This window comes from Cryptomeria japonica, chromosome 8, assembly GCF_030272615.1.
Source record: "Cryptomeria japonica chromosome 8, Sugi_1.0, whole genome shotgun sequence".
Lineage (NCBI taxonomy): Eukaryota > Viridiplantae > Streptophyta > Pinopsida > Cupressales > Cupressaceae > Cryptomeria > Cryptomeria japonica.
Window position 1 is genome coordinate 222,391,061 of NC_081412.1, and position 144,179 is coordinate 222,535,239.

Sequence of the window (144,179 nt, forward strand, 5' to 3'; positions counted from 1 at the left end):
GACACAAAGGCAAAGCCAAGAATACATCAAGGAAATGGTACAAAAGAGTTGGAAGACCGGGAAGAGAAAGAAGACCTGCACTCAAGTGGACTTGAGTTCATTTTTTTCGGAAGTATGGTGTAGAAGCACCTAGTTGATTCCATGCCTCCATGAGGCAATTTCATCATTTTGGTTTTAGTTTTGTGTCTTTGGTGTAATAGCATTATTTAATACCATGTCATGTGTGTTTGAGTCAATATTAGGTCATTAGGTGATTGGAAGTGTTTAGTTGTTATTAAAAATGTCAATGTTGTAAATGTTGTAAAATTGCACAATGTGGAATATGAAGGGTCAATGTTAATCAATAAGGAGTTACAAAATAGTTGGAATTGATTTAAAATGTATAAATATGGCCTCCAACTCTAATTCCATGGTTGGAGGAGGTTGGGGAATGATTGAATAAGAATAAACTTCATTTTGTGGCAAGTTCTATGTTGCATTTTCTGTGTTTTTCCTCTATTATAATCTGATTGTTTCCTTTGGTAAAGTCAAGTACAATACAATACATGCTTGAAACCAATGGAAAAAGAAGGAAAAATTAATCTAGTTTCATTTTCTTTTGGTTTGGTCCAATTTCATAAATATTTGTAGAAGTTATCATCATTTTTGTAAGTGCGGGTTTGAAACCCTGGTAGGCCTAATTTGAGGGAGAATGGTCCAAATTTGAGTCCTGTATTCCAAAACACCTCCTATCCATTTCAATCAATTTTATAAAACAGCAAAATGGGTATCTAGAACAATGTTTATAATTTTGGTATCAAGTTTGGTTTGAATTTTATGGTCAAAAAACCCAATTTTCTGTTATAATGCCTTAGGGTCAAGAAATAGGACAATCAAAATTAGGGCCTATCTATACAAAAAAAACCTACCCTAAATTTGGGATATATTAAATAAGGCCAAAATGGGTATCTAAAATTGGTCTTAAATTTTTATTATCATTATTTCCTCAAAAGTTATGGGGGAATAGACCCTTCAAGAGGCCTACAAGGACTAATGGTGGTTTGTGAAGGAAGTATGTTATGTAATGGCCAAAATACCCTTCCAATTTTTTGATTGAGATTTTTACATCATTCATACCCCATGCTCTGCATCATGTATCCAAATATCTCCAAGTCAAGATCAAAATTCTACTTCTCACTCCAACCTCCACTTATAATTGGAAGGTGCCTCCCTTTCCTCAAGAGAGACAAAGGATGGGAATTCATTCTCAAAATTATTATGCTGATTTATTTCTCTTGTTTTTGTGCCCTTCTCTTTTAAATTTCTCTTTTTCTAGGCTCATGTCCATCTCCTTCTAGCAATCCTTTAAATTGTGCCCTGTCGAATAAAAATTATTGCATTTTATGGGCACTCTTCCAATTTCTTTTTTTTTCCATGACCTTGTTCTTGTCCTAATTTTGATCCTTTAAGGAGGAGGATTCTCAAGGTTTATTATTACACAAATTTTTACATACATGCTTTTTTATCCTTTCTTAATACATTCATTGAATTTCACAAAAGTTCTCAACAAATTTTTCATCTTTTTGAGAATACCTAAATCCAAATATTTCAATGGTAAGTTGTAAAGTTTGATCCGCATTGAAGTTTATGTGAGGCTGTGAGTAACTTCTAAGTAAAATTTGGTTCCCTATTCCTTCACATAAAAACATATCCCATCCATAAGATAAGGGACTCCACTTTTTATCTCATCCTTTTTTTGTTGAAAAACACTCCACCAAGAAAATCATCTTGCAAAAAGATTTTATTTATGTTTCCTTCCCTCTTGCAATTTATAAAAGTAATACACTTTTTCTCCAAAAGGCAAGAAGCTTGCTTATTTAATTGAAAAGTTACAAGATCTAAGGTAGCATAGAGAGCACACCAAGTCTACAACTTGTAAGGAAACATATTTCCTTTATTTCGAGATTATTGGAATTTTGTTTGCTTGAATGGAAGAATTTAGTTCTTTTGGAACCCAATCTTTCTTATTGTTAGGAAAATGGTGTTTCAACCTCGCATTCACATAGACTACTATTTATAGTAAGTTTACATATAAGCAATGATTGGTCTGAAATATTCCCCAAAGCTACGGATTGGCCTAATAAGCATGTCAATAAATTTTCATTGCAAGATCATGATTTTAGAGTTTTTATTTTTGGAAGTTTCATTTGAAAGCTTCAAAGTCAATTTTAAAGGCTTTAGGGGCATCTTTTGAGCCTAAAAGTGGTTGTAACTTACATAGCCAATTATAGTTTGATAGAGCACTTCACAAGATTTTTGGTTGTTCAAAGGGTTCATCAATCAAGTTCTTCAAAAGTTATAGCCTCCGAAAGTTGGGTCTTCTACAATGGGAAATATAAAAAATGTTTTGGACACATAAATGAGTTGTAAAAGGGAGTTACACATGTTGGTGTATATTTTGACACATCATTGGGCATCTTGGATTAGAGATAAGTTGGGTGCCCCTTTTATGGATGGTTTTAGCTCTTGGTTTTGTAATATTATTTGATGAATTCATGTATTGTATTTCCTATATATTAGGTGTGAGAGTATTGTAGTTGTTGAGTTACCTTTGGATCTCTAGTTGGTGATACACCCATAAGAAGCTTGATCTACAAGTACAATGTCTTTTGTTGTTGTATCTAAATAATATATTTCACTACTTTTGGAGTTTGGATTTTTTCTCCTAAAAGGGTTTTCCCTGGACTTTAATCACCATGTTGTGGAATGCAAGTTATTTATATTTATTTTTGCTAAATTTCTATAACCATTGTAAAGATTTAAATTGTTATTCATAACCATCCTTTCAAGGTAAGTGCAGGAAGTTGTTCTACTACCTCAACTTCCTTACAAGTGGTATTAGAGCATGATCACCTTTGGTTTTAGTTGTGGGTTGTTGGGTTTTTTGAAATAGTCTAGATTTGAGTGAGAGTTTGTGTAGAAGATACTTTGCAATCTTCTTGCAAGAATTTTAAAATGGTAAGTTCATTAGGGAAAATAGAGGTGGAGATATTTTTCAAAAATAATTTTTGGATGTGAAAGTTGAAGATGGAGGATTTGTTAATAGATTGACATCTATGGGATGTTATTGATGAGAATGTCTTCAAACCTACAAATCCTAATTTGGCTGCTTAGTATGATATTATGGACCATAAAGCAAATATTCTAATTAGATTGTGCTTGGAAGACTATATTTTAATCAATATCTATGAAGAGTTTTCTACAAATAATCTATGGAAGAAACTTGGTGAGATGTATCAAGGCAAATATTTAGTGAAAAAGATTTTGTTGAGGAAAAAATTATATTCCTTGAAAATGGAACGTGATGGACAAATTATAGACCACTTGGAAGCATTCAATATGTTGGTGACTCAATTTGCATCTCTTGGTGTCATGATGGAGGAGGAGAAATGTCAAATCTTGCTTTATTCTTTGTTAAATTCATGGAATTCTCTTCTTATGACTATCGATAGTACTTCTATTATTTTGAAGACTAAAGATGTGGTGGGTTCTTTGCTTTTTTAAGATATGAGGAGGAAGGTATCCATCAATACCAAGGAGGCCCTAAATGTTCATGGAATACCAAAGGAAATGGAAAAGAAGAATGAGAAGCATAATAGATTCAAGTTTACGAGGAGATCCAAATATTTTGGAAAGTCCAAAGTTATTTGTTGGAACTGCGGTAAGCCTAGAGACTTCCATAAGGAGTGCAAAGAAGAAAAGAAGAAGAAAAATAAGAAAAAGAAAAAAAATTGATTCTAATTTTGAGTTCAAGAATAAAGATGGTTATGTATTCATACAAATTTGGCCACTCATGTAGGTAATAATGCATGTTTAATTGACTTGGGTGCATCTTTTCATATACCCAATAATAGAGACTAGATTTTTGAATATGAAGAATTTGAAGGAGGTAATGTGTATTGAGTGATGATTCTCATTTAAATATTGTTGGTTGCAGTAAATTTAAAATCAGTTTTCATGATGGTAGAATAAAAGGATTAATAGTGTGTTACATATCCTTGGACTAACACAAATTTTATTATATAGGAGAAAACTAATAGATGCAGTTATGCAGGTAGTCTTTTCTAATGCAAGATGCAAAATGATGAGAGGTGTTATGGTTATTGCTAGAGGCATCAGATTTGACACATTGTATGAGCTTGATGTATACACTCCTACGTGTAATAGTACTTTTGTGAAAAGAAAATTTGTAGATATTTCATTGGAAGAGCTCTTTCGCTTTTACTAGATGGTCATGGATTTTGCATACTTAAGGGTGCTCTTTCTTCTAAATCAAAGTTACCTATAGATAAGACTATGTTATGACACAAGAGACTTGGCTACAATGGAGAAAAGAGTCTAAGGACCTTGAAAAATTAAAAACCTTATTGAAGGTTTGAATGGTTGTAATCTTGATTTTGATTTCTATTAGCATTGCACTTATGAAAAATAAAACCACTTTCAATTTTACTCAAGTTCTCATAAATCTCATGACATGTTGAATATTATTCATTCTGATGTGTTTGATCATGTTAATGTTCCTTGAATTGGAAAATCCAAATATTATGTTTCATTTTTTAAAGATTATAGCAGAAGGACATGGGTATTTTTTCTAGAGTAAATTTGAAATTTTCAGTCAATTTAAATAATTTAAAGCAATGGTTGAGTTGTGTCTGGAAAGAGAATAAAATGTTTGAAGACAAATAATGGTGATGAATTTTTCTTTAATGATTTTGATAGATTTTATAAAGATTATGGCATTCATAGAAAAAAAATCGTATTCTCCATAACAGAATGTGATGGACACACCACAAGACTGAGAGGGGGGTGAGTTAGTCTGGACCTTAAAATACTTTACTTCTAATATCTTAAAATTCAAACCACAATTAACTTATTACTGAAATTATGAAAAAAGAAAGCACAAAGCACAACAATCACATGAACACCAGATTTATGTGGAAAAACCCTAAATAGGAAAAAACATGTGAGGCCCTACCCTGAGCCGTCATAGCATTTTAGTTATTTTCATGTTGGACCTATTTTGGATACTATATTGTGATGCATTATGGACATAGATTTTATATGATCTCGTGTTATGGATAACATTGATATGATTATGTCAGTTACTTTGATTTGCAGTACTTCATTTTTTATACTAGAAATTATGGATGCATGCTCTAAAAATGATTTAATTCCATGTTTAATGAGGATAATGCCATTTAGTAGATGATTGTATGTGGATGTTATCAGATAATTGGATACTTGATTTTTATAATTGAAATTTTATGCGATGTCTAAATTGTATTCTTTTGATAATATTATATGTGATTTTTGGAATTACTAATGTGCAAGTGAGATGTGTAGAAAAATTATTCCATGGGACCATGGAAATTATTCAGAGAATCAAGCCTAGGCCTATGTGCGATTGTGAAGCCAGGGGTTGTCTATTTGGAGAGACAACCCCTCGTTTGTAAATATGTATTAATTTGTAAATGTTATGCTTGGATGTGTGTTTAATTTGGAAATTGTTTAATTTATAAATTTCAAAAAAAAGGAACATTTGCCATGTGTGATTTAGTGATGTGTAATTATTTTTGTAGTGTCACTTGACACATGTGTTGTAGGATGAGTTGGCATTGTCATGTCTCTTTTTGAGGAAATTTATTTTACCAATGCATATATTTTCAATTATCCTAAAATGGTCCCAAGAATGTCTTGGTTAGGGTGCCATAAGTAAGGTCAACTCAGGGTTGACCCGTAGGTAAACTTTGGGTGGGCTTTCAAGGGGTTAAACCAACTCCTAGAGTCAGTTTAGGAGCATTTTTAGTGGGCCATATGATGTACCTATGGATGGCCAAATTTAGCCATGTGTCCACTCCCTAGGGCCTGTTTAATTTCATATTTAGAAGAGCCTTCCTTGGTTAGATAACCCTCCTCATGAGTAGCATTGCTCTTCCCCATTCTTTTTACCCTTTTTGAGGTGCCTTGTTTAGGGAGTGTGTAAGGTATTGGGAAGACCAACCAATGAACATCCTTCACCCTTCCCAAATGGGTTGGAAAGAGTGAGGAGTGTCTTCATAAGGAATAGTTTGGGAGGGGGAAATTTAATCACCCACTCTCCATTTTGGAGAGTTAGATTTTTTAGCAAATTTTGTAAGTTTTGGAGGATTTTTGGCTAAGTCTTGAGAGGAAGAGGTTGTGGATTTGGGCAGCTCTCCTACAACTTCTCTTACCCTTTTTGGTAGATTTAAGGTTGGTTGAACTCCTATCTCTTGTATGATGTTGTTTTCTTTTGAAAAGATTGTGGTTGTAATTGTTTTCCATTGTTGTTTTTTTAATGTGTAGGAAGATGTAGAGTTCTTCCTTATGTGTTTTGGTTGTGTTTTTATGTTTTTTTTTTGTTTTGGGAGTTTTCAATGCCAAACTCACCCTTGGGAGGGTAGAGTGGCCTTGGTGTCAAGGGTTGTTTGACAGCCTTTGAGTGAGAGGCTCTCTTTGGAAGAGAGTGTTTCTCAAGGGATTTTGTGACCCTTGCTGCATTGTGATTTGTTTATGCAATGGGGGTCATAAGGAGAGTTTTGTTGGCTTGTATGCCTTGGGGAACATAAGGGATTATAGGGACAAGTTTGGAACTTGTGGATGTGTTATTTGCAGCCTTGTTATGGCATTATGTTCTCTATATGCATAATTCTCTTCAAGGTACATAGTCCACCTTCACCCCACTTGAAAAGTCACATATGTGATGTTGTGTAATCCTTGGGTTGGGAGTGTCTTTTGTTGTTGTGATTTTTTTGCTTATATGTGTTTGATTGTGTGTTTCCCATCTAGCCTTGATTCTCTTAGCTCGGGGGTGGCTTCTAGTAAGCCTAGGTTGGGAGGTGAGCCTCCATGGTCACAACCTTCAAGTTTTATTATAGGTTTTGCTTGGGAAAATATTGGAGAAAAAGCTTTGGAATGATCTTATTGTTGTATTTAGTTGCAGGAAAAAGAAAAAAAAAAGAGATCTTATTGTATTTAAGTTGCAAAAAAAGGAAATGTAATTATTTGACTAAATGTTTAGTTGCCATGAAATATAAAGAAAAGGCATTGTATTTAACTTGAAGTATTGATCCTTTAAATGAGATGAATGCATTTTTGGATTATTTTTGTATTGTTATAGTTGTTGGAAAATGATGTTTTATTCTGTTTTAATTATTTAAATGTAGACAGGAATGAAAGTATTTTTTGTTTCTATGTGATATAAAAAAAAAGAATACAGAATTAAATGTTAATTAAGTAGTCACTTTAATATAGAAATGAAATATTTGCTTAAGTCAATAGTTCAGATATAAAAAAAAAAATAGATATCTTAGAGTTAATACTGCATTTTATCTTACTATATTAGTGGATTCTGAAATAATTAGTTGCAGTTGTAAATAAAATAAATTTCTATTCTGTAAAATGCTTGTTAAGTAGGAAATAAATGAATAGGCATTTTCAAAATAAATAAATAGACATTATATATATATATAGTAAATATGAGAAACCTGAAAAATTAGAGGAAATTCTAATTTATTTCACTATTCTGAGTTTTCTATATCAAAATCCTAATAACAGTTTGCAAAAAAAAAAAAATATGCTCATGTATGTATATATATATATATATAGATTTTATTTGTTGCATATAAGCTAGAAATGAAATATTATTGTAAACTGTCTTTTTTAACTTCCTGATTTTATATATATATAATTTTAAACTTCATATCTATAGAAAAAAATTTAATAACAAAAAAAAAATTGATAAAAAAAGGGAGCTCAACCCCCCCCCCCCCCCCGGAGCCGAAGCCTTAGCGAGCTTGCAGTTGGGTGGCTTGAGCCACCTCTATGGACCGAGACCCACAAGGGCGCCTGTGTCACCACTGCGGGTCGCGACCCACAGGGGCAGCCTCAGCCGCCACTGTGGGCCGAGACCCACAGGGGCGCCCATGGCGCCATTGTGGGTCGCGGCCTCGGTCGCCACTGCGGGTCGTGTCCCACAGAGACGCCGCAGCATCGCTATGAGTGGTGACCCCCAGTGGTGGCCTCAACTACCACTGCGGGTGGCCACCACAGTAGCTGCCACCACAGTGGACCTGTGTTAGCCATCGCCTCCCTTCTCCCTCCTCGTCGCCATTAAACCTGCACACACACACACCATGGGCAAAACCAAAAAAAAATAATAATATGAAATGTTGGAATAAGAAACCCTAACCCATTTTCGGGTTAAGGTTAGCATTTTAAAAAAATAAAGAGAGAAAAGTTTAATAAGCAACCCTAACCCTATTTCAGGTTAGGGTTTGCTTAAAAATAAGGAAATGAAATATTAGGTTAGTTTATAAAAAAAAGGGGTAAATCAACCTTAATGAGGGCTTGAAATTAAATATTAATAAAATGAGAGGAGGGGGGATTCTTTTTAAAATTTGAAAAAGAATTCCCCCCCCCATTTGCCTATAGCCATATGTGGGATTAATTTAACTCCTAATATTGACTAGGGTGAAAATTGATTTCTTTAATATAGTCTTTATTATCTAGGTCTATTATAAATTGGGGATTAATTTTTATATAGTTATATTATTTGTATAACTGATTAAATTTTATTAACAAGGGTTATGAATCAGAATATTATATAGTTGTTTTTCATATTTAATGAAATATTGATGTTAGGTTAAAATTTCTTTGGGGGATTTTATTAATAGAAATTATTAAAGGCATAATGTAAAATTTTAATCCCATGAGGTCATTAATTGCCAAAAATTTAATAGTCTAGATTTAAATATCCAAGGGGATTTAAATTTGAATTTAATATAAAATGAATTAATTAGTCTAATATTATATTGAAATTTGGTTAACTTTATTAGTTTAATTAAAGGCGTTTTCGCATTCTTTCAATTAATTATTTTTAATATGAGATAACATTATCATTATTTTATTTAGCCTTGAGTATTTAAAATACTATTGAGATAATTAATATTTCTTGATTCTTGTTGGAGAATTTTAATTACAGGAAATTAATTAGTTTAATTAGATTAATTAATTTAGTTGAGTTGACCCCTTTTAGGGAATAATTAGTCTTCTCTAATTATTGTCACCATATTGATTTAGTTACTCAAACCAACTTTAGTAAACCATTCTTTAATGCTAACTTAACCCTTAGTTAAGACAAAACTTATTTATTCCATTTTAAATGTAGTTTATTTAATGTATTTATGTTGTTTTAAAAAAAATTGTTGTTCCGTTTTTGCCCAAAATTTTGGGCATGACAAAACCACAATGAGAGTCACACTCAGAATATGAATGCTTGATTACAATGTTTAGCCTCAAGGCCAAGGAGCTTATTTCTCCTGAAGGGATTGCAAAATTAAGTGCACAACTTTAGGGAAATATACGAAGGGATACACAAAACACCAAAAGGAACAAACCTTCTTTTGGCACGTAAAAAGGATCAATAAACTAAAATGAACAACATATCCTAATAATGAAATTGTCCTTGAACCATTATGCCAAGCGACCAATGTCGTGACAAACACATACACCCTCAAACATTGTCTCAAATCTCTTCACAAACTATCTTTTACACTTATGTTATACCAAATCGGCTTGCACATAATTCATATCCACTTCACATTGTTGCAAATGTGAAGTTGTTGATATATCAGTATGGTTGTCATTGAGGTCAATGTATTGATTCTTGGTTTCAATGTTTGGTTTTTGCTCTACATGTTCGAATATATTGCAGATTTGTTCTGGATGTGTTGGTATGTCATTGGATATTTCCTTGAGATGCTATTCTTGTGTTTTGGTGGTCTGGAAGTTGTGCTCCAGAAGTATATGCATTGATGATGATGTTTCTCTGGCAAAGTTTGCAGAGCTCCAAGTTTCTCTGCATTTCTGAATTTGATGATAAGATTTTGGATTTGTGTTATTCATGTATTTATCTTTGCTATTTTGATTCAACATGTGTTGGTGTGCTTTGGAGTTGTGGTTTTGGATGAGATCATTTTAGGTCCGGTTGACCCTAGATGCTCTACCTTTTGTTTTGATAATCATGATATTTAGATAATGTGTTGTCTTGATCGATAATGTGTGGTAATGTGGTCCACTTTTCATTCCTCTCTACCACGGGAATTCTTAGTGAAGATCTATTTTAATTTGTGTTTTATTTTCTTCTTGGGTGACTTGGGAAATTCTATTTCAGAGATCAATATAAATAAAGGATGATTGTAATGAGAAAAATACACAAAAAGATATATAAGGAAGTTGATTGAAAAGGAAGATCTATCTTTAATGCGAAGTGGTCGATCAATATGGTTATGAGCTGATGTTGTTTGGTATCAGTGGTAGTGAGCCTAAGGTTTCTTTCGGCATTACAACAGTGTGGGAGTTGTGCCTAAATGGTGGATTCTTTCTTTCTTCTTTTGGGCAGTGAGCCCTCCTTTTTCAGGCAATTTTAGTCGGGTAGTGATCCCACCTGCAGTGAGCCATCTTGTAAAAATAATCTCAACCGATGTCACCCTAATAGGTGTTTTCATATTGAGAACTAACATTCTCCGTGGTGTTTTCCCTTCTTGGGTTTTCCACGTCTTATCTAGTGTTTTACATGTGCGTATTCTTTCATGTGTGTATCTTCTTATGGTTAAGTAATCTGAGATTAGTTTACCAGATTTGTTTTTGCGGGAAAAGTAAAATAAATATTATTTTACAACTGATTCACCCCCCCCCCCACCTCTTAGTTATTTGAGATATTCAACAATTGGTATCAGAGCTTTGGTTCCTAGAAAGTGAGAGTAATTGCTCGAGGAGAACCGATGGCACATAAGTTGACTGTTCCTACTTTTGAAGGATCTGACTATAGCTTCTGGAGAGTGAAGATACAAGGTTATTTGATTTCTTTGAGTTAAAAGACATGGAAAGTTGTGGATACCAAGTATGTGCAACTGACGAATGGACCTACTACACCGTATGAGATTGAAGCCTATGCAAAGAATGAACGAACAAGGTATGTTATCTTTAGTGCTTTATCTTGAATTGAATTAGCAAAATTTGTTGCATTAGATGCAAATTATGAAGTCTGGGAAAGATTGAAGAATATCTATGAAGGAAACAATAGAGTTAAGCTAGCTAAGATGCAGACTGTTAAAGGTAGATATGATAAATTGAGGATGGAAGAAGGTGAAGACATAACAAGTTATTTTCAGATTGTTGACCATGCAATAAATGAGATCAAAGATCTTGGTGGTACCTTGGATGATAAGGATGTGATAGAGAAGATCATGAGGACTTTACTAGAATGTTACAGTGACAAGATTTCAGCTATTGAAGAAACATATGTTTCGTTCAATTTCACTAGAGAATAGTTGTATGACACCTTAACAATATTCAAGATGAGGAAGTTTGGTAAAGACAAAGCAAAAATAGAAACAACATTTAAAGTATCAAAGGTTGCGGATGAAGATTCAGATGATGAGAGCCTGGATGAAATGGAAATGAACTTTGTGAGAAAGTTGAAGAGAGGAACCGACAAGTATAAAGGTATGTTACTTCTTAAATTTTTAAAGTGTAGAAAGACTGGTCATTATGCATCTAGATGTCCGAAGAGAGGATCAAAATAAAAATTTGAGGAAAATAAAGAAAATTTCAATAAGAAAGCCTACTATGTTAAAGATGATGTTGGTATTTTAGATGATGAGTTAGATTATGAAGATGGTGATTGTTTTTTCTTGTTTGAAAAAGATGAATCTAAACCTAGAAATTATAAGATATCTAAGGTAGTTGAAATTGTTGCATCAACATTTCATGTTAGAAGATATAAAAAATGAATGGTTGATTGATAGTGGATGTTCAAATCATATGGCTGGTGACAAGATTAAATTTGTAAAACTTGAAAAGTATGATGGTGAAACTATTAGATTTTGAGATGATCAGATTGCTCAGATTGTTGGAATTGGTTATATTATTTTTTATGGAAAGAATAACACTGACAATGTTTACTATGTGAAAGGATCACATCATAATCTCTTGAGTGTTCGGAAGATGTACGGAAATAGTTACAATGTTGTCTTTCAAGATGGTGGCTATGAAATCTGAAAGAGATTCAGAACCATTATTGCTACAAGGAAAAAGACAGGTGGAAACATGTATCAATTGGAAGCTACTACTAGACATTGCTAATTATCTGAGATCAATGAAAGTTGGCCATGCAACCGGAGGATGTGTCACATCAACTTTGATAATTTGGTGAAGGTTAATATGACAAGAGCTGTAATAAATTTACCAAGACTGGCTAAAGTGGATAACAGTGTTTATAAAGAATGTCAAGTGGAAAAGAAAACAAAAGAAACATTCAGAGGAAAGGAATAATCTTCTATCAAATTGTTGGATTTGGTACACACAGACTTATCCGGTCCGACTAGAACAAGGAGTTTACAAGGTGAGAGGTATTTCATGCTCTTAATTTATTATCATTCTATAATGACTTGGGTTGCATTTCTACAAGAAAAATCAGAGGCATTAGAAAAGTTTAAGACATTCAAAGCTAGAGTTGAAAATGAAGTTGATAGAAAAATCAAATGCTTAAGATCAAAAAGAGGAGGAAAATTTGCCTCTGATGAATTTGATACATTTTTGTGAGAAATATGAAATTAGAAGACATTTATTTAATCCTAGGACACTTCAACAAAATGGCATGGTTAAAAGAATGAACGAGATGTTAAAAGTGTGGTTGTTGTTGCACCAAAAGATTGACCTGTTAATGCCCAATACAACCACTAGATTTATAGAATCCATGGGAGGTGGTTAAGCCATGTCACAAACCTGAGTGTTGTGTTGCACAACATAAGGAGACCAAGGGTGCACACCTTGCAACAATCCCCCCATTGCAAGTGAGGGGTTTGAACCTGTGACCAAGATTTGATACCACTTGTTACAAGTGTGGTTGTCGTTGTACCAAAAAATTGACTTGTTAATGTCTAATACAACCACAAGACTTGTAGACTCCACAGGAGGTAGTTAAGCCATGTCACAAACCCAAGCATTGTGTTGCATAGCACAAGTAGACCAAGGGTGCACACCTTGCAACACAAGACTATTCAAGAAGTGACAAGAACTATGATCAAAGAATCAAACCTACTGGAAGTGTACTAGAGAGAAGAAATACATATCTCTATATCCGGAGAGATGAAGGAAATCTTGGAAAGTTTGATAGAAAAGTTGATGAAAGTATATTTATGGGTTATTCTACAAAGAGCAAGGGTAACATATTGTCTGCATATGTGCAGAGTCGGATGACATGATGATATTGTATGTTGTCATTGATGTCAATATGCTGAAGTATGAACCGGTATATTGAAGTAAGCAAACTAGCAAGAGAACCGGTATGATGGTATGAAGTGAACTGGTATGATGATGTGAAAAGGTGAACCAGTATATGTGAAAAGGTGAACTGGTATGTTGGAATGTGAACCGGTATATGCAAAGTTTGTATCGGGGTTTCATTTGATATGACTACCGGTTGGTAGTCTCAGTTTCAGGGTTTTCAGTTGATGCATTCCAAGTTTGTATGATTCGAGCGATGACATCCTGTGATGAGTTAGCATTGAAATGAAGATCAGGTCATGTTGCCACATCAGCCTTGTGCACATGAAGGATTTCCTTGAGGATATTGCATGAAGAAGATTGATTCTATCTACCTCAGGAATGTGAGAAGTCTTAGTAAACGGTGGAGAGCGCGTGATGGGTTATCAACTTCCAGAAGTGGTGAAGAACAAATGATGGAGAATGTCTTGAGATTTGTTCAAGATTGTTCTACCCTATACAATGTGATTGAATGGTCAGGATTGGACCGACTGTATTGTTAACCTAGATGTTTAGGGTTTTAAGTTTTTGCTACCGACCTAATTTTTGTCTATAAGGTCAATGATGATTTGCACTGTGAAGTTGTTGGCAAATGTTATGTGTGTGTCCAAGTGAAGAGATACTTGATTCTTGTCAGACTGGTGCAATGAGTAGAGATCTGCAGAGTGTGATTGCAGAAGTATAGGAACTAAAGTGGATTTGCCTTGGCATTAAGTGTTGTTATCAGATCAGTGTATGACATGTTGACTTCTAACCATTTCAGCAGTTGGAAAATCCCTTTACCAGGTAGCTTTAACAGGCTTTTTGTAAATGCTTTAATAGGGTGACTCAAAATCATTGAGTTCTTTAAATCCTCTGACAAGGTTTTTAACCTTTAACCGGGTATTTAGCCATCCCTTAACCGGGTGATCCCTAGCAGGATCGGTTCCTAGCAAAACCTATTGTAAATTCCTTAACCGGACTAGGCTCCTAACAGAGAAGACTTCACAAGAGTTCAAGAACAACTTGTGGATATTCATCCCCACCGTGGTTTTTCCCAGTTGGGTTTCCACGTGAAAAATAAGTGTGTCATGTGTGATGCTTTTTCATGTGATGATTATTGTTCACTATTAAGTGGTAAAGCATGATGATCCAGTGGTCATTATATTTCTGATGTATTACTTGTTTATGCATATAGGTGAAGTGGAAATGAGATGTTAGGATTTGTGAAGATCTAAATGTTACCAGTTTATGTCTTTCATAGTCTCATTGTGTTTTACCGGTAGTGCCCTGATTTAGATCGGTGATACTATTTACCAGTTAGTGCAGTCTTTGTAGTTTAAGTTTTTAGAGAAAGTTTTTGTCTATACTGATTCACACCCCCCCCCCCCTCTCAATATCTGTTGAGAATTTATTGTTCATCATTATTCATCAATTGGTATCAGAGTATCCTCTAGGTCCTCTGTGTTATAAGCTTAACCGCTTGAGGAAAAGATCCTATTCTAATGATGAAGAGGGAAGGTCCTAAGTTTAACAGAGATAAGTTTAAGATATGGAAGGACAAAATGAAGATATACATTAAAATAATGGGTGCTCAACACTGGAACTATGTTGAGAATACTTATGTTGTCCCTTCCGGTACTCTCACCGATGATCAAAGAAGAGAAATTCAGGAGAATGGGCAATTCATGGAGGCTCTTATCACCAGTCTATCTGATGTTGAGTTTATAGATGTTCAGGAAAAAGACAATCCCAAAGATGTATGGGATACTCTGGAGTCTATCTATGGCAGTGATGACCGGTATGCAGACCAAAGGTAACTTATTTCAGTTAAATACAAATATTAGTCAATATCTAATGGCTAAGTTTGATGATAGTTGGATATGGCATAGGAGACTTTGTCATGTAAATTTTGATAACATTGTGAAGGCTAGTAAGATCAAGGCAATACAAACTAGAGAATCCTTTGTGCAGAGAATATCAACTGGGGAAAATTTCTTCCTCAACCTTCAAAGGTAAATCTTTCACAGCAGATAATTTACTTGATCTTGTGCATCCTGATTTGTGTGGTCCTATGAAAACTAGGAGTGTTCAGGGAGATAGGTACTTTATGATTCTTACTGATGATTGCTCAAGAATGATGTGGGTCACATTCTTGAAAGATAGGTCTGAAGCTTTTGTAAAGTTCAAAGCCTTTAGAGACTAGTTGAAAAGGAAAGCAGTAAGAGGATTAAATGCCTCAGAACAAACCAAGGAGGTGAGTTCACTTCTGGAGAATTCAATTACTGTGAAGAGAATGGCATCAAGAGGCAACTATCTACCCCCTGGACTCCATAGCAAAATGGCCTAGAAGAAAGGAACAACCGGACTGTAGTTGAACCAGCCAGAACGATGTTGATTCAAGTGAAGGTTGCTCACACTTTTTGGAGAGAAGCAGTGAGCACTGCAATCTACACTATGAACCAGGTACTCATCAAGAAAGGTAAGGATAAAACTCCTTATGAGTATTAGACTGGTAAGACTCCTATAGTAAGAAACTTTAGAGTGTTTGGTAGCAAGTGTTATATTAAGAGAAGTGAACACCAAAGCAAGTTTGATGCAAAATGTGATAAAGGAATATTCCTAGGATATTCCACCAAGGGCAAATCTCTCAAGTGTTTTAACAATAGGACTCAGACAATTGTTGAAAGTATCAATGTTAGAGTTGATGAAACCTCTGAGAAACCTAAGGAAATCGGCAGTGAGCAAGCAGTAGATGAACCGATTCTAACCTTCTGGGAACCGGTTGCAAAACAACCAAGTACCAGTAACAGTGCTCCTACACCGGTAGATGCTGATGTAAATGAAGATGAGTATGAAGAAGAAAAACAAGAGGAATCAGTTAAGATCATTCCTAGGTATGTAAAGCTACATCATGATCCAAAGCAGATCATAGGAGATAAGGATGTAGGAATTCTTACAAGAAGAAAGGTCAGAGAAAAGTCTTGTATGATTTCTGAATTTGAGCCTAAAACATTTAAAGATACACACAAAGATGAAGATTGGATTAAGGCTATGGAAGAGGAACTTGACCAAATAGAAAAGAATGGTACATGGTCTTTGGTACCCAGACCTGAGCATAAAAATGTTATTCGCACCGAATGGGTTTTCAGAAACAAGTTGAATGAAGATGCCACAGTGGTAACAAACAAAGCAAGATTGGTATGTAAGGGATATGCTCAAGAAGAAGGAGAAGACTATGGAGAAACCTTTTCTCCAATAGCTAGATTGGAAGGAGTTCGAATGCTTCTTGCATTTGCAGCCTTCAAAGGATTCAAAGTGTATCAGATGGATGTGAAATTTGCATTCCTGAATGGAATACTTAAAGGGAAGTGTATATAGAGCAACCAGATGGGTTTGCCCTATCAGAAGACAGTGATATGGTGTGTAGGCTACATAAAGCCTTGTATGGATTGAAGCAAGCACCTAGAGCATGATATGAATGTTTACACTCACATCTTGTGAAGATTGGATTTGAAAGAACAAGTGAAGATAGCAATATCTATCTGAAGTCAGAAGGAGAACAGGTTCTGATCTATGAAGTGTTTATTGATGACATAATTTTTGGTGGAGATGACAAGATGAGCCATGCATTTGCAGCTGAGATGAAGAAGGAATTTGAGATGTCACTAATCGGAGAGATTAATTTCTTAATTGGACTACAAATTCAACAAATGAAAGATGGTATCTTTATCACTCAATCCAAGTATGTCAAAGAGGTGTTGAAGACCTTTGGCATGGAAGAGAGCAAACTGGTTGGTACACCGATGATGACCAGTTGTCAATTGTCAAAAGAAGATGACTCAGCGTTGGTGAATGAGAAGGATTACTAGTCAATGATTGGTAAGTTGCACTATGTAGTACACAACAGACCGGACATTGCACATGCAGTGGGCCTTGTTGCACGTTTTTAGAAAAGTCCAAGAGAATCCCACTTGGTAGCAGTCAAGTGAATTCTTAGATATCTGAAGGGAACTATAGATTATGGGTTGTGGTATCCATACAGTAATGATTTCAATCTCAAAGTGTTTACAGATGTCGATTGGGCTGGTAATGTCGATGACCAAAAGAGCACAATCGATGGTGCATTCTTTCTCGATGGTAGACTAGTCTCATGGATGAGTAATAAGCAGAGTTGTATCTCTCAGTCTACAGCAGAAGCAGAATATGTAGCAGCATTTATGAACTGCACTCAGACAATTAGGATGAAGCATATATTAAGTGGTTTCAAAGTCCCTGTATCTGAACCGGTGAGCATATTTTGTGATAACACAAGTGCAATTAATATTTCCAAGAATCTGGTATTGCATGCTAGAACCAAGCACTTCGAGCTCAAGTATCATTTCTTGAGGGAGAAAGTTCAGAACAAAGAGGTTGCATTGGAACATGTTTTCAATAAGGAGCAGTTAGCAGATATATTCACCAAGCCTCTACCAAGGCTACATTTACCTATTTAAGAGGTGAATTAGGAGTGTTGCCCCTTCAAGAGGTAAACTAAAAGTATGTGCTCCACATCATTCAAGTATTGCATTGTCAAATCTTTATAGGATTGATGTGTTGAAGGATGCTACTCCTCAGGGGGAGCAGCATAATGGAACATGGATGTTTGTGCCTCCACTTTGGCATTGTTGTCAAAGGGGGAGAAGATATGAAGCAGAGAAGATATCTGCAGTATTGGCTACAAATAATATGGAAGAGATTGGGGAGAAGATGTGAAGCAGGGAGATATCTTTGTATATTGTCATCAATGCCAAAGGGGGAGATTGTTGGCATATGTGCAGAGTTGGATGACATGATGATATTGTATGTTGTCATTGATGTCAATATGCTGAAGTATGAACTGGTATATTGAAGTAAGCAAACTAGCAAGAGAACCGGTATGATGGTATGAAGTGAACCGGTATGATGATGTGAAAAGGTGAACTGGTATATGTGAAAAGGTGAACCGGTATGTTGGAATGTGAACCCGTATATGCAAAGTTTGTATCGAGGTTTCATTTGATATGACTACCAGTTGGTAGTCTCAGTTTCAGAGTTTCTGGTTGATGCATTCCAAGTCTGTGTGATTCGACCGACGACATCCTATGATGAGTTAGTATTGAAATGAAGATCATATCGTGTTTCCATGTCAGCCTTGTGTGTGTGAAGGATTTCCTTGAGGATCTTGCATGAAGAAGATTGATTCTATCTACCTAGAGAATGTGCGAAGTCTCAGTAAACAGTGGAGAGCGCATGATGGGTTATCATCTTCTAGAAGCGGTGAAGAATGGATGATGGAGAACATCTTGAGATTTGTTCAAGATTGTTCTACCCTATGCAATGTGATTGAACTGTCAAGATTGGACCGACTGTATTGTTAACCTAGATGCTTAGGGTTTTAGGTTTTGGCTACCGACCTAATTGTTGTCTATAAGGTCGATGATGATTTGCATTGTGAAGTTGTTGGCAAATATTATGTGTGTATCCAAGTGAAGAGATACTTGATTCTTGCCAGACCGGTGCAGTGAGTAGAGATCTGTAGAGTGTGATTGCAGAAGTATAGGAACTAAAGTGGATCTGCCTTGGCATTAAGTGTTGTTATCAGATCAGTGTATTACCTGTTGACTTCTAACCATTTCAGCAGTTGGAAAATTCCTTTACCGGGTAGCTTCAACGGGCTTTTTGTAAATCCTTTAACAGGATGACTCAAAATCATTGAGTTCTATAAATCCTCTGACAAGGTAACCTTTAACAGGGTTTTAACCTTTAACCGGGTATTTAGCCATCCCTTAACCGGGTGATCCCTAGCAGGATCGGTTCCTAGCAGAACCTGTTGTAAAGTCCTTAACCGGACTAGGCTCCTAACAGAGCAGACTTCACAAGAGTTCAAGAACAACTTGTGGGTATTCATCCCCACTGTGGTTTTTCCCAGTTGGGTTTCCACGTGAAAAATAAGTATGTCATGTGTGATGATTTTTCATGTGATGATTAGTGTTTTCTGTTAAGCGGTAAATCATGATGATCCAGTGGTCATTATATTTCTGATGTATTACTTGTTTATGCATATGGGTGAAGTGGAAATGAGATGTTAGGATTTATGAAGATCTAAATGTTACCAGTTTTTGTCTTTCACAGTCTCACTGTGTTTTACCGGTAGTGCCCTGATTTAGATTGGTGATACTGTTTACCAGTTAGTGTAGTCTTTGTAGTTTAAGTTGTTAGAGAAAGTTTTTGTCTATACTGATTCACACCCCCCCCCTCTCAGTATCTGTTGAGCATTTACTGTTCATCATTATTCATCACATATGTTATAACAAGAGGTTGAATAAAATCATTGAAAGTACAAATGTGAAGGTTGATGAAAACATTTCTAAAGGAACTAGTATACAAGCAGGATATAAATCTGATTAGTATGCACGCAAAGAAGAATAAAAGAATAGAGATCAATTCAAGTATAAAGAAACTCAATTTTCTATGACAACTGCATCAAAAACCCTGAGCTATGTGTAGAAAAATTATTTTGAGAATCAAATCATAGGAGATAAGAACAGGGGAGTTATAACAAGAAGCAAAGTTGTTGAAGAACAAGTTATACTATGTTTACTTTTTGAAGTTGAACCTAAGACACTTGAAGAAGCTTGTAAATATTAGAATTGGATGAAGGCTATGAAGGAAGAGTTGGATTAAGTTGAGAAAAAATAGATTTGGGAATTAGTCCCTAGACTAGCAGATAAGAATGTTATTGGAACAAAGTGGGTGTTCCGGAATAAGCTAGATGAAGATGGTCATGTACTAAGAAATAAAGGAAGATTGGTATGCAAAGGTTAAACAGAAGTTGAAGACATTGATTTTGAAGAAATGTATGCACCTATTACCCGAATGGAAGCTATTAGGATGTTTTTGGCTTTTGTATTGTTTAAGGATTTTAAAGTCTATCAAATGGATGTGAAGTCAACGTTTCTGAATGGAGAATTAAAAGAAGTATAAATTGAACAACCAAAAGGATTTAAGTTGTCAGATGATCTAGATGTTGTTTCCAGATTGAAGAAGGTGTTGTATGGGTTGAAGCAAGCTCCTAGAGCTTGGTGTGGAGGTTAAACGAGTATCTGTTGAATCAAGGATTTCAAAAGGGGTCTTCCAACAACAATCTTTATTTTAAAATTGATGTAGAAAAGATCCCAATTGTTGTTGTATATGTGGATGATATAATTTTTGGAGGGAATGATGATATGTGCAAGAAGTTTGTTGGTGGGATGCAAAAGGAATTTGAAATGTCTATGGTTGGTGAGTTAAATTTCTTTCTTGGATTGCAAGTTTATCAAAACAGTAATTGTATTTTTATTTCTCAGTCAAAATATACATTAGAGAGCTATTGAAAAAGTTTGGATTGGAAAATTCCAAACTAGTATGTAATCTTATGACTACCAAATACAATTTGACTAATGATGACAAATTTCCTAAGACCAATGCAAGCAAGTACACATTAGTGATTGGATGATTGTTATACTTGATTGTTACATGATTGGATATCATGTATATTGTTTGTCTTGCAACCATATTTCAACAAGAACCAAAATTATCTCATGTTGTTACTGTAAATAGGATTTTCAAATATTTGAAAGAAACAAAAGATTTTGGAGTATGGTATCCTAGAGGATCAGACTTCACTCTGAAAGCTTATATTGATGCAGATTGGGTGGGAAGTGTCGATGACAGAAAGAGTACCAGTGGAGAAGCATTTTTCCTTAACTCCCAATTAGTTGCATGGTTAAGAAAGAAGCAGGATTTTGTAACTTTATCAATTGCAAAAGTTGAGTACATTGCAGCTGCCTCATGCTGCACTCAAGTACTTTGGATGAAACAGACATTGAAGGACATTGGTGTGATTTTTGATAAACCAATCTAAATCATGTGCGATAATACAACTACAATCAATATCTCTAAGAACCCAGTACAACATTCCATAACAAAGAATATCTCTATTCAGTATCATTTGTTAAGGGAAATGGTGTTGGGCAGCAAAGTGAAACTCAAATATGTACCTACAAAAGAGAAAGTTATAGATATATTTACAAAGGATTTGTGCAAAGATACTTTTGAGTATCTCAAGCAAAAGTTGGGGTTATTACCCCTCTTAGTTTTAACTACTACATTAGTCCAGGGAACTTCAAGAATATTTTAGTCTAGGCTAATGTTTTAGGGCCTCCTAGGGGGAGCTATGTGGATTCTGAGTGGAGTTGTGTTTACCTTTGTCTTTGATGTCAAAGGGAGAGAGATATAGTCATTTTTCTAATGGGAATAGATTTGAAAGATGAGATTCGTGTTTGTTGTTGATGAATGTTTCCATCAATGAAAAAGGGGGAGATTGTTGCAAATGTGAAGTTGTTGATATATTAGTATGTTTGTCATTGATGTCAATGTACTGATTATGTGTTTTAGTGTTTCATTTTTGCTCCGCATTTTCTGATATATTGCATATTTGTTTAGGATGTATTAGTATGTTGTTGGATACTGCCTTGAGATCCTATTCATGTGTTTTGGTGGTCTGAAAGTTGTGCTCCAAAAATATATGCAATAATGATGATGTTTCTTTGGAAAAGTTTGCAGAGCTCCGCGTTCCTTTGCATTTCTTATTCTAATGATAAGATTTTGAATTTATGTTATTCAAGTTTTTATCTTTGCTATTTAGATTTGACACATGTCAGTTTTCTCAAGAGTTCAGGTTTTGGATGTGATCATTTTGGGTTTGGTTGACCCTAGATGCTCTACCTTTTGTTTTGATGATTGCGGCATTTGGATAATGTGTTGTCTTGATCAATAATGTGTTGTGATGTGGTCCACTTCTCATTCCTCTCCACCATGAGAATGCTTAGCAAATACCTATTTCAATTTGTGTTTTAATTTCTTCTTGGCTGACTTGGGAAATTATATTTCAAAGATCCACATAAATAAAGTATGATTGTAATGAGAAAAATACATAGGAAGATATAGAAGGAATTTGATTGAAAATGAAGATCTATTTTTGTTGTGAAGTGGTTGATTAGTATGGTTGTGAGATGATGTTGTTTCATACCAGTGGCTTTCTTCCAACATTATAACAGTGTGGCACTTGTGCCTCAATGGTGGATTCTTTCTTTCTTCTTCTAAGTAGTGAACCCTCCTTTCTCTAGTGGTTTTAGTTGGGCAGTGAGCCCACCTACAATGAGCATTCTGGTAGTGAGTCATCTTGTAAAAATTACCTTAATCGGTGTCACCCTAACAAGTGTTTTCATATTGAGAATGAACATTCTCTATGGTTTTTCCCTTCTTGGGTTTTCCACGTCATATGTGGTGTTTCATATGTGTATCTACTTATGGTTAAGTAATATGGGATTAGTTTACTAGATCTATTTATGTGGGAAAAGTAAAATAAATTTTAATTTATAATTGATTCACCCCCCTCTCAGTTATCTGGGATATTCAACACACATCAATTCACATGCATCCCATACTCAACTCATACATCCAATATATATATATATGAGGGTCGACCACAAACAAAATAAATAATATTACATAAATTTGGCTACCCAGACCTATAACATCCATAGTGGTCCACTCCAGGAGATAAAAGGGGACCCAAACACATCACAACACATTCTTTCAAAATGATTCCAAAAAACCACACAAACTAACAAACCCTCCAAAGTTGGCATCAAATGAAATGTGTAGATAAACAATAAAGAACACCAACCAATCGACCCAAAAACATTCTCCAATGCGTAAAACTCAATGTAGATCTACATGTCATGGTGAGACCCATATCAACATCCAAACTCAACTACTAAAGCATATCTGAACCAAAAAGGCATGATCTAGATAGAATACACCATCTTAGCCAACCAAAAACCAACCCAACTGACAACATTAAAATCATAACAATATAACTCCACTTTTCGAACAAACTATCACTAGAAAACTGAACTAGAACATTTCACAAATCAGATGAACATGTTCTCCAAACCACAACATTGAAAAATCACATATCAAAGAACCACAAAGCATTCTCTAGACCAAATCTAACAAACACCCCACTGTTAGAAACAACAATAATTAATTCTACCATTTGAGCAATAGAGGACCTATAAACTTGATAGTACAATGTACATAGATAATAAACATTATATCCAAAACTACACTTCATAATCTTTGAATACTGAAGGAATGCAAAGCATTCCTCCACTATGACACTAAAAACTCTTTCTTGCATAAGTATTGTTTCCTGTGTATTGAAATTTCCACTACACCAACTTTTTGAAAATACCTCAAACTTGCTGAAATATCACTACCAAACCACACAACATCAGAACCATCACTTCCAAATTGTCTACAACATCCATACAACACATAGTGGCATCAATGACAACACCAAACAAGTTGACATCAATGATAACACAACACAACAACTCAAGTTTCCAACATAATAGAGTTGTAGAAATAATGAACAAGACATTGATGGAGAAGGCGAGGACTATGTTGAGTGGTGTTGGTCTAAAACAAAATTTTTTGACTAAAGTTGTTTCCACTGCTTGGTACTTGATGAATAGGTCTCTTACATGAACTCTTGTTATAAAATGCCTATGGAGACATGGGTGAAGTCTTCATTAAGACATCTTAGAGTTTTTGGTTGTGACACATATGCACATGTGCCATATGAGAAGTGAAAAAAGTTGGAGAACAAGGCTATGGAACGTATCTTCATTGGGTATAGTTATCATGTAAAATTATATGAGCTTTGGGATCTTGTTTCACAAAAGGTAATATATAATAGAAGTTTTATTTTAGAGAAATAAAGTCTCTGTAGTGCCCTTCCATATCGCACTCTTTCATGGTACTCTTGATAGTTGCTTATGACTTTATTTATATTTATGATTCTTTTAGTTTGATGATTAGAAATTGTATATTTCCAGTTGATACATTATGGTTCTATGTGGATGATGATATATACAAGAATATTATGATGATGGGAAATATGTTTGGTTATTGATGCATACTCATTATATGCATGTTGTGGCTTACATCTGCTTGTGATGATATTGTGATATGTGCTAGCCCTACTTCATCCTTCTATTGGATATGATGAGGTTATTGATGATGTTGTGAAAGGGACAACGTTATAACACTCATTTATGACTAGGGTGTCATGTCACAATTCTCTTTCACCTGTTTGATTATATTATGTTATATGTAAATGTATATGTTGTTGTATAGTTGTTTGGTGTTATGAAGGATCCGGGTACTAGACATCAACTCCACCTGGTTTCACAGGTTTAAGCGTGTCTCTAATCCCAATGGCAAGTTCATCGGAAATTACATGAGGTCTTATCACACTCTAGGCTTAATTGATGTCTTGTCAGTTTTGGTGTTTTGGTTAGAGTTGCCTTGTTAGGTGTTATGTGGTATTTTATTCAACTCTTATGTTCAGATGATTTTATGAGTTGTGGTAATTAATTAATTAATTACCACAACTATTATACATCGTTCATTTGTGGTAAAATAATAATGATGATTGGTATGGATATAAACAGTTATTTATTGGAGTTTATAATAAATTAATATTTATTTGGTGGAATTATATTAGTTGAGCTTTATGTTTATTTATGCATTTTAATTAATTTAATTATTTGTTATTGTTTGCTCATTTATTTATTATTTATTTAATTATTTATGTGTTTATTTATTTAATTGTTTATTATTTGTTTAATTACCCCCTTTTATGATTGGTCTCTTAGGATTTGCAATTGGAGGTTATTATTTAAATTATTTATTTTGTCTCAATTTTTGTGAGGGGTTGTTAATATTAATATTTTTATTATTTGGATTTTTTGGGCTATGACGAGGTATGAATACTATGATTATTGTGATTATTATGATTTTAAAAAATATATTGGGAAAAAAAAATTGTCGTGAAGTTTTTCTTGGGAGATTTCTTGGAATTTTATTTTGGTTATGGAGATGCTTTCTCTGTATGCTTGAGGATTGGAGTTATTTTCCAATTTGAATTCTTGTTGTGTATGCATGGGAGGAACTGATGGATTGTGGATTTATTTGGTGTTCTCAGATTAGATGTACATTTGCTTCTTCTAGTTTCATTGTTCATTCTTTAGATTTCCAAATCGGTGGTTCTAATCTTATTTTATGCATTTTGTTTTAAAGGAAAGATTGTATGCTTCGTGTTTGAAAAGATGCATTTGTGCATTCTTGAGATTTTTATATTTCATTTTACCCTTCTCTGTATCTATGAATGTATGAAAGGCTTTTCATTTTCTTTTCCTTTGATGGATATGGTTGTGTTTGATATTTTGTGTTTTATCCTCCTTTGTATCTATTCTATGGAAGGATTTTGTTGTTATTGTTCTTGGATGCTATGTTTGTGGTTGCATTATTGTGTCTTCATGTTTTGATACTTGGGTTTACCGGAAATGAAGTTCTAGGTTTTTCTTGTTGCCGGAACATATCTATGTATTTGGAATTGGTAGATTTGTTTTCCATTTTATGGTTGTTAAGTGCCTCTCTTTTTTGTTGGGTTCGAGGTCAGAATTCGTAACCAAGTCTTTTTTTTCTATGTTAGCCGATGATTTTTAATCATTTTCGAGTCATATTTTAGCCTTATGTGTCATATGAATTATAGCGGGTGTTGTATGCGCTAATATTTTTGTCGTAAGCACTAAACTGTTTGACATTTGTATTGTCTTGATTAACAAAGGCGGCATTATGTATCATGTATGTGTCATTCTAGGTTACAAAGGCACCATTCTGAGTCATGAAAGCGCTAATTTATGTTTTGTATGTGCTATTTTATATGGTATATGTGCTATACTAGTTAGAAAAAGCACCAAAAGATTTTGCAAAGGTGCTAGAAGATTAAGTTTATGTTCCAAATAATTCTATAGGTGTTGTTCTGTAGTTTGACTTTTCTAGTTGTTTTTTGAGGTTTGTGTCGAGTCGAGTTTGACTAGGGGCTTGTTTTTGAGATTTTGTGACTCCTTGTGATGTCTTTTCCAATTTTGGATTATTAGATTTGAGGATTTGTATAATAGCTTTTGAGAAAGATCGATATACCTTGCATCATGTGTTGTTGAATTCATATTTGGATTACTACATGTGAACATTGGACTATGACATTGTGGATCAGAAATTATTATGGTTTAGATTTGATATGGAATCTTTGTTGAAATGTATTATGTGATTCTCTTGAGTTATTTATATTTATGTTTATACCCCTAGGTATTAGGAACATGATAGGGGAAGTGGCTTCCAAGTGGGTATTGGGGCCCTCAAGTGGCTACCAAGAGATCTCATTGGAGGTTTTTGCAATCAAGTGATAATCTTAATAAATTAATTTAGGGACCTTTGGGGAGTTCTCACATTAAACAAGATAATTGTGGTGCCCCACTCATGGTCTAGAGTGCTAGTACAGGCTTAGGATGAGATTGGGAAGGCCTTAATAGCATGACTATACTCCTTTATCTTCATGAAAGGTTGAGTTGGTTCTACATGGGTATCACTTGGGTGTCAAGGTCTAGAGAGAGATATCGGGATAACCCTTGTTGATCGGTGTCAAGGTCTAGAGATTGACAGGATAACCCTTGTTGATAGCATGTTATGACACTCTTCCCTATATGTGTTCTACTACCTTAGCCTTTGTGTTTTGCTGTTGGTCTTTGGTGAGTTTGTGCTTTGTGGTTAAGCCTTGCTTTGTGATTTGTTTATGTCTTATGGTGTTAGTCTTCAGATGTTGTTGTTGTCTATGTTTTATGTTCCATGGATGTTAGGTGTCAACCTAGGTTTAGAGTGTGTGTGGGACCTAATGTCATTCTCTGGAGCACGAGAGGTGGACCTTTTTGGTTCCACATGGTCAAGTGGTTTGATTCCTTCTTCCATTGGGGTTTTTCTTCGTTGAATGTTTGTGTGTGTGATTAAAGATTCTATATCTCTTCAATTCTTGTGCTATGGATTCTTGGAGTAGTTTGATCTATTCTCTATGATTGAGAGATATCTTTGTAATATGTAACTTGGATAATCATTCTTGTAATTAGAAATTACAACTTCCTATTGAAGCAGATAATGTATAATTGTATTGATAATCTTTGTGTGAGTTGTAATATGTAATATACAATGATGTTATATATGATTCCTTCTATTTAGATTCCGATTGTATTATTGGGTTGTATGGTTATCTATATTATGGGAAATGTTAGATAGGAATATTTGGCTTTGGTGCATTAAAATGAACCTATTGTATTAGAAGTGTTAAATATGATATGCCTCGTGATTAAGTAATAGTTTGTTTAATTGTTAATTTCCTATGTGTTATGAGATGAATGAACATTCGAGTAAGGAAGGGAAAATCATGTACTAATGTCATTTCATGTTATATTGTTAGTTAGCATTGTTCATATCTTTATTTTATGTTTAAAGTAATGGCATTGAGTTACCCTAGGGAATGTAATCTAAATGATATAAGATAATTCCACTTGTGCATTATGTTTAAATGAGATCATGTTTAGTTATTGTATGTGTTTACTTTATTCTCTATGTATTTTGGTAATCTTTTAAAAAAATTATCTTTATTTTCTAGTTAAGTTGGTTAGTTTCTCTAGGATATTCTTGGCAGACATTACAACCTCCTTTTGTTTCATTGCAACCAAAAAAAAATAAACATGAAGATGCGATTCAAATTCCTTCTACGCTCGAGAAAGTTGAATCTAGACCCCTAGATAGACAAGAAGTCGAGAGAGATCAGTTAGTTTTGAATCTTCAAAAGAGGAACTATACTTGATCAAAGGTCTACAAGGCATAGACACCACCTAAAAAGTATTCACCTAATGATTGGAGAGAACTTTTCCTTTAAATACTAACATGGATGAACTTAGATCTATAGAAGAGGCATTAGGTATGAATGATGCAAAATCTTGGAAGATTTCTATGGATGAAGAAATGATAGCTTTGGAAAATAATGATACATGAGATCTTGTACCATTTCTTGAAGGAAGAAAACCTATTGGTTGCAAGTGGGTATTCAAGAAAAAGATTCGTTCATATGGAGGTATTGATAAGTACAAAGCATTGTAAGTTGCAAAATTCTACTTTCAAGTTGAGGGTGTTGATTATGGTGAGATGTTTTCTTCTGTTATAATGACATTCATTAGATTTTTATTTTCTATTGATGTTGCTTATGATTCAGGGGTTTGTGAAAATTATTTTCCTTCATGGTGATTTGGAGGAGGAGATTTATATAACATAACCAAAACAATACATGATTAAAAAAGTACTTTGGTTTGTAATTTGAAAAAATAATTGTATGGTTGCAAACAGAGTCCTAGTATGTGATACCATGCATTTGATACTTTATGTGTTCAGTTTGAGATTTAAGCATTCTAAATTAGATCATTGTGTTTATTAAAAATATAATGGTGATAATTTATTATACATTGTGTTATATATTGATGATATGTTAATTGTTGATAAAGGGAAATGAATGATTTTAGAATCAGTTTCAACTTGTAGCTAAATTTGAAATGAAAGATCTTGGCAAAGCTAAACACATTCTTGGGATGGAAATTAGAAGAAATGGATTGAAAAAAAATTGTTGCTAGGCCAGAGTAAGTATGTGAATTCAATTTTATAGAGGTTTAATATGCATGATTGTAGATGATTGTGTGTCATGTTTACAATTGAAAAGAAGTTATTAGTTTTAGATTGTCCTACACCCCCATGGAGATGGGATAAAAGAGGAGAATGCCTTACCAAAATGCAGTTGAAATTTTGATGCATGTTATGGTCTACGCAAGACTAGACATTGCCCAAGCAATGGGAGTTCTTTCTAGATATATTTCTAATCTTGGTAGAGTTCATTGGGAGGCAATTAAAAGAGTATTCAAATATTTGAATTAGATTAATCATTGTGTTATCATGGTAATTTGATAGGAAACGAGATTTCCCATCATATTCATATTTATGCGGATTCAAACTGGGCAGGTGATGTTTACATAAGGTTATTGTTTATAGTAATATTGCATTTAAGCACATATTGGCCTGAAATTTTCCCCAAAGCTATGGATTGGCTAAATAAGCATGCCAATATTTTTTTGTTGCAATACCATGTCTAGATTTGAAGATATTATAGTTTACATTTTTTTAATTTTTATTTGAAATTTTCAAACTCGATTTTGAAGGTCATCGAGGCATTTTTTTGCTCGAAAGTGGTCAAAATTGGTATAGCTAGTTATAGCTTGATATAGCACTTCATGATCTTTCCATCTCTTCAAACAATTTTTCAATTGGACTCCTAAATCAAAATTTATGGCCTCTAAAGTTGGGTCTCCTAAAATGAGAAATATAAAAATGTGTTGGACACATAACTGAGCTGTAAAAGGGAGATACACGTGTTGGGGTGTGTTATGACATATCATAGGGAATCTTGGATTGGAGATAAGTTGGACACCACTTTTTGGGGTAGTTTTATCTCATGGTTTGTAATACTATTTGATGATTTCATGTATTGTATCTACTATATATCAAGTGTGTAAGATAGGGATTGTGTGTAAGTGTCTCATAGTTGTTGAGTTACATTTAGATCTTTGGTCGATGATACTCTTGTGAGAAGCTTGATCTGTAAGTATACAATATTTTATTGTTGTTTTCTAAATAATATATTGGGTGGCTTTTGGAGTGTGGGGTATTTATCCCAAAAGAGTTTTCCCCAAGTAAATCACTACGTTGTAGTATGTATAATATTTATGTTTATTTATGTTGAGTTTTTCTAACTATTATAAAGATTTGAAGATTTTGCATAACCATCTCAAGGTTAGTGTAGGAAGTTACTTCACCACCTTAACTTCCCTACACTTATGACACTCCTTGTACTCATTCCTAGAGATTGCATTGGACTTCCCCTCCTACAACATTCTCTCAACATTGTATCTCCATCTCTTATCTCTTTGTTTGCCCAAACAAGCTAGTTTTTTAATCCTCTCTCCATCTTTTTATATTTATCCAAGTCAAGATCACCTTCATCTACTATTTGTTTTTCTATTTTTTCATTAACTACCTTCTAGGTCTCACCGCCACCATCAGATATAGATAAACTATATTTTATTAAGGTACATTAATGTAGAGTACAAAAAGTCAACCACTACAAAAAGTGGTCAAACCTCTTGGGGACTCACTAACCTCCTCTCCACTCAAAGCAACCTTTGAAGTCCTTGAATCGTTAAGTTAACAAACTAAAATAAAATAAAGGTACAAAATCGATTAATGTTGATTGATAAAAAAACTTTAACAACAAAACCCAAATGCACAAGTCACAAAGATTGTCTGGTAGACTCACTGAGTTCTTTGCCCAAGATACATGTGTGAGTTGTGGATGACAACACGATGTGTTGGCCTCTTGTACGGACAAAGAACATAATTTGAACCAAAACATATAAAGATGAATAGAAATAGGTTTTGTTTACTTAATATGTTGAAACAATGATAGAAAGGTAATAACTAGTAGAAATAAAATAACATAAATGCAAAGAAGAATATGAGAAGCATACAAAAATTCAACAAATGAATCCTCCAACAATTCCTTTCTTCCAATGAACTTGCAAACTACAAAAACAAGGACGCAAATGTTGGGGCTATGTTTAAGAGGCCTACCATGGTTAGACCCTTATTTTAGTGTTTCCACCTCCATGAACAACCAAGTAAGATTGATGGATAAAATGATAATTCAACAGTAGTAAAAGAGAATAACACACAAATTATATGCTAATGGAGATATGATAATGAAAGGTGCAAAAAACAAGAGGGAAGAGGCTCCCCTTCAACACCAAAATGTTGGAGTGAAAATGAGCACAAAACCCTCAAACACACGAAGCTGCAATAGTGGTGATGGTGTTGACAAACGGCCATGGAGATGTAGGAAAAGTAATGATATGTCTAAGAAAGCATGAGAGATTGTGTAGAGACCTTTAAGAATTTCCAAAGATTGATTAGAGACCCAAAATGAAACGAAAAAGGCAAGATAAATAGCCCAAGAAGTAATCTTGATGTCAATGGACGTAGTCGAAGGAGGCGTTATACTGCTGAAAATAGCATGTGTAACACTCAAATGACCACCTTTAGACTATGTTTTTTGTAGGATGATAACATAATGTGCATATGTTTGCATAGGTGTCCCCAAGTCAGACAATCAACACAATTAGGGAAGATGACGAAAAGGGATGACAAGGAAAGCCAAGTTGGTGGGCAAGGTGGAAGCCAAGGGAATATCTCCAATTTAGCTTAAAGAAGAGACACTTATGTGATGTGGAATTGGACACGGTGCAATTTACGATGTTACATTTTTTCCCCACTTTAGTAAGCATATCATGAGTGAGATGCGAGCCAAAATAAAGAGAAAAACTTAATAAAAATAAACTTATATATGAAGGGGGAACAAAATGCTCTATTTGTGTTGAGTTGCCCCAAGGAAAGAGACCTGTAGCTTCATGAGATATTGTTGAGTTGTCTCTGTAGCATAGAAATTAGGAATCATCAAAATAAGTATAAATCAAAACAAAAGATATGAATAACTCAATCACGAGAGTACTTATTACAAATGAACCTAATCCCAAGCACACTCAATAGAGGTATGAAAACAAAGCATTCAAGAGTAAAATTATGCAAACCAGATGTAGAGTTGAATACTTCTTCCATGCGGCTCCATTGTTGTTCTTTCCTCTTCAAATGGTTGGATTGTGGATCTCACCTACAAGTGCACACACACAATTGAAAGCAAGATGGATATTGATTATTGATCAAGAGTACTAGAAATTTGATAGTCTGATTACCAATTATTAATTAAGAATCCAGGCGTTTGATTGAAGAAATTCATCCAATTTATAGATAAATTGGAGAAAAAGATCAAATTAGCATGAAATGGATATTAAAGGCAATTGATTTCAAAATGGGAAAATTGAATGGAAAAAGGAAGGTTATGACACCTTCTATGTCATAAATTATGACATATTGCCAATGCAAAGCTTAGAGGACTAGAACCTTATGACATCTTGCATCGGAATTAGGAATCATCAAAGCAATATATAAAAGGACATATTATTCATTATTAGCTCAATCACACATTGCAATGATCTAATCCTAAGCACACTCAATAGAGATATGAAAACAAAGCATTCAAAACACAAATATCATGCAAACTAGATGACAATTTGGATGCTTCTTCCATGCGGCTCCATTGTTGTTCTTTCCTCTTCAATGGGTTTGTGGATCTCACCTACAAGTGCTCACACAATTGAAAGCAAGATTGATGAAAAGCTCAAGAGTACTAGAAGCATAAGTTCAATAGTTTGATATGAATTCGGATTATTAATTAAGGATCAAGGGATTTGAGTGAAGAAATTCATCCAATTTATAGATAAATTGAAGAAAAAGATCAAATTAGCATGAAATGGATATTAGAGGCAATTGATTTCAAAATGGGAAAATTGAATGGAAAAAGGAAGGTTATGACACCTTCTATGTCATAAATTATGACATATTGCCAATGCAAAGCTTAGAGGACTAGAACCTTATGACATCTTGCTATGTCAAGAGTATGACGCACGAAGCACAAAAATAGGAAGCACTAAAGACAATTTAATTAGGTGGAAATTAAATTTGACAAATTAGAAAATAGGTGGAAATTAGGAATTAGGAAATAATGAAAATAGGAATTAGGAAATAATGAAATTAGGTAAATTAATTAATAATTTGTCATTTATTAATTAATTTACAAAGAGGAATAATTAGCCAATTAAATGAACATTTAATTGTAATGAGAAGACTTAGGATAAATAAACAATTTATTAATCCTAAAGGAAGAAATGACACACACAAGGTTAAATGATTAAATCACGAAACCCTAGAAGATGAATTAGGTCTTGATGAAAGATAATTGACTCAATTCAATTTGATTTTGGATTTAACAAAGGACCAATGTGACAAATGATTTAATTGATAAAATGCACCGAGGAACAATGACAAATTGATCCAAATTGACACGATTGAGAAGGATGACGATCGATGACAAATTGATCGCAAGATGACAAGATTGACAAGGACAAAGATCGACCAAAATCATGACTGAATGTTGTCGACAAGACCAAATTCAAAAGCGAGACAACTGAAGAATGTAGAAGAAAGACTCGATGCTCGCAAATGATAAAGATCAAGTGTGTGACATAGGAAAAATGTTAATGCGACGCAAAAACCTAAAATGAGGCAATGCGCAAATGTTAAAGTATGACTCCGCAAGCGTTGACCATTTTTGGGTGTCTACATTTTGCCCCTCTTTGAGACAATGCGATTTTAAGCGTTGTTTCAAAGAATAGTAATGAAAATGCCCCAGACAATGACAATGACATATGAAAATGCCCCAGACAATAACAATGACATATGCATACCCCCTCGAGGAATTGGCCGGAATCATGCAGAAAAGAGGCCAATTGATCGATAATAATGACAGAAGATGATAGGATCGAACGGACTACCAAGACTGACGGAAGAAATGTTAGTAAGAAATGAGATAGAGGACAGTGAAAGATGACAAAAAAATTTGCTTTCAGTAATGCACTTTGTAGGTGAGAACCTTTATTTTTATTTAGCAAAATGGATGCGTAGCATCGTGGCATTGAAGGCCAGAGCTGAAATGCAACCCTATTTGCGAAAGACAGACATAGCATAGACAAGCAACAATCACAATCAAAGAAAGAGACCATGAGCCATCCCGGTCACTCTAAATCACTCAGTGACATCATCGAGCAACATAGGGACATGATCGAAGCCAAAGATAAATTAATAAAAAGATAAGACTCACAAATTCAAGCAAATCAAACAAACATCTTGATCTTCATTGTCAAAAGTTGAAAGTGCTGATAGGACGATCATGTTGTCTGGTTTCAGGAAATGCGGTACCCCGTCTAAGACAGGACACAGTCTGGTTTCGAGTATACCACACCCTGTATAAGACCCATGATAATAGGAACAAGGACAAATGATTTCGATGCTGATGTTCGATTGATATGACAATTTTTGATCAGTTTGAATGTTTGGTTTGATTGAAAAAGTTCATCTATTAACGCATGATTTCATTAAAGCACAATGTTTGATTGCGAGTGTCGTTGGATGAATGCTCAGTGATCTGTCTTTTGCACAAAAGGAATAATTACTGCAAAAATGCATGTTTTTGGTTTTTGGAGTTTTACAATTTTTTTTGTGTTCATTTTTTTCAGGACTTTTTATGATTTTTTATGAATTTTTTTCAGGATATTTTTTGATTTTTTTATGATTTTTTAAGGACATTTTTCAGTTTTTATGTTTTTTTCAGGACATTTTTTCAATTTTTATGAGATTTTTTCAAGACATTTTTCAATTTTTACGATTTTGCCCCCAGTGTCTAGCAAGGCAAGGAATATGACAAGTGAATAAATAGGCTTGCTGAAATGTTGGTGGATAGAGGGAAGACAAAGGCCTTTTAGCATGGAGACAATGCATATGCAATTTTCAAGGGCTATGGCATGATGGGACAAGAGACTGGATATGACAATGTATAGCAGTGACATGGCATGAGGGACATGTCAAGAGGTTTTTGAAACCATGTTTAAATTTTGCGTCCTTATGTTAGACCAAGATCAAGGAATGAAAAAGAGTGTATGGATAGTGATAAGATATGGATAGGATAAGCAAGACCAAGAATGAATAAGGGACATGGACTGAAGGTCGGGATTGGCTATGGGATAATGGTAGAAAGTTGCAATAAGATAGGGAATATGGATGAAAGGTTGTAATAAGCAAATGGATAAATGACCAAAAGCTATGATAGACTAAAAGCTGCAAACAAGATACATGATGCTCATGAAGATCGTCAGCCTTGTCAAGATCAAAGGTGGAAAGAGGAAATTGGACATGAGGGACAATAGGATAAGGAAGGGTATTGACATGGTATGATAGGATAATGAAGGGCAATAGGATATGAAGGAGGAAACCTGCCCCCAAGTGTGGTGTGCAAGAAGTTCATGGATTACACATGACGCCTGTTTGCCAGGTTTTCATCACGGTACTTGCCCAAGGCGCCTGTTTGCCAGGTTTTCACCAGTGGACGAATTATTTTTCTTTACTTTTTTTCTTTTTTTTTTTCTTTTGTATTTGTATTTTGACTTTTTCAATAGAAGACGGACACATGATAGGGAATGGAAGAAGGACTCAAGCGTCTTTTTTTTTGGATAGTAGCCTTGAAAAAAATGGACCATGACCTTTAACAGTATGCTCAAAGACGTTGGTAGGATGAGGACATGGAAAATAAGATGAAACTAAGGCGAAGATTTATAAAAAGGATTGGACCGAAGGGATCGAAGGATGGAAAATATGAATTGGATAATGGGTAGGGTATTGGAAGAATTGGGCTTCAGTGGACGGAAATGTTGACAAGATCAACATTGGCACACACCTTGAGGGGTGATGGACTGATGGAGGAAAAATGTATTTTGGATATTGAGATTTTGATGGAGAAAAGGCTATGGATTTTGGGACATAAGGGCCCAAAATGGATGAAGAAGGTGATGGAGGAATAGACTTGGAAGATTTGGATGGAGGAATAGCAATTTTGGATGCCAATTTTGATGTTTCTTTAGGCTTTTGTGCTTCAAGGAGCTTCTTAGGGATCCACATGGTTTTTGATTTTTCATGCTTTTGTGGTTCCTTGGAGTGCATTGCTTGCACAAGGGATTTAGGAACCCATATATATGTTGACTTTTTTTTTTGATTTTGCTCAGTGGGCCTTTGTGGCCTTTTGGATATTTCTTTTTCTTTATAGATCATATTGTTCTTTGTTTTGACATGTCGATTAGATTGGACATGTTGATCCTTGAATACATGTGGATTGCTAGACTTACGACTTTTATGCTTGGCATCCAAATTGCTTGGAAGAGGGAATGAATGTTGGTGTGGATGGGAATGATATGGAGGCATGTGGGATGGATGGAAGGTTCTCCAATATGTGTGCCTTTGCTGATGTTGCATAGGAGATGGAGGGATATAGGGACCTAGAATGGATGGAAGCGATGATGGGGAAGGTGGACATTTGGATTTTGACTTTGAAGGGATACCAATGCCTTGAGTGTGAGCTCTGTAGCCATGACCATTAGTATATTCTTTGATATGGAGGGGTTCTTGCTCATGAAGATCTACTCCTTTGCCTTTATGAATATCTTGACTTGTAGGATACTCTTTTCTTTGGGAAGAAGATGCGAGTCCATTATGAGGTGGATATGATATGAGAGAAATAATGAGATCTTGAAGTGGATCGGATTGCATCAAAGTGGAAGAACCCATTGTTAATGTCGAGGGTTCATGAACATCTTGCACTGACACGTTAGAATCATGAGGGGGATTAGGATCATGAGGGGGATTAGGATCATGTAGTGGGCATGGTTCAATGATAGGCTCTTCAAGAGATGGAATGGGAGAAATAATGGGATCATCAAAAGAAATGAGATTAGGACAAGGAGATGGAGGAACAAGTGGATCTTGTGGAGGATCTGAAGGAATGATTTGATCTTGACAAGGAGGAAGATCATTGGAAAGGATGTAAGGGATATCTTGATCTTTCTTAGAAAGTGGAATGTCAATGGGATTTGAAAGGACATTGTGTTTGTGAAATGGAAGGGGATCATTTGGGATTGGATGGACTAAGATGTCTTGATCTTGCTCGGAGAATGGAGTGTCAATAGGACTTGAAAAGGTGTTGTTCTCTTGGATAGAATGGATAGTGATAGGAGGATCATTATGAATGTGTGGGAAGATGGGGTCCTGGTCAACAATTGGATGGGATGATAAGGTTTTGGGATCTTGATCTTGATCTGTTTCAAGACACATTTCTTCATGCTCTAAACTATCCTCTTGACATGGAGTTGGACTTTGAATATGCATGGGGGATTTTGGCAAGGGATTAATGCTTTGGCATGAAGGAAAGGCAATTTGAACATTTGTAAGATCAGACATTCCAATCGTAAAGCTTTCTTGCATCTTAGATTTGGGTCCACTTTTTGGTATTCGAGGAATCACTTCTTGTTGAGGGACACCTGTCATCAACATTTGTGTGGCCTTCATTTGATCTGGTGTTAAAGGTGTTGCATTAAACAATGGATTGTTTATTATTTTGAATGTGGACTTTTGAGGAATAGTCACTGTCAATGCCTTTGAAGCACGTTTACTCATCAAGGTGGGTTGGGTTTCTTGTTGCACATGTTCTTCATTTGGATGCGGAGAGAAACTTAACAACTCACCGCCTTGTTGTTTTTGCACATTAATTTGCTTACTTGAGGAGGTCACATTACTCATCATGTCAAGATATTTTTGTGGGAACCTCTTAAAGACCTTATTCAAGAATTTATCCATCTTTTTTGTCAACTTTGGATCCTTAAGGAACATAACAACATCATCAGAGACATCGAAATCTGATGAAGAATCTAGTAAAATATTTGGATTTGTTTCTTGCTGAATGCCTTGATCTGAACCAAATCCATGTGAGAGAGTTTGTTCTTCATACAATGTTTGTATTTCATGTTGCAAATTTGGTTGATCCCAATTAAAAGGTGCACTTCCTCTTGGAGTTGGTGGAACACTCCCATGTCCTGGTTTCATGGGTACAAATACTGGCTCATATAATGGAGGTGGTCCAAGTTGAACCGTTCCATATGGTGGTAGAGATGTGTTTAATGAACCTTCAACTTGCACTGTTTGACTAGTTTGAAACTGCGAATTTACTATGTTATCCATGGATTGATACATTGGTTCACTCATCTTCTTAGATCTTGATCTTGTCTCAACAGGCATGTCACTTATGCAAATGCAATTTTTTGGAATTTTTCAAAGACAATATATGATATGTAACTAAATGCAAACTAAATATATGAAAATGCAATCTATGTTTTTGGTTGTTTTTGAAGATTTTGACAAACTTTTGAATGCAAATCTAAAAGAGACCCTTAGGAAATTGAAATGATATCTAGACCTCAAAGGACAAAAGGACTTAATTGACAAAGGACAAGATGACAACGTCTCCCCTATGCGCTTGGATACTAAGCTAGGTTTGACGAAATGATATTGATGACAAAAGGACAAAAGACTTTGATGAGGTCTAGACTTCCTAACAATGACTTAGGGTTTATTAAAGATTTGGATTACTCAAGGATGACAAGACCTAGGTTTGACACTATATGCAAAAGGACAATTAATATGCAAATGATCTTAATATGATATGACAATGACTTAGGCTTAATGAAGAGACGTAGGGTATGCAAATATGAATGTATGACAATGATATTACTCTAATGCAAGAGGACATATGCAAAATGGATAACTCTTATTGATATGCAAAGGAGTATGACTTAGATGAAACTTAACCTTGACAATGATCTTGCAAAATGCAAACCTAGGATGCACCTAAATCTAAGTGACATGAATGTTGAGACAAGATTTTGACAAATGTTTGACAACCATGTTTTAGGAAGATGATCTTTGAATCTTGTTGATTTTTTGTTGGATGAATGTCTCTTGTGTTTAATCTTGTTTTGATCAATGTGTTTTGCTTTTGAAATGGGATAACATTCAACTTTTGACAATCAAAGAATACAAGATGTTACAACTTAGACTCAAGGCAATCATGCTCATTTCCACATTCCTTATGGTAGGCAAAGACATTAGGTACTTGAGAGGTAGACTCATTATGAGATTCAAGGAGAATACATAGATGCTTGACCCCACGGGCTCCCCTCCACGGCACTCACTTCTCAGGGCAGCCAAGCATCAGTCCCCATGGAATCTCCCCATGGCGAACTTAGTATCTCTTCCAAGTATCCGAACTTGTCCTTCTCAAGCAACTAGAAGGGTTTTTGGCCTCTAAAAACAAGGTGTGTAGTAAGGATTTCTGTTAAGCATTACTCCTTGATGTCATGCAAGCATGATTGAGACATTAAGCCCATCAAGATACCAAACAAATGTAGTCGCGCAAGCACGATTTAGACCAAGAGGCCCTACTTAGATGTTGATATGAGAAAGAGTTCAAGGGTCATCACTTCCCAAGTAACTGCAATTCCCACGTAACACTTCCTTCAAAGCTTTCGCTCATCAGGTATTTTTTTATAGTGAGTTAGAATGCCAAGGAATTCTAGTCGTACTCACTTTGGGTCATCCCCTTCTCACGATTATCACTTGCTTGCTAAAGCAAAGTGGTCGGGAAGGCAGGCCCTCTAATGGAGACAAACAATCAACAACACAAGCATGGTATCGAAGATCTGGATTTCTAATCACCCTATGAAGGATGAGAGCATACTCTCCTACTCCAATGTCATACTTAACAAACAAAGAAAACAAAGGTTCATTTCCACCTATTTATAAATCACTAAGTGCCTAATTAAAAATCTCAAACACACAATTTGGTTGTTTCTCCAAGGCAACCTGCAAAACACATGTCAGAAGTTTGATTTGTTGTCTTTGACCATCGAATCTGCATAACACATGTTAGTAGTTTGATTTTTAGTCTTTGTCATGCGTATGCCAAGATCCTGCACAAATAATTAGTACCAAAATCCAAAGCACAGATGATCTGATTTATGAAAACTATCAAAATTTCAGTCCACTTTGAGAAGGCATAACTTTCTCATCCTAGCTCCGAATTACAAACCATTTGATGCGTTGGAAAGGTATTCAAATAATCTAGAACCAAATTTTGGAAACATCAATGATATCTCATCATGTTTCCGGGCACCATATTTGTCCACAAATGCACCGAAGACCCTCAAAATTGCAATTTACTAAAACATATAAAAATTTTCAAGTAAAAACTACATTTTTCACCTCTGATCTGGACTTTACACAGGCGCAGAAGTCAGGACACAAGCGCAGGATGTCTAAAACAGGCACAGAATGTTTCAACACAGGCGCAAGATGTTTCAACACAGGCGCAGAATGCTTCACACAGGCACAGGAGTGTCCAGAATGCACTGCACGGCCCTGTCTTTGAGTTTTTGACCTGCAAATCAACTTAGAAGCACTCCAAAACACAGTAAGATGGTTAGAAGGTTAGTATTCACGTCGGGTTCACCAGTTAATGTAGCATCGGAATTAGGAATCATCAAAGCAATATATAAAAGGACATATTATTCATTATTAGCTCAATCACACATTGCAATGATCTAATCCTAAGCACACTCAATAGAGATATGAAAACAAAGCATTCAAAACACAAATATCATGCAAACTAGATGACAATTTGGATGCTTCTTCCATGCGGCTCCATTGTTGTTCTTTCCTCTTCAATGGGTTTGTGGATCTCACCTACAAGTGCTCACACAATTGAAAGCAAGATTGATGAAAAGCTCAAGAGTACTAGAAGCGTAAGTTCAATAGTTTGATATGAATTCGGATTATTAATTAAGGATCAAGGGATTTGAGTGAAGAAATTCATCCAATTTATAGATAAATTGAAGAAAAAGATCAAATTAGCATGAAATGGATATTAGAGGCAATTGATTTCAAAATGGGAAAATTGAATGGAAAAAGGAAGGTTATGACACCTTCTATGTCATAAATTATGACATATTGCCAATGCAAAGCTTAGAGGACTAGAACCTTATGACATCTTGCTATGTCAAGAGTATGACGCACGAAACACAAAAATAGGAAGCACTAAAGACAATTTAATTAGGTGGAAATTAAATTTGACAAATTAGAAAATAGGTGGAAATTAGGAATTAGGAAATAATGAAAATAGGAATTAGGAAATAATGAAATTAGGTAAATTAATTAATAATTTGTCATTTATTAATTAATTTACAAAGAGGAATAATTAGCCAATTAAATGAACATTTAATTGTAATGAGAAGACTTAGGATAAATAAACAATTTATTAATCCTAAAGGAAGAAATGACACACACAAGGTTAAATGATTAAATCACGAAACCCTAGAAGATGAATTAGGTCTTGATGAAAGATAATTGACTCAATTCGATTTGATTTTGGATTTAACAAAGGACCAATGTGACAAATGATTTAATTGATAAAATGCACCGAGGAACAATGACAAATTGATCCAAATTGACACGATTGAGAAGGACGACGATCGATGACAAATTGATCGCAAGATGACAAGATTGACAAGGACAAAGATCGACCAAAATCATGACTGAATGTTGTCGACAAGACCAAATTCAAAAGCGAGACAACTGAAGAATGTAGAAGAAAGACTCGATGCTCGCAAATGATAAAGATCAAGTGCGTGACATAGGAGAAATGTTAATGCGACGCAAAAACCTAAAATGAGGCAATGCGCAAATGTTAAAGTATGACTCTGCAAGCGTTGACCATTTTTGGGTGTCTATAGTCTCATCACAAACAGGTTAGTTGCAGACAATCATGTTATATATATAAAAAAAAAATTGATACAAAAATAATTTAACAATTAGACATAGGTTGCAAGATAGTGATCATTCATATTAAAGATTGTTAGATCACATCGATATGGGTAGTAAGTTGTGTTATGCTAGATAGCCATATGATAAGGCAGCATGTGACTGCTACAAACAATGTTGTAGGAAAACCATATAAAAGATTAATGATTAATAAGATAGTGGTTTGGCCCCCACAAAAGCAATAGGTAAAAGATACAATAAAAGATTATGATAAATATGGTATTGAGACAAAATATGATATGTGCAAATATGCAAATATGGTAGCCCCCCCTTAGAATGATATGCATTGCAAAAAGGGAACATGAGTCATTCTAAGGAGAATAGATTTTGTGTCATGTCAATATAGATAGATGTTTCCATGAAACGCCACCTTGCATGTTCATATGACACATGATACACAACATCAACAAAAAACACATAGAGACATGGGGATCCAATTATTTAGTGTTAGAAGAACTCACAATAGTGAAAGTAGATAATGCATATATCTACATATGAGTTACTCGTCATGGTCTTCAATTTTTTAGAAAGACACATGAAGACAAAGATAAAATAAAAATTTGGGTCAACATGAAAGAAGGTTTGAATGCCTCCAATGCTTTGCATCATCCCTAAATGTCGAAAGTCAAGATATGACAAATAGAAGAAAGATGATTAACAAATAGAGGAAGGGCATGACAAATAATCCCTTGTTTCCAAGCACTTGCAGAGTAACTTGAGTCCTTCAGGAGACCCCCTCTTTCCAAGTACCTACAAAGTAACTTGGGTCCTTCAAGAGAGCACAAAAATGTAAAGACAAGCATGAGGCAACACAAATATGAAAGCTCTAATCTACAATATAAGAAGAGTATCATCCTAGTAATTCACCCCCCATCAGATCATCATCCTCCCAATCTTGATCATATGGGGAGGGAGGACAAGCCCAAAGAGGGACAATTGCTAGGGCGATACTAGGTGCCTCACCAAAAACAAGAGCCAAGAAAGATGCAACCTCAAAATTCTCATCCAAGATCTCCTGAGAGGAAAGAGTTAATGACTATGTGACGATTGTAGACAACTTCGAGATGTCCTCTAAAGAGACAAACAAATGTCCTCCATAGAAGAGGTAGGTGACTCAAATCAATGCAACAAAATAGGAGCCATATTGTCGGCCTCTAAAAGAGGGGCAGTGAAAAACTTCAAAGAAGGTAGAGCCTCCTCAATGACACACACAAAAGAAGGAAAATAAGAAAACAAAGAAGTTATCAAAACTGATTTATGACGATAAAACTTAAGAACAAGGCATTGTTAAAATTTCTCTTTGGCTTTTGCAATTGCGAAGCAAGAGGATTAGACAATGTTGCATGAGACAACTTGTGTATACAGCATGTCAATGGGCTGGGAGAACGGAGGTATATTAGGAAAGGAGGTGATGAGGAGAGGCTCCAAGGAGGGAGAAATGAAAACCTATACCCATTTAGGGTGAGGCTCATTCACGGTCCTTGGAGTGGCAAGCAACAACATGAGAGATGGAGCGAATGCAAGTGTAGAATTAATAGTACAAGCAACAAGAGCGGAAGCAAGCACAAATATTGTAGGAGAAAGGGTGGACACTGATGATTCAAACTTAGCCTTCAAGGCAACCTCATGTTCTTGGGCCATCGTATGTCGATGACGCTTACACTAACATGCAAGTTGGTTCCAGCGTAGATGGGGACTAGGAAGAGAAGTCTAAGAAATTCTATCATCCTACTCTATAGCGGAGGCCATTGGTGTAATTTTTTGCAAAGAAGAAGGACCAATTCATGAGGTAGGAGGTGCCACTATAGTAGGTTTTGTAGGCTCAATCATAGATACCCTTCCCCATTTTTGTCTAGGACCATCCAAAGGAACAAGGGGAACCCTCAGAGACTAAGAAACAGGAGCCAAAGGTGAAGGAAGAGAATAAGAGAAATGCCTACCCTTACCATAGCAAGCAAGACAAGTGATAACAACAAGGATTAGGAGCAAGGATTAGGAGCACAAATAGAGGGCAATCTTAAGATGTCAACAACATGCATACCTTTCCCTTGTCTATGCTAGGTACAAACATACGAACAAAAGGCATCACTAGAGATTGCTTGGTCTTTTGTTGATGGGGAGGTCTACCCTAAGAAATAGGTATTTCCTTAGCCCTTGATGAAGAAGGGGTAGAAGACACAACCCATTGTTGTACAAGAGTAGACAACGAAGGAGGAGCAAAAATTGATGCAGAAGAAGCTTAAGAAAACATAGGTTGAACTGACTTAGGTGCCAACTCCCCAATCTTATACTTATAATAATCTTTGTATAATAATTCACCACGGGGAAGCATAGGCATAATCAGAGCAGGCCAAAAATTATCCAATGAAAAGCCCCCATGAGCCAAAGTGGCTAGTATCTAGTGTCCTAGACAATGTCCACTATACCCTCATGAAGAAAACTCAAACACTTATGCACAAATGAGGGGACCACATCCATGGAAATCAACCAAGAGATACCTAACTTGACACAAAATAAATCTAACTCAAGAATAACAACGAATGTGCTCAACACCGCCTTGGGTCCCACAAGTATTGTCAAGGTGGTGCAACTAGAAGGAGGAATAGATAGCCCATCATGTATCTAAATAGTATCATGACACTCATCATATCTCATCCTATGTAGACCAATAATAAACAAAGCCTCCTCCATGATAATATTGACTCTACACGAAGGGTTAATCATTACACATATAATAGTGTGACCATTTAACTTTGTAGGGATATACAAAGGAGCGGGATCCTCACAATAAGGAGCATCCAAAGGTGTGAAAGATATATCATAAGATTTCCTCCTTTGGCTAGGGGGTGACATCGGATAATAGTAACCATATTCACATAAGGGCCACTACTCGATGCAAGATCTGATGATGCAAAGATGAAGTTAGACAAATACGGTGAAAAAGAATCGGTATAGATCTAGAGCTCACTATTCATCCTATCAATAGACTTGTTAGATTTTTGTTTCCGATCACCAACCCAAATAGAACAATTATTTATATGGTCGTGGACTATATGTCACAGACGTATATAGCTCTCGGTGTCATGACCAGGCACATGATGATACTAACAGAATTTGGATCCATCATACCAATGTGGTATTTTCGAGTAGCATTCTAATCTCAAGAAGGGTCAAAATATTATCCTTTAATAATTTATGTAATATGCTTAGATAGTAATTAGATAATTTGGTAAAGACCCAATTATATTGTAGTTCTCTCAATTGCATGAGGTACAGTGATAACATTCACCACAACTTCATTCTTCTAGACCCACTTGAATAAGACACACCCCTAAAGACATCAACACAAGACTTCAAACAAGAATCTCCAAATTGAGTCAATGTATGTTGATAATTAATGAGTGCAGACCAAAGATTGGTGAAATTTGAATATCGATTAAAAGAGAGCTTTCCCCTCAATGTTGGTTGCATATTTCTAATGAACATCATTGAAGATCACTATCTAGTAGGAAAATGGGATCTTGGTAGATATAGACCAGTAACGAGAGATAAAATCTACAACCTTCTCATTTGTCTTTTGTTTAGAATGAAGAAGGTCAACTATAGTGACCTTGCTACCAATGTTTACTTGAAACCTCTTGATAAATACATGCATAAGTTGATCGAAGTTATGAATACAATGATCTGGTATCAAATTGTAGCATTCTAATGCAATTCCCTTAACAAATCGGGAGAATAGTTCCAGTAGAGCAAAGTCCAAGTTATGATAATTGCTACACACAATCATGAAAGAATTAATATGCCCATGTGGATCTCCTTCTCCATTATACTGGTCAAATTTCAATGCCTCAACCCCTTGGGGAACAATGGTGTTTAGGATATTCAGTTCAAGTAAACTATGATAGTAATATATAGGAAGTGAATATTGGTTAGAAGTAGATGCAAGGTTGGTGAGGTGTTGTTGCAATTATCCCATGTTTTGCAAGATAGTATTCAGGATAGGATTGTTAAGTGGAGAAGGCAGAGGTAGGTTATGGATAGTGTAGACACCTAAAATTGTCATGTCTAATTAAATAAATATTTTATTTATTTAATTACTTTAGCCTAATTCTTCTATTAATTAAATAAATCTTTATTTATTTAATTAATTCATTTATCCTCTTCTAGTCTTAATTCTCATTTAAATAAATACATTTATTTATTTAAATTACCCTTTTCGTAAATTAAATAAATACTTTTATTTATTTAATTGATCCTACTTCTTCTATTAATTAAATAAATCTTTATTTATTTAATTAATTCATTAACCTTTTCTACCCATGACACATGTCATTCATCTCTTAATTCATACACTACCTACTCTCTCATTATTTTATTATTTCTTTTACCTACCCTCTAATCATAGCCAACCATTTATCTTTTACACCTCTCAATCTTATCCCTCCATTTCTTACAGTGTCTTCTATATAAGGAGATGCTCCCTTCATTATCAACCCCTGGACATATACATTCTAATCAAGCATCCTAGCATTCGAACTTTCATATGCAATCAAGCCTACTTGCAACCACATTTCCGTTCTTTGTTGAGCTCTTGTGCACATATAAAATCTGAGAGCAAATATATCAAACAAGATCAATGGAGATCCAAACCCTATTGGACAGTGATGGTATAATCTTTGTGATTTCATTTGATTTGCATTGTCTTAGGTAATCTTCATATGTTATAGTGGATCTTTGTTATTGTTAGGCTAGGGTTTTGTGGTTGAATTCATTTAGTCTTTCAATATTGTTGTTTCCACTTTCACCATAAAAATTTTGGCATGCCCGGTGGGACATGGATTTTTGTTAGATCTGTGTTTTTTGCAGGTTTTTCTAAGCCTATATTGTTGTTTTGTAAAACAATTTGGAGAATAACCTTGTGCAACTAGGGTTTTGGACACAAAATCAAGATCTTGGAGAGATTTGATCTAATCTCACAAACTAATAGGATTTTTTGTACCAAATTTTGTTTGCAAGTTGAAGACTGTATTAAGAGCTCTCAATCCAAAATTCAGAATTTTTGGAGCACATTTACATTTTCCATGATTTTTTTATGATTTTTCATAAAAAAATAATTTTGAGAGCAAATTAGCAAATTTTTCAGATTTTCTTATATTTTTGGAAAGCTCTTTGACTTATACACATGATCTATTCTTTGTGATTTTAATTTTGATGCAAAATATTTTCCTAAAAATCGGATCTTTAAAAATTAGGGTTTTTCATTATTTTGATTAGATCTCACAAACGGCTTTGAATTTTTGCATCAACTTTGTTTTGCGGCTTAGGAAAAATATCAGAAGTGTTTAGTAAAAAGTTCAGATTTTTTGGATCAATTTTGCATTTTATATGAATTTTTTATGAGTTTTCATAAAAAATTAATTTTGAGAGAAAATTAGTGAATGTTTCATATTTTCTTACATTTTTGGAAATATCTCAGAATTATACACAGTATCTATTCTTTGTGATTTTAAATTTGATGCAAAATCATTGCTGAAAAATTGGATCTTTGAAAATTAGGGTTTTTCATTATTTTGCTCATATCTCACAAACTACTTGGAAATTTTGCAAGAGTGTTTTTATGTAGGTTTGGAAGGTCATCAAGAGTGTCCAATAAAAATTTCAGATTTTGTGGATCCATTTTGCATTTTATATGAATTTTTTATGATTTTTCATAAAAAATTAATTTTTGGAGCAAATTAGCAAATTTTTTGGATTTTCTTACATTTCTGGAAATTAATTGAAATTTTACAGGTGGTCTTTTTTTGTGATGAATCAGATCTTTGAATTGGTCAAAAAATCGCATTGTTGAAGGCCCCTATTTCATAAAGTCTTTTGGATCTAAAATTTACCTAACTTGTGTGCTTGCAGGAAGGGGGGATCATTTGAAACAATCCAAACTACTAATAGATCTTTGTTGCAGGACCTTGGCAAGGGTTTTTGATCTTTCATTGTGTGCCTTGTTTTCATATATTAGCAAACACTTCAATTGGTGCACTAAAATTGAACCAGTGTCCTTTGTGTCTTGGGCAATAGGCTCTTTTTGTTTCATCTTTAGAGGGCCTATCTCCCCGTGTGGTCATTAGGACTACTAGTGAGGAGAGAACGACCCAAGTGGTAGCGAGGAAAACCCACCTCTTTCGAACCACTATAAACAACTGTATTCATGGTGAAAACTATGGATAATGTGTGCTGATTAGTTCATACTGACACTATGTCTCCCCATAAACCCATTTGATCAAATTTATTTGATCAGTTGTAGGGCGTAACCCCTACCAACTGGGAGCCTTCTATATTTACAGAGCTGAAAGTGCCGCATGTATGGCCACACGAGCGGATGCCCTTACTAGCACCTTTTTGTTTTAGAAGCCAAAATCCTTCTAGTTGTTGGGGCAAGAGGTTGGACCTTTGAAGCGGACCACACACATACGGTTCTTAGTAGAGATACAAAGTTTGTCACGGGGAGTTTTCGTGGGGACTGATGCTTGGCTGCCTCGAGAAGTAAGTGTCGAGGGTGGAGCCAGTGGGGTCAAGCATCTAAGTATCCGCTCTGAATAGCATAGCCTCATGTGGGATCAACAACTATTGTCCTAGCCAACCATAAGAATTGTGCTTGTCTTATTTTGAACAATCAAACATTCAAGATCAAACATCAAAACATTGTGTCTTTTGTGTCTTCAAGTGTATGCAAAACATTTTTACATCAAACAACACACTTTTCTTTGAGTCATTTTGAGTCTAAACACTTGCAAACATTGAGTTCTCATCAACCTTGTGTCATCTTGTCATGAAAAAATAGTCAAAAATTCAGATTTGGTCACAACAAACAACTTCACAAATTGGAAAAATTTATAGTCCAACAAACAAGAGCAGTCAGTTTTAGAATTCTTGAGCTTCCTAGGTTATCTCTCTGGGTTTTCATCTAGCATTCAGCCTATTTTTGGGTCTCACAAAGTCTATCATTGCTTTACACCTTACATAACATTCACATTTGTCTAAACTTGAGTCAAAAGGTCACTTGCTTGTCCTCATCTTGCTTTGTCAACACACTACATACAACAACATTTTGCTAAGTGGTCCCTCTTCAAGGTCTATCACCTTTGGGTCTCATTTGGTCTTACTTAGAGTCAAGGTCAACTTACCTCATCAAGAGAAACTATCATCTCTTTGGAAGCCACGCCTACTATACTACATACATACTTGGTCTTACACTTTGGACATTGCAAGTACACTTCAGATTCATTTACATTCCATCCAACTCTTGGTCTTCCATACTCTTTCCATTTTCGTCTAGTCTCAAACATCTTGGTCAATACCTAGTTCATGGTTGAAACTCGTTCCCAAAAATCTAGGAGAGAAACTAAAGAGGCTCAAGAGTCTGCAAACATGAATGCCTATGAGTATGATAATGATGTATTTTTCAATTCTGATCATACCACATTACCTGACATGGATGCCTATAGAAACATTCCAAATGTTGAGAACATGGACACTACAAACAACAATGATACACACAATGACAATATGGACAACATTTCAGTACATTCAGTAGAAGTGGAAGACTCTATTATGGATCCCTGTTTCAATCGATTGGTTGAGGAAATAATGAGGAGAGATAGACAATACTTCTTACAAGTGATGGCACAAAGTGGATCCAAGATCCCCCATGATTTTGACATTTCTCAAATAATGGAAAATTGACCTTTGCAACAACCTCACCTCAACATGGATCAAAGGAGGCCTAATAGTGGAGGCAATAGAGGACCACATCTTGTGCCTGAATCACCATCATCTTTGTTTCAAAAACCAGAGGTCCCATACACACATGGTCAAGCATATGATACTCACCTTTGCAGACCATTATGGAAGTCTTATGCAAAAAAAAATACTCAATCACATACCAATGCTAAGGACCAACCACAAAAGCAATTGGATATCCAAAGGCATGATCAAAATTTGGACACAAGGAAACCCCGCGTCAAATTTGGGGGCAACACACTAGAACAAACTCATGACATTCCTATAGAGTATGGTATACATGGACAAAGCAGATATTTCGTTCCTCATCATGACTCTATACCAAGTGGTCCATATACGCAGCATCATTATAGGCCTCCTCCATATGAACATGTGTATGATCAATATCATCCATATATGCAACATGCTCCTCCACCCTGTGGCTCAAGCATGGGGTATGGTCCAAGAAGTCGGTCACCACCTAAGAACAATTTGGAACAGCAAATCAAGGACTTACAAAAGAAAATGAAGGACATAAATACACTGAAGCCAACTTACACAATGAGAGACATGTGTCCCTATCCATTTGACAAAAGCATTCCAATGCCTCCATTTCCTACACACTTTGTGACACCTAAGTTTGATAAGTATAGAGGCAAAGGAGATCCTAAGGCACATGTAAAGACAATTTTTCACAGCTTACATTGAGGTAGCAGCAGAAGAGACATATTTGATGAGATTATTCCCACAAAGCTTACATGATCAAGCTATGGAATGGTTCTCCCAACTCCCACCTAGAATTAAGTCATGGGGTGACTTAGCAGAGGCTTTTATCCAACATTTCTCATACAACATAGAGACAGACATATCAGTCACTGCTTTGTGCAACACCAAGCAAAAAGATGGAGAATCTTTTTCATCATTTTTACAAAGATGGAGAAATCTAGCCAGCAGATGGTCTTGTGAAATTCCACATAAACAAATGGTAGAAATGTTCACTCAGAATGTTAACAAAGACATCGGTTATGACCTAAGAAAAGCTTGTGTGTCCACCTTCAAAGATGTCATTGAAAAAAGCTTAGCAATAGAGATGGTCCTAATTGAACAAGGAGTCATTAAGATATTCAAGGAAAACAAAGATGACTTTAAAGAAAAAGATAAGCCAAGATTTTGGAATAAAAATAAGAACACAGTCAATGATGGTGTTGTCGATGCCAATATAGTGTGACCCAAAATCATTTTTTCGGGATCAAGCTCAACAAACAATCAAGTAAATACTCAAACAACTTCAAAATCACGAAGGAAGTACACCCCATTGGGAGAACCACTTGAATCAGTTTTCAAGAAGCTAGTGGCAAACAAAAAAATAACAATTCCAGATTTGCCTCCATATGAGCCAAAGGTTAAACCAAATTGGTGGAATGATGATGAGTATTGTGAATTTCATAAGAGAAAATGTCATAAGACAGGAAATTGTCATCGACTGAAGAACATCATACAAGATCTCATTGATAGAGGTGGCATTGAGATTGAAGGACACTCATCCAATCAAGAACATGAGATGTTTAAGGAACCATTCCCAAAACATGACAAGGGAAAAGCTAAAGCCACAGATGACCAAACCAACTATACCAGAGCATCCTATAACTATGATTCAACTATCAATCACATTTCAATGGACAATTATGTCTCTACCATTATCATCAAGGATAAAACGCCTGAGAATTCTACCCAAAGACCGAAGATCGTCTTGAAAGGAATTAGATCTTCTTCTGAACCAACCTTTGAATGTAATGTTACAACTCATTGAGGTGAATTCACTTTGCAATGTGCTCTAGCTAAAACCATCGCTTCCTCATCAGCCAAACCTAAGTATGACCTTGTAGAACAATTAGGGAAGACACTTGCGCTTATCTCAATCCTTGAGCTCTTACGCATGTCCCCCGCACATAAATCCATTCTTGACAAAACTTTGAGAGACACTTCTATCCCCACTGACCTGAACATCGACCAATTTCAAGCCATGGTGGGATACCTTTCCATTCCACACTCCCTTACATTCTCAGAAGCTGACGACGCCTCTGTAAGACAACCACATAATGCACCTTTATACATTGAAGCCTTTCTACACAAGCATTGAATAAAACGAGTCCTGATAGATGGAGGAGTGGGTCAGAACATTTGTACGTTGAACACTATTAAACAATTGGGATATTCTAAAAAAGCTATGAATTCTACACATGCAATCACCATTAAAGCATATGATGATGAAGAGCGCTCATCCAAGGGCACGGTCACTTTACCTCTCAAAGTTGGGCCAGTTCTAAAAGATGTGGTTTATCAATTCCTAGACCTAGATCTCACATACAACATATTGCTAGGACGTCCATGGATTCATGAGATGAGCGCAGTACCCTCAACATATCATTGATGTATCAAGTTTCCACACAATGGAGTTGAAGTGACCGTCAAAGCTGATCCAAATCCATTTATATATTGCAACAATCTACGGCCTAGATCAGAAATAACAATCCCAGTCAATCGAGAAGCTATTCCTTCATCAGCATATGTGGATCCAGAATCATTGAAAGCGTCTACATCAAAACAAATAGAGCTCAAACAAAAATTCAAGGTTAAAGACCTAGGATGTGGTGAGTATATCTTTCATGTTGATCAACTCCCACTATCTGCTAAGGTATTCAGTCAGCAGGAACAATCTATAAACAATTTGCAATATCAAGGAATTGGGTATGAACCACCTAGTGTTGTGGCTACTAAGTCTGAATGCAAATCTCCTCTAGTGGTTCAAACACCTCTTGATATCAATAGTCCTAAGAGTGGTTCCAGCAAAGAATCTATTGAGTGTATCACTAGCCCTCTTGAGAACTCACATAGATTTACCATTTCATCCACTCATTCCATTTCCACTCTGCTCCTAGACTCAGATCAACAAGAATCAGAAAAACCCTTACTAATTGGGGATCAAAAATCAAGATATGAAAAGAAAAATCTAAACGTCAAAAATAAAGAAAAGTCCTTCAGTCTAAATCAAAATAAAAAGCTATTGGACTCTGCAAAAATCAAAGTCAAGGATAAAGATTCTATCAAAGAAAAAGAGCAAGAGATGATCTCCCCTAATATCAAAATAACTGGGGGCAAAAGTTCTAAAATTTCAAGTCAAAAGATCTTGTTGATCCTAAGTCTCCATCATGCTCTCCTACTTTCACTTCTTTTCACAATCATAAACCTTCATCACTCATCCACTTGTTTCGCACATCCTTTCCCTTCTGGCAATACATCATGGACCTTTAATGGAGCTTCCTCAAGGGACTTTGTTATCAAGGATGCCCAAACTTCTTTAGGTGCCACGCCTACAGGCCTTTGTAGTCCATGCGCTAGTAATTCTATCTCAGTTCCTTCATCAAGGAAGACAGTCACTCGAGCTACACATCATTCAATCAAGGAACAATGCAGCTACAATCATAAAGTGAAGCCTCATACATTTGAGGTGGGTGACTTAGTTCTCAAAGAAAATCCTAAAAGTCAGCAAGACAGAGAGAAGAAGGGCAAGTTCGAACCAAATTGGCTTGGTCCTTACATCATTATAGCAGCCTATGGATCCGATGCATATCAGCTCTCAACCACGGAGGGTGAACCTTTGGAGGATCCTATCAATAGCATGCACCTTCGCAGGTTTTACACATAGCTCTTCAGAATATCCTAATTCAAAAATACCAAAAAAAAAAAAAAAATCATAAACATAAAAAATTGTTACTTGGTGAGAACCTGGTAAACAGGCACCTTGTGACACAAAAAAAAATTGAAAAATAAAAAAAAGTAAATAGAAAAACATTTTGTCCAATGGTGAAAACCACTTCGATGGCGCCCTGGGCAAGTACCATGGTGAAAACCAGGTCACCAGCGCCATGCGTAGAGACATTGCTCCTCCCTCCTTTAGGATTCCATTTCATCCTTCACTTTGCACACACTCATAACCTATCCATCCACAATAAACCTCACCCATTCCCATCATGGCTTGTTATTGATCTACCCAAGATTGGTTAGCCATTCATAATAAACCTCCCTTTTCATCCCTTTCCATTCATAATAAATCATCTCCTATCTGTGGCTAAGGCAAATCCTATGTCTAGTAATGAGTGTGGAACTAAGAGCATCGCTTGTTCTGAGGAGTATAGTTTCTTCCAGTTTTCTTCAGTCTATCCACGCACAATCCACAATAAAGTAACATTGGCATCACCAGTCCGTAATAACGTTTCGTCTTCTCTGCAATAAAGTATTAGTTCCATGGATTCAGTCAGTTTCAGATGAGACACAACAGCACCAATGGGCTTCAACAAATCAAATCTTTCAACAAACTCAGACAACATTATGGTTCAGTGCTATCTATCCTTTTGTGAAAGTAAACATTGTGACCACAATCAAATAGACTTATGCAAGTGACAAGAGACACTAAACTTGAGGACTACAGTGGATGTTGGTGTCGAGTCTTAATTTTCTTTTGATTTTATCTTTTGGTGACATGTCTTTTAGCTTTTCTGGGATGTCTCTGACTAGAGATTATATCTCCAGGATGTCTTTGACTAGAAAGGCGAGGATGGGGTATCGTCACCTATTTTTCTTTAATGTATGTGGATTGTCTCTTAGTAATGCTATGACTCGTCCAAGGATATGAGGACACTGTGAGTCTAGTATGAACTAGGGTATTCCTTGTTTACAATTGTCTGATCTCCATGCAAATGGGTACAATGACTTTCTAGGTCGAACATATGCTTGGATTGTCATAACCTACTTGCCATAATAAAGCTCAATGATGATAACGCACAAGAAGCTCTTTCACTTTCATATCTTCTATCTTCCATCCCCCTTTCTTGATTGACTTCCATCATCCTTCTTGAGTCTGTATAGCCTGTTATCACGTGACTGAGTATAATGACACACCAAAAACATCTGCATTTCATGTAGTTTGCACCTGCATTACCACATATTATCATTTCATACATACATATAGATATCACAATTACATCACATCCTGCACACAACGCATGTTAGCACATTCTACATTCTCATCATATTCATCTGCATTTCATACATTTACATTCACATTCACATTGGCATAACATATAAAACATAAAAGAACAAAAATATTGCATTTCATTACGTACATATTTGCATCCATATCATAACCATCACATAGAAACATACATCATGAAACATCTCATCACATAGGTACACATGCATATAGCTGCCGCAAAGATGAATCATCTCATATATATCTCAAAATCATAAGTGTCATGATACAATGATGTCAAAATCATATGGCTAAAATCACCCAAAGGTGTCTACATCATCATACAAAATGGTACAAAACTAATACATAGGGAGCCCTCTAAGGCTATGATGAACTCCCTCCCTAGGAACTAACTCCCCATTGATCGGTATCCTCACAATCCTATAAACATCCTCCAAGGTGACTGTCATCTCACCCATCGGCAAATGGAAACATACAAGTCTTTGAGTGCCATCTCTCAACTAAAGCAGTCAACAGCCCCATGTTTTCCCAAAACTCAGGCACATACAAAATAAGTCGCAGCCCCATAGCCTGAACCGCTGCTCTCTCCTCAACTGTCAGCTCTGCTAGCAAGCTCTGCGTCGACAGGAATCTCTCCCATGACTCCAGCATAGGTAGGTACTCCTGCAATCAAGCAAATCAACTATGTCAGTTAAAGTGGCATTCATTGTTCATCACAAAATGTTGCTTATTACCCTAGTGCTTATATCTATCATATGGTGCTCTATCCTAGTGACACTCAGTGTTCATCACAAAGTGTTGTTGTTTATCCTAGTGGTACTCCCTGTTCATCACAAAGTACTACGTGTTTTTGCACTCCCTGTTCACCACAAAGTGTTGCTCATATTAGTACTCCCTGTTCATCACAAAGTACTATGTCTTGGTACTCCATGTTCATCACAAAGTGCCTCAATTTATCTTATCCTAGGGCCTCTGCTTGAGTGTATCCTCTTGAGTAGTTTCCTAATTGGAAACATGTGTTCTATCACAGAATTGTCAATCCTAGCCCTATCTGCTATTCTGGTCTTCCCTAAAGGACCTGCTTGAGTGTATCCTCTCAGCAGCTTATCCAATTGATAGTGTATGTTCATCACAGAATTGCCAATTTGGCCTAGAAGACATAAATGCTTCTTCATGATATAAACGCGCTTACATATTTCACAAACGTGCCTGCTCTGCACAGATGCGCCTGAAATACACAGACATGCCTATGCTCTGCACAGACGCGCCTGCACAACACAGACGCGCTCGCATTTGACATAGATGCCTTTTCCTTCATAGACGCGCCTGGCACAAACACAGATGGGCCTAGCCTACCCAGACACACCTAGCACCAACACAGATGCACCTTAACATTTTTTGACCTTGTTTGACGTATTCTAAAATGCATTAAATGTGCCACCTAACATGCATTAATGACAGCATTTATTGCGACAAAATACAAGGAGGTTTTGCGGTACTTACCAGGTCTCCTGCATCTGCTGGCCTTTGAAATCGGCAAACGCGATCGAATCTATGTACCAAAGCCATCACTGCTGACTGTTGCTGCTCTATTCTCTCTTTGCACTCTGATCTCTTGGATGTGTGGATGAAAATGAGGATGTATTCCCCTCGTGGCTATCTTATAGACTGCCCTAGCCCTAGCCATAGCCCTTGTTTCCCGAGTTAGTCTTCATTATCCCGTGATTGTCACTCTATCCTATCTAGCCAGTCCATTCTACCCTTTCTTTCTTATCGAGAGATTGTCTGTGATATTTTCAGACAATTTCATCCAATCTCTCGAGGGGGCATATAATTCCCATCTTGGGGCAACTTTGTATCAGTTCATATTATCTTCTTTGAAACAACGCAACAAGCTGCATTGTCTCGAAGAGGGGCAAAATGTAGACACCTAAAATTGTCATGTCTAATTAAATAAATATTTTATTTATTTAATTACTTTAGCCTAATTCTTCTATTAATTAAATAAATCTTTATTTATTTAATTAATTCATTTATCCTCTTCTAGCCTTATTTCTCATTTAAATAAATACATTTATTTATTTAAATTACCCTTTTCCTAAATTAAATAAATACTTTTATTTATTTAATAGATCCTACTTCTTCTATTAATTAAATAAATCTTTATTTATTTAATTAATTCATTAACCTTTCTACCCATGACACGTCATTTATCTCTTAATTCATACACTACCTACCCTCTCATTATTTTATTATTTCTTTTACCTACCCTCTAATCATAGCCGACCATTTATCTTTTACACCTCTCAATCTTATCCCTCCATTTCTTATATTGTCTTCTATATAAGGAGATGATCCCTTCATTATCAACCCATGGACATATGCATTCTAATCAAGCATCCTAGCATTCAAACTTTCATATGTGATCAAGCCTACTTGCAACCACATTTTTGCTCTTTGTTGAGCTCTTGTGCACATATAAAATCTAAGAGCAAATATATCAAGAAAGATCAATGGAGATAGGAAGAATGGAGATCCAAACCCTATTGGACATGTGATGGTATAATCTTTGTGATTTCATTTGATTTGCATTGTCTTAGGTAATCTTCATATGTTATGGTGGATCTTTGTTATTGTTAGGCTAGGGTTTTGTGGTTGAATTCATTTAGTCTTTCAATATTGTTGTTTCCACTTTCACCATAAACAGATAGCAGTGGAGGCACAGGCACCAAAACCACCCCTAAGACAAGGGCCAATACTGACACCCACACCAATGCTAGAAAAAGTAGCTTGAACAGTACGAGTGACAATTGTGGAGCTAGTGGCAATGTCAATGCACCCCAAGGGAACCTAAGAAACATTGATACGCAAAATAGTGTCACCCGATAGAGGATCAGCAATAGGTCTAGCATCCACCATGTGGACTAACACTTTAGGAATAGCGATGCTGACTTGAGGGCCAACGACAATGATAGTCTTGGGTGTTTACCTCAGCAAGAGGAACGTGAGATTTGACAATCATGGATAATGTACTCAACACATCCAGACCCTTACTATCTGAGATAAGCATGTCTCTCAGATTGTGAATAACAGAACTGGCTTGAGAAAGTGCACCTTCTCAATCAAGGAACCCCTTGAAGTCCCTCAAGTTCTCCTCTAAATATTGAATCTAATCAAATGGAATTGTTAGTGTAAACTTATGATCAATAGTAAGAGGAGACCCTAGAGGACTATTCGTTAGAGAGTTGTTTTGTGAGCCAAATCTAGAAGAGCCACCTTTCATAATATTCTTAGGTAAGGGATGTGAAGCAAAAGGCTCATTAGGATCTGCAGTTCTCGGGAAAATCGAGCTAGGTCTTCTAGGACTGTAACGATCTAGGGGGGTACTTGATCTACACATTCTTCTCACAACAACCCTAGAGGGATTCCTAGTCGTAAAGCTCATAGACAAGCCTCACAACACTTCGTCAACTCCAAAAGTGTGCAAAAACGAACCCTACACAAGCAATTTATGTTTGAGAAAAATTGTATCAATATTTTGAAATAAACAACCACAAATAGGACGAGTTCAAGTTAGGTTCACCAAAATATAGAGTAAGAAAAGTGAATCACTACAAAAGGTGGTCAAACCTCTTGAGGACTCAGTAACCTCCTCTCCACTTAGAGAAAACTTCAAATTCCTCAAACCTCTAAGTTAACTCACTATATAATAAAATAAGGGCACAAAACTAGTTAATGCAAACTGATAAAAATGCTTAAACAACAAAAATTGAATGTAAAGGTCATAAAGATTGTCTGGTACACTTCGTGAGCTCTCTACCCAAGATGCATATGCAGGTCATGGACGACAGTAGGGCGCACTTGCATCCTATATGGACAAAGTGAAAAATCCAAATAAGAAATACAAAGATTACCAGACAAGGGTTTTGTGTAATTAATATGATGAAAATGACAACAAAAAGGTAATAACTAGTTGAAATAATATAATAGAAAAGCAACGAAGAATAAGAGAATCGTACAAACATCCAATGAAGAAATCTCTTTCTTCCAACGAACTTGCACACAACAAAAATGAGGATGAAAATGTTGGGGTTGTGTTTAAGAGGTTTGTCACACTCAAACCCTTGTTTTAGAGTTTCCACCTCCATAGACAACCAAGATAGATTGATGGATAAAACAATAATGCAAGAGTAGTAAAAGAGAATAACACACAGACAATATGCTTATGGAGTTATGATAATGAAAGATGCAACAAACAAGAGGGAAAAGAATCCCCTTCAAGACTACTATGCTAAAGCGAAGATGAGCACAAAACCGTCAAACACATGAAGATACAATAATGGTGATAGAATGATGAACAAGCATGGAGATGATGCATTAAAAACATTGATATGTCTACAAAAGTATGAGAGATTGTGTGGAGAGCTTCAAGATTTCCAAAGATCAATTAGAGACCCAAATGAATCGAAAAAGGTAAGATAAATAGCCTAGGACGGAATCTCAACGTCAATGGATGCAGAAGGAGGCATTACATTATCGGAAATAGCGGGTGTAACAATCTAATCGCTACTTTTAGACTACATTTTAGTGGGAAGATAGCGTGACACACAGTGTCTCCACGACGCGCAGGTGTCTCCAAGTCAGACAGTCAACACAACCATGAAAGAGGACAAAAATCATGACAAGGCAGGCCACGGAGGTTGGTGAGGTGGAAGCCAAGGGAATATTTCTTATTCAACTTTTTAAAAAGGCACTTATGTGACATGGAATTGCACGAGGTGCAATTTACGATGTTACAATTAATAAAATTAATATTAATAGTTAATATATACTTTATTATATTTACTAAGACATGTTTTTATATTAAATTTTGATAGATGGATAAAAATTATGCAATAATTTTTTCCTATTATGTTTGCAAACACACACAATATTTTAAACATTTAGAAAGATACTAGATAAAAAAAATTATCTCAATTTTCATTAGACCTTTGTTTTTTGAGTGGTACTATAATTCACAAAGCTATCAATTACACTTGTTTGTAATTGTTTGACAATTTTGAGTTAGTGTGTGAAAGAAATGTGCATATTTTTAAAACCTTGGAAATATCATCAAAGATACTATAATTTAAATTTATGAAAAAGAAGTAGCTTCCACTCATGATACATTTATGTGTTTTTTAATGCTTTTATATCTAAATGTGAATGTGAGGAAAAACATTGGTTTTATTCATTCTGGGATTACACCATAATATTCTTTTCATGGTATTAAATTACAATATGATTTCCTTTATTTTCAATTAGTATTCTTGTGTCTTCTCTCTTTTTGGAGCATCAAATTTTACTAATTCACGGGATTGCACCTAATCATTTTTTACCATTATCTCTAAAATAATAAGTTTTCCTTTATTTTCAATCAATATTCTTGCATATTTTCTTCTTTTGGAGCAAATTGCATCTCCTTGTGTTAGAGGCATAATTTTTTGTCATATTTAAAATTGTGGTGCCCTTCCCTGATTCATTCTTTATGATAGGATGTGATAGATACTTATGGAATTGTATGTGTCCCTGATGCTCCCTGCTTCTTGCTTCATTCTTTATATTGATGTTCTTTTTGATATGGGTGGATTCAATATGATTACTATGATGGCATTGATTCTTTACTCTGGATTAATGATTGAAGTTAAGGTTAGCATCAGCTTCATGATTATTCTCTATTTCGAAAATGTGGTTCATGTTCATTTCCTATGATGGTTTATCTTTATGAGACTTTGTTATGGTGTTAGAGTTAGATATATGCCATGTTAATGTTCATGTTATAATGGATTATGATTATGTTTCTTTATGAATAAGTTATGTTAGGTGATGCATATTATTATATGGTTACTAACCTATGTACTAACGGATCTAGTTAGATTATGAGATGTGACTTATTTTGATAGTTGAAATGTGTTGATATTTGATTCATGTGTTATGTGCATGTTCCTGATTATGGTGTGAGGAGATGATGTCTTATCACTCTCTTAGGAGAGACATATGATGTCACGATTTCCCTTCACCGATGTGCGTGTACATACTATATATATTATATTTGTATGTGTTCATTTGTGATGCAAGGTTGCAGGTAGAGGGCATAGACTCCACTTGGTTTCATGCATCAGAGTGTGCCTAAATAATCCTGACGGTGGTTGTGGGAGATAGCATATTGGCCCAACTGACCTAACCTATAACATTTTCTCTACATAAGGGAAATAATCCTAGTCATGTGTTTACCTAATCAAAATGCCATTAAGACAATATCCAATAACCCAAGTTGTGTATGTATGTGTATAAGCAAGTGATTATTTATCCTTGTCCTTTGTATTAATTGTTATTTATAAATATTAATCATATGGTTTGTATTTTTATTAATGAGTATATATATACATATTAGGTGCTTATTTTTATATGTATAATGTATCAATTCTCTTTTTATTAATATTTTTGGATGCATTTCTTGTGGTGGCTATTTTTTTAGGGAATTGTATTTATGTTGTAATTGTATTCTTATGTAATTGTGAGAAAGAGGATTTGAGGATTGGATTGTTGGCTTGGATTGGATTGTTGAAGGCCTTTGGATTACTAGATTTGATTGGAGATTGGTTTGCTTTGGTTGGAGTTGTTTGCAACATTTGTCTTGTTCAATTTCATTCTTGTTTACTCATGTTTGAGGTAGGTTTTCTCTGCTTTTCTCTTGTTTATTTGTAATGGAAATTAAAGTAATGATTTTAAATGTGTTTGATGTGTATGTTACTTCTATATTGAATTCTGGAAATGAGTTTGTATGGTTGTTTGTTTGATTGAGTAAAACAGTGATTTTCCCTTCACCATTGCATAGTTTTAAACGGGTAGTTTTGGAAATTGAAATCTTGTACTATCTTTATATTTCTATTTTCTTTGTTTCAATTATTTTTTATACATTAGACTCATCCTTCCCAAATGGGTCTTAATTAGATTTTGGAAATTGAGTCATTTTATAAGCCTATTGGATGGTCAAATTTTGGGTTTTCTCAAAACCCTATTTTTGCACAAGGGCGTAGTTTAGGCCTGCAAGGGCTCAATCAGACCATAAAAGGGCACAAATGAGGCCCACAAGGGCACAAATCAGACCTAAATGTGTGTAAATCAGATCATACAATTGTGCAAGTGTTGGGGATTGTGTTTTTTAGTTGATTTTGGGTCTTGGGTGTCTTTTGGGGGCTTAAGAGGCTAGGTATCAAGTTTTGGTCATGTTTGTCAATAAAATTATGATCAGATTGGTTGTATTGTCTTGATTATGGATGTATGTGGTTGCCTTACAGTCTTCTGCTATTGTCTCATTGTGTTCCTCTATTGGATTGAGGCCTATGGGCTCTAATGTTGAGATATTGATGCTCTATGGATACAATGTTGTTTCAAATCTCTATTATGAGATTGAAATGAATCATATTATGATGTTCATTTGATGATGATCCATATTTCATCTTTTTCTTATTCTTGAATTTTGGTAGGCATAGTGTCATAAGGGAGAGTGGATCTCCATGGGAGTCGGGATCCTAAGTGATTGTCGGGACAACCCATTGGGGAGTTGTTCTAACAAGTGGTAACCTTAATTAATGTACATAGGGGTTTCAGTAGTATTTCACATTAATCAAGATAAAGGTAATGCCCCACTCATGGCCTTGAGTGCTTGTTTAGGCTCAGTATGATATTGGGAAGGCCTAGAATGGCAAGATCAACTACCTTGTCCTCACGAAAGATATGTCAGTTCCACATGAGTCTTGTATGAGGCGTCGGGGTCGAGAAAGACTACCAGGATAACCCAAGATGGGTTCGGGGTCTATGGAGACTACCAGGATAACCCATACCAAGATTGTGATGACACTCTTCCCTTGTGAGCACTAGTGTCCTACTCTTGTGTTATATTTTTTGTAAGTCCTTTAGAGAAGCTTTTGTTGAGTTGTCATTGTTATGTTGTACATCTTTGTGTTCCTTTCTTGTAGTTGTTATCCTGTGGATGTAGGTAGTGACCTTGTATTTCTTTAGCCTTTCTTGTGTGAATGTGGGCCATATGTCTATCTCCAAGCATGGGGGGTGGTCCTTCAGGTTCCACATGATCGGGTGGTAGTTGCCTAATTTCATCAGGAATTTTGAACTTGTTCGTTGTGTGGATCGGCTTTCCTTCTCACTCAAGATGCTTCTCTTGGATATTGTTTAATTTCTAGATCAGAGGTAGATTTATGCATTCTTTATATTGTTGCTATGTTATATGGATATCAAATGTAATTGTAATTTTGAACAAACCTACAAGGCAGATGATGTAAACAATAATGTAATTATGATGTAATCTAAGTAAAATGATCTTGTAGGATTTATGATAGCTAGTTGTAATGTTGTTATTGTACAATATGGATAGAATATGTGTTAATCATTTATTACTCAAAGGAATTATAGGAACATTTGGATTTGGGTCCTAAAATGAACCTAGACTTAAATATTTAATTAATGCAATTAGTTTCTTATCATAGTGAAATTGAATGGAAATGAATCTTCTAGAATATGTTAACTTTCTCATTAATACTTATTTCATAATGAATGGTTAAATTGGTAATTATGTTAGATAGTTTCCATTCATGCTTTTATGAGTTGTTAAGTAACAATGTTAAGGAACCTAGGATGGTTTGGTTTTCTTTCTTTCCACTTGTGCATTTGAGTTCATAATGTTTTCTTTAGTAGAGTATTGCATTAGAATACACTTAAGACGTGTTTTTTTATTATATGTATATAACTTAGTTGAGTTAGTTAGGTTAGTTCCTCTGGGATTCTTTGGTGTGGCGTTACAGTAATCTTGTTGGAGAATACGAAACACTTCTATTACATCTAGAGTTATTGAAAATATAGTTTGACCTATTGTTTCACTCAAGTCAACTACACGATGGACTTCAAATTTACTCTTTAACTTTGTATAGATATGTTTCATTTTGCAAATTTTGATTGTTCAATTCAATAAATCCTAGAAAAAGTTGGAGAGAAAAAAGGGAAAAGTAAAACAATTGTCGTGCTTTTCTCTAGACTAATATATATTTATATTTTTAGACAAAGAAACTCTCCCTAATATATTTTTTTATTCATTTTTGTAGTACCAATATGTGGTCACGTGAGTACTTAAGCCACTAAGGATAAAATGCATACCTTCAGTGGTACACTTTTCGATTTTGTACCTTAAACTGTATAGACCCCATTCTCCCTCATACTAAGGTGTATCAAAGAGATTTGTTCACATTAAGTATTTTCTTATGGCTAGAATGTGATGTGGTCCTATTCCCAAGTTTTTGTATCTAACAATTTATCATAAATTCTTTGTAGTTCCCATTTGGGAAACTCAAATGACCAAAATTTTCACATATTGGAGTATTTCCTAGTAATTTTTGAAGTGCATATGTTTTGAATTCTATATTTTACTAGTATTAATGATCATTACTTCTATTAATTTCCAATAAAATGATTGTTCTAAGAATTCAAAAGCAACGTTGAACCCTACATGGGCGTTAGTTACTTAGCAAAGGTAAAACTTTGTGAATAAAAATAAAGTAGAGCTCAATGATATTGGAAAGAAATTCAAATATGAGAATAGATGTTATGAGATGCGAATTGACTAGTCTCTTTTATCTTGACTTAAATTTTCATTTGCATTGGCTATTTGAACCTTGGAAGATAGTGAAAGCACTAGAAAAAAAAAGTGGTAAATAGATTAAGCTCAAGCATCTTAAACTCAAATAAGTTAATCGTACTCGAGCCACAATATATCTCTCAAATTGAGAACTTCTCACTCAAGTCAAAAAAATTGTTCTATAGCTCATTTAGTGTGTTGCTAGTAAGGTTAATGATTAGTTGAACATTTATATAATTTCCAAGCTCGGAAATCTATGATTTATTTGTCTCTACACAAAAGACAATAGGAATTTCTAGGTGAAGCTTGCATACTCCCTACAGTTGATGTCATTTTTTATCTAGTACAAAGGGAAGATGATAAGTATATTTATATTGAAATCCTTGTTTCGGGTACTTCATTGGGTCATAAGCCCACTAGTGACTATTTTTATGCCAAAGGTACAAGAATCGATATAGGTACATGGCCTAAGCACCCAAGGGTAGAAATACCTAACCCTTGAGACCTACTTCTACCTCTTTAGTGAGACAAGAAAAGGAAAGCAAAAGGAGGTTAACAACATATTTTTGTAACTTCTATTCCATGGTTGAATGCAAAACCAAACATGTTAAATTAGGTTAGCAAAGCTTAAAGCCAAGTTCACAATATTTGAACTCGCTATTCCAAAACTTTCTTCAACTCTAAGTCATCATGTAAATTATTTTCTACAACATTGATCTTATAGAGATCATGCTAGATTTTAGATTCCAAGGTTATATGCCAAACAAAAAATATGGATTCTTTAATAGCAAGACTAGCAATATAGATGATATATTTGTGGAAAAATATTGCCCTACTTTTTTTTGGTGAAAGGGTCCATTTAGATTAAGAATAGCATACTTATAAATCTACATTTTCTATATTTAAATATGACTTATTCTCCATTCATTAAATTGTCTATTTTGTTAAGGCAAGACAATTATGTCTACATCTAATAATATTGTGATCCATAGTTGTGCAGATGATGTTGTTTTTTTCTACTAACATAATTTTAATATTGATAAAAGATGCATTGAAAGGCCCCACACCCTTGTATGATAGAATAGCCAATTGACAAATTAAACAACCCATCAAGATGAAACAAAGTGAGACACAATTGTGGTCAAGCTACTACACATAACAACCACCAAAAAAGTAGTATGGAACATTAGGCTCTATAGAGACAATGCTAGACCCAACCTTGTTCGATCTCAGACCATACACTCTAGCATGAGATTAGGAAATAGTTTTACGAAGACATTCCTTTCACCTTTGTACAATAGTTCCTTAAATATTATCATTTGAATCCTCAGAACAAGAAGCGAAGAGGATACCTCCAGAGAGGGGTCATCTATGTGCACAAAAAATGTGCAATGGAATGATATGGTGGTGTAGCCAAATGTCGAAGAGGTGATCAAGACTCTCCACTGGGAGTTGATGAAGTAGTAGCGATAGGACATGTTAGAGATGCATCAGTGCATGAGAACCAATACTAACCTAGTTTACCATGAAACTATGTTATTAAATAATAACTTCATGTTGTTGATCATGTATCCTATTTGGATGAAGAAAACACTTTGGATGACAAAGATTCTAGACCTTCAAGATAATTCAAATGAGAAGACATAGGGGAATTTCAATTCCTCTACCAATAGCTACACGACAACTTGGATAGTTGGCACAATAGGTGTTTTCAAGATCTTGTGAATTTAAAATGGGCTAATACTTTTCCTCAAAAAGTGTAGTATAGCACCATTCTCATAAATCCAACCCTGGTGATAGTGTAGATGTCAATTTTGTAGAGCACCCATTGTATTAGTATTTCAATGGGGGTTATGATCAACACAAATATAGATCATTTTAGTCTATCAAAGTTGATTATAAGCATGAAACCTTGGCGATAGTATATGTTAGTGTAAATGCCACTTGTGTTAGAAGTTTCACATATGTTTGCATCATCTAGTTTTGGGTGGCATGCTAAAGTTATTTATTCCAAGTTACTTTCCCAGGTGGGTTATATAGGTGAAGGCATTTGAAAGAATAAATAAGGGGATTTAATTCTCCTTTGTGATTGAGTTTTAACCTTCTAGGGTAGGTATCGACCACTCTACTTGCCTCGTTTCACATGATTCTTTGGACCGCCCTTATAACATCTATATAATTAGTCTCTTCATCATTAAACACAAAGAATTCCAACCCATTAATATGTAAGCACTCTTCTTTGTGGGATATATGTCCATGCCATATTTCTTTGTCTATCCAAAGTGTGAATGCGAACATACAAATTTCTTATAAGTGGATATAAGAACAATAAATAGAAATTCATGAATAATAACTAGAAACTCTACTTTTGCACCTTTCATGATGGATCATCCATTTTTTCCCAAACATATGGAGTTATCTCATGTTAGTTTATACTAAGTTTAGTTTTTTCTTCTTTTGAGGATCCTTTGCTTATACTAAGTTTAGTTTTTTCTTCTTTTGAGGGTCCTTTGCTCTAGTTTACATAGCATTCATCTTATGTTTGACACTTCTTAATAATATCTTGATTCTAAATGGTTGACACACTTTAGGACTAGTATTCATAAGTTCTTTTTGATGCTTTCTATTTGTACATGGATATTATCTTCATGGGTATCTTCTGAAGATCCTAATTTAGAATTAAGCATTTGTGTGGTTAAACAATTCATTTATTTTTAATGTTGGACCTTATGTTGATTATGCACAAGTAGCTAACATAACCTCCTTCTTAGGACCCTACACTCTTTCTCAACATAATCTCACGTTGATTATAGAATTATCGTTGAAAGGATGCAAATAGAAATTTAATAATGCGCTTTATTTTATTTCAAATTTTAACTGCTGAAAATCTTTGTACAATAACATATTTTTTAAACCAAGAGTTTCACAACCTCTTCGATGAATATCGCTTGTCTCAAACTGCCAATTAAGACAATGAATTGGATTAAAATTGGTTACCATATGGTTCTACTAAAAGACCTACTCTCTCACTTTCCATTCTAGGACTAACCAATTATTAATCATACCTTTTTAAGTCTTTTACTAATTGTTTTCTTATTTTTGGTCCTAACTTTAATAGTATCTCTAATAATGCATTTTTTTTGGGTTTGCGTTGGCCTTTTCTGTTTTAAGTTATTAAAACTTCTAATTTAGGTACCATGCGTCTGTTATTTTCTCACCATTTAATTTTTCATTGTATTTTAATTTTCTTGTACCTTAAACTGATTCCCACTTAAACATCTCGGAGTGCTTATCATTGAGCAATAACAACCTCTTGCGATAAGTCAGTCTAAATTCAACTTGGAAGAATTATGACAAACCAATTTCATAGCAATAGGAGGGACAATAAACCTCAAAACTCCCACTTCCTATCATATCATTATCACCAACAATAGTAGGTAACAATATGATACTTGGACGCATTATTCTCGAGTTCTGTAATTCCTCGTGAAATAAATCTGTTACATTTCAAACCGTTCGGACATAGGCATACCAGTATTTGATGGCAACAGTTCCGATGTTACCTAAAATCAATTAATAAATGAATCTCCCTTCTAGCCTTTGATGCACCCATCTGTTACCTCTATTTAAAAATTCTGAATAAGCTAGGTTTGTCAAAGAAATGAACGGTGAGGATTTAAGTGAATTTCATTGGGAAGTACCAACAGATAAAAATATCAGCCTGAAAATTTCTGCAAAACGTTGTCAAAGCCTATGTTTTGTATTTGAGACTATTTTATGAAAAACTGTGCAACCCAGATGCGTAGTTGGGCATTTCATGTATAGTTACTACAAGTGATGACAAACAAATTTCATATCTTCAGGGATTAAAGTTTGAATATTGGCTTAACATGAATTTTTTGAAAGCAATGTGATGAAAATCAGTATCACTAATATAGTAGTTACATTGTATGGGAGGACATGATCGAGTGTGACTGCTTCTATTGCCTTTTAGACTTGCAATGTTAGTTGCTTTGTGATTCTACTAGCTGAATATTATGCATGTCACAAAGTAGACTTGTCCTTAGCTTGTGCTTTCCCTAGCTGAATATCATGAATTTCACATAGTAGATTTTTCTCATAGTACTTCTTGACCCTGAATGTAAAATTTAAATCATTGCATCAATCATATTTAAATCCTTTGCACCCCTGAATTTCACTCACCATTAATGGGTCTGTATTCACTATCGAATAATCTTTGTCAAGCATTTCCTTGAGTTCAAAAGCAGTTAAACTATTCAAAAACCAGCCATGCTGCTAATTAATGGATTCCAGACAATACAACACACAGAAGCATGTTGGGCTATCAACAAGGCTCATATTTGGAGACATGAATCTAAGTGATAGGTGCAAGTTTGCATGCATGAAGATTTAAATTCACTAGTGTTCAGAAATTGCTGTATGATGAAAGATGTGATTTCTACATATGAATGAAATCATGACACATTCCTGAGCATCCAGTATAGTAGTATGATGGCTTGAAAAATCAGGCATCAGCACCTACCTGTAACACAACTGGGAAACCTTCTCAGAAACAAAAAATAGAAAGAGAAGGCAATCTGATTGAATTTGTTTCTCGCTGCTACCTTCATACAATTAGCTTACAAAGTTATACAAAAACACAAAAAGGCAGTAATCAGAAGTGTAGTGAAGTCATTAGTCTATTAGTGAAGGAGCAACTAGAAAGCAAAATGCCCGTGCTTGCAATAGATCACATTGTCTTTAAGTATTGCCTTCTTGTGAAAATAGACTCAAATCATGCTGCTTCCCTGTAAACAAATTTGATTGTAAATTGCCAGCCGAAGGAGGCACCTTGCAATTATCCAAATCCTCAGATGATCCAAGAGTGGAAGGTGGAGTGTATTCATTTTTGCTCTTCCATAAATCAAATAAATATCTTGAATACTAGACCCATGCAAAAATCACTGGAACTCCCACATGTTTAATTTAGTACCTTACATTGCATGATGCCTGCAGCTGTTGAGAAGAGAAATGATGATGAAATTGCTGGCATGGGCATATGATACAAATGCAGGAAACTGTAATAGCATGGTTAGTCCACAGAAGGGTTGCATTTCATGCAGAACCTGAAGTGACATGACATGATAATGGATGATGTTTGCAATGTTTCAGGATCAGGTCTTGAAGCATTTGTTTTTTTTAGTGCTTTTCAACAAAAGGTACACTAAGAGGACCACCATAGAAAATAGATTCTCCAGTGTATAGAAGGTTTTCAGGTTCTGCACCTGAACTCTGAACAGATGAACTATTTGGATTTGGAATTGGCCTAGAAGTTGGTGAATGGAATGTGTGAACATTAGAGGAAGGTGACTCTAATCCATGAGGATTTGGAGATGAAAATGTTCTGTCATTGTTACCCTCCATGAAGCGTTTTTCTGAGAAAGGAGACATGGAAGTACCTACTAATCCTTGTCCCTGTGTGAGAAAGCTTGGACCAATTTCAGGTACACGTTCATTTCGACCTGAAACAGGAAAGGAAACATACCTTCCAGCTCCTTGGTCCCAGAAAACAGATGACCTATGATTCCCCCTTACTACTCTAGTTAGTTGGTTTGTATTCTCCTGCCCCATAATGTTATGTCGTGCCAGTCCATCATCCATACGATCAAAGGTTGATGTTCCATACACATCACTTCCAGAAGTTTTACCTAAATAAATTGAATGTTCTGGAGCAGAATTGTAAATTGGCAGTGTATCTCTTGCATTAAACATATTTGTTGATATGGTGGGCAAAGGTTCCCCATGGATCTGACTTCCAGAAATTGTTGGATGCACCCCACTTGCTGCACCATATCTGTGCTCTTGTGAGAGAGAACTTAGTGTGGCTAGTTCATTAATGTGACTAGGACTGCTGTAACTACTCATGCTTTGAGTTGCAGTTTCAATATCATCTTTGCTAGCTCGACTCGGAGGGTAGCTATATTTCAAAGGCGATTGAATTCGCTTATTTCTTGAATCCTTCTTTGCAGCCAAGTCAACACTCATACTGCTTCTGCTACTAGCATTCCCACTAGAACAATAATCAGCATCAGTCACTCCTCGTGGACCAATTGGACGTAAAATAGATGAAGACTCCCTAGCCTTTGCCCCTGCTCGCATAGCCTCATCAGGTTTCAATTTAGCCAACTTCCAAGCACTAATCCTAACAGGGTGCTTCTGTGTCCTGTTTGCAGCCCTATTTACAACAGCCACATCATCAGGATCAACAGTTGATGGCACTTGGCCAGGGCCCAAGTGTGGAATAATTTCATCCTGTTATTTACAACACATAATAAGTCAGTCTACTGATTACCCATATTTTAGAGAGGTAAGCAAGATGGAAGTGTTGAAAAATTTCAGCCTGTTATTTACAACACAATAAGTCAGTCTAGTAATTACCCATATTTTAGAGAGGTAAGCAAGATGTAGAGTTGGATACCTGATCAACAAAAATTCTGGGTGGTGTACACCATGCACCTTTATAATGTAGACCATGAGAACTTGCCCCACTTAAGCCAGTTGCAGTTGAGCTGGTCGGAGATGAAGGTATACTCTGAGGTTCACCTTCTGCAGAAATAGCTGTTGGCTCATTTTGTGACCTCATTGCCACAACATATTCATACGTTGTGATGCCCTTTACAAAATGATCTTATTAGAGGGGAATATTTCGTAACATAAACATTAAAACACATTAAAGAGAACCAAAACTATTTATAAGGGAAACTAACCTTTCTAATCAATATAATGTGAAAAAAGAAAAGCTCCCCCAGTGGTATTGAAGCAACCAATGCCACTGTTGTACATAATATCTGCACCAAAATTCAAACCAACATCCAAATTCAGCCAAAGTAGCAATTGGTTCAATAGATGCTTGCTCGAGGCACTGCCTACCATTATCCTATTTTTTATATCTTCAAGAAACTAGTAAATTGAAGTCCCCAATTCCTGATTAAACCCCTGCAATATTCAAGTTCTCAAGTGTACTGCATCCCCGGAATTTTTACACCGTATTGGGGAGAGGATGTTTTGAGGGCAGGAGGGAAACAGAATGTCCCCCCTACCCATTCGAAAAAAATGACATCCCCAGTACACCTACTCTAAGAAGGGGATGTTCCCCTATTTTGGGATCTGAGGGTTGGCCTACAATACTTGGTGTCCAAGTAACATCAGTATCCCCCCACACATCAATTTTAAATCAGTCAAAAAAATACATTGAAATCTAAAAAATGTAATCTACTCTCATATACTGGTCAAATTCATTTTTTTCGTTTTCATCATTTGTAATTTGCATTGTTACTATTTACTTTCGCAAGCAACAAGGAGGAAAATTGAAGAAGAAGAAGATATATTAATCACACTTGCAGATTTTCCTTGTTATTTTTCATTTGTAACTAGTTTTTCAACGAGTTTGACTCAAAAACTACACAGTTGAACCCTGATAGCAATATCATAGTTTTTTTCTTTTATTTTTTTCATTTCTGTTTTGTTTGCAAAAAGTAGATGATAGCCATAAGTCGGACACTAGATTACAGGTTCATCCCCTGCCATGCCCAGATCTGAGTCTCATTCCTGTCCGGTCCAGAATCAAGACTGATTCACAAGGGGATTCTGTCAAGGTACATGCAGGCAACAGTGAGTTTCCTGAGGATACCCATCAAGAACCCAGCAGAAAAAGAGATGCCCTTTCCTGAGCCCTCTGCAAATCATATTTAAAATTTTTTAAAAACCTCTAATTACAATGACATACAAATATGAATTGTGTGCCCTTCACAAACAGATTGGGGACATCATTGATTTTCCTCATTTTGTAGATGTGATGAGATGCATCATGAACATGGGCAACTTTCACATGCAGATTAAAGATGTTTTCAAGGTACTTCACAAAAATTGCACAAGCAAGAGGAATGATTAATCATGCCGTCACAGGCTCACAGCAGTGCTTAAGGGAAGCTCAAGCCCTCTAAACTTGATGAGTGAATTTGGAAGATTAAGATCAATTTTAAGGGTAATATTTCCTGGAATTTATCAATATGATGATGGCCAAGCGATTTAAGATTTTTTTAGAACTGTCGTAAATATCTTGCATGTATTTCCTTTGGGGAATTAAGTTACTGTATAAAACATTCAATCCATTTTAATATCGCATCAATTTTATGGTTTTTTTTTTTTTATATTCACTATCGTGGAATCTGGAGGTGTCCTCACCGAAGCGAGACTAATTCCCTAGTGTGTACGACCCTCTCACAAGGTAGCAACACACACACAGTTAACACAGCCGGGGACTCGAACTCAAGACCATGGGGAGCATACCCACGCCTTAAGTTGCAATCCACGACCGGGTGAGCTAGGGCCGAAGCCCTAATTTTATGGTTTTGAAGTATATACAATTACATATACAGACATTTAAAGATATAATGTATATTAATGGCATTTGAATCAAAGAAAAGTTTCATGTATTTATTATTTATATATATGTTTTTCATGTAGACAAACCCAGAAGGAAGCCAACAGCAAAAATCATTTTGGCAAATTCACATACCAAATTACAGATTTACATTCAGCCACCAAGTCACCCTTCCAAGTTTTCCTTTTTGACTATGAAACATACTCCCAAGTGGCCAAGCCCAAAACATTTCAAACACTTAAAAGCATGTTTCTCATAATCAATAGATTATTTCTGCATAGTATCCCCGACTTTAAATGAGATCTCTATAGGAAGACCCAAAGATAAGTACAACTATACCAAAATATGCCCATAAGTTAAGTGATAGTGCCTTGAGGCTTTAGGAGAAATGGAAACAAATTTACCTAAGGAGTTGCCAATGCTTTCCAAGGAGGGAAATCAAAGTACAAGAGCGAATTAATCAATCTAACCTAGAACGGAATAATCTTGAAATTTTTTGTTTAAGGATTAAAATTTAAAACCTGTGAACCAAGATTTTACAAAATGCACATGTTGTAAAATCTATAGCACATGGACCTTTTACCAAACTATAGTCTATCTTCTAGAAATTCACATGTAAAAAAGAAGCATTGTGCACTAGGAGAAATCAAGATATGTTAAACAATAAAGAGTTTCCAAGTAATAGTTACCCATTGATGTAGCTCAAGCAAACTAGGCCATGGATTGTTGAATTTACATATCCAAGCCATTGTAAATAACGGTCAACTTCTGATTGCCTAATATGAAGAGTGGAATCTTCTTCGTTGCTTTGATTATCCACCCTTAGCCTCCTTTCTTGCCATTTAGAGCTTTAGAAGAAGAGAAAAACTTCCAACTCTAGCACTGCCGTTGATACAATATCTATAGTATTCTCTACACCAACTTCTGCGAAGGTGTGTGTATGGCCGCTGTTCTAGAACAAAGGCCCAATGGCAACAAAAGGCCAAAGGACAACCTTTTTGCATGCCATCTAAAACCATAGGCACTATTGCAATAGACATTGTCACAACCTTCCCTCTTCCATTCCAATCTACACAAGGGGCTGCTTCTAAGGGAGAGAGAACAAGGCCTTTTTGCAATCCCTAACAAGAGCACACACACTTACACAACACATGCGCGCAAGAGTGCACACACGCACGCACGCACAAGCATAAGCATGCATGCACACGCACACACAAGCACAATCATGCATGCACACGCACACACAAGCACAATCACGCATGCACACAAGCACACCACAAAACACCCACATACACAAATGCACACAAAACAAACATGACACACACATGCACACATTGTTATGTCCCTTCTTGGTATCTTCCCAATTTCTGTCCTAGATTACAATTCTAACTTAAGTCTACGGAGGTAATTCATTTACAAAGATAACTTTATTAAAATATTATCAACTATGATTTAAGATAATCCTACTATAGGTCCTACAATAATATTAATAATCATTAAGTAGTAAAAATATGTGATTACATCTAAATTTACAAGCATTAACATTAAATATCAAGATTTCATGAAAACATATAAATCCCACATAAACACCATTCATATTTAAACCAAAATGCATCAATAGCCTTAATAATTACTATATCAGGAATTCGTTGGAAATGTTTGCAAACCGCAATCTCAAGGATGGTTGTCCTTGTATTGCGAGAGCATGGGTGGATCCTTATCCATCCATCTTGGGGTGTCATACTTGAGAAGACCCTCAAACCCAAGAGTACTCATCCGCCTCCCAACCCACAAGCATGCATCTCAAGATGGCGTACTTGAAAAGTCCTCAAGCCCAGGGGAATTCATTTGCCTCCCAACCCACGAACATGATAGGATCTCTAGACCACGCCATCCCTTAGTCCACCTTGGAGGGACACCATCCTCCTCAATCAAGTCTATGAGCACTCATTCGCCTCCCAACGCCCAAGCATGGCAAGATGTCACTCGTATGCCTCCTGGCCCACAAGCCTGCATCTCAAAGTGGCGTGCTTGATGAAGGAAAGGCCAATACTTCACATCTCGTGAATTCAAAAGGCTGGATGCCCTTCCTATTTGTAAGCCATTTCTAATAAAATCTAAACCAATTAGCTATATGAATTTTCTATTAAATACTATAAAAAAATGCGGCTATATTACTTACAATGACCAATCCCTTAATTTCCAAAAGGTATATCTATGCATCTATTTATTCATAATCTAATGTTATTCTCAAACTTATCTCACAATATTATTATTGCTTAAGGCAATATTTAATTCTGCCTTTTATGACTCAATTTTTTTTTCCAATTTCCACTTGATTTCTGAGTTCTGTAATTTTCTAAATTGATTCTCTACCTTGCTGTTCACATTTCGTATTCTCCATGCCCTCCTCCAAAAATTGATTTCTTCTTTTATATATCCTCCTAGGAGGGGTCAATTGACCCTCTTCATTATTATCTCCTAGCAAAGAGTCAAACTTCTTCATAATGAAGCGTCGTCTTGGTTCTTCATTTATTATTAATTAGTCGATGAATTATATTCCTTCTTGATCAACCCTTTACAATGAATTCTTTTAACTATTAGCTGATAATCTTTCTTCCCCTGGCCGGCCCTTATTTTGAATTGTTATTGTGTTCTCTTGCTTTGGTTAGCCCTTATATTGAATTGGTATTTTACCCTTGGTCGGCTCCTTAAATTGACTAGCTATTTCTTAGGTTTAAAGAATGTGATCTGTATTTATTAAAGCTGCCAACCCTACTTTGGCAGGCGTATGACAGTCCGCCCTTCCCAAGATTGCTTGTAAAGAGGGAGTGTTCCAGATGATCCTTGTAAGATTTGGCTATGAAGGTAGCCACCCAAGATCTAGAGGCCTAATGGAAAGCACAATAACAAGAGAGAATCAATATGACAAGAATAAACTATATTCATATCAAGAATGCAATGCAATCGATAATAGTACACAGGAGACCCCTTGGTAAAGTAGGGCAAGGTGAAACATAGGATTGCATAAGATTATGACAAGAGTCTTAATCTTATGACATGCAACATAAAGTGATAACTTATCACCCACCTAAGGTGGAAAAGTGATAACATGATAAAACCCCTAAAGGTGGAAGTTCCAATTAGGTGGAAAGTGATAGCATGATAAGTCCACTAAAGGTGGAAATGTCCTATGTGTTCCCTAAGTAAGTTTAAGTGAAAGGTGTAATTAGAACCTAGGTGGAGAACTAACAAAGTACAACACCAAATAGGGAGAACCAAAGAGGGAGTGTTCAAGATGATCCTCAAGAGAAAATGGCTTGGTCTTTGCAACTTCTAACTTTGCTTTTTATGAATATCTATCACATGATTCACTTCTACTATGCTACTCCAATAGTATCTCAAGTTGCAAATTTGAATTATGGTTGCCCAATAATTAGCTTATGTTAATTTTCTCTCATCCATCAAGAGGAAGAACATGGGTCATCTTGCAATAGCATTCTAAATCCAAAAATCAATTCTCCCTTTTGCATCTACAAGGAATCCATTGTGATTTATTTCTTTTAAGCAAGGTACAAAGAGGAACTTTACATATATTATAAGATGAGGATTAGAAGCATGACACACATATATGACCTTAATGGGGTTGTTTTCTATTAATTCTTGTATTGGTGATTGTCTTGGTTTTGCAAACTCTAGCAGTTCATGTTTGAGCTTGTCACTTGTGCTATCAGATTCCCATGTGTACTGTCTTCACGCTTTTGACACTATGGCTTTAGGAATTTTTATTGCACATGAAGGTTCTAAATATAATATTTGTTTTGAGGACTTAGTCCTCATCCAACCCAATTCCCAAATGAGATCTGCAAACACCTATAAGTTGTGAGGATCCATGCAAGAGACTTCAGTGATCATTAAGGGAATATTTATTAGAACCTAAGCAATTGTGTTGATAGTATTTTGTAGTTTGGATGGCAATCCTTTTTATGGTGCCACAAACAATGGAGAATCCCTAGAAATTTTTAGAGTGAGTTGATTGTAGCTCCCATGGCCTTGATGGCTGCTCACCCATGTTTGCAGTTTTAAAAAATACCATTTCGTATCTATTTCCTTGTGGCCCCCCTCAACTGTATTTTGCTCGAGTGAACCTTATAAGCCTGCTGAACATATAGTGTCAAATGAGTGGCTACACTCAATGACACATTAAACTTAAGTTCATTGAAATTTTGTGCCTTAATTTTGAAAAATTGATGTTTTTGAGAATCTAGGGACCCATTTGAGTGACTATATCTAAATCTGATACAAGCTAAGGACGGCACATACAGAGAACCTTGACTCTGGTAATCCATGAGTACCTTGCAATCTTGTTTGCATGACATGTTACCTCTGATGCAGCATCCCTCCAATGATGCCATGCATTCAAAGGTTGATTAAAATTGAAGGCCATATATAAGCTTGGATTTTCTTTTATGTTAACTATTAAACCTGTTTTTGCTTGTCTAAGCTAGTGATAGACATAACAATGAATGGCTGAGCCTTATGCTCCCATATGACATGAATCTGAAGATGTTTGACATGTACATGCTATATCATTGTGGAGCTAGACATGTCAAGACTTACTTGGATAAGATGATCGTCTAATCTTTCCTTTTGACATGGGAATTTAAAGGTTTTGGATCTTATGATTGATAAGATTTTGATTGCTTTAGCACCAATTATTGAAATCTGATATCACCCTTTTAGCTAGAATATTTTGCTCTTTTATAGATTGTTTAGGCATATTGGAGGTGTTTTAAGGCTATTTAAGTGGTATATAATAGATATGTGGGTCTAGAAATTACCCAAATGACATATGTGGTGCCTCACAACCCTATTTCCTGCCAACATTCTCCCCAGGTACCTAAAACATTGTCTTATCCTCAAGACAATTTAGTGAAACCACTTGTATCTTTCATGATTACCTTTGTTTCCATTGTTATTCCTTAATAGAAACCATCTTTGTTTTTGTACCATGTTTCCACTGTAGTCGTACCCTACTCTTTACTACTACTTTTCAGCAGCATCCCCCTTGATGCACTTAGCAGCACCCGCCTTAGTACACTCTATCTCTACTCAATATTTACACATTTCTTGATTGCTTTTATTTATTTACATATGAATATTTATGCTTATATTAATTTTTAAACATATATGTGACATATTCCATTTGTATCCTCCAGCAATCCATCCATAATTCATTTTCAGACACTCTTTCATAAATTCTTTCTTCAACTCTCTATTCCAACACATTTTTAGAATGACTCTTTAGTTCATAATGGCTACAAGGATAAAGGATGAAGATCCCAACATATTTATTTACCATGTCCTTTCCTATGACAATGAGAACATTGCATTTCTTGAATAGATTTGTTAGAACTTGTATTTGTAACATCATCTTCTTTTCCATTTATAGGAACATTATTTTGCCTCACAATTGGTGCAATGTGCTTAAAGTTTTTTCTTACATATCCTATTCTATTAATTGTCTTAAGACCAACATTCTTTGGAGAACATCCTTTGTCATTATCATCCCAAGTATCAGGACTTGTAGATTCAAAACCATCATTATCCCTAACATTACACTCTTCATCAAAAGTATCTTTAGCTATATCACATTTATCACATGATTCATAAAAGGAATATCACAATCATTTATATGACATGAGGCATTACATTGTGTAGGATTAGACCTTAAAGACTGATTTTCCTTTTGACGTGTTGTAAGCAATTGATCCAATCAATTATTTTCTTCTTTCAATTTTGATACATCAACTTCTTTCAATTTTAATACATCACCCTTTTCTAAACTTCTTTCCTTTTTCACATCTTCTATCGTCTTATTAGCTAGCTCAATTAGAAAATTTGACTTTTTGTAGTTCTTCATTGTCTAATTTAACTTCCTTCAATTCTTGTTTAAAATTATTATTTTCACATAATAATTAATATTTCTCCTTTTCTAACTCTTTTATCCTTGCCATAAATTCTAAATTAGACCTTTTAACTTTCATCAATTCTTCTTTCAAAATATTTTTTACATACATTAAATTGTCAGTTTCCTTCTTCAATCTTTTTTAAATCTTTCCCATTTTTTAAAAATGTGAATTATTTCAGAAAAAAAAAATTCAAAATTTTTACTCAAATTTTTGACACTATTTTTTTCCTTTGGTACAATCTCCTTCCTTTTGCAACAACAACCAAGGTCCCACAACAGAAAAATAGAAAAACCTTGACCAAAGTGTAAAGTTCAATATTCTATTATGAGTAGTCAACTTTGGTGTGATGCAATAAAAGGGAAGAACTTGGATATGCAATAAGTATAAACCAATTTATAGTAAATTGAATTCATATATATATATATACACACACACTTTAATGTCTTACACGTTTTATAATTCATTCATGATGCTTCATCCATATATACATATATCACATTTATATTTCACACTTGCTTATTCTCACATATATTTACTTGATATTATTCCACACATGCTTCCACTCTATTCCACACTCTTATCTCACACTTTTCCCCCTTTATATAGCCTCTTAATGCCTTTCCATCATATCCTTTCATAATAACTCTTCATTATCTTATCCCCACAAATTTGCCTTTTATTCTACAACATTTTACTCTATTATAGCTTATTTAGGAATACTATAGATGTTTTAAGGCTAATTTAGGGGTTTATAATGGATGTATGGGAGTAGAAATGACCCAAATGACATATTTGGTGCCTCAACCCTATTTCCTGCCAACAGGGGCCTCAAATTTGATCGTGTTTCAGGTTCATTATACTTGGTGGGTCTCTCTTTTCAGTCCGGATTTTGTCCAGCTTGAAAAGTTTAGTACATATTATGATCATATTGATTCTTGAATAAGATCCATGTCCTCTTGCCATGGGTGCCCTAGAGGATGGTACTGTTATCATAGACTGCTCCTTACATGATTTCATGACTATTGTCCTAGGACTAGTGCCTTACTATTGTTTGTGATGAATATATTGTAAATGATTATTAATATTATCTTTGTTTGACTGCAATCTCAACATATTTCATTTCACATTTAATGACAATTTGTAGACAAACTTACCATACGTATCAAAAGATCTTACACTGTCACTTCATGGTGTTTGCGCATTTGCATTCTCACACGTTCTTCCTTCCTATCCTCTGGCATACACCGTATAGATTTTCATGGCATTGTCATGTTCTTATCCTCTATTCTCTACAGAAGTTTGTGTTATGATATATAATGACTGTCATAAGTTTAATGTTTACAGGCTACATGACTGTCCTTTGGTGATGGTTGTGCTTTCCATGATGATTGTGCTTGACAATGATGACTTCAAGTGTGTAGAAGGCATTTAATATTGTCGTGTTCATCAACCCCTACATTGTTTTTACTAGTGTCTTGCCAATGTCATTTATGGTGAATACCAGGCTTATCATATGTTGTTCATTTGTACCTTCATTAGGTTGTCATTGCATTTTAAAACTATCCACTACTCATTGGCATGTATGGGGTCTACGAGGTGTATTCATATCTCATATTTTTCATGGTTGTTCACAAGGGAACACATCCCATATGTCTCTGCATAGCCACTGCCACTGTCCTAAAACGTTTTTGAACAACATTTTATCCTCTTTTTATCACTTCTTTGCCCTTTCCTATCTTTCAGATTCTCTGTGTACCAGGAGCATCTGAAAATCTTCAAAATCAGAAGACCTACTCGTCCTTCTTTAAGGTTGACATGTTCTTATTAGTGATGGAGATTAAGTCCCAAAAATTTTGATGAGAATTTACTTACATTCAGGCAGCAGTATAGAAATGAATGGAACGTATTCTTCTTCAGATGCATTTCAGATACATCTCTACAATGAAGAGAAGAGTTCAAAGATTCATTAACAGAGAAAAGTATCTTGGAGATTGCCTTTATCTATTATGGTGGGAATTTCCAAGACCACTTAAGAAGGTTATTAATCAGCTTGCTAGCCTTTTAGAAGAGTAGGGGCCCATAGAATAGAAAGGCCAGCCGAATTGGGCGGGGCTTATTCTAGCCCCTGTTAAATTTGTGCCCTAGATCAGTAATCAGATTTGTAACATTTAATTATGCCCTAGTTTATTAATCAGATTTGTAACATTTGATTAGTTTGTTGTAATTTAGTAAACTACAATCAAGTAAACTCAAGAATGAAACAAGGAAACAAGAGACAAACACAAATACCCTGGGAAAACCTCCAAGGAGGAAAAACCCAGCATTAAAGACCCACAGGTCAGATTATGTATTCACTCTTATTGCACAAATACAATACTTAGCTTGCTTCTCTGGATCTGAACTTAATATATCAGATCTGCCCTTCTAAATGCTTCATGACTGCACCAAAATGCCCTATATCCTCTTGGATAAGTTCGCACAATCCTTGGATAAGTTCGCACAATCCTCTTTAGTGATTTCGCACCTTTAGTTGCAGAGCTAATTCGCTGATTGCCTGAATGAATGATTTGTATTTGTGTTTGCAATTTAACCTTTATTTATATGGGTCTTTAACCCATATATCCTAGGTCGGCTTTAGTCCCTTTTGGCGCCAATTTACTTTATTGTGGCGTGTTGCTTTTAGTGTGGCGTGGAGGATGGGGCTGGACTTGTCTTGGGGGCACGCTACCCCTTTAAGATAGGACCCAGTCCTAAATGGGTTCGGATGTTGCCTTAAGGCAATCCGAACCCATCTTCCCTAGTTATAAACAACAGCCCCCTACTATTTGAAGGGCTAGCAGGCTCCTTGAATTAACCCCCCCTATACTAGCAAGCTGATTAATAAAAAAGGGTTATTATATTTGCAAAGGGCCCCTACAATTCTATGGGGCGATTCTAGAACTATTTTGGCATCAGGGGTATAGTTATGTTTCTCAAGTTGTAGCAACTGTAAGACAAACACATACCAGTCACTTCCAATGATTTTGACCTTTGACAAAGCTGTGAGGGCCACATGCTTGATGTATCATGTGCCATGGTTTGAAAGAATCCTCTCTTTGTTGAAAGATTGGGCAGTGTGGCTGTTTGCTCTGTATTATTTTGGAAAAGCCACAAGAAGCAGAGATATGTGTCTCAGTAAGAAATTTGCTATGAAAACGTGCAAGTTCGAGGGCTGCTAAGACCAAAGATGATGGAGAAGTTACTATGGTGAATATCCTTATAACTATAGAAGGAAAATATTTCAGGTCTATTTGGTTTTCATTTTAATTTTTGTCATTTTAAAACATAATACTATCATTTATGAACTGAGTTTATTTATTTATTTCCTTGCAGGCTGGCAGGATCCTTGCTCTGATATCAATTGTAAATCTTCCTGGTTTCTGCCCTAGAATAACAATTCCAGCTAAAGTCTAAGGAGGTAATTCATTTACAAACATTAACATTAAATATCAAGATTTCATGATAACATATAAATCCGTATAAACACCACTAGCCAAAATACATTAATAGCATTAATAATTATTCCAGGGCATATTACTATACTAACCGTACTAGGAATTCGTTGAAAATGTTTGCAAAGCACAATCTCAAGAATGGCTGTCCTTATATTGCGAGAGCACAGGTGGATCCCCATCCATCCATCTTGGTGTGACGTCCATGAGAAGACCCTAAAGCCAAGGAGCACTCACAACCTTCCAGCCCATTACCATGCATCTCAGGGTGGCGCACTTCAAAAGTTGCTTGAGCCCAGGAGCACTCATTCACCTCCCTGCCCATGAACATGGTAGGATCTCAGGTCCACTCCATCCCTCAGTCCAACTTGGAGGCACATCATCCTCCTCGATCAAGCCCAGAAGCACTCATTCACCTATAAGCCCACGAGCATGGCAGGATCTCCAATCTATCCATCTCAGGGTGGTGTGCTTGATAAGACAAATGAAAACTGCCTTCCTCAAGAAGCCCAAGAGCACTCATGCCTCCTGGCCCACAAACCTGCACCTCGAGGTGGCATGCTTGATGAAGGAAAGGCTGGTACTTCACCTCTTATGAACTCGAAAGGCAGGCTGTCCTTCCTATTTGTAAGCCATTTCTAATAAATTCTAAACTGATTAACTATATGAATTTTCTATTAAATACTCTTAAAAGGAAATGCAATTATATTTAGAATGAGCAATCACTTAACTTCTGCAAGTATCTATGCATCTAATTATTCCTAATCTAATATTATTCTTAAACTTATCTCACAGTATTATTATTGCTAAAGGCAATATTTATTTCTACCTATTATGACTCAATTTCTTTTTTTATTTTCCAACTTCCACATGATTTCTGAATTCTGTAAATTTCTAAATCGATTCCCTACCTTGCTGTTCAGATTTCTTATTCTTCATGCCCTCCTCCAAAAATCGATTTCTTCTTTTATATCTCCACATAAAAGGGGTTGCACCTCTTCTTTATTATCTCCTTGCAAAGAGTCACGCTTCTTCATAATGAAGCGCTGCCTTAGTTCTTCATTTATTATTAATTAGTTGCAAAATTATATTCCTTCTTGGTCGACCCTTTACAATGAATTCTTTTAATTAATTGCAAATAAACTTTCTTACCTTGGTCAGCCCTTATTTTGAATCTCATTATTGTATTCCCTTGACTTGGTCGGCCCTTACATTAAATTGGTATTTTACCCTTGTTCAGCTCCTTAAATTGACTAGCTATTTCCTAGGTTTAAAGACTGTGAATTGGTATTTTACCCTTGGTCAGCTCCTTAAATTGACTAGCTATTTCCTAGGTTTAAAGACTGTGATCTGTATTTATTAAGGCTGCCAACCCTAGTTTGGCAAGGGTATGACACGCACGCACATGCACACACACGCACATTCACATACACACGCCTGCACCCGTGTGTACACACACATGCACAAACTATTAATATTTGCAACGGAAACAAGCTGACTTGTTCATATATGCACTAACCACATTTACATATCTAGGAGGCCATCCACATTGACCAAAACCAAAAAAAAAAAAGACAAAGTTGAAGAGATGATTGTTGCAAAGATGGATTTGGTGATAGCGATTGAGGCAGACTATGAAAAAAAGTACATTGTCCTTGCATAACCATGAGACAAATGGAACACACTCTTCCTCACCTCCCTTACCAACATCATGCCAACGGCCCTCATTCTCCAAGTCATACCAAATAATAATACTAATAATGCTACTGACACACTTTGTATGGCTTCTCAACTATTTTGACTGCAGTGAACAAAATGGAGCCTTGACATTCGAAATAGCAAAGAATGGCAAAGCCTCTTCCACCAGCTCCACAATGACAGTCACACAAGCATTGCTCTCCCTCCCCACAAAGGAAATGAATGTGTGATTGTGATATAACACGATCTGGATATGCATGAACAAAATCTTGTTCATCCCTGATCAATCTCAAGTTCAGCTTACATACAGGACTTAGGATTTTACTTTTAGGCATGGGAATAGTGTGGAGGGGCGATCGTGTTCTCAAGGTCTACTGCAATTGTGCTTTCTCACGCCTTGAAATCTTTTTCTTTAATTTTGTACCCAGGTGCACATTGGACACAGCCTGGGTGGCTCAAGCATGTTTTCAAAGTCTACTGCAATTGTGCTTTCTCATGCCTTGAAATCTTTTTCTTTAATTTTGTACCCAGGTGCACATTGGACACAGCCTGGGTGGCTCAAGCACCCTTAGTTACTTCTCAGACTTACGCAAATGTAACCAGGTTACCCTAGACATGTCGAATGCATTCATGGTGGCACAAAAGCTCAAACCTCAAACCAGACCTATTTACGTTGGGCGAGGAGACCAAATATAATAACAAAAGTGAATTCATAATGAAACTGAGTTATTGTGGGCTATGTAACTAACAGTGAAGGCTTGTATACTCAAGAGTGGAGGTCACAATTTTGAATCTCAAGGGGGTAGAATTGGACACCTTATTTCAACAATAAATAAGGTGAATGGAAAAATTGCATATTTTGCATTTGCTACAAATACTACCCCTTTTAGCATCCATTCCCATTGTAAGTTACTGGCATCTGCAGGTAAGGCCCAGAATCGAAGCCAGGTACAAGTTGGGTTCTGATACAAACTGGGTTCGCCCCCAGGTTCGTCCCAGGCACCCAAATTCCTTGTTTGGAAAAAACCAAAAAAAATTGTTTTAATTCAACCTGAAATCTGTATGGAAAACTAGGTTATAATTTGTTGTATCAAAATGTATTTTAAAAAACGTTTTCATAAAGATTTTTTGCTGCAAATCATGTCACTGGCTTCTGGGATTCACTGTTTATTCATGACTTTGCCTTGCGGGATGCAGATGACATTTGCCAACTCCCTTTTGCGATCAATGAATTTTGCCCATTTTTGCTCATATATGAATACCATCGCTGTTTGCCACCTTTGTATATTGCTGCAGGAGGATTTTATTTTATGTCTCATTCATTTTGATTTTTATATGTTTTGTTTTTTCTTTGTTTTTGTTTGACTTTTAGGTTTTGTTTTTATTTATTTTGTGTTTTTTAAAATTTAACATAGTAGAAATTATTGACTTCAACAATGTTTAAATTTATAATATGTTATGATTTGATATTTTAAAATATTTCATTTTGGTCATTAATTATCAATATATTCAATTTGATATTGTAAAATATTTAATTTAGATTATTAATTATTAAATATATATTAAATTTAATGTTTTAAAATATATCATTTTATTATAAATTATTGATATATTAAATTGAATTTATAATATATATGTATATTTATTAATATATATATGTGTGTGTGCGTGTGTGTGTACAGACGTACTAGTACCCAACGAAAATAAAATTGTCATACCTGTATCATACCCGAACCGGTAACTTATTTTTAGCCCAGATTAAGCTCCTTTAGTCTCGATGCCAAGTATATCATGTGTTTGTAATTGTTCATTTGGTGGAAGATTTTTTTTATTATGTTTATATATGCTTTTGATTAACTAAAGCACCATAGTCATTAGTGCACAACATGTTGAAGCTCACAAGATTATTTTTTCTGCATTGCCACTTTAATAGAATTATTCTAAGAAAAATACTATCTTGGGCAACAACAGCTTCCCTTCACATATCTCGAAATCTCTTCTCTTCATGGATTTCATGATAAGATTTATTTCTAGTTCTCTATTTGTTCCCAACTATTCATATCATTCTTGATTTTATATGATAGTGGTACAGATTTTTGAGTATACTTCTCTTTGTAAATTAAAAGTTCTAGATCACCTTGAGGTTATTGTTGTGCTCATCCTTTTAAAGCTCTTGTTGGCATTTACGGATATTCTACTCCATCTCCTATTCTTGTTTCCTACACGCAAGGATAATACTAGATAAACATATCAATGATCCTTTCATCATTTACTTTGTTTTTTTAGGACTAAAATTTCCCATTTTGATTGCCCATGGATATTGAATGGTCATATCAGCAAATATTTTGCTTGGTGTTTTGTATATGAGGACCATAGTACCACTGAACACTATCGCAGGTGCCATGTTGTCCTCTCTCTCTCTCTCTCGTGCTTTTGTATACAGAGGACCATAGTGCTATTGAACACTATCACAGGTGCCATGTTGTCCAAGTGCACTGGTGTCTATGCAGGAATCACATTCTGAGCTAGTTTCCAGATTACTGCCTAGTCAAGTTTCTGTTTTGCAACTTATATTTCAAATTGTGTTCTTCTATTTCCAGTTTTCCTTGTTTCAAAAGCAGCATAGTATTTTCATCTAGGGGATAAAGTGATTTCTATTTAAATGAAATACATTTAGAAAGATTAAAACACTCACAGTTTATTTAGGTACTTTAAGCTGCATTTATATGTTTTTTATTCTGTCTAAAGATTTAGGAGGATGAGTGTTTTATTAAACAACTTGAAACTATTTCAGGTATATTAGAATAATATTAGATTATTTACCTTATAATGGTCATATATGTCTTTTAAGAATCTTCAGCTTATTAGGAAGTTTCTATTTTCTACGTCAGTCAGGTTATTTAGAATGTTTCTGTTCTGTCTTTCATTGTATTCTCTCTATAAGGAGACTACGTCTCCATTTGTAATTATTCAATCAATAATGAAATATGGTTTCATGGTATCAGAGCAAAAAGATCTTTTTAGGATTTTTTAGTTTCTTGCTTTACCTGGAATATTTTCCAGAAGTTTTTAATTGATATTTTTATGAAAAAATCATTGTTCTTTTATTACCTGAATTTTCAGAAGTTTTTGTAAAAAATTGTGGGTTTCATGAGAATCGGGCTGTTTTTTTCCTCCTTGCGTGCTACATTCTTCTGGGTTCGAGCAGATTTGTGTCGTCCGGCTCATGGGAGGGTTTCTTCCTGCAGCGGCGTCGTCTTTCTATTTGCAGACACGAAGGTCTTTTGGAGGCCGTTTTTTTTTTTGGTTCGTGGTTTGGAGGTGTTTTGTGGAATTTCTTCCGCGAGGACTGCGACAGATTTCTGAGCCTCCATTCTGTGCAACATGTTTAGCAGATCAGCGGATGTTTTTTTTTTGCGATGTGTATTGCACACGAATCATAGGGTTTTTCACCGGCAATCTCTGACTGGTTTTTTTGGCTGTGACCAGGGCTTAATATTTGACGATCTGTGTGGCAAATTTTCTTATATTCGCGTCTTTGTGTACCCGACCCAAGTTGGGATTTTTTCTGGTGATTTTGGTGCCCATTTTCTACACCTATCGGCTCTATCTGGACGCCAGCTTGCTCTTCTGTGACCTGAGAGATTTCTGAAAGCAAACCTCAAAATCGGGCTAAGGTTTTTTTTTCGGACTGGTGTTTTTGGACTGTGGCTAGGGTTTTACCATTTGTCTCCTTAAAAACGAAGTTTTGTATTCTGTGCAAATTTGTCTTGAGATTTGTGCCAGCCACTTGCTGAGGGTTTTTCACTGATTTTTAACAAAAAAATCAGATTTTTTTAAGTTTGTGTTTTACCTCATATTTCATGCATAACAAAGCGGGAGGGATGGCGTCATTGACCAACATCATGTTGGAGGCCAATCAGCGGTTCAACGGCAGGAACTACAATACCTAGAAGCAGAGGATGCTCTCGATTTGAGTACTGGTGTCTCGATCAGATTTTGGGTAAATCTACTCGTCCCACAATGACCTCAATAACTCTCTTTACTTCACCTTTTACATTGGTGTGTGCCTTTTATACTCATCACTGAGATGAGACATTAAGACAATATCAATTCTAGAATGTACACCATAAATGGATATTGAGCTTACAAGAAAAATCTACTTTCCCTTGGTCAAGGATAATGGTATCTATTGTAGCAATTATGCAATGTCCCCTTTTGTAAAGTGCCCTAGTTTGCCCTAGATTACAATTGTCGGCCAATAAGCGAGGGTTAGAGGGGGAGTACCTTTATCTCCGTAAAAGCCAAAAGGGAAAACCTGAAAACAAGTTAGAAAATAACCTACAAATTATATTATATAAGTGAATAATAATTAAAAACAACTGTATATGTAGAGATATAGATCATAACTTACTAATTGAATACAAGGTTACTTAACTAATGAACCCCAATCATGGCAAGCTAGGATGGGTAACTTGATAGGGTGTCTTAATAACCGTTCTCCCTTAATCAAGCCCCACTTGTGAGGGTGTCTAAACTGTTCTCCCTCTATCAAACCATACTTGTGAGGGTGTCTTTATCAACCGTTCTCCCTCATACTAGAGAGGGTGTCTGAACCGTTCTCCCTCATATGCCAGAGAGGGTGTCTGAACCGTTCTCCCTCTTATCAAATCATGAGGGTGTCTGATTCATTCTCCCTCTACTGTCAATCTCTTCTCAGAATATTTAGAATTATGCCAAAAGCCAGACTTATATAAACAAAATATATTCAGAATATTAATATACAGAATGTTAATTATTATCTATCTCGGAGATACACAAATGCTATTATGTAAACCCAATCATATATATATATGCTTTTTCCCCAAATATTATTGTGTGGATAATGAGCAGGCTCCAAAGATTCAACTCTGATTTCTCCAGATCCATAAACTCTATATTAACATTACTATTAAATTCTGCATAAGAACATCATCAGGCTTCATATATTAAGCATACATATTAAGCGCATCCCCATGCATACCCCCAAGAACAAGGATGTTACTGTCTGTAACTTAGTAACTGATCTGATCTGATCTGATCTGATCGATAGTGATATCAATGGAGGCTTTTGATTCCTTTCCCTTATATCACTCGATGTGAGGGAGAGGTCACACCTCTTCATCATGTGCCCTTTGCTAAGAGACACAGCCTTAGCACCCTTTTAAAAAGTGCAACTCTTCATTATTTCTGCCCTTTGAAAGGGACACAACCTTTCACAATCAGGTCTGCACTTCTTATTTAAATCAGATCTGCAATTCTGATTCCCAGATTAAACCCCCTCAAATGAGGTTCTCTTCTCCCTTTTATATCTCATGTTTGAGGGAGTCACAACTTTTCGTTCCACGACTTTTGACCCTTCATTAACTTAATTAAATTTTAATTATATTTAGTTATATTCTTTTATATTTAAATTTAAATTTTATTTTTATTCTTTTGTTTTTTTATTTTATTATTATCATTTAATATTAAATTCTATTCCAGAGTGGGGACATTACAAAATGTTATACAGTTGATCTTACAATGAAACAGAATGGATGGTTGTCAAAATATCTAAAAGACATTTTGATTTAAGCCTTGAAGGATAATGTTATGATATATACTTCTACCAAAATACTTAAATTAATCTCCTTAATACATACTTTTCTGTTCTGATTCAAATAAAAAGTTACAATATTTGTGGAAGTCTCTTGGTGATGAAACAAGCATGGATGGCTGACTATTAAATGGTTGTACCTTTGTCATTCTTTAAACTATAAAGAACCAGGAGATTGATGCATGTGTTTATTTAGAGCATTTGTGAAACTTAAGTCTCAAAAATCAATGCAAATGATTATATATGATGAGATAGTTACCAAAGATAGCAATTGTAAAGATAAGGCTTTCAAACATGTATCAGTTCTTTCCTTAACCTTAGAATAACATACCAAGAAGAAATTTGCAAACCTTCACAATATTCGATCTTAGACATGACCTTATGACAAGAAGTTCTATTAAGAGTTTAATGTCTAGTTTAGATCTTTCATGAGTCCACCCAAGAACATGTTTACATGGATGCGATCAAAGGGTGAGCTAGGTCTATGTTATGGTATTAATCCCCTTGTGATATCCACATTTATTCATGGGCGAATGTCTATGCTTATTTGCAAGCTCAAAGACCTAGTCCATTGATCTTGCAAAAAAATTCTCGTGCAATAGAGTTGATAATGTATATGTGGCAGTCTTCTAGCACTGCAAACTTTAGATAGAAATTATAAAGGTTAACATACCAATTGAAAGTAGAAAAGGCTTGTAATCATCAGTAGGTTGTAAAGTATTTGATATTAGTTTCAGATAGCTCAATAAAAAGTCCAATAAATCTTGTTAGGCATCTAGGCTACCTTATTAATCAATATTTAAGAAAAACTTACCTTGCATGAGACAGTGACTGTGATTATTGTTTACTCACAATTTCAATGCTTGGTTTGCATCGATTGAGACAATTGTGTTATAGAAACATTCTAAAAACTTAAGTATAATTTGTACTGAAGAGTGTGATTATGTTCTATATATGATAGTAATAATGCTATACACAGCAAGATTGATTTAATTCCTTCAACAAAATTGATTAGCTATAAGCTTGGACATCGGCATATGAAGTTGACTGTTTAAGCATCAAATACATATGTTGGCTGACATGGGAATCAATATTATGACATTGAAGCTTTTGTATTAATGCATAATTCCTTGCATACAATTGTTATAAATGGGAAGAACATTCGTAATTAGAGGATCTAGATTTGTAAAAAAAATTCACAGTATGCACCTCGAGTCATGATTTGAAAATCGAAAAGACATGGAATTATTTAGCTCAACTACGAGTTTTGAATTGTTATTGAGTTAATATTAATAATTAGAAAGTTTTTGAATGCAAGTTAATTTATGTTGCAATCTCGTGATCCGCTCTTTTTAACATTCAAGAATTTCAGTTTCCTTTTACATTGAAATTGTTACATAAATTGCTAATGGATAGGTGGAGAGTAACGGAATTGCTCATGGACACAGTCACAGGGGTTCATGAACATAGAAGACATCTACGAGAATTTGTTCAGGAAAACAGGTCCATGCATACAGGCAAGGCACATCACATTGGACCTTCACATTATTGACACAATAGACAGACAGAGAACACAAATTAAGTGCATTTTAATCAAATGTTTAATAGTTGATCAAGATACTTTGAGTTGGGAAGCATGGTGTGCCCATTTATTTGTAGCATGCAGCTGAATGCAGCAATATCAACTAGAACCAGTTATCAGGCAAAAATGACAGGTGGAAAGGTAAGAAAGATATGCCTGAAGATTACATTGATAGGTAGCATCTAACACACTTTGATAGGTAGCATCTAACACACTCCATTATTCATGTCTGCTGACATTTAAATGCTTTCCACTTCAAATAAAGAAAACACGATAAACTCACCCTAGCTAGCAAGTGAACAGCCTATGGAACAACATTAAAGCAATTTGTGACAAGAACCTTCAAAAATTCTAAAAACATTTTCCTATAAAAGGAGGTGCTATAGGAAATGGAGGAGTCTGCAAAACTATCTTTTATGAGAAATGAACATTAGAAACAACTCAAGCAACTGGAGGAATTAAAAACATTTGCATTCTCCTACAGAACAATTCGACAAAGCACAATTAGTAATTGAGTAGCAGGTCACGTTCAGGTGATTCAAAATTCAAAGCACTGGAACAAAGATGTGACATCCTCAATAGTTAGACCAAGGTACTTACCTTAGCTGTTAAAAATGGCCAAGACAACTTCAACAATATCAAGTGCACTTTCCAAGATTGAAGTGTAAACAAAAATATATAACTAAAAGATGTAGCCCCCAGTGCTTCAAAAGATTAGAAGCTACTCCAAAGAAACTGAACCCCTAGAAGGACATGGTGAGTTTTGTTAGGGTTATTACCCTTTCTACAAAAAAAAGGATGATATGAAAAGAATTCAAAGGAAGGATTGATCAACACACCTATACGATTATTTGACAAAATGTCCAAGTGAAAAATGAGAAAAATATCAGAACAGGTCCAGGGCAGGTCATCATCAACAAATGTAATGATTACTTATCCAGTCAGTGTCATGTGGAGATACCTGAAGCAATTCTTGACCTCAAGGAAAATATTGGTGATGGCAACCAATATATGGCAATCAAGTGAACTATTCTTAAGATGAGTTTGAGTGAACCCCACCATTAAGAGAGTTAAAAATAGTTGCAAAAGATAGTTATTTGTCATGCCCCAATCTGACAAAGAACCTAAATAGGAAATGGTCTTACGATAGTAAGACTACAGAATTTCTTCCCCTAATCTGACCCTACAATAATGCAAAGAGTGATTAAATAAAGAGCAGTATTTATGAAAACATATATAATATATGGTGGATGAGCAGCGATGAATATATTTCAAGAAAAAGATTAATGTTGAAGAGTTTAGGAGTTACAATTAATATAAAATAAGCAGCAATCCATAGGCAAATAAACTGGCAGCAAACAAATTAAGAAGGGCAAGGATTGTGCCACATTAACATATGTCACCAACAATTATTAATAAGGTGCGATTATGTCAAACAGCCACAGGCTATGAATGAAGAGGCACGGGTGTTATGATGGTTTCACTAAGATAACAGCACTTAAGATAGCAAAGGGGAATAGTCACAATAAAGAGGGACACCACCCTTTAAAGGAAGATGTGGCTAGTGGATAGGATGTGACTCTCCAATACCAAGGGAGATATATATGCAGCACATCGGCCACTTCAGGGGGCAACCAAGGATGGAATAAGAATCAGATCTGAGCATAGACATTCAGTCCAGACAGCCGATAAGGCATTAATACAAGCAATTGGGTTCAGGTTAAGGTTCTGTTGTGACCTTTTTCACACATCGCCCCATTGCAAATGGGGACCCCCTTTTTTTTTGCTTTTTAGGGTTTTGCTTTGGCATCACAACTGCTAATCACCAATCTTTTTGCAAATGAGTTAAGAGTTTTTGAGAATTCATCCCAAGCCAAGTTGAGAAATCATGCTCAGAATCATGTACGAATGTTGTCAAAGTGCTTAGAAGGTCTGAAGGACGAGGATCGCAATTGCTTTGGGTCATTTCTGACAACTTTCTATTATTAGAAATTTCTGTTTTTTCTACTTTTTTCTGCTTTTTTAAAAGTAGAATCTAGGTTTTGTTCCTTAGATCATTTCATCTCTGCCCATGTTGTCGGAATTTGAAAATCTTGTCTCTAGGTATAAAAAGCAAGGCTTCAAAATTTTTGCTTTTTCTGAGATTAGGGTTTTGTTCTTTATGTCATATCAGTCCTGCCCATGTCTTCAGATTCGAAAAATTTTGCTTCTAAGTATAAAAAGCAAGGGTTTAAAATTTTTGCTTTTTTACGTGATTAGGGTTTTGATCTTCATGCCATATTATTACTACCCACATTCTCAGATTTTGAAAATTATGTTTTTAAGGGTAAAAAGCAAAATGCAAACCCTAATTAGGGTTTTGTTCCAAAAGATCAGCCATATTATCAATGCCCATGTTCTCAAATTTCGAAAATAAGGTCTCCAAGTGCAAAAAACAAAGTGCAAACACTAATTAGGGTTTTGTTCCAGATGAACCAGCATGGTGTCAACATGGCATGAACATTGTTGATAAAGTACAGAGGAAGAGTTTGGGTATGGCACATTGAAAATTTCGCCTAAGTTGGAGAAGTAAAAATGGCAAATGCTTAGACAAGCTCGTCAAGGCTCAAAGTCAGACAAATGGAATGGCAGATGATCAGTCAAATTCGCCCAAGGATGTCAAGTATGGAAGATGTTTAGGCAAGATCAATGTTTGCCAAAGCATAAAAAAGTTGTCCAAGACTCAATCAGGCTCACCTTATGATCAAGTAAAATTGTCCAACAAATGGTAAACTCCTAACAATGGTTAATTAACTCTTGGCAAGAGTTAGTTAAACTCCTACTTGAGATTAGACCATGTTGGAAGAAAAATAATAATAAAATAATAAATCAATTGAGGCATGGAAGTGTAAAGTAAGTTGGAAAATAATTTGGCACATGAAATAAATTAAAATTATTTTCAAGGATTATTTTTCAACACTTAGAATTACTTCAAAAAAAAAATTCAAGAATTTTGGAAATTAAAAGAAAGTTCTAGAAGATTCCTTGATAAAGATGAATTTGAGAGATAAAATAAAACTTTCAATTTTGGAAAGATTAAAACAAAAAAAAATAATAAAACAATTTAAAAACAAAAATAAAACTTCTAAATTTAAAAATCCTAGACTATATATATTTTCAACCATTCACTTTCACAATTCATCATTTAGGTTGAGAATTTGGAGAGCAATTGAGAAGAAGTTTTCTCTCAAAATTTGTGAATTTTGGATTTTGAAGAAGAATTTTCCAGAAGTAGATTCTTCTAAGTGTTGAAGGTCTAGAAATTAAGCACTTCTTTCTGATTTTAAGACAGATTTTCAGAATTAGAGGATTCAAAAACTCAATCTGACTGAATTCCTCACCTTTTTGTCTTATTTTTCTCAATTTTTATCAATTTCTTAACCAAATCCTTCACTTTCAGTTCGCTTTTTCACAAAAATTTAACCTTTTTGACAAGCTGAAAGTGAAATTTTCAGAAAAGAGGATTAAAAATCAGAATTAAAATCTGAAAATAGTATGGAATTTTCATGTGTTTTTGCAGGTTAAAGCAAACAAAGGATTCGCCTGGTCTAGAAGCATGGAAGATGGCACATAGCTGTCCAAGTTAAAATTCGCCCATGATAAGGGAACAAGGTTTGATCAGCTTGGAATCATGTCAAAGCCTAAGCGCATTCAAGAATGGCAAATAGACTTCCAAGACCGCCAAGGTCAAGAAGGATGGCAAAGGCAGCATGAAGTGGTAGCATGTCCAAGATACATCAAGGTCCGCCTTGTCTAAGATGGCTAAGACTCTTCAAAATCCACCTTGGCGTGGAGTCTTCCAAGCCGGCACAACAAAGAGAAGATGAATACCTTCCAAGCAAACATGTCTAAGACCAAGCCAAGTTCGCCAAGACACATGTGAAAAAGGAGCAAAACAAAGTTGACAAAGTCCACCCTACCAAGTGTGTGGCACAAGCAACATGAAGTCCGCCTAGATGGATGTTCAAACATTATTCCAAGGAGAAAAGATGTCCAAGGCAATGCAAAATCCACCCTTGGAAAAGCATGATCAAAGTCCACCACAAGGAGAGGAATAAAGTCAAGCAAGCAAATCTGTCCAAGCTTCTCTTCCAAGTCCGCCCTAGACACATTAAGTGAAGTGGCAAGAGGTTGGTGAAAGTCCGCCTAGGCAAGTATGGTATGACTACTTCCAAGTCCGCCATGGTAAATACAAACAAAGTTGGCAAAGAACTTTCAATGTCTGTCTTGGCCTAGCACACTTCAAGTCCGCCTTGGCTAGACACACATCAAGTATGCCCTTGGACTGTCTCAACCTTCATGAACTCCGCCGTGTCCAGAAAGACTCAAACTCCGCCCAGCCAAGATAAAAGATGGCAGATAAAGCATAAAGTCCGCCAAGGTAATGCAAAGTGGAAGCATGTCCAAGCTTCCTTGAACTCCGCCCTAGACATGGCACATGAAGTGTGAAGTCCACTGAAGGCATAACTAAGACAAAGTCCACTTATGGCATGAAAACATCAAAGTCTGCCTAGGAGGTATAAAAAGCATGAAATAAGGAAGGTAAAATTCACTTAAGTCCAAGCACCATCCAGAGTCCAAAGAAAACATGAAAATTTGCCTAAGGTAAATTGTCCAAACACCTTGAAAGTTCGATCAAACACAAGTTGGACTAGGCATAAATGGAATATGTGAAGATGCCTAGGCAAAACATTAAATTTGCCTATGGCTCAAGGATAAGACATGAAGACAATCAACTTGCCATGTCGAAGAGAGAAAATGGCTAAACGGAAGAAATGAATTTGACAAGACAAGCACATGAATCAAATTCTTCTCCAAAAGGCACCTAAAAGAGTCTCTAGGCATCAAGAAGGAAAAGTCTTCAGCGAAAGTATGGAAAGAAATTCCAGATTTCTTGAAGGATTTCATTTTTGAAGAGTCAAAGACAAGCTCCCACGCGCAACATAAATTGGCAGCAAGAAGAGTATTCCAGACAAATTTCCATACTTCAGCAAATTTTTCAACACCAATTGGGGAATTCAAGTCAACATGTTCAAGTTCATTGAACACACTACCTCTCGGCAGAAGAAGGGGGTGCAATCCTAAAAGATAGCATCTTGTGCCACTTGTCTCTCATCCGATGGATATTTGATCTATTTTGGAAAACTTTGATTAGGGTTAGGTTGTTTTAATCTCAACCGTTGATTGGAAATCAATCTTGGCCATTGATTTGTAATTGGGGAGCTTATAAATTGAGCTCACCCCTCATTTGTATATTACGGGAGCATGTTGCAAAACATGTTGAGATAAGCAATTGTTGCTTGGGATTGCCAAAATAATAAGTAATACATTGTTCGAATTGATGGTGATTATTTCCCTTATTTTGGAGTCTGCATGGTTCTTATCCCTCATCATAGTTTAGATTTTATTTCATGTATGTTAGATGAATGAAGGATTTGACAGTTTAGATTGGTGAAAATTTTGCTCATACTTTTGTTGGATGGATGATTTTCATTCAATGTGTAAAGTTAGCCCGAGCTTTTGATGTGGATGCTTAACTTCTACTTTGAGTAATATTGTTCAATTGTTGGTATTATTCATAAGTGTGAAAATCTTGAGCACAACCTTAGAAGATTTCACATGCTTTGCATAGTTGTCTTAAGTGTGGCGAAACAAAGTGTCGTTATTAGTTTCACCCAGTCTTTACCGTCTCTTGAATTCTTAGGAATAGATTACAATTTCTAAGCCTCATCTCCTTTTTAATTTTCTTGAAATCCATGATCCAGAACCCAAACAATAAATCTCCATTGTGAATTGAACGAGCCAAGCGTAAGTCCCTTTGTGTATTACCAGCATATCACAACGCCCATTGAGCTTATCCACACATCAAGACCTAACAAAAGAAACCTTGGAATCGCCCTCTTAGCATAAGTGGTGGTTTTTCAAGAGAGGATAAAGTATCCTTGGGTTATTTATTCTAATGTTCGGTATATGATAAAACATACACCTACAGGTTCTAATTCAATAATACAGATTTCCAAGCATCCTCCAAACCCTAAAAGGACAATTTAAGGCAAATTAAGTAAGGTTCCCATAGGGGCCATTACATTATTTGAAGACAAATACTTGCAAAAAATTGTGGATGCTTATGTGTATGATAAGGTAAGAAGTTAATCGCAGACAAATTTTCGGTTTATAAAAAAAAAAAAAAATTTCCTTTCCTTTAACAAGCCCTCATACTTTGTTCATTTTCTCATCCATTGTTGAATAAATGTGGTTGCAATTGTCTCATGCTTGTCAATATTTCAATTGGTTCAATTCAATCTTAACTACTCTAATTCAAACATCTTTTCAATATTTCCATCACTTTTTCCTGTACATCTCCATATAGCTTGGTCCCAAAGAAGTGTGCTTTTTGTTTCAACTAACTTGACTATATTGCTTAAGCAAGAACAAACCATAAATATAAAGCTCTCAATACTTGTACAATGTGTTTACTGAAGCATCCCCTAGAACCAAATATAAATTTCAGTTCCACACATTATTAGTAAAATGTTTGTCCATTGTCAAATTCCAATCCTAACAACATGCATTTGGTCTTGGTCATTTCTTGAAGATCTTAATAATTAGATATTGGTTCCAATATTTGTACAATTTGCCAACTTAGCAAACTAAAGTCTAAAATACTTAATTACTAGCTTACTTTTAAACATCTTCAATGACTTTCATTTTTTCAGCGAGGATAAGTTTTAGTTTGTGTTTATGTGTTGCATGGACATTATTGTGGTCCATGGCAAACCCCATCTTCTTTTTGCATTTCTGTCTTTGAATTCACTTGACATTATTTTGTATTTGTGTTCATCATCCTTCGCATAAGTTGCTGGTTTGTATCCTTCCAAAAATTTCACTTTCTATTTTAGTTCATAAGTCTGCTCAACTATTTGATCACACAATTCACTGCCACTAAACGCACTCATTGTGTTTACATGTGTACAATGTTGTGATGGGTCTGCAAATTAACTTGGCATCCATTATTCGATTTTCATTTCTAGTCACAAGAAAGTCTATTAGCTGTGTTGCAGTCAATGTTTTCATAATGGCTTCCTTCATTATCGAAGACAGAAATTATCCAATCACAACACCTTATTTTGCTCATAGCTTTCTTAGAGATCCTTTGTGTATGCTAATATTCATCTAATTTGTAACTAAGAACAATCTCTCTCCTTCACAATTGAATCCAACTCATAGTTGATGCCAAAGTCAACTCATATAGTCTTAAAAGGTTTTTGACACACTAGTAAAATTATTCTTTTCACGTCCCCTCCTTCCTAGACATCACTCACTTGCACAATTTTGTTAGCCATCTCTGCAGACAAACGCAAAGGTTAGGAGATGATTGGCTAACCAAGTGGGACTTATCCTAGTCACTTTTAGGCCTTGGTGAGCTTAAATTATATAAACTTTATAATATTTCATTATAAAGTTACTTTTTTTTTAAAATAAACTTATTTCATAAAGTAACTTTATAAAAGGGGTAGTTAAAAGGTTTATGTTAAATTTTAAGTCATTTCCCCCTTGCACGCCTACCTAGGCATAAAATAATATTATTATAAGTGGGCCATTTTGGAATGAGAAGTTAACCCTCGAGGTGGGCATGGGGTCTTGAGGAGAAAGATTCCAATGGAATCTTAGAATATCTCCCTAGGGTTGTGTTGTGACCATTTCACACATCGCCCCATTAGAATGGGGACCCCCTCTTTTTCGCTTTTGTTTTGTTTGTTCCTCTCTCTGCTTTTAGGGTTTTGAGTGAATGAGTGGTCTATCTGGGCTAGGGCTAAACCTTAGGGGTTTCTTTTGATGTTATTCAGGCTGAGTCCAATCAAATTTTGAAAAGTTGTTAAGTGTCCTCCCGAAGAATTGAGACAATTGAAATAAGGTAAGCCTTTCAGGGAAGTCAAACAGGTCTTAGGTCAGGTCTAATCAAGGTTTTTAGGGTAAAATCCAATTTTGACTAAGTGTTAGCATTTTTGAAGGTGAAGTTGTGTGTTCTTGCCTAGGTGAGTTTTGATCAATTTTTTGAAGCAAGATGATGCCTGAAACAGACAAATCGCTCCTAACCCTCAGAGAGGACCCAGGGCGAAATTTATCCTGAGTGCAATTGTTTGTTTTTGATAGACTTGCTAACTGGTTACTAACCTTGAGGGTGACCTGACTATGCCTTGTGAAGCAGTTTGAGACTTAAATTTGAAGCAGTTTGGCCAAAATGGGTAAAATCGCTCCTGACCCTCAGTGAAGGCCCAGGGCGAAAATGTTGTTTAAGTCATATTTGTCACTGACTTTTCTAAATTGCTTTGTGCAGGGTCTCCTGGAAGGATGATCGAACGTGACTTGATGCTTTGGATGGTTTGGAGACATGAAAGATGGTGAGTTTTGGAAACTAAAAGAAAAATCGCTCCTGACCCTCAGAGAGGGCCCACAGCGAGATTTTGATTTCCTTCATTTTGCAATGAAAAGAGACCAAGTTTTGATCATAAATGGAAAATAAAGGACTTTCTCCACCCGCCTGAAGAAGTCTTGACTAGAAATGATGAAGGACTTTGTTGAAAATAGAAAAATCGCTCTTGACCCTCTCTTGACCCTCAGAGAGGGTCTAGAGCGAAATTGCCTCCAAGGACATTATTTCCTTCAAAATTATTGATGAATTAACTTTATAGTGCAAGGAAATGGATTTTGGAAGTGACATTGTGAGTTTAACAAACAAGCCAAGGTGGATTCCAGCTAGAAAATACCTAACCCTTGCTGAGGGTCCAGGGCGAAATTGACATTTTCACCTATTTTTCCTCATAAAAAATGTCAAATTTAAAGTGCAACGCGTTAACTGGATATCAATTTACCCCCCAGGAGATTTTCAAGTTGAAATGTGAAATATTCAAGGCTAAAATTCAAAAATCGCTCCTGACCCTCAGAGAGGGTCTAGAGCGAAATCCTCATGGAATCTCATTAAGCCTTGTTTTAAAAATTAATATTCTCCAAATTGCATTTGATCGCCAAAATTGCTAAATTAAGAGGCATTTGGGAAATTAAAATTGAATTGGCATTAAATAAAAAGACATTTTGGCATTTAATAAATTAATTTTAAGCCTTAAAATATCGAACTTCTATCTTGGAGGCATTTAAAATTAATCTTTATTAAATTAAAATTAAATATAAAGCGCTCAAGGCCTTATTTTGATTTATTTTGCCAAGTCGGCCCTCTTTTTTGGAATTTTATTTATTTTTTAACCTCTTTTTGCCAAGTCGGCCTAGAGGGAGCAAAAGGGTGAGCGCTCTATATATTGGAGGAGTTTTTTCACATTTCAAATCATTCAATCATTGCCTTAATTGCGAATTTGGGGAGCTAGAAGGAGGTGCGAAATCTGGTGTACTTGGAGCGAATTTCTTTCAAGTGTTGGAAGGCTAGAAGGAAGTGGAGTTTGATTCTTTCCCAAGCTAGAGGGGGCGCAATTCATTCAAAGGAGGGCTTTGATCTACATTTTGCCTAGCGAAGTCTATTTTTGCATCATTTCTTAGAGTTTAATACTCAAGAGGAGGTATGGCGAAATCATCTTGACACCATTGTTGAAGATTTGAATTTTGAACATTTGTTTTTGAAAAATCTAAGTTTGGCATGGTTAATTAGGAAATGATAACTCAAGATTTATCATGAAGTTTCCTAATTAAAATCTTAAATCTTCCTTTTTAGTCTATATTTCTACACTTCAAGATATATTGCTAATTGTGAAATGTTGTGTAGGTGTCAAGATGGCGACTCCGAAGGCGGGAGCATCTACTAGTCACCCGGCTCTCATGAAGGAAGATCAGAAGAACGACGAATTGGAGACCAGGATCGTGTCCAAATGGAGTAATATCGGAGATACCAACTTGGGAAACTTCAGTGTGAATAAGTTTCGAGAGGTCCCCTACATTGGCAAGCCATCACCCGTCGCGAAGAAGATAATTGAAAGTGGCATCATCAAGGCGGCAGGTTTCCCTCCAACAGTCCAGTGTCATGAGCTGATAATCGAGTGTGCCCGCCATTATGACTCACAATCAAGATCGATCGTATCCAAGGAAGGAAACACTTTAGCTTACCTTTCAAAAGAGGCTATAAGTGAAGCTCTTCATCTTCCAGAGCATAAAGATATGATTTACAAAAGCCTAGAAGGAGCCAGGTCAATATATGAAGATGATCCCGACACTTGCCTAAATCTCATCAACAAGAATTGGTTGCTTAAAAGTCGTCCTCACCTGAACAAGATTCCTAACACACCCCATAAGATTGATTTCCAGGAGGAGTACAGAGATTTGATAACTTTGCTCAATCGAGTTACAGGGGCTCCTCAAGCCTTCTACTTTGAGAAGTGGATGTTCTTCTTCATTCAAGTGATAGTCCAAGGGAAAGGAACACTTCATTGGGCCAAAATTATTAGCAATAGCCTGGATGTGCAGTTGAGAAGACTAAGGCCTACCAAATCATTCCATATGAGCTCATGTGTCATATATGCCTTGATCAAGAGTTTCGAGTATGCAGGACTACCTCACAAAGGAGTGATCAGAAGAGGACCCGGAGAAGTGAGAGTTTGTGACTCTTATGTTCATTTGCATCATCCACCTAGAAGTGACTACAAGTTAGTCAATGATACCTTCACGATGAACATCACTAGGATATTGCAAGGCAGGATCCACAATCAACTATCCCTAGATGCACAAGAGCTTGTGAAGAGGTATGGTGCATGGTTCATCCAGTTTCAAAAGTTTACATATATCAGAGTTCAAGGGTGTCCTTCACCTCCCTACATGTTGCCGAGATATCCGACAGACAGGATAGTGCTACTTGAAGTAACCAGGCAGTTGGTAGCTTGTGCAAAGGTATCCAGACACAAGCATGGAAATGGAGTTCCCGTGCCTATCATATTGGGGAATTCAATTGAGGTAAGTCCTAATACTCAAGCTTCGGAGGATGCAGAGAAGGAATTAGCCTTGTATTCATTCACCTTCTTTGCCCCGCGAGAGAATTTTGATCCTTATGGTTATATGGAGGAAACAGTTGCTAGGAAGTACGGACATGAGATTCAGGTAGAAGACTTTTGGATGAATCTCTCAAGTGATTTAGAAGTGAAAAGAAAGATGCATTCCAGATTACCTTTAGATTTCATCAGGAAATGCAAAGTTTACCGAGTAGCCGATCAAGCTCAGGACAATGGCAGACATCTCCAGTCATCTTATGACAAAGAAGACAAGGCAATGAAGATAGATTGGAATAAGCCCGAGGTTTTCGACTTGAGAGCTTTGAAGGCTCCTGTTTTATCATGTACTCGCAGATGGGTGGACGTACAGCATCAGAAGTTGAGAGAACAGAATGTGTCAATGACTTTCACTTTGGAGGCTAGACCAAATGAAAGAGAAGCTAGCGTGAGTGAGAACACTTCTCATCCTAGAGGTGCAAAGAGGAAAAGAAAGACCTGAGAAAAGGGAATCTTCCAAGAAGAAGCAAGAGGCCAATCAAGATCGCCCATCAAGCACATATTCTCGACATGGAAAGAAGGCAAGTCGAGCTGAAGGTCAAGAGAAGATAGTACTTGAGGTTGATGAATCTATGGAATCCATGGTGCAAAATGATAGGCCAGAGAAGGGACAAGCACCTCAACATTCATCGAGTCAACCTTTGCAAATTGATGAGCTACAGGATCAGGGAAATGATGATGAAGTGACATCTCCTCTCCGAGAAGATGAATCACTACCTAAAGAAATACAAGTGAGAGAGACGAGCTCTGCCATTCCAGATTGGTTGAAAGAGAGACTGACAAGGGTGATTGTGATTGAAGAAGAAGAAGATGTAATTGACTTAGAGAGCCTTATAGGAAATTCTCAAGAAGTAATAGAGAAGAGGAAGGCCACGAAAATGTCCAAAGTGATAAGGGATGAGACAGGATCTAGGAAATTGCAGATAGCTACAACAGTAGTGGACAAGTATGAAGGTGAAATTCTTGCAGATGAGTATGATGTAGAAACATTTGAGCTTGGTCCACTCACTACTGAACAAGCAATGGATGAGGCAACCGATTCATTTGAAGCACTTAAGGGCAAACTTAAGGAAGAAATGGAAAAGAATAAGAAGCTTGAGAGAGAGAGAGGTGCTTGGAGAGGCTACTTTAGTCATCTCAATCAGCCCTTGAGACGTCAGGATCCAGCTGTATCTCCTGTGCAAGCACTTCCCCTTGAATCAGTTGGCGAGGCAGAAAGAGTCAAGAGTTTGGTTCAGCTTATGAGCTCTTGGATTGACAAATCCCACACGGTAGCTGTTGAATTTACAACAAGAATGATGAAGACAATCCATCGAGCTATCCAGGTCCTTGAGATTGTCCACAATCTAATGATAACTGTAGCCGTTTTCGCTCACACTAGAGATGTTATCATTCCTGTCCTGCAAGTAATCAGGCAAACACCAAGGAAAATCCTAGCACAAGAAAAGATAATGGATGGAGGAACTCATAACCTACTTCAGTGGTCAACTCTACTCCAGATGAAAGAGGTTCTTTTCGAAGACATCAACGCCAAATGCAGTCAAGTTGAAGGCGTCATCCATCCAATTCAGGATAAGGTGTTTGAAGTGTTGTGTACCATTCTTGGCAGGCGGATCAAACTTGAGACGGATGTGGACCTCCAAGAGTGGGAAGAGAGAGTCAAGGTCATCTTTCGCAAAGATGAGAATGTCATCACAGACGAGCAACGAGATCTAATGTTCACTACTATGCTCCTAATTGAGAAGATCAAAGAACTCAAACCTAGATGCGAAACGGCTCTTCTCACTACCTTTGACCAGGTCATTCACTTGGAAGAACGAATGAAGAATCTTCCTGAGATTCCTATTGCTGAGATTGAAGGAATTGTGTCCAGATTCGTTGCATATGCTAAGAAAGAGCATTGGAAAGGGAACAAGGTTCTAGAGGAAAGGTTGTTATAGGATGATGTGGCATCTTAATTATTATTGGTCTATGTTTCCTCGACTTTTGTGCCAATTAAATACTTGGCTATGCATTTAATAATGTTCATCTAAAAAGGGAACTTTTTGTAACAAACCCTAATTAGGGTTTAGGTGTCAGAATCTGAACCGTTGATCTTCTTTTGATCTGGGCCGTTCATTGTAATTGAGGATGCTATATATACCCTCACTCATTTTCATTTTGTCATTAGAAGATTAGAAATTAGATCAGATTAGATATTAGAGAGATAGATAATAGTTAGAGCTTTGGAGAGAAGAAAGTTATTTTGTAGCAAGATTGAGTAGTGAAGAAAGATTTTTGAACAATTGTTGTCCATTTGGCTTTGAGATCAATAAAATATTGAAGTTATGGTGTTTTATTGCAATTCTTTTGGCTATCTTCATGGTTGTTTATCTTGTTGAATCATTCTCAGTCGAAGTAGTATTTAAGTTTGAAGGACTAAGTGTTGTGCTTGATCTTTGGTGAGATTCACGTTCCAAACCACTAGCTTCTTACTGATTGTAAGGACGCCTTGTGTGGTCAACTGGAGATATTGAGGTTGTTTGAACCTTCAATCGTTATTGAAATATTGATATGTATCTTTATGGTAGTATCTATAATTCTTGATGATTGGAAAACCACCAATCACCTTAGAAGATCGCATCAATTCTAGTAGAGTTGTAATTCCTTGGCAATACTGAAATTGGTAGAATCTTACCAAGTCTAGCCTACATTGAGTCATTCTTAGGATTAGATTAGTATCCATCTCTTGAAACCCTTATCTTTTGCTATTTTTTGAGAACCTGTTAGCATTTAGGAAAATCCTGTTCCTGCAGATCGAAAATACGTAAGGCCCCTTGAAGGAACAGCATTCACAATGACCACTGGTGCTTATCCACATGTAGAGATCCTACAACGAAGAACCTTGAAGTCACCCTGATTGATCCTTTTCGCGATATCTTCAGCATTCAGAGGCTTTACTCAAGAGAGGATAAGGTACTATTTGGGTATTTTATTCTGTGTTTGATTGTGTACAAAATACACGTCAACAGGTTGGCACCAAGGCTTGGAGAGGCTTAAAACAACCCATGAGCTCTCATTTCAGCAGTATTGGATTCATTTTTACATTCTTTTCAACAATGAGAGGTCTGCAACAGCAAGCCACGGTTGGATTTCAGGTTGGGAACGAAAACTCTCAATCTTCTTCAGTGTTTGGATGAAAACCCACTCACTTGCAACTTTGAAGGATCCTCTTTCAAGCGATTTGGAGTCAAAATTTGGAGGAGATACTACATTAACAGCAGGTCTGACACATCATCAGCAGATCTGAGCAGTTTGGTAGATATTTCCAGCAAAATAAGTGCTAAATATTGCGCGCCGTACCTGTGAGGGCAAATAAATAATTTGGAGGGTTTTAGCTTCACAATTTATTTCAGAATTCATTGTTGATAATATACTTCAGCAAATCCAAGGGTTATTCAGGAGAATTGGCACAAATGTGGTCTACATGAGCTTTCATTGAGGAGAATTGTCAAAATTTGGGAACCTAGCCTAGCAACCTTGAAGGATTTGCACTGTACATTCATAATTTGTTTTTGGTAATTATTATTAAGGCAAATAAAACTCATTGGTGCCATTGGTGGCAATAGAAAGCACTCGTATTGGCCAATTCACCAGTTCAAGCAATAAAACCACTACTACCAAGCTAGCGCTGGACACCTGGTATGCCAGTTTGGCCTTGAGTGCTACAATTTGTTCATTCTTTGAATTCATTAGCTGCAATTAAATCAGAGTTCTGAGTTTTGGTTTCAGTCAATTAATAGTTTGTATTTTGCATTTCTATATCATTTTGCATCACTCATTGAACAAGCAGAAACCTCAAAAACATCAAAATCCATCAAAAAACCAAAAAATGCATTTGCTGGTCAAAGATTTGAAGTCAAACCAAAACTATCAGATTGGGCCAAATTCCTAGTTGGCATATTACAATTCTCGTCTCTGAGAAATGATGCTCCATCTATAATCAACACCCAAAGCATTTTTTTCCTTTTCCATCATGCACTCTGACTAGCTGTCATTAAAAAATTCTATGTTATGCAAATAAATCCATGTTATTTATAAGTGTCATTAAATTATACTTCTCATCATCTAAATATTCATGGTCAATTAATAGTAACTTAGTGATTTAACATTCACTTATGTTGCAGCAGGATATCCAAATGCCTTATCTTTATCTCAGCAATTTGGCACAGTGATGATTAAATGTAGTTTCTTGTCTTCACTCTAGAATCCCAAAAAAATCCGCTTAAATAATTTCAATATCATGCAAATAAATCCATGTCATATAAAAGCTTTGTCTCACTAAATTTGAAATTACATTATATTTCTCTTGTCATCCAAATCTTCTTTGTCAATTAATAGTTATAAGTGATTTAACACTTATGTTGCACCCAAATGCCTTATCTTTATCTCAGCAATTTGGCACATTTATGATTGAAAGTTGTTTCCTTGTCTTGACTCTCAAATCCACAATAAACCCAGAAATCCATGTTATATATAAGTTGTCTTGCTAAATTTGAAATTACACTAGACTTCTCGTCATCTAAATCTTCATTGCAATTAATAGTAACTCTTAGTGCTTTAACATTCACTTATGTTGCAGCACGATACCCAAATGCCTTATCTTTATCAGCAATTTGGCACAGTGATGATTAAATGCAGCTTCCTTGTCTTGACTCTAGAATCCACAATAAACCCACTTAAACTTAGCCTAAGCCTGAGGTCATCACCATCTGAACTAAACGATTGGGCTTTTACCTTTCCCTTCTTTCAAGCCTTAATTTGCAATCCCATTTTCCAGTTAATTTTGGAATTGCATATCAATTTTATTCTGTCTTTGTTGCAAGCTTAGCTTGTCACACTACTGGTATGGCTATCTCTTTTTTTAATAAAGAATATCAAACTGGTGCAGCATACCTTTATACCACCCAATCACATGTCATACTTAGATCAAACATATGGATCATCTTCCTCAGGCATGATTAAAGACAAAGAAGAATAGCCACCTGCAATGAGACTAAAAACTGTTGGGAAATAGGTGCAACACTAAAACTGTATCCACCTACACTAACCTGCATATGGAGTACCACAAGATTTTACATAAGTAGAAATACACATCCAAAACTTCATGGATGTCATACATGTAATAGATGCTTATAGAATCTGGATAGTGTGATGTTATATTGATGAGCCATCCTTTTAAGAGCTCATTTGCACTGAAATGATAAGTTAATTTAAGACTGGGCTGTTACAACACTGACCATGGCAATAGGAATACAGGTCAAGTTCTAGCTCATCAAAATGAATTTATATTGTGCTTTATGGTACATTCACATTGCTTAAATATGGCATATTATAATAGAATAGCTGTAAAGTTGACATTATTGACAGCTAAACAGTCGACATTATTCAAATAAACAATCCTTTGGATTGCATTTGGTTGTCTGAAAACATACCACAATAGCAGCATATGGGGCCAATGAAAATACATCGCCAAGTTTTTCTATTATGTGATTCTCGGTGCCTCTTTTATCAATAAAGCAGCGCACCAGAACAGCAATACCTATTCCCCATTCAAGCACAAGCTGCCATTTAAAAGATGGCGTCAGAAATACAGAATCCAAAGAAAGAATGGAATTTTCTAACTAGTACAAATGTATAGCTCTTATGAACTACTCCTTAGAATTGATGGACTTTGTTCTTACCCATGTAAGGCTGGTGGCCATAAGTGAGACAAATGTTACATAGTTCTTCTTTCCAACACAGTTATTCAACCACTGCATACAAAACAAATAATATCCATTAAAAACCTAGGCTCTAGGCTAAACAAATCATGACAAAAATTATAAAATATAATCATGTTGCTTCGTAAATATCAGGACTTCAAACATCACAATAAATGCACATAAAGGAAAAAGAGGACCATCTCTGATGGAAATTGATCAAAAAGTTGCATCCTATTACTAAAGGATTAAGAGAAAAAACTATTTTTACAGTCAGTAGGTACCACACACCCGACAATGGTGATCAAAACCATCCACGCATTTGTCACAACTTCTACAGTGTTTACTAAACTTGCGCACCTGCATAACACAAAATTATTAGCATCAGGTGCTCAATGGCTACACAGAATTGGGGAGAAAAAGTCATAGCCATTCACAAAGCTTTGTTAGAGGAAAAAAGCTCCAACTCGCAGCATTCAAGGATCCTGTTTATTAGAAGTTACCATTCATCATTTATTTATTTTCAATAATATGAATCACCACGTAATTATATTATGATGTAAGAACCATAGAAATGGGCGACAGCATGCTTCTAACCATTGGTATTTGTCAATAACTTTCCTAATTATTACATATACCAATATGAACAAATCATAGAAAAGACCAACTCTTTAAACAATGTAACATAAAAGGTTGACAACAAACCCTTGTCAACAATGAACCATCAGAAGTTGATTTATAGGAAAATTGTGTTATATGGAGAACAACAGAGGTATTGCTTGAAAGAATGATTTCACAGTTCAGCAGTAACATGTCAACAGCATTTGTTGCAAATTAATATCTGCATACCACTAATCATAGGAAACAGTAACATATAACATTTATCTTTCAGTTTTCAATGATTATCATAAACAGACAAACATTATAAACCAATTTCCATCAGGAAATGGCAACTGACAACATGAGACAGCAGAATCAGGAAATATATCAGTTTGCAGTTCCATACTTAATAGCCGGATTTAATATATTTGCAACATTACAGTGTCCTGCAAGTCTTTCATGTAGAGCGACATAGCAAAACCACAATCTAAATATGATTCTCCAAATAAAGAGAGGGTTCCTTGTATCATTTTGTCATAAGCATTTATAGAAGGGTTGACCCTTTAACCACTTTTTTGACCCACATAACATGTCTATCAGGCAATCAAATATGCTATCTTAGATATATAATGAATGATATTTCCCATTGAATATATCACATCAAACTCTGAAAAAATTCACCATTCAATTACTATATATCATACCTCTGCATTGCACAATGTACAAAACAAAGCATCCTCTTCTATCACATGCTGCTGTTGAACACCTTCATTCTGGCAGCTATCATCTCTAAAAAGCCACCCACAAAGCAAGCACCCAACAACGCTGAGGAAACAAACTTCAGAATTCTTCTTCCCACTGTCTCCAGCACCTGCCAACTTCATGTTTCCAGCTTCTGAAGGTACTTTTTTTTCTGACTGAATGGTTAAAGGGCTTCCAATGTTGGATGAAAATGCTGGAGATTGCTTAGCCCCACCTTGGCCTAGATTAATTACTAAGGGGCTTGGTGACAAGCCTTGCTTTGTCTTATCTGGAGAAAAGGATGTATGACCAAAGTTTGATAAAATACCAGGATCTGCTGGATCAATCGCAGTGCATCGAACATATAGAAGAAATACGGCCAGCGCCTGAAAAAAAATCAAATTGGGAAACAGGTTATGTTTAAAGCAAACTAAAAGAATTTTAGTGAACATATAAAAAAACGATGGGTAAAAGGAATTATGGAGGAAAAGTTAAAATGGTAGACCATAGTAGTGTAAACTGCCATAGCTGCATACTCCAGCACATCATTGCCTAGGAAGGGTGCAAAAAAGGCATAGAAGGCAACTACCAGCAAGAAGAACACTGTAATAGCTACGACCTGAAAAAGCAAGCAATCACACAATCAGATATTTGACCAAATTTTCAAAGCAAAATTAATATCTTTTTAAAGCAAAGATATGCAAAATAAAATGTAAAATATGTGGAACCATTATTTCCTAAGACTATAGTTATAAACTTATATGTAATATTTATGATTGTAACTGCATAATGATGAATACCATATACACTGTAAACCAACTTGTCACAAGCAAATCAATAAAGTGGGCAAACAAGGTTTATGTGCCACAAATGAAGTAGCTGTCAAATCTGACAGATTCACACCATCCATTTCAAATGAGAGTTATTCCCGGAAGGCATACACAATCTAGCCAGTAAGATTCATTTTTCCTTTTCCCATCCTCAATTCTGTAGGCTTACCATTAATAGAGAGATCAGCAACAACTCCTAGTTATATATTTTAAATGAAATTAAAATCATCCATATGCCCCAATTTATGCTGGAAAGCATAACATGGGCTCAAATCGAGCAGGAAGATAAATCCTCAAATAGAATTCACAAGGATTAACAGACTCACAACAGACTCGCAGAAAATGGGTTTAATTTGATATCTCTAAAATAAGGGATATCATGCTTTGGAGAAGGAAGATTCTCTTTGTACATCCATGATCTCTTCTATTTGGCAGTCACCTTTCATGGTCAGAAGCAATATAACAAAGGTGTTACAAAACTTCAAGCACCACCTAAATATGGTGGTTAGAAAGGAACTGAACACTACAGTCTACTCAAATGTTTTGTATGCTAACATATAGGAAAACATAATCTACAGACACGATGAGCATGAAACATAAAGCTAAATGAGGATTCATAATTTCTTCCCTGCTTGTGCAGAAATATAACCCCAATTTCTGCTCAAATGCAGCTTAAGAAATCCACTTGGATTGCATAAAAAAGGCAATCTTCCTTTTCTGCCAGAAAAGCACATTGAACTCCTTATGTCCAGCAGTACTCAGCATGATCTCAAACAGCTTGTCTTCAGGGTGACACAGCTTGAAATCCAGAATCACATCTTCAGGATGAACGTCTTGTACCTCCCCTTGTTAAGATGGTAGTTCATGTGAAATAAAGTTAGTAATAATTACCATAGTATGAATCCCTGGTTAAGCCAGACAATCCAAGCAGAGAGTTTGCTGATGGAGAACATAAGGCAAATTTATGAGGACAAGATGATCTATTATCATGGATGGGTGGACTGATATTAGAATCAGCCACTCATCAATATCATTGTCATGTGAGCAGCTGATGTTTATTTTCTTGGAGCTATTGATTAACCAGGGAGGTAGAAGGATGCAGGCTTCCAATTTCATATTTTGAAGGACGTCATAAAAGAAGATGGGGCTCAGATGTTGTACAGGAGGTCACCAATTCAGCATTCACGTGTAAGTTAGCTGACATAATGGTGAAGAGTTGCATAAGCACATTTTTTTAGACCACATGTTGTGATCATGCATTGAACAACAAATTGAGAGTGGTGGCAAAAGCAAGATATATACAGATGTTCATTGCATCCAACACACCTAACTTGCTCTCTCCAAAACTTCTTTGAGGAAGGAATTCCTTAAGTTCATTGAAACTAGATATGCTAGCTATTTTATTTTGTGAGAGAAGATGTTTGAGTGCAATTAATAATAGATAATGCAAATTGGGTGGATGCTAAAAGAAAATACTACTAGAGGAAAAGTGTGAAAAAAGATCCTTGATGATAATTGGCAGTCCACAGTGATGTTAAAAAAAATCTCTTGTTATTAAATTATTCATTTATTAATGTTTGTAACTTGTAAATTATTTTCATTTTTTGTAAAAGAATTCACTACTTATCATTTGAATCTTATAACTTCAAAAGAATTAGTTTGCATACGTTTGCTCCTTCATATCACCTATTGTGCAACTGTAGATCATTAAATATGCTAACACAGACTATCCTAGGCCTGGTGAGATTTACAAGACAATTGGAAACAAGCTTGAAAAAATGAAATAAGCAATTCATAGAAAAGATCATAATTTGGGATTATATGAAAAGCAAATTTGGGCCATTGTGATGTAGCAATAGAACATTATGAACACCTTGCTTCATATGACAGCTTATGCTCTAAATCCCAAATGGTATTACGCACTAATACCTAAGAGAGTGACTTCTAATGTTGAAAAGTTGAAAGACGAGCTCATAAAAACCCTTTGCAACATGTATAGCAATGAGGAGACAATTTTACTTGAAATGTTGTAGCAAGCCTTTGTCAATCTTCGAGGTCTAACAACTAGCAAAGCAAAGGTGCAGGCAGCTTGGGCTACATTAGGTCAAATCAACCTCATTAGATGGTGGGTATGACATGGCAATGATACAACAAAGTTGAGGATGATTTCCATTCACCTCCTTTAACAAATTGTTAATTCCTCTTTGTAGAGAAGAATAGATCAGCATACAACTTCATTCGAGCAGTCAAATGGAATAGGATTGCCTCTTAACAAACAAAGAAGTTAATGGTTGTGCATAGTGTTCAACAACTTCTAGAATAACAAACTCCTAAGTATCAATAGGCTCCAACTACACAGTGAGATGTTAATCCCAAAGATGCCACACAACTTGACGAGGAGGTGGCACGGGAGGGATTGATTGGGGTCACAATGGGTAAGGTAGTCCCTCTTATTGGCAATATCTCAAACTCAAACTTTGATTTTGATTTAGGCAAAGATGAGGCAAACATATAGCAGCAGCACATACAATTATCTACATTTTGTCACTCTGTAATTGTAGCCTTTCAGCCTTTTCACTCTTTTATGTGCACATTGATAACGAACTCAAATTATTATACATTGAAATGTTGTTAATTTATATGTTCATTCACACGATATAACAATTTAACTCTAATATTTCACAGCATAGTTATATAATGAATATGGTGAATGCTTTATCATATCAATATTTTTTGAAATTTCCTGTAATTTTATATTTTCACCAATTTTTAATTGTCGCTCCCTAAAATATAGCCTCCTGAAAAAGTCATCCAGAAAACACATCCCCCACATCCCCTATCATACCCATTCCATACCGCTTTACCATGCCCTAATTTTTTTTAATTAGAAATTAAGTACAGGCGAATTATCGCCCCATTGACATGGTGTGAGGTACAACATATTGTATTCAGTTTGGCTATCAAATTAGGAGATATTTTAAAGTGAATCCTTCATAAAGGAAGATTGTATATTGTAGCCCTACCTTGCAGGTATTTTACTGTGTGCATTGAAATTCAAATACATAGGTAGCCTCCATATTTACTGTGTATGTGAATTTTTCTTAATAATCAGCACCTTAAAAAATTTTGAGTGTGTTTCAGTATAGAACACGTCTTGGAAGGCCCTTCAAAGTTCAAAGTTGATAGCCCTTGGCTACATCATTCCATTTCTTTCCAATTGATAAATCCAAGAAGGATTCCTTGCATACTAAATTAATAGATCCTTAGTTGTGTAGCTGGAGAACTCATTTGTGCCAAGTAAATATCTTTATGGCAGAGCCGTTGCATATTTTTGAACACCAAGACAAAATATATTATAAATGCTAAAGCTACTCAACTCATTCAGCTCCTATTAGACAAATAAACACTTGTTGCACATGTATTCATCAATTGAAAGGACCCTTAAGGTGTTGTGCTGTGGCAAAGGGATTTATGATTAGGAACAACTATTCCTGATTAGGTGACAGTAAACCTTGCACAGGTGCCTGCAGTTCCTTAATGGGCGCACCTCTGAATTTGTTATGTATTAGATATGGATTATATCTGTGAGAACCCCTTTGTTGACCTACCTGTTACTTGACTTCTTCTCCAAGCATATTGGCAGTGTAATTGGATCAGATGGAAAACCAATGTGAGCAGAGCAATTCCATAAATCAGATCATCAGTAAGAATGGATTCAAAACTATAATGATTCACACTAACTCCTCTTCAAATTTATTGGGCATCTCTACACATCACAATGTGCATCAAGGTAAAGAGAGTATCTTCAGGCTTAAGTTGGAAGCAAACCTGCCAGGTCTCAATGGTTAAACATGATAAGAATTAAAAGCCTTGGCAAAGTGAGTAATGCGTTGTGCTTCTTTCTTGACCATCCATTTCAGTTGTGCTTTACTAAACAAAACAAGACAATTGTTCAGTTTGACAAGCATTCGAGTGTACATAAAAATGTTTCAGTAAATATTCCTTTTGCCAGGCTGGAAGTATATTAAAGGTCCCTTGCAGCCAACAAAGCCCTGCATATGACTGATAAGGCATGGGTGAATGCTGTGAACCTAAGGGAGCTAGAATTATTTTATGTATAAACACACATTTATGCTAAAATTTAAAGTAAAATGTAGCATAATTGTTGCAGCAGTTCTTTTATGTTGCATTGGTAAGAAAACATTTTAAATCGAGAACTGTGTGCTTGATGATTAATTTGTGTGCATTGTCAGCTATATCTAAAAAATAGAGAAAGAACCAGTTACTACTGATTTTCTGCTCTTGGGTTTGAATAACACTTTAAGCTAGTCCTTCGATATATAATTGGAGTACCTACACCTTGAATAAAAACTCTGCCATATGCAGCAACAATTTGAATGCAAGCATTTGACTTCCATTGCTGAAATATAATACTGAATGAAACTTGTTTCAGATAACTCGTTGAAAAAAAAAGTTTACAACATCCTTAAAGCATAAAAACTTCATTCAAGCAATAAACATGCTTTCTTTTTACCACTCAATTAATTTATTAAGCATTAGAGACAACATGCAAAAAGAAAATAAAAAATATGAAAAGTCTTACTGCATTGACCTAATGAGATCCATAAGAACATTGTGCCAGAGCCAATGAAGATCATGAAATATCATGCAACTTCCAAGTATGACTTTAATATCATTGGTACCAAAGTAGATATTTTGCCCTGGCTACTTAGAGACAGCTCAATACATAATATAAAAAATTAAAGTTTAACCATAAGTTAAATCATAAAGGAAAACTATATTTTATATTGAACTGTGGGACTGTTCAGATGAAACTCCAAATGAAGCAGAAAGAGCCCAAACTAAAGCAGAGAATCACTAAAAGTAGAGGAATCAGTCACTGAAGAAGAGGAAACCCTAGGTAACAACGCGTTCTACCCTAACTAGAAACACAAAAAGATTGTTACTTCTTAAATCAATCACATGGACAAATATACAAAGCAAATATTCATACAAACATTCAATATATGTACCGGATGAGTTCTACAAAAAAATCATGCAGGCACCACTCAAGAAAATAAGTTATCATGTATTTTTCCCTAACCACTTGACAAATTATAACATTAAACCAGATTTAAACTAAGCTTAATCATGAATGCACAACTAAATAAAATGCTGAACCACATAACACATCAGCGGAAGCCCTTAAGAGCACAGAGGTGACCCTAACCGACGCTAAGAAAACGTAATTGACGCAAATGAAACATTAAATGAAGCAGGAAAAACACTAATTAAAGGAAAAGAAACACCAAGTGTAACTCTGTTCTATCCTAAATAAAATTATGCGGACATTGCCACTTATTCACTTTCCCCAACGTAGCAGTTCTTTCATATGGTACATTTTGTACAGTAAACCTATCATAACAGTTCTTGAGCATCAGGCCTGGACTCCATCATATGCGATCACAGTAAGCTCCCAGGATTTCCCATTGCACTCAAGTCCCAGGGCAAATCCCACTGACTAGACAGCTGTAGATTCATTAAGTGCTCCTCATTTATTAAAGATTGCATACAGACTTATATCAACAGGAAAATTGCATTGAAAGCATAGGCCACCAACTAATAGAAAAAAAATGGCAGAAAATCACAAGATTAATCAAATGCAACTTGACCAAACATAATTCATGTTTTGGAATCAGGTGGACAGGAGCAATTAAATCAAGAGCATTTTATCTTGAAAGAAACAAAATGGCCGTCCATCCCGTATGTAGTTGACCTGGGATTCTTTCCCATTAGGGCTCACTGAAAATATAAGAAACTTAAGACCGTTAGGCTACGCCATAGTGGGCTCAAAATTTTAATATGAATCTTAAGTACTTTGGCCTGTGTTCCAGTCCTTATGGCAGGGCACCGCCATGCAAACGACCAAGGTTCGAACCCCGGAGACAGCTTGGAGCCCCACGTATCTGTCTACCCAGAAGTTTGACCTGTCACCTAAAAGTTGGAACTTGAAAAAATAAAAATAAAAAATTGCAAACAAAAAACCAGCACACAGTCAACGCTCAAAATAGCTTAAAATTTCACCTACATTTCTTTTAACCGTGCAAAATTTCATCAATGTCGTCTAAACATCAAACAAAATCGTTCAATTCATATAGATTTTTGCCCTGACAGACACAAAACTCCAATTTGAAGATTCATCAGCTGTACAGAAGATTTGTGGCAGTTTGCAGATATGAACCCCAAATTAGACCGAAAACAAAAAGGCAAAAGGAAAAAAAAAGCAGAAAAAAGATTTAAAGCGTAAAAAATAAAAAAGCCCGAAGCAGCAGCACCTGAAAAGTATGGGCGGGAAGCTGCCAGCCATGGCGGCGAACCATCTGGCCTCCGCTGACATGCAAAGCTTGCACGCCCCTCAAGCTTTCACAGCGAACGTTTCAGAAAAATAGCGTTTTCTCTTTTTCTTGGCCGACGCAAGTGAAATTGGCCTTAAAAAGTCCTCCGGGTTGTCCTACAACAATGAGGGCTGTACCATTTGTCGTAGGGTTTCTGCAGAGGAAAACATAAAAGCAGAAAGCACGGATCCCTACCAACCAAAATACCGAACACTGCAGAGAGCCTTCAACGCCCACTGCACTCGGCAGCTCTACAGCTGTCGGTAGAAAAAGTAAATGTTGACGGAGAATCAGTGGAGCCCTCACCCAGCCTGCTAGGGAACGCTCAAAGCACTAAATTATTTTTCTGCTTCTGCAAAGCACAAAATTCGTCGACAGTGACAACGAGTTAGAGAAGGGGTCTTTCCATGGGTATATTTCGCCACGTCTGAACGTGGGGCGGAATATTCTGGCCACGTCAGTCTCGTGGACCCGCTAACGTCACTCATTTCTTTTTCGTTCAGGATGTTCCGTAACGGATTTTGGATTAAATCGATGTTTAGCGTCCACGTTCGGTAGGAGTTAATTATGGTTATGTTATTGTGTGGGGGAGGAATTTGTGAGTGCATTGCCTTCCACTATAGTGGATTTGGTTTTGAGGTTGGTTACGGAATGAGAATGGATCATTATTATAATAGTACGTTAAGTTTTCTTGGGAGTTGTGTATCCCGTGCAGTTCCAAAGGTAGGCCTAGAAAAAGTTGAATTGGAAGGATGTCGTTTTAGGGGGGAATTTTTATTTTTTTCCTTGTTTGTGTTTTTTTTGGTTAGGTGTGGGTATATTTGTAAGGGTTTGTTGTTGGGTTGATAATTAGTTTATAATCTGGAAGATTTAATTGAATGAAGGTAAGTTATATAGTTTCGAGTTCGTCTAATCTTAATCTTAATTGTATTTAGAGGAGAAGGTCTTATACGTGTGTATTCTAATTTCACACTTTCTAAAATTTCATCTTGATATCCAAAATTTCATTCAATTTTGTATAACAATTGATTTGTCAAGTCCCCTACTTTAAAAAATTGTTTTCAAGTCCACGTGGCCAAATATGATGCCACATCAATATACATTTTTGTGAAGGTGTCCAAAATGATCCCAAATTGTGATAAGACCAATTAGTGTGCTCTAAGTCATGTTTACTTGTGTGCTGATGTGGCATCACATGATTGGTTACCTTTTGAATTTTAGAGGTACTTTTTTTGGAGATAAACATTGACATCACATTTTTAGGGCACCACTATTGGTCCCATTTTGTCCAACTACCATAACATGTATTGGTCCCTCTCCCCTATAATCTCCCTTTGAAATTACTTCCTATTATATCTTAAAGAAGAACAAGTTGAATGAGAGAAGTGGTCCTTCGAGTGTAGCTTATTATAGAAGTAAAGTCTTTATTTAGACATTGGTGAATATGAAAGCATCTCTCAAAAGAAAAGAGCCAAGAATATTTTATTTGTGTAAATCGTGAAGATATTGAGAGAGTCATACAAGTCTCTAAAGAGGCAAAAACTTGCCCTTACTCTCATAGTAAGGGAGCATCTAAAAACAAAATAATCTTTAGTTTCAAGTTCCATAAATGCAATGCACTTGAGGAATATAGAGGTTGATCTCTAAGTCGAAGGGATGTAAACAAACTTTGAATTGTGTCAAATAGACCCTTAAACTATGAAGAAAATAAACTTTCAAATAATTTAAAGGTTGGGTGATTCTTCCTCAAAGTGAAGATATGTCTTGTAGCACTGTTGAAACTTGGAGGAAAGAGGTACCCAAGGCTCTAACCATTTGAATTGCAGGTTGACTTTACAAATCTCATATCGATATTGTACGCATGAGAAAACCAACACATGCAACTTTATGGGATCATGCCTTAAACAAGTTGCAAGAAGGCCAAAAGACATAATCATATCTCCAAGGTTGTGGTGGTTGATCAAGCGGAATGTTAGGTGGTTGCCAAATGTGCTTTCACTCAACAATGCGTCTTAGAACCAATGAGTTTTTGCTCCTTGAGTTGTTCATCTGATGCAATGAGGTGTCCTATAATTAATAGCAAATAGGAGTAGAGATAAAACCTATCTCCTAACTTGGGTGTCTAATTCAATTTGTGCATGGTTTACACTAGGTTGCCCCAAAGTAAGGAATGCTTATGGATTATGCATAAACTTGTGTAGGTGTAATTAGTGTGTTTTTGCTAGATGGGATGATTGGACGTCTTAAATACTAATCTAATTCAATGAAACTAGAGAAAGGAAATATTTTTACTGCAAAAATTAAAATGTAAAATATCATAGAAATATAAATTGCAACTAATTAATCATCTTCCCTACAAAAATATAGCTTTTCTAAGTGTTGATTTATCCCAAAATGTAGTTTTATAGATGTTGAATTCCTTCCTTAAATACAAAATATGTAATTTGCAATTTTACAAATCTTAAATGTGGCTATGTTATTTAAAATAATTATTTCTTAATATCTAAAGTTATAGTTCTATTGTAGTGTTTTTCTATACTCAATTTATCTACGATCCATATAATAAATTATGAATTTATGAAAAATTATATTTTTATGATTGTGATATGCATGCATTTAAAACTAATTCGATTCACAAAAATACAAGTTTTCATGAAAGTGTTACTATTGTGTGGACACTCCATGCAATTTCAAATGGTAGGATTTTAAGTTGAATTGGAAGGATATCATTTTAGCATAGAAATTATTATTTTTACCATGTTTGTTTCTTTAGATTAGGCGTGGGTATATTAATAATGGTGTGTTGTTGGGTTGATAATTAGATTATAAGATTGTAAAAGTAAAATGACCACTTATATCTATAATCTCATTTTCAAATTATCTTATTTAATCTTATAGAAGCAAAGTCTTTATCTAGACGTTGGTGAAGAGGACACATCTCTCAAAAATAAAAGAGCCAAGCATCTTTGAACCTTGTAAAACTTCCCCTACTCGTAGTAAGGAGAGCATCAAACAAACAAAAAAAATCAATAGTTTCAAGATCTATTACACAAATTAAATAAATATGATGCACTTGAGGAATATGGTGGTTGATCTCTACATTGAAGGGATGTGAACAAACTTTGGATTGTCTTAAAAATACCCTTAAAGTATAGAGAAGTTGAAACTAAGCACAATTTAGAGGTTGGATGATCCCTTCCTTAAAGTGAAAAAATATCTCGTAGCATTAAAAATTGGAGGAAAGAGGTACCCAAGACTCTAACCAATTGGATTGTAGGTTGGCTTTACAAATATCATCTTTGATATTGCAAGAATGAGAAAACCAACACATGCAACTTTATGGCATCACACCTAGAAACAAGTTTCAAGAATGCCAAAAGACATAATGCTATAACCAAGGTTGTGGTGGTTAATGAAGTGGAATGTTAGAAGGTTTACACATGTTCTTTCACTCAACAATGAATTTTAGAATCCATGTTTTTTGTTCATTTGGACTTGTTCATCTAATACAATGAAGTGTCCTATAATCAATAGCAAATAGGATTAGAGATAAAACATATCTCCTTACTTGGGTATCTAATTTAATTTGTGCATGGTTTACACTAGATTTTTCCAAAGTAAGGAACAACTATGAGTTGTTGATAAAAGTGTGTGAGTGTGCTTAGTATGTTTTTGTTAGATGGGGTGTTTAAATGTCCTAAACACTAATCTATTTAATGAAAATTATAAAGGAAATCTCTTTAATTATAAAAACTAAAGTACAAGACCTGTTAATGGGCCTACTCGGGTTGATCCGGGAATGGAGAAGGAAGGGAGGGTGGAGTGGTCTAGACCACGAGAAGGATGGATCAAAATAAATTTTGATGGTGTATCGAAAGGCAACCCTGGCCCTTTGGGTGTGGGTGGGTGGTTCGAGATTAGGAGGGAAACATTCTAGCCTTTGGAGCTAGTAAATTATTAGATGGAACAAATAATGAAGCTAAAGCTTAGGCTGACATCTAGGCACTCGAAGCGGGGAAGAAATTGGGATTATCAAGAATTCAACTCGAAGGTGACGTGTTAATTATTATTAATGTCATTACAAAAGGTCAAATAAATGCATAGCATTTGAATAAATGTTTATTGATTGCCAAACAATTAAAGATTTTCAAATCATGCATATTGTATGGTTTGGGAATGAGGTAGCAAATGCTCTTTCCAAATGGTCAACCTCATTTAATGTTGAAGTTGGTGCAAATGTGTTTTTGGATTATCGAGATCTCGCTCTTGATTCCTGGCAGCGATCGTATGTCGTCGTTATGAAGGTACAATTAATTTGCAGCAAGGTTGTAAGGTGATGGGAGGAGGGTTTAAAGGGACCAAGCGTAACCCGGAGATGAATGCATGTGAAATCTTTGAAGGTGAAGGGTGGCATCTTGTTTGTAGCATGGAAGTGACTTTGTCGCTTTATACGTCGAAACAACAATTAGCTTTTTTAGGGAGGATCTCTAAAAAGAGACTCATATCAATTTTTAAATATGAGGACAAGGCTTTCTTGAAGGCTCTAAAGACACTTTTGGGGATGTTGTTCATGCAGACGCAACACAAATTTCACACAAATGTGGACATTGTGCCCATGGTTATGGCAGGGGGTCTAGAGGTAGGGAGGAAATAGGAGATTGAGTGGGTGATGAAGGCATGTGTGGGGGAGGATTGGCTTTATGGCCTCCAATTTGTGCTCGCGAGGGTTGTCCCGAGTATTGGCTTTGATCTCAAAGATGAGGTAATAGAGGAAGAAGGATTATGACTATTGATGTCATTTATTAGGTGGCAAATTGGGGAGAACAAAGACTTGAGGCGGGCAGAGTCAATGGTTGGGTGGAAGTTGTTGGTGTAGTTTCTGCATTCGAAAGAAATGGAGGTGGCTGGCAGATAAAGGCATGGAAAGTAGTTAGTGGGAGCGGCAGGTCTAGAAGTTGTGGCTAGCGGGAGGTGAAGTTTTTGTGTAGGATCCTATAGGAGATAATGGGGTTTGATGTTTTTTGTCTTAATGGGTGCGGTTTTGTGAGTAAATTTTGCAAAATGAGTAGGTTTTGAGTCGATGTAGAGGTGTTTTGATCTCTATTTTGTTGGGTTGTTTAAATGTTTTCTTTTTTGATGTAATTGTCGATGGGGGTTTCACTAAAAAACTAGTATGGGGGCTAAGGTTTCATGGCAGGTGGTGGTTCTAGAATGGTACTATTTTAAAAAAAAAAAATTAGACCAGTCATTTTTTATGGACAATGAATTTTTTTTTGTAATCTTTTGATTTTAAATATCAATATTACAAACCAAGAAAAAAAAAGCCTAAATCCAAAATCTCATTTAAATATTATTTATGCAATCAATTAATGATCTCCCCTCCAAAAGTATACCTTTTTCTAAATGTTGATTTATCCAAAAATTAAAATATAATTTTATAGATATTTGATTCATTTCATAAATAAAATATATATAATTTGCAATTGACGTTGTGTTTTTTAAAATAATTAATTTCTAACGTATAAGGTTATAAAAACTATTATGTGGTATTTTTTTAAATGCAATTTATCCACAATCCATACACTAATTTAATTTTGAAAGTATGAAAAAGTACATCATTAATGATCATGATTTTTGTGTAGTAAAAACTATTTTGATTTACAAAAATACAAGTTTTCACGATGGTGTTATTTTTGTGTAAAAAATACAATATTTCCTACAATTTTCACTTTTGAATTGCAATTATACACACTAGTATTGAAAATAAACATGAAAATTTGTCTTTATTAAAACTGAGTCTTATATGATTGTCTAATGATACGGTATTGTTGGAATACAAGGAATCCAAGAACACTGAGAGGGGGGGGGTGAATTAGTGTTCTGTCGATAATATAAGATTCTACCTTATTACAACAATCGGTATTAGAGATTTGGTCCTCTTTTGTAGAAGCTTAACCGCTTGAGGTAGATCCTATGGCAACTAATACTTCAAATCCACCGACAACTATTTTCAGAAGAGAAATCCCTAAGCTTGATGGAACAAACTATGGAATATGGAAAATCCGAAAGGAGACTCATCTTAGATGTCTTGGCAAGGATATTTGGGAGATCACTGAGAAAGGATATACACCTTATGATCCGGCATCTGGCAATCCTTCTCCTGCAGACTTGGACAAAAATATTAAAAATGATTGCAGAGCTAGAGAATCCCTCCTGTGTGCACCCACTGATCAACAAATCATGGGATTGACTGATAAATCATCTGCAAAGGTTATGTGGGATAAATTGCAAACTCTGAATGAAGGTGACCCTACTGTCAAAATTGCTAAACTTGATGGTTACCGGTAGAAGAACTAGTGTTACCAGCAAAAGGGACTATCGGTTGGATACTATCGACATGTTTGGATCAATGAAATATGTTTGGTTTGATGTTTCTGGAGTATGGTTTGTTCAGTCCATATATTGATTTGATGATCAGATTCTATCATACACTCTAGTAATTCTATACCAGTAAGGGTTTAAGGTTTTAACGGCAGAGCTTTTACTGAGAATCTTTGACAAGATGCATAAGTGGTATTGGTGTGGCTTCTAGATGAAATTCAGGATGCAGAAGGTGGTCCTTGATCATGCCTCGACTGATTGGAGACAACGATTTGGCGTGGAGAATCTAATTAGGTCTAGTACCTATCTAGGTTATAGATCGGTATCATGTAACGTGTTCTCTACATGTTACCAAGATGATTTACAGATTGGCTAATGTTGTTTTGGTCTAAAGCCGACATGGCATATCATTGTAATATGGATGTATGTAATGATCTTATTGTAATATCTTTTAGGTGGCTGACCTAATTGGTTTAGGCCTTAGGGTTTGTATAAATTGATGTAATATCTCATTGTAGATCATGGTCGTGGTCATGGAATGAAAAATCATATGCGAAGGAGATTTGGTCGATCATAGGTGATCAAATTGGGTTTATGTAAGAGGTCAAAGGCCTCCGATATTGAGCTTAACTGGAACTGTAATTAGGCATGGTAGATGCTATCGCTGGCAGTTCATTCTTCTGGATTGTTATCCAATTATATTGAGGTGGTTATAACCTCTATGTAGTCAGTGAGACTCCTTTGTAATGAGCAATATGCTCTAGGCAATGTGCCTTCCTGCATGTGCAGGCCCCTTATTGTATCACATACTTTCTGCAGAAGTATTATCTGACTGTGGGTAGGCTTCCCATCGTGGTTTTTCCCTTTACCCGGTTTTCCACGTACAAATCATGGTGTTATGTGGTATGGTTGCATTGTGTTAATTCTCTATTTCATTCTTAAGTTTTATTGCTTACCAATATCTGTTTCTACTATTCTGCTATTCAATGTTTATGTGCTCCGGTTAAAGGTTCTAAAGTGGTTTGATTAATATAATATGTTGACAATTGATTCACCCCCCTCCTCTCAGTTGACCACTGATTATTCTAACAAGTATAATCATTTTTTAAAGCATATTTATGAATTTTCAATGCAAGTTGACAATTTTATGTTCAATGTTCTTTGTTTTGTGAGAAGTTTACATAATTTAATGAGAGATATCTAAAAGTTAACTGAAGTCTATGAGCAAGCAAGATTTGAATGTAGCAACAACAACAAAAAGAGAATCTGGACATGTGGATTATGAACAAACTTAGCTCAATTCCCAAATTCACATTAAAACAATTTTTAAAAACCTGATAATTAACATGTGATTGATTTGTTTATAAATTTGAAAGTTTTTTGTTTTTAACACTAAATAATTTGATTATGAATAAATCAAAGCTACTCCAAGCAAGAACTATCGATTCACTAATATGTTATAATCAAATTTAGTCTACTCTAATTATTATATATATAAAATTAAATAATTTACCAACTAAACTAACACTAACAACTAAAGCCTATAAATCATAATGAGAAACCTAATATGTATTTGAATGCCACAAATTATGGAGCAACTTTGAAACAATGTCCTTAATATCAACATAGTCATTCAATATTTTTGTAATAAATCGACCAAAATATTCTCAAAATGAAGAGAATAGGGATTTAATTTGTAAACACTAAAAATAGAAAATAAATAAATAAATAAAAATGTGACTACGATGGAGGATTCACAAAGTTTGAATTATGTGAAATAAGTTTTCCAACCCAAATCACATCACATGATTCTTTTCTTATATGATAGAATGTGAGGCAAATGAATAGGTAGGCTCAAAAAATGTATTAAGAATTTTTTAGAGAATCAAACTAAAGAAATGTAGATTTTGATATTTGAAATATCATCACGACCAATTTATCAAAACCATTAGTTTACAATAATACAATGATTTCAAAAATATCAATTGTAGGAAATGTGTGATTTTAACTAAAGATTGCCAAAAACAATGAACACCATAAATTAGAATAAAATGGAAAAATGATAAGGGATTGGGAAGATTTATAGGGTGCATCATAGAAGATTTAAAGAGTTTTGACCAATAAGGTAGTCATAGGAAGCAAGCTCAGCTATTATTTTTTATGTCATGTAAGTTAGTGTGGTCGTTTGATCATCATTGGAATTAGGATGATTGATCATGCTTTTTTTTTTGGCACTCACACACGTCTTCTTATGTCCTTAAAAAAAATTGAGGCAATAATAAAAAATATGTGAATAATTTATCCATGTCAATACCTACAAGACTAATAGAGAAAAAGCCTTGACATACTAACAAAAGTAGATCTTGAATATATGTTAGTTACATGTAGAATTAAATTCTTTATTATGGGTTTCTAAAAAAATTAATTAAAGTACTATATATTCATCGTCATACTTACTACATGAAATATCACAATAATAATAAGTGGGGTAGCACCAAATTAATGAGAATGATGTCTTCAAAAACTATTTTTTAGCACAAAGATGCTTGTATAATGGAAGTAAGCAATCTTTCAATTCATTTTCAATTAGCTTCCCCAACGTGAGGCCCTCAAACTTAAGGTTTTACGTTCGAAGTAAATGTCAAGAAATGAACTTATTTAGATACATGCTAGAATGTTGACAATACAGATGAAGGATGTCATTTTAAATGTGGGATTTTCCTTATTTATTTGTATTTATAAAGCTTTGTTCTTGTATAATTTGATTCTTGAATAGTACAGTTTGGTGCTTATGAAGTTTCTTTCCTTAACATAAATATAAATTGTTGTAAAAATACTCAAATAAAACATAAATATAATTTTAGAATTACATAAAAATATCATATAAAAAATATATGATATATTGAAATAAAATAGTAGAAAAATATATTTTTAAGATTTTATTTTATGTAGATAATAACTACATTGCAATTTAATTACATAAAGTCAACATAACAAATTTTATAATATTCTATACTTTGATTTTGACAATACAAATCTTTTTATTGGCGTTTAGGAAAATTTAAAGTACAAACATAATATTACATAGTAAACTAGAGAAAGGAATATATATAATTTCTTAGGAATATTCTATACTTTGATTTTTGGAATATATTATTGTCATTTAGAAAAATGAGAAGTACACGCATAATATTTTATAATTAATAAAGGAAAGGAATAAGTACACACATTGAAATCTTATATCTAAAAAGATATTTATCATTTATATATTATGACATGCACAAGTCTCTCATCTATGTTTATTTGAGAAGTATTATTTTCCTAATAAGAGGTAAATATAATGTTAATTCAAGAATATATAATGAGAATACATAAAGTAAAAATAATTTGAATTTTCTTGCAAAGTTGGATATAACTCAAAACTTTATCAATATAAAGTATGATTTTTAAAAGTAGGAGAAAAGTTAATACAAAGTTATGATAATCAATTTTTTTAAAAGGCTAATGAAAAATCACGCTCGTCTACTAAAATGTAAAAGAAATATAGAATGCTAAAAGGTAAACCCACAAGGAAACCACTCTTCCATCTATTGTTAATATGATTAAATTTGTATGGTAGAGAGGAAAGACAACAAGATTACTTCCTCCACGTAGTTTCGTAATTGTTTTTTAAAAGTCATCTCTATGAATTGAACATCTATCATTTAACTCTACTTTAATTTATAAAAGCATGGCAAACCTTATCAATCTTAACCAAAACCATAAGCTATTTTGATTGATCCCTTCGTAAAAAATATACCATTCAAGATAGCAATCTATTCATGGTGTCTTGGAATACCTTGTTATTTATGCTTTATTCAAGTAGAGGGCAATTTTTTTTTTTCCAATTTCAGCCACCCAAAAAAATTCCAACAATAGTATAATTATGCCCTATACATTCTAAAATTTGTTCTCTATAAAGATAATTACCCAAAGAAAATGAATAAATTTGTCTTTACTTCGTAACTCCTCAATAATTTTCATTTCCAAATTTTAAAGTATTGATCATAAAAGAATTTATATACTCAAACATGAACAAAATTCTTTAAAGAGGAATTGAAAGGATTGTAAAAAAATACTCTTCAACATCTAACAAAATCAATTTCTTTATATCATTTGAGAAGCATTTTTTTCCATTTATATTTTACATCGTATAAAATTATAAATTAAAAAAAGACTACCAAATAACTAGACCACAATGCAATTTTGATTAGAAGTGAAATTCATAAATACATCAATACAAATAGTGAGAACTAACACTTTTGTCTATGCAAGCATACATGGAGCAACTTTGATTGTACTTATCAATTAATAGAAAATTAGAATACGATGAATTTTTATTTTTAATTAATTAATAATCATGATCAAAGGTGCATCCTATATGTTGCATAGACGTTTCCAAAATAACTACCAATCAAAAGAGGTGCTCAAGGCTCTAACCATTTGGATTGTAGGTTAGTTTTACAAATCTCATCTTTGATATTGTATGCATGAGAAAACCAACACATGCAACTTTATTGCATCATGCTTAGAAATAAGTTTCAAGAATGCCAAAAGGCATAGTCCTATAGCCAAGGTCGTGGTGGTTGATCAAGTAGAATGTTAAGTGGTTGTCATGAATATTTTCTTTCACTCAACAATGCACCTTAGAACCCATGTTTTTTTTGTTCCTTGGACATGTTCATCTAATGCAATGAGGTGTCTATAATCAATAGCAAATAGGAGTAGAAACAAAAACATATCTCCTCACTTGGGTGTCTAGTTCAATTTGTGCATGGTTTACACTAGATTATCCCGAGTAAGGAAAACCTCTGAGTTATGTATAAATGTATGTGAGTGTGCTTAGTATTTTGTTGCTACATGGGGTAATTTAAATGTCTTAAACACTAATCTAATTCAATGAGAAATAGAATAAAAATAAATCACTTTTTAATTATAAAAACTATAATGTAAAATCGAATGGAAATATAAAATGCAATCACTTAAAGATCTTCCCTACAAAAATATAGCTTTTTCAAATGTTGATTTATTAAAAAATATGGTTTTAGATATGTTTGATTCCTTTCTTAAATACAAAATATGTAATTTACAATTTTACAAATCTTAAATGTAGCTATGTTATTTAAAACAATTATTTTCTAACGTATAAAATTATCGTTTTATTATGATAATTAAATTATAAATGTAATTTATCTACAATCCATACAATAATTTAATTTTGAAAGTATGAAAAAAAATATCATTTATGATCATGATATTTATGTAGTGAAAACTAATTTGATTCACAAAAATACAAGTTTTCGTGATGGTGTTATTTTGTGTGTAAAAAAATGCAATATTTTCTACAATTAAATTCACCTTCTAATTGCAAGTGTACACACTGGTATTGAATATAAATATGAACAATTGTATTTATTAAAATGAATTGAGTCTTATATGATTGTTTAACTATATGATATGTGCAAATTTTTAAGCATCTTTATGAATGGTCAATGTTCTTTCTTTTCGTGCAAGGTTTATAGGATTTAATGAGAGATATGTTTGAAGTTAAAGCAATTCTATGACCAAACAATGATTGAATGTAGCAACAACAAAAAAAAAAGAGAGTATCTAGATGTGGGTGATGAACAAACCTAGCCCAAGCCTTAAATTCACATTAAAACAACTTTTCAAAAAGATAATAATTAGCATTTGCTTTATTTTTTATAAGTTTTGAAAAAGTTTTTGATTTTTAACAACAAAAAATTTAATTATGAATAAAACAAAGCTACTTCAAGTAAGACATGAATTATAATATAGATAAAATTGAATAATTTATCAACTAATCTAACACTAACAATTAAAACATATTAATCATAATGAAAACTTTAATCTGTATTTGAATGCCACAAGTTATGGAGCAACTTTGCAAAAATGTCCTCAATATCAACATATTTATTAAATATTTTTGCAATAAATTGATTAGAATTATTCTCAAAATGAAGAGGATGGGGATTAATATTTTAAACACTAGAAATGGACAAAAAAACCCAACAAAATGTGACTACGATGGAGAATTCACAAACTTTGAATTGTGTGAACTAGGTTCTCCAACCCAAATCACACCACATGATTCTCTTCTTTTATAGTCTAATGTGAGACAAATCAATAGGTACACTCAAAAAGATGTATTAAGAATATTTTAGAGAATCAAACTAAAGAGATGTAGAGTTTGGTATTTGAAATATTGTCATGACCAATTTATCAAAACCATTAGTTTACAATAGTGCAATGATTTCAAAGACATCAATTATAGGAAATGTGTGATTTTGCAAAAAGATTGGCAAAACCCACAAACACGAAAAATTAGAAGAAAATGGAAAAATGAAGGGATTGGGAAGAACTATATGGTGCATCATAGAAGATTTAAAGGTTCTTGAATATTAGGGTAGTTATAGGAATGAAGCTCGACTATTATTTTTAAAGCCATGTAGGTTAGTGTGGCTATTTGATCATCATTGGAATTAGAATGATTGCTCATACATTTTTTGGCATTCACACACCTATAGTTATCTCCTTAAAAAAATTGAGGCAATGATTAAAATATGTGAATAATCTATCCATGTTGATACCTATAAGCCTAATAGAGCAAAAGCCTTGACATACTAGGAAAACTAGATCTTGAATATGGTAGTCACACGTAGAATTTAAAATCTTACTATGGGTATCTAAATAAATCAAATGAAGTATTGGATATTCATTGTCATACTTGCTACTTGAACAATCACAATAATAATAAGTGGCTTAGCACCAAATTAATGACAATGATGTCTTCAACAACTATTTTTTAGCATAAAGATGCTTGTATAATGGAAGTAAGCAATCTTCAATTCATTCCTAATTAGCTCACCTAATGTGAGGCCCCCAAATTTAAGGATTTATGTTGGTAGTAAATGTCAAGAAATGAAATTATTTATATTCATGCAAGAGTGTTGAGAATAAAGATGAAGGCTGTCATTTTAAATGTGAGATTTTCCTTATTTTTTGTAATTATAAATGTGTGTTCTTTTATAATTTGTTTCTTGAATAGTATAATTTGATGGTTAAGAAGTTTCTTTCCTTAACATAAATATAAATTGGTGTAAAATTAAAAAATATAATATAAAAATATTTTTACAATTATATATAAAAATATTATATAAAATATATGATATATTGAAATAAAATATTAGAAAAATAATTTTGTAGAGCTTTATTTTATGTAAATAATAACTACATTGCATTTTTAATTATATGCAAAGTCAAACTTACAAAAATTATAATATTCTAAACCTTGATTTTGGCAATATAAATCTTCTTATTGTCATTTAGGAAAATTTGAAGTATAAACATAATATTACATAATAAACTAGAGAAAGAAATATATATAATTTCTTAAGAATATTCTATACTTTGATTTTGGCAATATATTATCGTCATTTAGAAAAATGAGAAGTAAACACATAATATTTTAAAATTAACAAAGCAAAGGAAGAAGTACACACACATTGTCATCTCATGTCTAAAAAGATATTTATCGTTTATATAATATGATGCATAAGTTTCTTGTCTATGTTTATTTGAGAAGTATTATTTTCCTAATAAGAGGTAAATATAATATTAATTCGAGAATATATAATGAGAAAACATAAAGTAAAAATTGTCCAAAATTTCTTGCAAAGTTGGATAAATCTCAAAACTTTATCAATATAAAGTACAATTTTAAAAAGTAAGAGAAAAGTTAATACAAAGTTATGATAATCAAAAATTTTATAAAGGCTAATAAAATATCATACTCGTCCACTAAAATTTTAAATAGTTTTAAAAAGTTATAAGGCAAGGTCACAAGGAAATCACTTCTTCATCTATTGCTAATAGGATTAAATTTGTAGGGTAGAGAGGAAAGACAACAAGAGTACTACCTCCACCATGTAGTTTCATAACTATTTTTTATAAATCATCCCTACAAATTGAACGTCTATAATGTAACCCTACTTTAATTTATAAAAGCATGACAAACTTCATTAATCTCAACCAAAACTATAAATTATTTTCATTGATCTCTTCTAAAAAATATACCATTCAAGTTCTAGGAATTTGTTCATTGTGTATTGGAATATCTTGTTATTTATCCTTTATTCAAGTACTTGTGCAAATGCATCCTCTAGTTCATATGTAGAAGTTGAGAAACCTATAAGAACCAAACAAGACACACTTGTATGTAGACCCACACACATACAAGGGAGAGGACCTTGACAAAACACAAAACATTAAAGTGAAAGATATTGTCAACCAAAAAGCAAAAATGGTTCAAAAAAAATTGAGAACATGTTAAGATGCATAGATAGTAGGAAAAATACAAATCTCCTTGAATGATAAAGAGCACGGTTCCTTTTTTTCCAATTTCAACCATCCCAAAAAATTACAACAATAGTATAATTATGCCCTGTACATTCTAACAATCATGCTCTATAAAGATAATTACCCAACAAAAGGAAAAGTTTGTCTTTACTCTATAACTCACTAATTTTCATTTTTAGTTTTTTGAAATATGATCATACAAGAACTTATAGACTCAAACATAATTGAAATTATTTAAAGATGAAGTGAAAGGATTGTGCATAAGTACTCAACATCTAACACAATCGATTTCTTTATTTCACTTGAGAAACCTTATTCCCATATATATATTTTACAGTGAATACAATTATAAGTTAAAAATAAAAAATAAATAAATAAATAAAATAAAATAAAAAATAGACATGACAACTAACAACCACCAATTCAAGTCGCACACTGCTGAGAACTGCAGAATGTTTGTTAGGAAGGCCAGGAATCCATTTAGAAATTCAGAGCAACAGTGGAGAAGAAAACTGAAAAAAATGGTTACGGGTTCGGTGGTTGAGGGAGATGCAGAAATTACCACTAGAAGTAAAGCAAAGGATGGAAAATCTTCGACAAAGATCAGAGAAGAAGACATGGTTTTAGAGAAAAGGCATGTTGACGAAAATCTTTCTTCAGTAATCGGTGAGGGATCCTATAAAGAAGCGGTGATAGGATCCAAGGATGGAGGGGTTCTTTCATCACCATTGAGAACCTTAACATTAGTAAAGGCCTATTTGATATTGAATTCGAACTAGATAAGGAATTGGATGAAGATTTTTACCAAGAAGATGCGTTGGAAAATATCGACCCAAGATGCATTAGCCAATCGATGAACATCCTTTTGGGAAAGGTCAAAGGATCTAGAGGAAGGAGAAGTAATCGTTAAAAGAGAGAAGAAAGTGCCAAGGAGAAAGGAATTGTTAGTGTCTTTGAATTCATGAGAACTAGGGGAGAAGGTATATCCCTTGGCAAAAGATGAAAATCACTACATGGAATGTCAGGGGCCTATCGGCTCCTGACAAAAGATGCTTGGTAAAAAGAGCGTTGGCTAGAAGTAGTAGTGACATAGTTGCTTTTTAGGAAACGAAGCTGAACAAAGTAAAGGCGAACAACTTCATTAGTTACTGTAAGGTTTGGGAAGGCATCTTCCAAGAAGCATCAGGGGCCGCTTGTGGGTTGGGAGTTATTTGGAATCCTACTCAAGTCAGAGTAACTCTTATGGAGAAAACAAAACATTGGATGATATGCATTGTTTTCAGTTTTATGGAGGAATTGCACTTCCTCCTAATTAATGTCTACGGTCCGACAAAAACATCAGAAAAGTATGAGGTATGGCAGGCTCTCACAAAAAAAATGTTGGAAATTAGAAATAATAAGGTAGTAGTGGTTGGCGATTTCAATGCATTGCTCGACTTGGATGAGAATAAAGGAGGATTGAGAATGTCAAATAAGATTATGGAAGGTTTCAGAGATTTTGTAATGCAAAATCATTTGATGGATGTAGTTCCAAAGAATGGAACCTTCACATGGACGAATAGAAGGGCTAAATTTGCACATATTTTGGAAAGCCTGGATAGACACCTTATTGGTGAAGCTTGGTTGGAGTTGTCTTTTCAGGTAGAAGCACTAATTCTTCCTATTTCCCTCTCAGATCATTTTCTAGTTGAACTCAAATTAAGCGAAGTGGCATTCAAAGGAAGTAGCAGCTTTAAATTCCTTAGTATGTGGTGGAGAGATCCAGAGTTTATCATGCACCTACAACAATGGTGGATAGATAGTAACATTTTTAGGGGTTCACCAAGCTTTTGCTTTGTAAAGAGACTACAGTTTATAAAATAGAAGATTAAAAAATGGAATAGAGATACATTTAAGAATATCTTCGCAGAAAGAAACAGAATTGAGGAGGAACTAAACCAAATTAATTTGATCACCATCTCCTCTGGGATGACAAATGATATGTATCTCAAAGAAGTATCCCTAAAACAGGAATTGGCAGAAATTCTTCTAAGAGAGGAAGTTTTCTGGCGTGATAAATCTAGGGAGCTTTGGATTAAAGAGGGAGATGCAAACACGAAGTTTTTTCATGCATCCATTAAATCATGTAGGTCCAAGAATAGAATCGACAAAATCACCGATCTGGAAGGTAATTTGCATTCTTCTCCAGAAGCCATTGAGGAGGCAGCGGTAAATTTTTTCAAAATTCTGCTTGGGGATGTAGTGGAACAAAATTCGTGGTCCTACTTGCTAGAAGATATTATTCCAAAAGTGATTTCAGAGGATGATAACCGAACATTAGGTTGGCCCTTCTCGCTTGAGGAAGTTAGATAGGCGGTCTTTGATTATCACCCGAACAAAGCTTCGGGCCCAGACGGTTTCATGATGGAATTTTTCCAGAAATGCTGGGGATTCATGGGAAATGATATACTCAGGATTGTGGAAGACTTTAGAAAGCAAGGGAAGTTTGTCAAAGAGATCAACCACACGAACATTGCTCTAATTCCGAAGAAACAAGATTGCTCATCATTCATGGATTTCAAGCCAATTTCACTATGTAACTCCATATACAAAATCATCTCCAAGGCAATGGTCAATAGACTTAAACCAATCTTGAAGAAAATAATTTCGCCAGAGCAACATGGCTTCACCCCGGGGTGTGAAATCATGGACATCATCATCATGGCAGCCGAAACCATCCACTCAATGCACTCTTCCAAATTTCAAGGTATGATTGTTAAACTTAATGTCTCCAAGGCTTATGATCAGGTAAAATGGAGTTTCTTAATAGAGGTCCTCAAGAAATTTGGATTTGATGAAAAATGGCTGAGATGTATAGTTCAATGTATTTCAACTATTTCTTTCTCAGTTATTGTAAATGGCTTCGCATGCGGTTTCTTCAAAGCTTCTAACGGTCTACTACAAGGAGATCCTTTGTTGCTATTCCTGTTTGTTCTTATGGCAGAAGTGCTAGGTAGGCAGATCAAAACTAAGGTTGAGCAAGGCCTTTGGAAAGGATTTTTAATTCACGAAAGCTTGAACTCGGTGTCCCACTCCCAATTCGCAGATGACACCATTCTCTTCGGCGCTGCATTGGTAAGAGAAGCTCAGGTCATTGGCAGCGTTCTTGAAGAATACGAAAAGGAATCGGGGTAGAGTATGAACAAGCAGAAGTCCCAAATTTACTTTCTCAACTCTAGCAAGAAATTGCAGGAGAAAATAGTAGGAGTGCTGCAATTTGGCCAAGGCTTCTTCCCGATTCAATACCTCGGGGTCCCCCTATTCGCAGGCAAAGTGGACAATAGGGTTTGGGAAGAAGTCGTCAATAAATGCAAAGCTAAATCAACCCTTTGGAAGAACAAGTGGCTATCATAGGCGAGGCGAATTCAGATGATCAAATCAGTGCTATCCGCCATACCAATTTATTACATGTCATGCTACAGGGCTCCATACAAGGTATTGAGGACAGTGGATGGCATATTAAAAAGGTTCATTTGGGAGGGATCAAAGGGAGAAAAAAAGATCCCGTTGATAAATTGGGAAATAGTTTGCATGCTCAAAACTGAAGGCGGAGCAGGTCTGTGAAAGATGAACTTATAGAATTTGGCGTTGGGTGCAAAGTTGGCTTGGAAGATGTACAATAGCCCTAATAAAGGCTGGTGCAAGGTAATGTCAAATTAATATCTGGATTCGTATGAGCCAGAAAGAATTTTCACCATGGCGAACTCAATAGGAGGGTCTCCGCTTTGTAAATTCATATGGGAGCGCAGGAGGACCATTACCGATCATTTGTCATGGAGAATAGGCAATGGGCGCAAGGCTAAATTCTGGAGGGATTCATGGAATGGTGACAAAGCTCTAGTTGATGAAATTGATGACCAAGATTGGATAAATGAGATGGAAGCCTCTATGGGTGAGAGGGTGGCAGACTATGTTCAAGAAAAGAGTCGTCCTAATTCCCCAATAAGATGGAAGTTGTTCGAAAATGCTCAGAACGCAAATAGTGCGAAGGTGAACAATATTCTCCAAAGCAGAAACATTCATCTGTCAACCGATAAAGACACTCTTATTTGGAATGCATCTAAATCAGGGAGTTATAAGGTTAACTTGGGATATGAATTACAAAGAAGGAGGCAAAAAGATGGTGACTGGCCGACTGTCTTATGTTGGGACAAATGGGTGTTACCTAAGGTGGGGGCTTTTATGTGGATTGCTCTGCACAGAAGAATCCTTACTAGTGACAGATTGAAGTTAATAGGTATCCAGGGGCCCAACAGATGTTGTCTTTGCAAAAATGAGGAAGAAACTACAAATCATTTATTGTACAATTGCTCTTTCTCTAGGAAGTGTTGGGATTGGTTGCAGATGCAGCTTCAGAACTATATGGTCTATAACGGTTCCTTCAAAGAATTCATTCTTGCTTGGCCGATAGGGTGTAGATCTTCAAAATGGGGAGATTTATGGATATCGAGTCCTTCACTAGTGGTGTGGCACGTGTGGAAGGAGAGAAACAGAAGGATTTTTAGGGAAAAAGAGATGGAGGTCAATATTCTAATCAACAAAATTCAAGGGGCCATTGAAGAAACAATTAATGACACGATCTACAACAGTAAATATAAGTATTACTCAAAGTGGGATATGGAAATGGAGCAGGTGTGGAAGTTGAAATAGAGCAACAATTACACCCAAGGTACCAAGTTAGTAGAAAGAAAAAAGGTTAAATGGAAGCCTCCCCCTAGCGGATGGAAAAAAATGAATTTTGATGGTGCTAGCAAAGGAAAACCAAGATTATCAGGCTATGGAGCGATTATTAGAGACGAGAAGGGCAATTTTATAGGTGCAGTATGTGGTCAAGCGAGATTTGTCTCTAACAATATAGCAGAAATCACTGCTCTAGAGGAAGGACTTAAATGGGCAAATGCCAACGGACTATCAAAGGTGGTGATTAAAGGAGACTCAAAAGTGGTTATCAATGGTATTACCAACAAGCGCTTTATGAACTGGCGGTTGGATACTTGGATCCCAAGAATTTATGGTTATCTTCAAAAATTCGAGGACTACCATGTTCAACATACATTCCGCGAAGGCAACCAAGTTGCGGATCTCCTTGCTAATCATGGGATCGATAACTCTCTGCCAGTCGTCTTGTTGCCTGCAAACGCTGCTAACAGAGATCTCCAATAGAGATTACTAGAGGACATTGCCCACATCCCTAAGTTGGGAATTGGTTGATCGGAAGGTGACATTGCTTTAAGGATAAGAGAAGGTACACTCTTATTCGACTGTTCACGAGGGTTGGCAGAAGCTTCCTCAGTATTACATCTAACCTTTGATAGCCCGTGAACAAAAAGAAAAGGATATAGAAAGGTCGAGAGGGTTCTAGAATCAGCAGACCATTACAAATAAGACAAGATAGATTGGAATGAAGCATTCTGCATAAGCAAGATGGTTCACAGGTTTGGTTTGAGCTGCCTTTGTTGTGAGGAGACGCTGAAATCCCAATGCGAACGACTATTCGATATTGACATTGAAGGCCGGAATGCAATACAGGGAATTCTCGATGATGCATTCAGTGAGGAGCGACAATGGTGCGACGACTTTATATACGAGATTATCATATGCGTGTTGGTGGATGTTTTACCGTCAAAGGAAGCATGTGTGGAAAAACTGGTGGGCTTCGTTAGGGAAGAAGATATTGAAGTCGTTGGAGGAGCGGTATTGGAAGAGGAGGACGAATGGGCCAGCATTCTTGGGCCGTATTTCAATCTCCTGGCTTTTCTTTCTGATAAGGAGTGTTCGGACCCCGAGGATGAAATCTGGCTTACTGCTGAAGCAATCAGAATGAGGAAGGAGGAATTCATGGCAGAGGCTTGGGAGGTTTTCAGAGTGGGAGTTAAGAATGCAGACATGGGACCTTTCAGAAGGATGATGATGTAGGAAGATGGCTGGCTGTCAGAAGGGAATGTTGAAAAGGTGGCGACCATAGGCATGCAGGTGGCCACCATCCTTAGGCTTATGTAACAAGCATTTATAATTGTTTAGAAGAATGTGGTGGTTTTTAGAAAATTTCACTATGTATTTTTCTTTTGGATTAATATAGGGCGCTATCCCCATCTTGATAGCACTTGCTTTAAAAAAAACAAAAAAACTAACAACCACCAATTAAAATCATTCATAAAGTCTAACAACAATACAAAACAAGTATTAATAAAAAATATTAGTTGACCCTTAATAAGTAATACTAGAAGTAGTGGACTCCAATAATAAGAATTCTATGAAACATCTCTATCTAATGTTTCCCACTTGGTCACAATATGACCACTTTCATTTCTAATTTTTGAAATATTGATCATACAAGAACTTATAGACTCAAACATGATCGGAATTCTTTAAAGAGGAATTGAAAGGATTGAACAAAAGTACTCTTCAATATCTAATAAAGTCAATTTCCTGTATCATTTGAAAAGCCTTTTTCCTATAACTATTTTATATTGAATAAAATTATAAGTGTTAAAAAAAGATTATCAAATGAATAGATCACAAAGTAATCTTAATTAAGAGTGTAATTCGTAAATACATTAAAAATAATACATGAAAACACTAACAATAATACAAAACAACTACTAATAAAAAATATTCTCAAGTCAATGGGCCCTTGGTCTGTTGGTGAAGTTGAATGACTCCAAATGAGCCTACCAGGGATCAAGTCTTGTTGAGTGCAAGGCTTCGACATCATAAGGGGTGAGATCAGGATAGTGTCCCAGACGAATTTGATGAAATAGACACCCCTTAGTCCTTGGCTCTTAATTGAAGAGGTTTAAGCTTATAGACTAGTGTTCTCGCAGATTTCATACCCTTGCTATGCTCTCATACTCACAAATCTAAACCTCCATAAAAAAAAACCATTCTTAATATAGAATTAACTAACCCTGAATAAATAATAGTTCATTAAACATTCTGGAAGAAGTAGTTGGCCCTATTCCAAAAAAAACAAAAACCTACTACCATAAAGAGTAGCACCCAAAACAAGTAATAATAAGAAATATTTCAAACATCTCTATCTAATGTTTCCCACTTGGTCACAACATGGCCACTTTCTCACAAAACTCTAAGGAAAAAGACTCTCACTAGAGGTCTCCATATGTCAAACTCCTAAAAGAAACTCCCAAAGAGTAAATAGGAATTGGACAAGCTTTACAATGTAGACGTTTATCTAATCAGCGGATGAGACTCAAGTATTGAGAAAGTCATGTCGCTTTCCTTGTGTCGTTTAGAGGATGAAGATTCTATTTCACGCACAAAACATGAGGGACCCCGTTATTACGGATTCATCAAGTACATGTGAATGAGCCATGATTGCCTTGCATTATCATTATTATTTCCATCATAATTTGAATGGATGAATCTCCAAAAACAGACACTTTTTAAAAACGTTCACGTTGTTTCTTGATTTGCTCAACAAAAATAATATGTTAGGCATCTTAGAGCTATTTGCACTTATTTCCCCTTAACTCGAAGAATTAGGCCATCTTTAAGGGATCTTGTAAGGGTTCTTTTTATCATTGGCATATCTTTTGGGAAAATGCACACGATCATAAGGTCCTTATAGTATGCATATAATATTTGTTGGAGAGTTGTTAAGAGTCTTTTAAATTTCCATATTAGCCTTGTGTTAGGTAGAGATGGTTTCTTTAGTTTTACATTTATTGGTTCTTTATTTTTGAAATATTAAAAAATTGTATTATTAAAATGATGGAATAAGTCTTGAAATTGTCTTAAATAAGAGACAAAGGTATAATATAATGAGAAGGTAACTAGCTTCTTAAAAGAAATATAAAATAAAAGATTGTGTATGTAGAAATTTTTAATGTCACGTATGTTCTTGAAGAAGCTTGTAACATGTTCAAATATGTACATATATGTATGTAAAGTTTTATATTTATTTTGTTTTATAGTAAATGTAATATTTTAATGTTCAATTTAGTATATTGTATGTATAAGTTAATCAAAAGTAGCGTCTAATCCATTCCTATCTCAATCCCAAGTGGCCCAAACTTACTCCATGTACAATCATTCATTTCTTGTAGATTAGACCATGGGTGTACTTGTGTCTTCTCAATTCAAATTGGTTTCTTACTTTTCCTAAATTGACACTTTCACCTAAACTGATTGTTACTTGTCTACTTGCATGCTAAATACTTTGAATTAAGCTCCTAATAGGTAATATTTTGGATAGGCAATAAAACATTAGTAATGATCATATCACCAAATTATCTTGTTGATCACTAGTCAAATCACTTGGAACACATTACACATAATTTCATTAACATTTTGCTTCATAGATGGTACAATTAGCCTCATCTAATCATTGTACATATTATGAACTTGAATCTATATAATTAGTAGTAGGGGTGTGATTGGTATCTAGGAAGTCAATAAGATTTCTCATTGACCATAACACGTTCACAAAGGTACTTGTTAGTGCCTCCAATTTCTAGAACACATATCTTTACAAGGAAGAGATCTTAGAGAACAATACCATACCATGTAGGACTAATTAGAGTGCAACCCTATCTAGACACAACAAAATCTATAGGAAAGTCTATTGTATAATATAAGCAATTGTGACCTAATATTATAAAACTTGAGAATTACTTTACATTTAGGTGGCATGATTCATGTAATGATATTGTTACCTAATGATGATTTGATATCTTTTTATCACTTGTTAAAGCATATCTTTTATAGCCTTGGATTCTAACATGCATACTCCAAGTGATTCATTGTCTCTCAATAATTTATCTAACAAGGAACTTAATAATGATTAGTGAATTAATGAAAATATTTTATTCACTCTCGTATATAGTTAATGATGTTGTTTATTTCTCAAGTAACTCATGATAATGCTATTAATCATGAGTGCTTTAATATTGCAGGATTGATTCATACATGCTCCTTCTATTGCACATCTTACTAGAGACCTTATGGTTCATGAATTTAATGGAGATGGTAATACATACTTATATGCTAAATCATTATTCTTTATATATTATGAATGGTGTGGATGCAAAATAATGGTTTTCACACACAACTAGGTACTCAAGCTAGAGACACAAGTTTCCATTGAGCAACTATCTAAATTCCATTCTTTTGACTCATTTATCTATCAATCAGAGGATGTGTAACTTGAAATGGGACTGCAAAGTATATGCACTAAGAATATCTAGGAACAAGTCTATCCTACTTTTAGGCAATTGAAAGTGATTAAACAACCGTTTACAGAAAAGGAAATTGCTTGGAATCACAACTTTAAAGATAGTATTAAAATCTGCTAACAAAATACCAATTCTTCAACTTATACAAAATAAACTATTCTACCCCGTCATGGCTGCAGGAACAGTCACAGACCATGGTTGCAGGAACAAACAATGAGCAAGTGAATGAAATAGAATTAAGTAACTTGAAGAATAAAGTGCGTAAAAGACAACCATACAAAATCCTCACCAAGTGGTCCCCCTTGGATGTGTCTCCTGAGATGATAACTACAACAAAAATTTACTAATCAAGCCCACAACCATATCAAAACGCTATATTGACTTAGAAAATAGATACTTTATGTTTCTTAGGGGTAAATTAATCACCAAGATAATTAGATGTAAAAGAGCGAATCACAACTCTAAATCCAATTACAATTAACTCCTAAATGAAAATGAAATAATGCTAAATCAATTAAATAATGAAAGAAACTAATTTAATCTCCCTCAATTGATGTAACAAGGCTTCCATTTCTCTTCTCCAATTTGTATGGTAGGTGGCTCTTAGGTGTTGCACTGAGATTTCCCGCATAAGATTGACACAAATATTTTGAAGACTGTGATTCTAACTTGATTTGAGAAATTGATGTTGTTTATATAAATTTTCAAGAGAGTCGATGGGGAGGGATTTTGAACTCAAGTCCTGATTGGGAGTGAACTGATTTAGATTGATCAGTTAACATAGTTGATTGATATGTTAACTCAGATTGATTGAATAGTCAACTAAATAGATTGGATAGTGAATTGAATGGATTAGCCAGTTGACTGAGTTGATTGAGGAGATGATTGATTTGATTGATTAGTCAGAAAAGGTGATTTAGAGTGAAATGGGGAGATTGAAGAGTTAACTGGTTAGTTAACCGATTTGATCAATCAATTAAGATTTTCAACATGTGTTGTAGGAGATTGAATTGAAATTCATTTTAATTTTAATTTTGATTTTCGAATGATGAAATGCACATGAAATTAACCGAAATTCATTGAAATTCAAATTTGTTGAAATGTGAATTTGGGAGAAATTAAATTAAATGGAATTATTTCAAATTCAAATTTGGGGAATTGGAGGTGTATGCGGGAAAAGTGGGCGAATAAAACTTAATATGTGAAAATATTGTAAAATACTAGTCCACACACACACACAGGACTTCTTGATGCAAGCTATGGAGTAACGTAGTGTTACTCAGCTTCCCAAGGAGGGTCCCATGGTTCTCTATCTCACAATGTCCCTCAAACCAACGTTTTTGCTCTCAGATCACTGAGCAAAATGGTTTAGGGATGGCAAATATGAGAACGAGAGATGCTTTTGCTAAATTTAGTATGAAATAGATGTGAAGCTATGTATGATGCTAAAAATGCAATAAACTAAATGATAAGATGACAAGATTAGTATGAATACTATCCTAACATGATATATTTAATCTATGATTGAGCTAAAATGATAAAGAACTTATTCTAAACATGCATATTTAGTCTACTTCCTGATTTAAAGAGAGGCTAAATGATGAGCATATATGAAATGAAAGCTTGAAAGAATTTGAGCATAAGTGTGATGCTTCAAATTTGAAAGATGATTGTTAAGAATGGAGGAATGAAAGCTCTATTTATAGCATAAACAGGACAATGGATGGTCAAGATTGAAAGGTTTAATCAAGGGCCAGGTTTGAAAGTTGGGGATCCATGTGCACAATTGGCACCAATGAAATGGTGACAAGTGTCAATATAGGATTGGGTTGAGAGAAGAGGTTGGAGGCATTAAAGGCCTGAGAAGACCTCATGGTTATCTAAAGGCTAAGGGTCAAGTCTAAGTTAGGATTACCCACTGGATTAGGAGTTAATCCAAGGATAAACCTTTGTGCAAATGATTAAGAGATAATCATGGTCAAAGCATTAATGGCCTGATGAGACCCTTGGGTTGGATAGAGGTTGAGTCAAAACAAATGTTTTAACCATGTGGGAAGGTTTGAATTAACCATTAATGGTTATGGGAGACTTTGGGGATTAAGTGGTTGAAGGTTGGAAGCCTTTAATGGTTTTCAAAGACTTTAAGGGTTTTAGTGGTTGAAGGTTGAAAACCTTCAATGGTTATCAAAGACTTTAAGGTTTTTGAGAAGTGACTTCCTTTTGCTTAGGGATGTGACAAAGTTTAGAGGAGGGTTAGGTTAATTAGAAGCAATTAGAAGATTCTAGAAGGGATTAGAAAGGGGTTTGGGATTTTGCAAGTGGATGGAGGGATAATAGGATTTAATTGAATTAAATGATTTTCATTCAATTTGGTTATAATTAAATAAATTTGATTTATTTAATTTGGGATAACTATTTAATTAAATTTGGATTTAATTAAAAGTGGATAGGGGGGAGTTAATTGAATAAAATGATTTATTCATTAAATGGATATAGTGAATTTTATTTAAATAAATTGAGTAATTTATTTAATAAAATAGAAGAATGTGGATAATTTAATTAAATTGGATTTAATCAAATAGAAAAATGAACATAAAATATTCATTTAGGAATGTGGTCATTTTTATACGTCTACAGGAGGAATAAGTTAATTAATTTAAATAATTTAAATAAAATTATTTAAACATTAGAAATGCGATTAATTAAATAAGAAAGATTATTTAATTAAGGAATAAATCGTGATTAATTAAATAATTAATATTTGAGATAGGGGTAATTGAATAATTAATTAAAGAATAGAAATTTGATAATTAGAAATGTTGAATGTGATGATTAAGTTAATTTAGAAGAAATAAGGTTAAATTAACTAAATAATTAAAGAATTACTTAATTAATTAGACAAATAATTAGTACATGATTAGTGAGACATTTTTAGGTGTCTACATTTGCCCCTCTTTGAGACAATGTTGAAATGATGTTGTTTCAAAGAAAATGAAACAAATTGCCCTAGTATGCCCCATTGATATTAGGGTATAATGGCCCCTCGAGAGATTGTTTGTGCATTGAAGGCATGAATGATCTCTTGAAAGAAGAAGAATGTTAGATTAAAGATGAAGAATGATTGATTGATGACATGAATGGATTTGATTGGATAGAAGAAATGGTTGGAATGATTTGTAGATTGATTGAATGATTGATTAGATTGATTTGATTGATAGGATTGATCGGATTGATCTCATAAAGATAAAGTTTGGTTTCAGGAAAGACACATCTTGTATAAGACAAAAATGATCAAAATGTCTGGTTTCAAGAAGGATACATCATGTATAAGATGAAGATAGATGATCATGTTTGGTTTTAGGAAGGATAAATCCTGTATAAGACAAATGATAGATGAAATATGATGAAAGATGAAGATATTATGAAAGTGGAGAATTATAGGAAATAGAATTGATTAATTGATAGAATAGTTGATGTGAGGAAATGATTTGAGATGGAATTAGAAATA

General features: G+C 35.1%; 1 protein-coding gene across 1 annotated transcript; it reads right to left on the reverse strand.

The window, feature by feature from the left end:
- Positions 1-68,829: 68,829 nt before the first annotated feature.
- Positions 68,830-117,015, reverse strand: LOC131027601 (probable protein S-acyltransferase 19). The gene is made up of 9 exons (XM_057957670.1): positions 116,580-117,015; positions 109,920-110,033; positions 109,378-109,800; positions 108,365-108,433; positions 108,056-108,127; positions 107,807-107,935; positions 71,198-71,278; positions 70,909-71,103; positions 68,830-70,742 (listed from the first exon to the last, which is right to left on the reverse strand). Exons 1-9 carry the CDS (start codon positions 116,622-116,624, stop codon positions 69,630-69,632), a joined length of 2,241 nt encoding a protein of 746 aa, XP_057813653.1. The 5' UTR covers positions 116,625-117,015; the 3' UTR covers positions 68,830-69,629.
- Between the last annotated feature and the right edge of the window lie 27,164 nt (positions 117,016-144,179).

Coding starts and splice junctions, on each gene's coding strand:
- LOC131027601 (XM_057957670.1), bottom strand. CDS start 116,624: ATGGTTCGCCGCCATGGCTGGCAGCTTCCCGCCCATACTTTTCAG. Junction 110,034..116,579: donor TTCCCGCCCATACTTTTCAG/GTGCTGCTGCTT, acceptor TTGCTTTTTCAG/GTCGTAGCTATTACAGTGTT. Junction 71,104..71,197: donor ACATTATATTGATTAGAAAG/GTTAGTTTCCCT, acceptor CATTTTGTAAAG/GGCATCACAACGTATGAATA.